Genomic DNA, 140,076 nt, shown 5'->3' with positions numbered 1-140,076 from the left:
TCTGTTGTAGGCAGCCTACGACGCGGGTTCAGCCATCTTCTGGTGGATTGGCCGTCTTATCACAACGGTATTTGGCTTTGTTACTGTGGTGCTAGAGCCTTAGGGCCGCAGAAAGGGCAGCTTTATTGCAGTCATTGGAGTTACGCTTGCTTATGGCAGTAGGCAACTGGGGATGTGTTTTTTTTGGAGCATGTTGCCACGAACATAAACGTTTTTCTTTGGGAGATGCTTTGCAAGGGTGGCTCAGGCGAGTGGCTGGGAAGCATTGTCCTAATGGAAACAAGATGCAGAAATGATCGGGTCTCAGAACAGCTCTTATTTCTTCCCACATCTGTGACTTGCAGAGCCCACCTTCCAAAGGCTCTCTTTCTTTCCTTCCTCACCACCATCAATTCTTAGTTTTGAGCATTGAGTACATCACCAAGAGCTTGGACACCATGGAGGGTGCTGCAGCCTCTGTACGTGGGGGAAATGGTGACCTGGACTTGCACAGACCAGGTGGCTTGCATGGGACCTGGGCAGGCTGTGTTTGTGCTAACTGCACAAAGCAGCAGCAGTCTTTGTTGTCTCTTTCTTAAGCTGAAGGTACCTGTGCTTCAGCATTTAAATGTTCACAAGAGATTCATGCTGGATACTCAAGAACAGCAATTGCCAAAAGTGCAAGGGGTTCTTTATGACAGCGTAGCCAGAGTATCACGATACCGCGTTGCCTGTTGCTGGCTGGACTTCTGGCGTTCATTTTGCTGTTGCCTGACAGAAAGGACAGGCAGGAGGTATGGGCTGTGTGTAGGTACAGCCCGTGCTGCAAGCACGCTGAGGCACAGCGGGTCCCATAAGAGCTGCGTTACCTAGGCAGGTCCCCCGGGCAGCACCAGCTCACATGCTAAATGGACGCTCAGAGATGTCAGGATATAGATGGAAAAGAAACACGCTGTGCTAGGTGTCTCTCAGGATCTGCAAGGCAGGTATTGTAAGCAGATGTATTCTTACCAGCAAATAAACAGATAAAATTTAAAATAAGCTGGCAGATTTTGTGCTCAGATGGACTAGGAACATTCACACAGTCTGTTCTTGCAGTTCAGCTGTGAGAGGCCAACACCTTCCGCAGAGAGGGACTAGCAAAATGTTTGGACAGAAGTATGTCCAGCCATGACATCTGCTGCTAAAGCAGTCCGGAGTTTGCACCGTAAATGTGCACAAGTGAAAATGCAGAGCAAGAATGAGGCATGTATGTAGCTGAGCCAAAACTCTCGAGTGCCCCCTCGTAAAGACGGCACCTGTGTGTGTCGGTGTAGTCCTCTGTCGTCTAGGGTCTTGCAGGTCTGAAAAGCCTCCGGTGATTGCTGCAGAGGAAAGTCAGCACCACGCTCTGATAATAAACCAATGTCTAAAGAGCAAGGGGGAAATCTGATTGTTTTCTTTGGAGGGATCTCACTGTTTTATGTAATCTTTGTACAGCACCTGTAAATCAGTGACTAGCGCTTTTGAAATGTATTTCCTTCATCACAAGCTATTTGAAACAACAGGTAGCACCTATCCATTCAGTCAGAGTTCCCTTGACATTTTTAAATGACAGATAATGAAAACTGTCTTCATTATAACTCGAGCTATTTCATCAGACTGTCACCAGCAAACAATGGCAAATTAGAGACTGAACAACCCTCAACTCCGCTCTCCTAGGTACCTCTGCAACTTTACGCGTCTCCGGGGTGCTAGGATGGGATGCAAAAGGGTGGTCAAACACCCGGGGAGGTGATTCCTGAAACTCAAGGCAGAATAGCCAGTGCCTTTTCTGCTGCTTCTAAGAAATGTGAGAGGTGATTTCTCAGGTGGGAAGGCTCCTGGTACACAAGGCACTAGAGGTCGTCAGGAACATGTTAAAATCTCTCTGGAAAGCAGCGGTCAGCTGGCGTGAAAATGGAGCACAAATGTGAGAAGGACCGTGGGTGAGAGACACGGCTTATCTCCCAGTGCTGAATTCTGCATTGCCTTCAGTTTATGAATGGGTTTAAAGCATGGTGCCAAGTAGAGCATATTGCAGTTGTCTAATCCTTAGGTGACAGAGGCAGGCATGATAGTAGACAGAGCTGCATCCAAGAGGACTCGTCGGAACAGCCCAGGCAGCCTGGCAGTATTGCTACCTGGTCTGCGGGAACCAGTCCCGGCCCCAGAATCTGAAGTGCCGAAGGGAAACCCGCTCGAGGAGCAGCTGCTCCTGCGTGGCGCCGCTGATCTCACCCGGGGGGTCTCTGCCCAGCCAGTGTTTCTTCAGGCATGCTTGCGCTGTACTTGGCTCGCTCAGGTCCTTCTCACCTCGCTCCCCCCTTTACCAAGCTGCCCCCCACGGTTAGCCTAGAGGCGGGCAGGGAGCAGAAGGAGCATTTCACAATAAAACAAGGTTTGTGTGAGAGGCCCGTGGCGTGGAAGAGGCTAGCGCCAGGGGGTGAATTACAGGGGCCCAGGGAAGAAAGAGGCTGCGGCAGAGGGAGAGTTGTTATTGGAGCAAGCAGGGAGCAAAATGACTGAGATAGAGGGTGTAGATAAACAGTTAGAAATAGCCGCCATGGTGTGATTTGGAAGGAAAATCAGTCGCTACTTCAGGCCCTGGTGACGTTCAGTTTAGGGAGTTGAGTGGTAAATTACAGGTAGGTTAGGACGCCAACAACATCGGTGACCCCGTGAAGTGCTGGGGAGAGAAAAGTTGCAGTAACGGGGAGTAAGATTCAGATCTCATCTACCCGACTGTGAGTATCTCAAGGTGAAATAACAGAAGGAGAGGAGGCGGGAATATTGATTTCTGCCTCACAAAACAGACAACAACGCCTACTTTTTCAGAGCAGGAATTTAACCATTCGCTCTAATGGGCCAGTCTGCAGTACAGTGGGGGCTTGGTTTCTTCTTCATGTGCAATCTAGAGGGGAAATGATGCTGAAGTTATTTTTATCTTCTTGTAGCCTTGCAGGAGAGTCGTGAGCCGAATGTTACCCCCAAACATCTGTGCGTTGCCGCCCCGTGGTACAGCAGGCGGGCACCCCGAGCAGCGCCGGATGCATGGGGAGCCTCTCATGCCAAAAGGGCCGGTGTTGTGCCTGCTGGTCACAGGTGGCTTCTGTCTGCCTGCGGGCAGGCTCAGCCTTCTTCAATTCCTCCTGTGAGAAGGATGCCTCTGAGAGGTGCTTTCTTCAGCTGCTCGTGGCTTTCTCAGAAATACTCCTCTGGGGATAACGTTTTGTTTGGTGGGGTTTACACCATGGAAGCGCAGCGTGTGTCCCCGTGCAGCAGAGCTGTGGCTTGCTGTCTTGGACTAGGCTCGCCAGGTGGCTGAATGGGAGGCAGGTGAGTTTGGCGATTTTCTGGGCTGCTGCCGTGCCTTTTCTCATTGCAGTCGAAGACAGTCGTACACATACAAAGGGAGTGTAAAGTTTCTGCTGAGAGTCTTGAAATGCTCAAGGGTCAGGCACTTCCACAGCCAAATTCTCCTGGCTGCGCCACAGCACTTGGTGTGTATTAGCAGCTCCGTATAAAACACAGGAGCAGTGTACTAGGACCGGTGTTCCTGGGCAAACATTGGTTTTGTGATCTCCTGTATGCCAAAATTTGCCACCTCTGTTTTGTATGAATTTGTATTTTTCATGCGTTTTATGAGCATATGTTTCCCCAGATTCTGTTTACCTGATTCCCCTTCTGATTCAATCTCCTCTCTCCTTTTTTTTAATTCTTTTTTTTATCATAGGAGATAAAACTGAGCATTTATCCGTATTGCTGCCTAGCATTTGCCTCACACCTGCTTATTGACTTTGGAGATGACTCTAAATAGGGCAAGAGCTTGCTGCCATTGGACTGTTATAATGCGTGGGATTTGTTCATCGCATTACAGTTCTGATGTGGAATAATGTCTCGGAGGGGGGCAGATCCGCTAGAATTCTGGAGATCCCGAGGTTCTTCTGGCACGTATTTTAACCACAGGCCCAGGTCCACTCTCCATCCCAAACCTGATTAAGGCTCGGGTTGTTTGGAGATCGATGAGTGAGTAGGAAAACCTGAGATTAAATGTTTCTCTCTTTGCAGTGTAGCTAGGAGAAGCGAGGGCAAGGTCCAGATTGCCACGCTGCATTTGCCTGTTGCTGTAGGGTGATGCTGTGCAGCCAGCCTCCCTCGCAGCAGCGCTCTGTGGCCATCGAGGCCATGGTGATCCACGACGGGGAGCTACAGGTGGCCTTATGCCAGCACTGGGGTGTGCGTGTGTGTACGCATATATATGGAGATCGTTATGGGTATGTACGCCTTTCCCTTCTCTGTGAGCTTGTGCAGTCCCATGCAAGTCCGGGAGCAGAGGGACCGCTCACCCGAACCCAGCAGAGCTGCTGCTTTGGCGTTTGCAGGTCTGAGGTTCAGCAAAACTGGCTAGGCTCGGGGCTAGCCAGACAAGGCTCTAGTCTGATGCCAAAAGAAACGGAACTAGAAACAAAGCCGCAACAATCTCTCCCCCTCCTCCTAATCCTGATTTCCTCATCTTTTAGGAATGATTTATAACAGATAAATGCTTTCAGAAAGAAGAGGTTTTTCCAAGTAACAGCAGACGTTAAGCTGCCCTTCCCTGTGGTCCGTTGCCATCTCTTTCACGCCATCCAGCATCAGGCTTTGTCCTGCAGCAGGATTCATGAAGGCAGCTCCCCTGAGCCCATGCAGAGAGATTGTGGCAGGAGGAGAACTGCCGTCACCTGGGTTCCTCACAGAGCGGGTTGTTTCCTTTCGAGAAGGCTCATTAGAGCACGCAGCCATGTAAAACTCAAAGCTCGTAAGAAAAAGATTTCACAGAGCCTGATCTTTCTGTGGTCCTGCGGCTCCTCTGATCATTTACACCAGAGCAAAAGGAGGGGGAAAAAAAAACAAAAAACAAACCTAAAGCAAACAAACAAAGCAACACATCCTCCTAATGATGTGTGTTCTTCACTTCCAGCAGTGCGAGCGTTTTACACCCACTTTGCACAGGTGTATGTGAACACTGAAGTCAAGTTGAGGGTGGAATAGAGAGCAAAGCTCTGAAGGAGTTGGTGGAGCTTCCCTGCTGGAAGGTTATGATCACGCTGAAAGAGGGAAATCTTGCCTCAGCAGACAGGAAATATGTGATGCAATTTCAACCCGGAGTTGCTGGAGATAAAATAGCCCATAAACTGAAAAAAATGTAGGGAATACTTTACTTGGCCCAAATGTGCCGTGTCAAAGCTAATAGCGAGGGATCCTTTGACTGCAGAAGCAGCAGCATGCTGGCTACGGATGCACATGGAAACCGTGTTCCTTATTTGTAAGGAGGAGTGTATGTTCCTGATCCTGGAAGCAATAACTGTTGGCAGATCCTTCGTAATGGTGGCAGACTTTCTTGAGGGAATGTTTTTAAGCACCAGTGACTGAAAAGGTGCGATCTCGTGTTTCACTGGGGGTGAAACTTCTTTCACGTGGAACAACTGTGCAGTTAAGAGAACAGGCTCAGCTGCAGAGCGCAGGTGGTCAGGGGCAGGGTCTAACTTCAGAAGAGTCATGCCTGCGGCCTTCACACGCTAAGGCTCCGTGTCGCCATTTTGCCTGCCTTCAGTCCCATCTTCAAAAGTTCCTCTTCCTCAGATGTTTCCACCTCCTCCAGTTGTGCCTGTTCAGCCACTTGTGGGGATGAGATCTGCATCAGAGCTGGTCTGGTGTTCAGGGGTTGTTCTCATTAGTATGCATGGCTTTTAAAGGAAAGTTGGGTCGTTTAAACGGCTCACCTGTGGCTGTGGCTCCATAAATAGTTTAACCAGAACAAGTGAGAGGTGGTAACTGTGAGAGAGAGCAGCAGGATCCTCCAAGTCTGCTGCAGATGGAGTGGTGAAATGGAGCCACAGCCCTACACTCGTAATGTTATTTGCATGAGTAGCTCCATTGTGTTTCAGTGGGACTCTACTTACACATGTAAAAATTGGTGTTTGCAGGGCCCGGCCCTTACAGAGCATAAAAGCAGCGACTGGGGTGTGCCGTGCTCTGAACCATCTACAGCAAGTGTAATGCAAATGCATTTTGCTGGCTGGCCTATCTCGTCTGATCGGTTCTGCACAAGTGGAGCTCCCGTAGCCGCTTTCCTTAGGCTCGCTTCGCCCTGATGGAAGAAGACCCCGCTTCTGAATCAAAAGGCTGCTCTTCTGTCCCTGCTGCTGCCAGGGAGCCGCGAGGAGAGCGCATGCAGCGCGGTGAGAGCCGTAATGTTTCCAAGATGTTCTTGGAGCGCTGCGGAGAGCCAGGCCAGCTGCCTTGCCAGGGCTGCTCTTACAAGTGTGGCCAAGGGAGGGCAAGGCCCTGTGGCGGGGGGATGCTCTCCCGGTAGGCCGGAGCTCGACGTACCTGCCTTACAGCCTGTCACCGCAGCTCGGATCACTCGGGAGCCTCTTGTTGTCAGTTCCCATGGTAAAGCCCTTGGAGGACAGCGCCAGGGATTTCTGGGCTGAGAATCCTCGCCTTGGGAATTCGCTGCTCGTGGCAGTTTGCTGTGGCAAATCCCCAAAGGCGGCGTGCGAAGCGGCAGCTGAACTCCTGCGAGAGCAGCACAGCACCTTGCCGGTCGCTACCCGGAGCCCTGAAGAGAGGAAGGAAGAGACATAAAGCCGTTGGAGGGGAGAGGCTCGGCGTGGTTATTTGAGACCGCTGCCTGCCGAGTTGCACAGTCATTTATAACTGCTTGAAGTGCAGGGGGATGGGGATGGGGGATGGGAGGGGAGCTGGAGGAACCGCAGCATGTGGGAGCTAGGGGCCGCTTGGGCTCCCTTGTCTTCGTCGGGGACGAGACGGCGAAGTGCGGGGCCAGAGGAGGGAGGAGGGCAAGGGCGGCAGCCGCTAACACCTCATAGCTAACACCTCCTATGGACCTGTGCGCTGGGGTTCCTTGGGGCTGGAGCGCGGGCCGGGGTTTACAAAGGTGCCTTCAGGAGCGGGGAGTTGGGTACCCGGCTTCTTCGGGCTCCTCAGAGAAATCCCAGCCTCTGCTGGGGAGACAAATTTCCCCTCCGGCAGGCACCAGGGGGCTGGGGCAGCGTGAGGGGGCGCAGCGAGGGCTGGGCCAGGCGTGTGAGGGGAGCCCCGGGGAGCGGCGCCCTGTCAGGGGGCTCGCGCCCGGGCCGTTGGGGCCGTTACGGGGCGGGCCCCGCGCGCCGCCTCAGGGGAGCGCGAGGTGCACGCGCGCGGCCGGCGGGGGCGTGGCCTCCCCATAGGGGGCGTGGCCGCACGCGAGGGGCGTGGCCTACCGAAGGGGCGTGGCTTGCCGAGCGCCTCCCCTGCGGCTGCGGGGGGCGCCGGCGGAGGCGGGCCTGTCTCTTTAAGAGCCCGGCCGCTACCACTGCGTAGGCGGCGGGGGGGGCAGGTTGAGGGGGGGGTGTACGGCAGCGCCCGCCCTCTGTGTGGGGAGGGGCGGGGCGCGGGGCCGGGCGAGCCCACTGCCCGGCGCGGGGAGCGAGAGGCGGTCCCGCCGGCGGAGCGAGCCGGGGCCGGTACCACTGCCGGGGCGGGGCGCGGCGGGAGCGGGCCGGGAGCTGGGGGGGGGAGGGCGGGAGTGAGGGGGGGGGAGAACGGGGAGGGAGGGGGGGGAGCGAGGGGGGGGGGGGGGGCTGCGGTGGGCGGTACCACGCGCGCGGCGGGCAGGGGGGGAGGCGCCGGCGGACAATGGAGCCTGTGTGCGTCTGCGGGCGGGGGAAGGACCCGGCGGCGGCGGGGGGACACGGCGCGCCGCCCCCTCCCGCCCGCCGCTGAGCCCGCCCGCGGCCCCCGGTGAGTGAGGGGAGGCGGCGCGCGGCAGCACCCCCCCACCCCCCAACCGACCGCCCAACGGTGGCCCCCCCCACCCCCCCCAACCCCAACCGTCCCCTCCTCAACCGCCGCCCGCCGAAAGTTTGAGCCGGGGCTGAGGGGGGCAGGGGGCTTTGTTGCGGCACGGGCACGGGGGGCGGCCGGGCCGGCGGGGGGGCACGGGGAGCCCCTGTCCTCGGCTGCCCCGAGGGGCTGCGGGACGGGAGAGCGGCGCCGCTGAGCACGGCCCCTCGGGGTGTGCTGGGACAGGTGGGCGCACGGAAGCTGCGAGGCTCGGCTTCCGCACGGGGAGAGAGCCCCGCTTCTCTGGCTTCCCGTCCCCAGAGCCGCCGCGTTGGAGGGGACGGGGTGACGAGGCCCCTGGCGACCAAAAACTGGGGTGCAGGAGGTCCCCTGAGAGGGTGGACAAAGCCTGACACGGGACGCGGCAGGCTCAGATGCAGTCGTGGGTTATTATTTAGGCATAAAGCACTGAGGTGGGATGGTTACACGGTTAGAGGTTTAATAGTAAACAGAATGAGGAATCAGTCAGGAAACTGGCACGCAGCGAGGTAACAAAGTATGAAATAATGAGCAACAGTGGGGAGCTGATTGTGGAGCGTTTCAAAGCCCGCTGTTGTGAGAGGGAAGGTGCTAGACCTCGCTTGGGGTCTGAAATCGGTCTAGAAGTGACCGAGACCCTTGTCTTCGAGAGGAGCATCAGCTCCTGCAGCACTTGCCATGGAAAGCAGCAGCTTCCCTTTGGTTGGGGCAGTTTCTCACCTCACCGGCTCGGGGCAGAGAAGAACAGAAGGCTGTGCCGAGCCAGGCTTGTCTCGCTCAGCCTTGCTGCGGGTGACTGTCGCTCTCCTGTCAAAACAGAGTTGGAGGAAGCGGGGGAGACAGCTCTTCCAGTTCTGAGGGGTTCCAGTAACGTTTTTGTTTTCCTCGTAAGTATTCCGTCCTGGATTTCTCCATGAAAAGCCCACACAGGCATCATAGGAGCCGTGAAGCATCCTTAAATGTATCGAGCTTTAAAAAGGGGGAAAAAAAAAAAGCAAAGCATATTTTTTTTCCTGTTTTGTTGGAGGTTAATATTCAGTCAGCGATTGCTCAACGTATTACAAAAACAAGTATTGGGAAGCTAGGCAATGCATTACACGAAATCAAATAAAAAAATCCCAGGGAACAGAGGGAGAGAATTAACATACCTAAAGAGCTGTAGTCCTGTCTTTCTGTTTACCTCTCTCCCACTTCCCACTAGGGCCGTAACGCCTGATTGCTGCTTGTGGGGCTGTCACGGTGTGGGACTGGTGAAGCTGAGCTGGGGCTGAGGGGCAGCAAGGGCTGGCAGGCGGTTGTGCCTTCACCCTGCGTGTGCCCGTATTCCACTGCAGGCCCATCGGCCGGCTGCTGGAAAGCGCGGGGGTAGCTTTGGTGAGATACTGTAGCCATTTCGGACCAGTTGGGTGCTGGCTCTGGGGTTGGGTTGGGTTGGGTTTGGTTTTTAACAGCGATCTCCAAACAGATTATTTTCAATGAATGTGTCCTTTTTTTTCATACTCGGAGCACAAAAATGGCTCAGGGGCTCATATTCTTTCCTTGTCTCCCTTGCTGGCTCCTCCTCAAACAACAAAAGAAAGGCAGCTTTCTTTTTTAAGTTGGAGTTAGCAGCGATGACAGTTTGGGATTTGGGAATTTTCCCAGTAAGGTGGGGTTTTTGGTGTTTTTTTTCTTTTTTTTTTTTTTTTTTTTCGGGGGGGGCAGATTTTGTGGAGGAGGGGGTCTTGGGGTCTTCGTCTCACTGCACTGTTGTGAACTCTTTAACACCTTAATTGAAGGGGTGGAGATGCTGAACCACTAACAAAGACCTCCTTTATCCAAAATGTTAATCAATCATTGACGTTAAATAAGTGTGAACAAAACCAACTAAAAAAAAAAAAAACGAAACAAGTTTTTGTGTAAGTCCCCCTCCCATTCAGTTGCTCGTCTTTGGTCAGGTTAGCGTTAGAAATTCTTCTGGGGATGTATTTTGTGCGTACATAGACGTACTTGGTTTTGGCAGCGTTTGGTAAAAGTTCTGCTGCTGACTTCCCAGGATACGTTTTTTTTTCCCAAGGCAGATTGTTCAGTTCATAGATGCAATAAAGATGTTTTGAGAGAAACTGTGATCCGCTGCGGACCGAGGGAAGTAGTGAGAATATGACAATACTGTTGTAACCATCTCCTTGTGGGGTAGGGCTGTGCGTAAAGGGTGGTTTTTTTTTTTTTTTTCAGGTTTTTGTGGTTTCTGGGGAGGCGTGTTGCTTTCGGCTCTTGTGATCAGTTAATTTGTTTATCGGTCAACACAGTCTTCTAAGTGAGGCAAGACCCGAATTTCAATGTGGAAGAAAATAAATAGGTGTCTGTTCATACAACCAGAAACTTTGTAGATGTCTTCTGTATATTATGGATACAAAGAGCGCGGACTCTTTCTTCCCCACTCTTCCCTCTCTCTCTCCCTCCCTCCCCATCTTGCGTTTTCATCTTTGCAGTTCGTGCACTTGGATTGTTTTCAGTTAGGGTTAGCCCACAGCCAAAGAAGAAACTACATTTGTCACTGAATATCCAAATATAGAAACTAAGGCGACTATAAGCCACACGGCTAAAATATTCATATGCAATGGCTTTTGTGAACAGTTTATGTGTTTGAGGGGGATAAGGATGGACTAGCCTTTGATCCACATTTCCTGGCGATTCAAAGACTTGCTGCTCTGTAATATGTTGAATTTCCATCCCTATTTCTATAGGATTTTTCCTAGAGTTTTTTTTTTTTTCCCCTCTCGAGTTCCTGACACACCATGTTACCTTGCTAACTGTGCATGTGTCTTAGGAGTTTTGTTGGTCTTTAAAAATTCAGTGGAAGAAAAACAAAACCTGACCCCCTTATCTCTATCCCGGGGAGCAATTGACACTCAAGTGAGTATTGAAACTAATTCACATCCTAAATGTCAGCTCTGTTACCCAGCAGGGTTTGATCTCTCCTGCTTTCTAGAAGTTTACCAGCATTTCTTAAGAGCAAGGCAGGCAGCCTTCATAAAATCCTCCTATCTGGTTTGCATGGCCTTGGACTTCACAGAAATCTCCGTGCCTCAGTGAGGTCTGTGGTCTGTTTACATAGATATCAAGTCCTTTAACCCAGCGAGATTTGCTATGGGCTAGGATTTCCTGCTTACAAGCTCTGCTGGAGTCCCTCTGGTCTTCCTGCTGGCAAAACGAAGGTGTTAACTCGGGTTTTGAGAGTGTTTTGTGAATGGAAGGAGATCTCACTGCTGACTTGTTGTCTGAGCACTGCTGCCCCTACCGTATGTGAAATGGCTTTCCCCACATCTTTACTCCTCTGTCAGGTTTTTATGTCCCTGCTTTAATTCTCTTGGGGCTGGATCTCCGCTGTGGTAGGGACTGTGCGAGCACCAAATAGAGGGACCCTGCCCGTGATCAGGGCTTGCAGGTGGTCTTGACAAACTTGGGCAAAAAAGCCCGTTTGCAGGGAGATTTTGGAAGAGTTGCCTCTAAGACCACGCCATCTTACGAGCACCAGTTAACTCTGTAGCAACAGCAAAAACAGAAGGTGGTGTTTTACTGCCTGCTCAATCCCAGTCTACTGGTCTGATGTTGACTTTCAAATGAGCGTTGCTGGTATTTTTGAAGAAACGGGGTTGCATCTTGTGGCTGTATCCTTAGCTGTAGGAGCTGCGATGCCTGCAAGTGTGCCTTTCTCTGGTGGAGCTGGCTTTTGGGCAGTCCTCAGCACATCCCCTTTTGGGTTCTGCACCAGCCCTCCCTTTGTGCTGGTGCTGCTGCCCATGCAGCTGCGTGCTGCAATGGATCAAGGGACTGAGCTGGGTTATAAGTAGCCTGGCAAAAGAAAAGGTTATATTTAGCCTGGGTGGGTTTGCCAAACTCGTTCGCTGTTTGGCCACGCACGCGGTTGTACCGGCACATCAGACAGCGTGGTGCAGGGGTGGAAGTAAATATTGGTAGCAGCAGTCTTTTCAGCTGGCGTTGCTGCCAAAGGGAGTGCTCATCTAGCTGTACCTCTAAGAGTCTGCTAAAGTTGCTAAATGTTTTTTACACCTATTTGTTACAGCTTCCCTTGCCTGAGAACAGCTCCTTCGGTTTACCTTCTCCTTTTTGCCAACAGTGTTTCTCATCCCCGAACATGCGTGCGATGCACAAAAAGAGGAGCCCTCTTTAAGCAGCTTTAGCGGTGGCAAAAAGAGGAGCGTGCTTGTTGCGCTGTGGAAAAGTTTCTGCTTCTTCAGGACTGTGGTGATACAGAACATGCAGTGTAAACTGAGGGTAGAATATTTAGCATGGTTGCAATTAAGCAGTGAAACTCACGCTGTGAGAATCATCAGGAGCAAGGATTCAACAAGAGTTAAAAAGGATCAGATGTCTGCAGGAATGTGAAGAATATCCAATTATTGTAATCAGCGATAGTAGAAATTTTGGAAGGAGTATTAAGCCCGTGGTCTAAACCTTGGTTTTATTATGCTCTAACAGATGTGTTTCTGTGTTGGGGAAAGAGAGGGAGGGCGTAACTTGTGCCCGCATCTTCTGCAAGGGTCTCGCGTGAACTTGACTGGGACTGGAGTTTGGGATGTGCCATTAAACTGCCTGGGCTTCTGCCTCGATCCTGGTGACCTGTCCTGAAATCCGGTCTGAGATACTGAACCGTGGCTGTGGTGCAAAGCGAGCTGCTGCTGCCCGGGTCTGTTGGTGGGTTTTACTCCCGCTTCTGTGCGTTGTTACCTGCACCTCGGTGGTTGGATCTCAGCGATCTGGTTTTGATCTACTCTGACAACACTCGCTGAATTTATTTTAAAGGCTGTTACGAAATTCCAGTTTACTCTATCTGAAGAATGAGTGTTATCTCTTTGGGGTAGCTGAACACGCTCCAAGATCCCTTTTTTTCAGGGAGACTTAAAAGCAGAGGTGAGCTTTTCCTTGTTTGCCCTCAGAGAAGGAGCTGGTGGAACAGGGAAGGGAGATGAAAAGTGGCACTGTACGGTGGGTTGTTTGTTTGTTTGCTTGTTTCTAAAGGCTTGGCAGAATCAATGAAATGTTTTTGAAGCAGGAGAACGGCAAGTATGCTTTACATGTGACATAATTTCTTTCAACAAAGCAGGGCTGAGAGGTGCCGGAGCGATGTCCTCTGAGAGTTCACTGAAAATTGGGTGCTGTAGCCTTGAAAACAATGCTGATTTTAAGTGCTCCTTAGTGGTACAATCTGTGGCAAAAAGCACGCGTGACGTGTGCAATGGTCTAACCGCATCCAGGATCGGGGGAGAGCTCGCCTCTCTCAGTATTCAGGTCAGCGTGCTTGTGATTTGGGCACCGAGAGCACTTGAGCAGTTCCTCTGGGCTGGTCATCTCCGTGTGCACCTTCTGAACGGAGGGAGAGTGTGGGAACCTGCTCAACCTGGGCAGCTGGGGCCCACGGGCTCTTCTCAAACCAGGTTAGGTTGGATCTGGCGGTGAATTTGGGAAGAGAACGTGGCTCTTAATGTGCCTGGGATCTATTGGCCAAGTCATGTTACTTATGCTCTACAAATCGCTTTAAATCCGCGTGTCTACTTGCGTATGGTGCGTGAAGCAGTTTTTGCCACCTTTGTGGTGTGTTTGGAGTGGAGCAAGACCCGAGGGACAATTCTGTTTTAGCGGCTCACTGCTATAGCAGTGGGTCTACGAGCAGCGGGCCCTTTTCCAGCTTGCTCAGCTGTGCTCTCTGCGTTTTGCTAAACCGCCTTCCTCAGGTGCCTCGATAGCGCTGCTCCTGCGCCTATGAGACGGCAGTGGTTTATCTCCGTACCGATCTGGCATGCTGTTTGAGGATTGATTAGAAGCGGCGTATTTGCAGTGTAATTTAAGCTGTGGCTGTCAAAGTGGAGCGGCCACGGCTTCTGCAACTGGAGCTGTTGCAGCGGGGAGTTGAGGCCATCGTAGGTGTGTGCGGAGGAGCTCTTCTCCCAACTCGCGCTGGTGGGATTGAATTTTTCTGCAGCATTTTATGCGTACGGATGAGAAGGGAGTAAAGAACTTCAGGCCGAAATGGCTTGACAGCTTGTTAGTGAGAAAACACTCGCTCCTGTCTCAAAAAAACCACCCTTAACCTTCTTGTAGTCGGGGATGGAAAGTTGAAACTGTCAGGCAAATAGCCACCATCCAGAAGAAACGCTTCTGAATGTTCCCGCGAAAGGTAGCTTTGATTTGACAGTTACGAGGCTTTGAAAACAGCGCTCTGTTTATACAGAGCGGTAAATAATTTGAAGTACTTTAGGCTTTGCTGTACATGCCTGGCTAACGAGAAAAATATTAAACATGTACGTCTTGTGTAGAATGAGGGAGGATCCTGCAGCAGTTGGGATTGCAGGCACTCGATGCTTTTATAAGATCACGTCAAGGCGGTAGAGGAGATAATAGGCCTGATTATGGAATTGCTTAATTTCTTGTCAAAATAAGAATTTCCCATGCAATGTTTTGAGATCTTTTAGGTGACCTCACGTTATTTATCAAATGTCAGTTTTTCATCCCAGTGGCTTTGATATGATCATGTAGCATCCTGGAGCGCCGTGTTCGCACAGTCTTTGCTTGCTAGAGGTCTTTGAAGTGATTTCCTCCTCAGAAGAGTCATTGCTCTGCCGACGATCCGACGTTTAGCAGTTAGGAAACCAGCTCGCAGACGCACAGCGCCAGGTCACCAAAGGCTGCGCTACCTGTAATGCGCCTATCGTGGGCACAGCGGCACAGAAACGAGAGGCCGAGCACAGCCAGCAGTAAGCAACGCGCAGGGGCTGTAGCATTTCTTCACTCTGCTGCCACGGGTACTCATGTTTTGTCCTGCCGACCCTCCCAGGGTGGAGAGCCCGGTGTTAGAGAGCTGCGGGAGGGAGCAGGGCAGGGGGCAGCTGGTGGCGATGATCCTGGGTGAGAAGTGGCACCGGCGGGCAGTGCCACGGGTGCTGACGCTTAGGGGAGCCGTGACAAGCTGCTCGTTTGGCTGAGAGAGAGGCGGGGTGCCTGTTCAGCGGGGGCTAGGCCGAGGAAGGTGTGGGGTTGCCTGCAGCAATTCTGACGGACACGGTGTGTGGTGCCCCCTTGCAGCGTGCTGCGGGGTTAGGGCTCGCCGTAGCACCGGGCTTTCCGTGGAGGAGGTCTGTCTGGTGCTGACCCGTCCTGGCCCTGTTGAGCTTATGAAAACTGACAGGATTGCAGCCTGGGGTGTTTTGCCTGAGGACTGTTTGATCTCTTTCGTTCTGGAAGCCTAGCGAGGGGATGCTGCAAGGAAAAGAGAAAGTGCTTCCTCCTTTTCTTCAGTTTTCCTCATGCTGAACCGATGGGTACCTTATTCCTCCCAAGTCTTCTGCTTAAACAACGTGGCGTTACTATATATTGAAGAACAAACTGGTGTCTCTTCAGCCTTGTCTTCCTATCCATTGCATCCTGTTTGTTCCCCCCACCGCCTCCACAGGTTAGTTTGTGAAGAATGAGCTACCGTGACAAGCTTTATACAGGCTTCTTTTACCTATGGTTGTTGTTCACGCTGTCGTCACTGTTTAAATTTTCAAAAAAATAAACCCAGAGGAGTAAGAGAAAGGAGATTGCCTCTGGCCCTGAACATGCTACCTGCTTCCCTAAAAAACAGATGAAATTTTGGCAGGAGGCAAAGCTATGAAGGCAGCCGGTCGGAAGCTCTAGCGTTCTCCGCTGGACTCCTGCACGTAATGTTGACTGATGCTAGGTCTGTTAACTGCTAACACGATGTAGAAAGCCGCAGAAGCCTGTCATATATTAGGGAAATAATGTTAAAACACTCCTTGAGAAATCCCTGATTGCTAAAAGCTTTTGATCCTTGCCGGTGCTTACAGTAGTGGGAACTCCAGAGCAGACAGGCTGCTACTAAGGTAAGTGATGCTCCGCATAAAGTGCTAAAAACTCCGGCCGTGAAGTACGCCGGCTGCTCCCGGTGTCCCTAACGTAGGGGGAGCCGAGCTGGTTCAGGGAGCTGTGCTGGAGGATGCTGAGGCCGAGCTGATGTTAGCGGCATGTCGCAACACAACACGGCGACGTGACAGCAGCCTGGCCGACCTGCAGCTGCAAATGCCCCTCATGTTGGCGAAGCTGAATTGGTGTTAGCAACGGCAGGAATCGGTCAGCCTGTACAGAAGCAGGTAGTTGTAGCTTAGACGTTGGTATGTGGTTTTTTGCTTTGTTTCCCCAAAACCTGGCTTCTGGAACTGTGTCAGAATATGCCAGGCGACTGTTCTAGTCCCAGGTGTATCACGCAGTTCAGTTTTATACACGGTAGACGAGAGGTTGAAAGGGTCTCCAGGTGTCTGTGGACAACTTGAATCTGTTCATCAGTGTCCACAAGTGTCTGTCTCCTCCACTAATTTGTGCAAGGAGTTGTGGAAAGAGTTGTATGAAATCAGTAACTGTCTAGGAAAGGCGATCATCCTCTTTGTATTAATGACACACTGAAGCATTGTTAGGGCACCAAAAATAAAGTTTAGTGGAAGCACAGTAGTCTTTCTGACATGAAGTGTTTGAAGTGTTACTAACAACTTTTAAAATTATGGTTACAAGTATAGTGGGCGACATGTCTGTTGCAACAGATTATTTTAGAATGATTGTTGTAATACCCCGGATGAGTAACTACTTAAACAGCCTTTCCATCGCGGCTGCTGTTGGTTGTCCTTGTGCTCCTCAGAAGGAGGAGGGAAGAGAACAGTCAGTGGAGATCACACTGTGTGAGTGCACGGGGCGGTTGTGTTGGGAATGTCATAAAACCCTTTATTCTCTGAGCCCTTGGGTCTGCATTGCGCTTTGTCAGTGATTGTTTTGACTACGCTTTTTTAAGAATGGAAAACAAAAGGTAGGACTTGCCCAGAGAAGCTGTGGATGCCCCATCCCTGGAGGTGCTCAAGGCCAGGCTGGCTTTGAGCAACCTGGTCTGGTGGGAGGCGTCCCTGCCTGTGGCAGGGGGTTGGAACTGGGTGATCCTTAAGGTCCCTTCCCACCCAAACCATCCTATGGTTCTGTGACTTTCTGTGGCTGTCCCTGTTTTGAATGGAGTTCAGGAGAGACTGGTTCTTGAAAAACGTCCATGTGTGCGGTGGTCAGAGTTAGGGGGGAAAAGTGCGGGAGGAAGAGTATTGGCGTTGTCTTACCCGAAGTATGTGGACACAGACACAGGCCCAGTGGAGTTGGGTTTGTGTGACCACAGGCACCACGTTTGCATGGAGGTGGTTAGGTATGTTCTTGTAATTTCAAGGATGTTCGTCCCGTGGTCCTAAATTCTTCCATTAATCTGAGCTACTCAAAGGAACCTCTTTTCCTTGTAATGGCATAGTCTCTTGGCTGCATTTTCCATGTCAGTGCCGTAAATTTTCCATGTACATTAAGCGTGCTTATCTTTGCTCAGCCCCTTTCTCCGTGCATGGAGTTAGTTCTGGACAGTAACCTGCCTGTGTTTCAGAGGTTAGTGGAGTGGTGGATGCACACCATGTGTACAAGGAAAGTTATTTCATCAGGCTCTTAGGGAAGTTGCAGTGAGCCTGGTGAAGAACGTGTGTGTCCCACATTCATGTAGTGAAAGGAATTTAGGTGGCAAGTTTGGGATTCTTTTGATTGAGAGTTGCTTCCAGTAGAAGACTATCAGCACAGTAGTAATGCTGTGGAGGCTTCTCTGACTTATGCATAAGGTGGAGTTTCTTGGCTTTGGGAAAGCGTGAGAACCTAGTGTATGCCATCTTTTTTATAGCCAAGACGTAAACATGGCAAAGTCTGTGCTGTTTCAGGGTAAGTGAGGGCCATCTAGAAATTGGTGGCTGGCTGTGAGTTGCTATCCGGTCAGCTTAGTATTAGCAAGGTGGCTCAGTGATTCTGAACGTCCTGAGTTAGAAGGGAGCCACAAGGACCATCGAGTCCAACTCCTGGCTCCACACAGAACCACCCCAAAATCAAACCCTGTGCCTGAGAGCACTGTCCAAACCCTTCTTGCACTCTGTCAGGCTCGGTGCTGTGACCAGTTCCCTGGGGAGCCTGTCCCAGTGCCTGACCACCCTCTGGGTGCAGAACCTTTCCCTAACACCCAGCCTGACCCTCCCCTGTCACAGCCCCATGCCAAGAAGTTGATTTGTTGAGTCAGTGGGATTTGCAGCATACCCGGGAATGACAGATCTTGCTAGTTTCCCCAAATCAGCAGCTGCTTTGGGGCAGAGTACAGTCCATGTGCCATCAGAGGTGCCCAGGAGCAAGTAGCCACTGTCTTTCTGGCAGAAGGAGCACATGAGCACGGCAGCTGGAAGTCTTTGGAGCAATGATGGTATAGTTTGATTAGAGGATGAGGTTTGCAAACGCTGCCATGGAAAGAGCCAGGACAGTAGCTAGTCAGGCTACCTCCTGATTAGTCACTTGGACAGGTGGCGTTGTGCTGGGTCCGCATGATGTGTATTGATACTGTGTCTTCAGCCCTGGTGGCTCTTTGGGTGCCCGGTGTGTTTTCTGCCCGTGTTAAAGAAAAAGCACAGGGGGAGCCCGCAGGGGAACAACAGAAGTGTATTTGAACAACCAGCTAAAGCCTATCCATGTCTGTACCATCAGTCACTGCTGCCTCCTTTGTGGCAGCACCAGTGAGCATGTGGCCACCTGGGTGGCTGAAAAATAATCCTTTCTTTTCTAGAACTAGTTTTCAGCCTGGTCACGAGTGCTAATGGTGGCTGGAAGGGAAGGCTTGGATGGCCTTAGGTTGATGGCAGTTGCTTTCCTGGGTCCAGCACGTGCTTGGCCTGCGGAAGGTAAGGCAGCATGTCGACAAACCCCTCTGAATGCCGGTGGGTTCACCACGAGCTGTGTTACAGGCACGTGCTTTACACTTTCCTGGGGAAGGATGAGAACAGCCTTTGCTAGGAGGTAGGGGGCAGATGTAAGGGTGTAGTTACAAGCCCCGAGTGGGGGCCGTAGCTAGAAGCTGGGACTGGTTCAAGGGAATGAAGATTGCCCCGTGTCCCCATCTCCTTCCAGCGTCATGGGGAGATGTGCGTGGTGTTGGAATACTCACGTCAACGTACACAGTCGCTTACACATGATCTTAAAGGCCTCTGACTGCTCAATAAAAGCATTGAATAACACTTCCTGCGTCCTCCTTGTTTCCTGGTTGCACTCTTATCGATGAGGTGTGTGACCAAGCGCCTTGTTAAACAGCCGCTTATGAAAAAGTAACGCGTGCTGCTCAGCCGCAGGTGTGTAGCAAGGCAAAACTGGTCAGTTCTGCACAGGGCGAGCACCCGCGGTCGCTCTGCGGGTGCCACGGGTGCAGTGGGGTCACCCCCTGCCAGTGCAGCCGTTCTCCCTCGTGAGTGGTCGAAGGAGGGTCGGGGGAATGGGACGGGCCCTTCCCAGCACAGTCGTGCGGAGGGAGCGCGTCGGCTGATTCACCGCCTCCCCCCACCTCCCCGCTCACGCGGGGAGCCCACTGGTGCCCGTTTGCATCCTGCTGCAGGCGGCTCGCGCAGCTCCTGCTGCCGGCACCATTGGGCTCCGACCCTCCTGCAGCTGCTGCTCGGCGTCTTACTCCACCCGCTCCCTCCTCTCCTTCCCACCCTGCTGCCAATTCGGGGTGCTGGCTCGCTTTGCCTTCAGAGTCACCGCGTGTTGTCTGTAGCAGCAGATCTCTAGCCTTTTTTCTTTTTCCGTGCTGATTTTGGGCTCTCGCCACCCTCGGTCCGGCACAGACTGACAGTCTCAGAAAGGCCGTGGGGAAAAAAAAAAAAAGCGTGCTCTTTCTCGTACACCGAGAAAGAGGTTTCTTGCCTTTAATGCTTTGTGTCACAGTAAGGCCATAAGTTGGATACTTTTATCTACTTGGGATGCCTTCATTTCATCTCTCCACGTTCTCCTCCTCAAAGGAGGAGAAAAGACTGAAGCCAGTCAGTGCTAACTACGGCTGCTCCCGCTGAAGCAGCCCTAACGCTGCGCGCCTCCAAGTACCCGGCCACTCATCAATACCAAGCAGTGCGAGAGCCGCTTCTGCGGTGCAAGGGCATGGAGAGGGAATACGCTAGTTTGGGTGGGCTTTTTTTATTTATTTTTTTGGACTTGTTTGCATCACGGTAATAGGGTGGCTAGTTCATGAAGATGGCTCATGCGCAAGTTGCCACCAGGTAAGCTCAGCTGAGCGCGTATCGTTAGTTGCCCTGGGGTAGCTGCTTGCGTGCTGCGGGCTAAGACTGTGGGGAGCAGTAAAGATGGAAAAGCATTGTGATAACTGCATCTGGGCCACCACAACAGTGCCTCGTGTCTGGTTGTGTCCCTCTCGTGGTCCTGGCCCGTGGTTTATAAGGCTGTCTTTCTCCGGTGCTTTGCCAGGTTGAACCCGACCGTTCCCTCTGATGGGTTCTCCCCACCGCGGTGCGTGCTGGTGATGGTGTTCGCCCTCCCAAGGGAACAGGCGGGTCTTGTCGCTGCCCTGGCAGAGGTGCGTCAGTCTTGGCACCGGCATGGCACGGCCGGTGTCGTTTCGGTGGGTGGGGTAGGGGAAAGGGGAGAGGAGCTTCAGCTGGGTAATTGGGTGCAGGGCTGATGGTGCCGCTGCGGGAGGTTGTGCTGGCTGAAGCAGCTTGTTGCGATGGGTGTTTGTTCCAGCTCCTGTCTGCAGGTGTGACCTGGCTAGATAAGGACGGTCTATCGCGGTGATGATTTCACTGTTTGATTTGGCTGGATTGGGTGGAGAATGTAGCTCCATTGTTTGGGCCTGGCTTTGTAGTTTGGTTTTGTTGAGGTGGATTACACGGCGAGGTATTGCCCCACTGTTAAGGTGAAGCTGCGGGAGATAACAGTTGGAGAGTGTCGGAGGGAAGAGAATACGCAGAGGGTTTCACAACACGTAACTCATTGAGCCTCACAGCAGCTCCTGCGTCCCTGCTGGAGGCATCTGGTCAGCAGCAGGCACGGAGGCTGCACGGAAAGCCCCTGGCAGCGCTCTGGGAGTGCACTCACTTGAACCGCGGGGCTGTCCTTGCAGTGTAAACAGCTGAGTGCTCGGGGACCGCGCCGGCCCTGACAGCCCGGGTGCTGTGTGGTCTCTCACTGCTCTCACGGCCTCGCCAGTTTTCAGAGTGGGTGAGGTAGAAGAAGCTGGCAGGTAGCTCCTCTTTCTCTCCTGACCTCAGATTTACCACTGAGCTGTGCCTCAGAGTCTGCGTTTCCTGATATTGCTAAGTTTTCAGGTACCTGTGTCTTTCCTTAAGATGTGACCGAAAGTTTTTGATGCAGGGTTGTCTCCATTACTGAAAGTGGGGCTGATCCACTCATGGGCTACAAACTATTTTGGCCTTACAGGGAACAACCGTAGGCCAAGGGGTCCTACGCACATCTGCAGCTCTCTCGTGAGCAAGCTTGCAGGATGTCTTACACAGCAAGATTTGCAGTCGGATTCCTTTCTCTCTGTAGCGTAGCACGGTGACGTGCAGTAGGGGCTGACAGAACAGCAAGGAGCGCGTCTTCCTTCCAAAACCTGCCTGGTTTTCCCCTAGATGCGACTGAGCAATTGCCTGGCTTTACCTGACGCTTGATGTTTTTATTTATAGCTTGTCTGGCTGTGGAGGAGGTTGTGTGTGTGGAGCACGGGGGTTTGGCAGATGTTGCTGGGCTCACAGCGAGGGGAAGGCGAGCCTTTGAAGAGGCATGGGCGCAGGGAAGGGGAGGTTGCTCGTGTGAGCTTTGTGCCAGCTTCTCGGAGCACAGATGAGCTCATGGGAATCCAGCAAGCTCAAATGTGGGAGTGCTAAAGCAGGTCTGAGCTACTTCCCCTCCGCACCTCCTCGCGCTGCCGACATCTTCAGACCGTTCCGGCCTGATGCTGGCGTTTTTGCTGCTGGTGAACCTTGCCAGCCTAGGCAGAGGCTCCCTCCTGCCAGTGGTTCAGAGCAAATTATGACTTCTCTGCTCGCTCCTGGGGCTGGGAAGGGGCTGGGAAGGAGGGGCGGCAGCTGGCTGGGCTGTGTGTTCCTGCTGCTGAAGCTCTGCCTCTCTCCTTTTTTTCAGGTGATCATTGCTTGTGAGAGGAGTGGTTCGCACCTCATGGCCTCCACAATGAGTACTGCTGTGTCGTGACGCCAGGGGTCTCGGTAAGCTACTTGACGAAAAGGGGAGGGCCTGTGATGTCTCCACTGATGTGGGTCCATCTCTCTTGTCTCTGAAACTGGTGTTTAAAGCCATTCTGTGCCGTCCAAATTGTGAGCCGCCACCAGGTTGGGTGAGGCTACTTTTCACCTGTTCTCACCTCCTCCTTTGAGCTTGCAGTGGCACTGATGTGGTTGCATCATCAACCAGATCAAGGGGACTGATCCGGCTGAACAGAGATTTCTCCTGTTTTCCTTGGGTTGGTTCCCGCTTGGATCTTCCCCTGATCTGGTCAGGAGAGGGGTGGCGAGAATGAGCAGATTGTTGAACCACCCCTCTTCCTTGCAGCCTGTGCCTGGCGTACCTTAAAGCAACCCTGAGAACACAGCCCCAGAGTCAGCTTGCTGAAATGCTTTGGAAAGTGGCTTGACCGTTCGCTGTCAACGAACCTTCCTCTAATTTTAACGCGATGATAAGGGCTTTGCTATGGCAGGTAGGCTCCAGCTGCAAAAATACATTTCTCTGGAGATTTTCCATTATTGAACCCTAGATTTCCAGGCAGACGTATGTTAGAAGTGCATTTAGAAAAATCATGAGGCATCCCCTTTCACATTATAAAAGGTAGTATGTTCCCAGCGTGCAGAAATGAGAGAAGCAGAGGAAGGCGAGTTGCTGTTCTTCCGATATATCCAATGAATATATTGATGTATCCTTTATAGCTCTCTCTGTTAAGAAGAAATTTAAACTGAGATTGGAAAACACAGTTCCCTTGCAGAACGTATCAATTCCAGTAGCTGGAAGATACATGTATATATAGCATAAAATGCATGGTTAAAAAATGCAGCTTAATTCGCCCTGTGAAGTGCTTGAAAGTTTGGTGCTGTCGGAAGTCCCATGCAGAGGGTGTGATCTTGATTCTGTTCTTCGTGTTTTCCCATGGCACCGTGCAGGACTGGGTGTCCGAGAAAATTCTCATCTTGTAATTTATGAAAGGTAGCATCGTAAAGCATAAATAGCAAAAGTGGAAAAGCAGAGGAAGAAACAGCTAGAATACTGGAGTCCGTCACACAGGCGCCCACGCAGTGCTTTTAGCATTGAGCTCCACTCCTTTTAATGCTATTGTTCCTGTTCTCTGTTACCTGAAATTCACTCTATTTTCAGTCACGCCTTCACCTGAAGCGAGGACTCTCTAGTCTCCCTGAGTTACACTGACTTTTACTGATGCGTGAATCTATTTTGAAAAGTGTTATTATTCAGTGCAGTCGATAATGTTACAGTTTTGTTTTCGAAACAGACGCAGGAGCTGAATTTGCATGGAATGTTGGTACAATTTAGATGTTTAGGAAGATGTTCTTTTTTGTCCTCAATGTGTCTGTGCAGCACCAGCTCCAATTACAGCCTGATAGTGGTAACAATAGTAACTCAACATTGTTCTCCTAATCAATGGGATAACCAGCTTATAGCTCCAGAGAGACTTAGGGATCCTGTGGAGCGTGTGGCTCGGACTGGGGTTCACCTGATTGTGCCGAGTAAGAGGCAGGACAAATGAGGCTGTTACTGCAGAAACATTCCCCACATTAATGGGGTTGTGCAGCACAGAGGAGGTGAGAATATGGAGCAGGATATTCCTCTGGCTTGTCGAGGAGGTGCATGGTAGAGAGGAGGTGATGTTTTGGAGGCGATGTTTTTCATAGAAGAACTACGGAGGAAGGACTGTGGGGTGCTGTCCTGTCACGTACAGTGATGCAAAGTCACTAAGATTTATAACGGCACCACAACCTGACAATGAGATCATTTTGGGGAACCAGAGAACCAGCTGCTCGATAATGCAGGTTACTGATAACTCTCCTTGGCCAGAGGTGGTCATAAAGTACACAAGTTTCTTAGTCCTCTGGTGTCAACACATAAGCAAAGCAATTTTTCCTTTTTAAAAACAATTCAAACAGTAGTCTATCCATAATATTCAAGGCACTCCCAGTCTGAGGAGATTTATTTTGTTTCATTTGATACACACAGGAAGAAACTGCTTCTTCGGTGCTGAGAAGGAATACCAGGAATATTTACATTTGAATAATATTTAACTAGCATTGCTTAATACATTAACAATAAATCTTGGTTAGATTCTAAATTAAGTGGATTTGCATCTGAGTAGATGAGATGAGCAGAAGAGATTCTGTTGAAACATAAACAAGACAGAAATTTGTTCCAAAATAATTTAGCCCAAAGGACATAAACAGTAATGTTCAATAGTTTCTTCCTCCAGAAACAGTTTTAAGTGTCGTGTTGCCTGCATCACGCATATTTGTTTATTAGCAAGAAGCTGAAAAAAATGCTTATTTTGTTGTGTGTGGTTTTTTTATTATTCTTATTTTTTTAAGGTCTTGATGGTTTGTACAGTGTTGCTGAGCAAATTTAGAGGGGCAGCTCTCTAGCGATCTCTTGGCCTTTCTAATAGAAATAATGACTGACTAACCTCTCTGGTATTTACAGAGTAATCACAGCATAGCTGGTTGCTTACAGGTGGTCAGGAAGGCATTTTATTTTATTTTCCTCCCTGTGTGCAACTCTTAGCACACATCAATGAACTTATGTCTGGTTATATTGGACCAAGGAGACAGAAAAGATTTGAGCAGAGTTTATGTTCTTAAGAAATATCAGATTATGGCCATTCACGGGGGAATTCTGGATAGCTAGGTCATGTTGGGGATTTGTCATTCTGGCTTCCTGCTGACTTGCTGTGAGGTGTCTTCAAGCTGAGCACAGATACTGAATCAAAGCGTCCAGGTATGAGAAGCTGCCCCGCTTTGTTGACTCCGGCGTGATTTGCTGTGGCTGAAGGGAAGCTTGGCCTCGCCGCCTGTAAACCGAGTGGCCAGCCGGGGCTGCCTCCGCTTTGAAATACGCAGCTGTGCTGAGCCATCTGAGAGCTCTTCTCCTGCGTCTTCGCAGTGACGGGAAAGGACTGCCATGTGCTGCTTCGCAGACGCGTCTGCTCGGAGAGTTCCTCACCAGATTTCTCTTCTCTTCTTGTGGGCTGGTTTTAACAGTGTGCCCTGGAGATGCGAGACTTCCCCTGGGCAGCAGGAGGCACGCGTCTAGAGAATGCTGGAGCTGCAGGAGGGAAGCGCCCCGTGCAAAACCAGAGAGGAGCGAAGAGAAAAAAGGCAAGCAGACAGACAGCGCTGAGAGAAGCGGGTGGCAGAAAGTGCTTCAGAGCTGCCTCTGGTGGCACAGTCCCCAGAGGAACTTGACGAGAGCCCATCTGCCTGCGTGTGAGACTGTGAGCTCAGGATTTCTGTCAATGCATTCCAGTAACCCCAAAGTGAGGAACTCCCCGTCAGGCAACACACAGAGGTAAGGAAAAGAGCCAGCAGCGCGTGATGCTGTCCCTGCTCTGCTGCGGTGTGAGCCGAGGACTGGTGCATGCGACTTACTGGCCTTCCTCTGCGCTCCTGTCGGGTGTGCTGGGTACCTGGGTGCTGACTGCACGGTGTGGATGAGCCCCCACGTTCGTTAGGTTCGGGGTGAGCTGAAAGAGCTCTTAACCCGTGGGGTTTGGCCTCTCCGTCCTCCTGCCCTCCTCCCTTCCACCAGGTCTCTAAACAAGTTGGAGGAGAGCGAACGTGCTGTTCCTATCTGTTCGTGCTCTTCCCCCACCCCCCTTCTAATTATCTGTTTCCCCGAGGGGTAGTTGGGCAGCAGAAGGTCTCTGTCTGTACTTCCACGCAGAATGCTTCCTTCTCACTGTGTGCCTAAACAGCCTGGAGAACTGATCAGCCGTGCCCTGAGGTCCTCCGGATCATTCACCTGCCAGTGCAGCGGGGCAGCATCTCTCCTCCGCTAATTTGGAAGGGGAAAAATCTGGAAGTGAAAAGCGTCCGGGGACTCTCAGTGGTCTGACTGACAGCATTCTCCGCTTTGATTATTTACTCCTAGAGGTCACCAGGAGCTAGGAGTGACTCAGAGGGAATGCCTCTGACTCAGATGCCTGTCCAAAGGAGGAGCTGGCACGCGCCAGTCCCACAGTGAGGATGCTAGCGAGCACTGCCTGGTGGAAGCAGTGGTGGTGATGGGAAAACAAAATGCAGAAGATCCGGTAGCAATGGAGTAACTGGATGCTGAGGAGGAAAGGATGGCTGATGAGTGCGTAAAACCCAGGGGAACAAAATATTTTTAGGATGCGATTGGCTGAATGGAGGAGGGGAGGAAAGGATTTTGCATTTCCTTTGGCAAATGAAGGAAGCTTCATCTGCCCCATTTTGCAGGAGTGTGCAGGGAGATGGTATCCTTCTCTTTCCTTATTCAGAGGCAGGTTGTAGCTGGTTTAATTGTTTTCACGGTCAGAGGTTTGTGTTTTCCTGGCAGCTCGCCCCAACGTATGATGAATGCTGCAGTAATGCTGGGTTTTCCTTGTGCTCCCTGTAGAACTGGATAGGGAGGTGCAGGGGGGGGTCTGCTCAGATGGGAGCTGCGCTGTATAATTTGGGTCCGGGAGAGTGGTGAGGTGAACTTTATTGTGCTGCGTCTGTTTACTCTGAGCTGGTCTTGGTGTGAGGCGCTTCTCTGTGCACATAGAAACCGTTGTCTTTATTGACAGAAGCTCCAGAGGTAGGTCCTCGTGTGACAGCAGTTCCTGGGATCTGGCAGGTCTGTAGCCTGCCCTAGTGCCTTCTTGAGCAATGAGATCCCATCTTGGATAATAACCCTTTCAGGGCACGTTCGGAAAAGCACCTGGATGACTCTAAGCTTGCAGGCATTTCTTATTTGTCAGCAATTGTCTTAGCTTGCAAAGGTGGCGCTGGTTGTTTCTGCTTTCTCTTCCCACAGGGTTGAATGAATCTGTGGAGTGATTTGTCACTTTCTTGTTTTTTTTTTTTTTTTTTTTTTCCTCTGTCCCCAGTAGCCCCAAATCAAAGCAGGAGGTGATGGTCCGTCCCCCTACAGTGATGTCCCCGTCTGGCAACCCCCAGCTGGATTCCAAATTTTCCAACCAGGGCAAACAAGGGGGCTCCACCAGCCAATCGCAGCCCTCTCCCTGTGACCCCAAAAGTGGAGGTCACCCCCCCAAAGTGCTCCCTGGCCCAGGTGGGAGCATGGGGCTAAAGAATGGGGCCGGAAATGGTGCCAAGGGGAAGGGGAAGAGAGAGAGAAGCATTTCGGCAGACTCCTTTGAACAGAGGGAAGCCGGGACTCCTAATGACGACCCTGAAATCAAAGGTACGTTTGCTAGGGTCCGTGCACAAATGCAGGCAATTAGCAGGTGTCCTCTGTGGGATGGAGAAGTGCTAGGCAAGTGTTAGCGAAACATTTCTTTGCCTGTGGTTCTCTAAGTTCCAGCCAGCAATGTCTAAGGGTCTTGAGAGCAAGCAAAGAGGGGAGGTTGTCGTAGCTGGCATCGGTAAACGTGTCTCTTCTCGTCATGTTAAGTTGAAGTGCAGGCCTGACTCTGGTGGGAGAGTTCCTTTGTAACTCTGAAACTCCCCCGGAGGATTTGAAAGTACAAATGCAGCCTGTTGGTTTCCTTCTGGCCTTTGGCCTTTCAGGAACTGCTCTGTTGTAACTGGGGTTTTGAACAATACGCAAGCCTGTTTTGTCAACACAGATACATAACGCGGAGCACCCTGGCTGGTAACACAAGGCAGAGAGTTGGGATTTCTGGGTTCTGTTCCTGGCTCCCATATTGCCCTTGTGAGGCAGTGTGAAAACAGAGGAGGTGGGCAGTCGTCCATCTTTGCCCATTTGCTAGGTCTCCTGGCTAAGGTGGCTGAAGAGGAGGGAGAAAAAGTTGCGTTTGGCACAGTGTGTTCTCCTTAGATGCAGACACTTGTATATTTGGACATTTCCGTTGTGTGGATTTCCTGATATTCTGTGTGGCTGTTAGAGAATGCAAAGGGATCGGCTCTGGGAGCTGCCACTTGTCTCCAAATGGGACAAGCTGAGCTTTCTGCCAGCAGGGCCTGTAGGGCAGCATGGCACAAGAGGGAAGGTGCGTGGTGTAACAGAAGAATCGCCTTTAGTAGTTAGTCTGAGGGAGAAGCGGGAATGTTAGAGGAAGAAAATCTCTGTTTCCAGATAATGAACCAGGAATGGTTTCCAAAGAGCTCCCAAGATAGTGATTCCCCTCTTTTCCTCTTTTACCTTTCCAGACTGCAATTCTGCCGATCATGTGAAGTCCCAGGATTCTCAGCACACACCACACTCCATGACTCCTTCAAATGCTTCAGCCCCAAGGTCTTCCACACCTTCCCATGGCCTGACTGCTACTTTGGAGCCAGCAAGTGGGCAGAAGACTCCATCCAAAGTGGTTTACGTCTTTTCTACTGAGATGGCCAACAAGTAGGTAGATGCTTGAATGCCTTCAGGAGGCGAGGCTTAGATTTGTGCTCCCTTTTTATGAAACTCTCGTGCCCTTTCTCCATCCACGGCGTTTTTGTAGCAAAAAGGCAGTGTTAAGTGTTTTGGAGATACCAAAAGAGGTGGAGCGGGGAATATCACTGCCTCTTGCCCTCTGAAAAGTGATTATTTAGTCCTCTGAGGTGCAGTTTTGGCAAATGCTGATAAGATACTGGTTTGCAATCCATGCAGTGAGTACAGCTGGGGTGGCTTAAACCAAGACGTGACCCCTAAATGCCGATGAGTTTGTAGATGTGAGCATTTTTCTCTTGCTGCTCATCTGGAGTCAAATACGTATGGTTGAGTCTTTCTCCCTTCTGCCAGCTGAAGGATAGAAGGGAGGATGGTTAGGAAAGCTTGATTCTTAGCTTCAACTGGATGTGCGTGTCTGTCTGTCTGTCTTTGCAGGGCTGCAGAAGCCGTGCTGAAGGGACAGGTGGAAACCATCGTGTCCTTTCATATCCAGAACATCTCAAACAGCAAGGCGGAACGAAACACTGTACCCTTGGTAGGGAGTTACCTGCATGTGGGTGGGAAGGGAAATGGTAAATGTGCTTGTGCATGTGTGATTCAGAGAGAGGGATGGTTGTTTATGCTCTGGAATAAATTGTAGGATGGAAAAGAGAGGGACAGCTGTTGTCCTACCCTTCCGCAAATAAATGTCTTGGATTATCCAAAGAGGAGTTTGAGTCTCGCAGTATTTGGGTGGTGTATTTCCAGCCCATTGCTCATGCAGAGCCTGCACAGAAGCAAGGGGTACCTGCTGTAATGCTTGAGCAATTGATCCAATCTCTCTCTTCCGGCCAAGATGCCGCTCCGTAAAGACTGTGTGGAAGCTACCCTTCCTTGCAAAGCGTGGGCTGGTGGGGTTGAGACAGGGTGTTTCATTGGCACCTCTGCTTGTGTGGCGCAGCTGTAAGAAGAGCGAGTGACAGCGTGTGGCTTTCTCTTTCAGAACCCCCAGATCACTGCACTTCGGACTGAACCCAAGCCCCTGCCGCAGCCGCAGCCCCCTGCTGCCCAGGACCAGAACCCTCCCCAGAACGCCAAAATGCAGCCGACTCCACCCGTGTCAGCACCAGTGTCCAAACCCACTGGTCCCCCGTGTCCCATAGATCAGGACAGTCCCAGCGTGGAAAGCAAAGTGATGTCGGTGGGCAGCCCCGCCAACTCCACCCCGTTGCAGGCGGAAGGATTTGGGCAGAGTTCGACCCCCAATAACCGAGCAGTGAGCCCAGTTTCCCAAGGTAGCAATAGCTCCGCTGCAGACCCCAAAGGTCCTCCCCAGCCGGTGTCTGGGGGGGACCCGTCCAGTCTGGGCGAGAATCCGGATGGGCTGTCGCAGGAGCAGCTGGAACACCGGGAGCGCTCGTTGCAGACCCTGAGAGACATTCAGCGCATGCTCTTCCCTGACGAGAAGGAGTTTGCGGGAGGGCAGAGCGGGGGGCCGCCCCCAAACTCTGGGGTGCTGGATGGTCCCCAAAAGAAACCTGAAGGGCCGATACAGGCCATGATGGCTCAATCCCAAAGTTTAGGCAAAGGGTCAGGGTCTCGGACAGATGGAGGGGCTCCGTTTGGCCCTCAAGGACACAGGGACATGCCCTTTTCCCCAGATGAAATGGGGCCACCACCAATGAACTCCCAGTCGGGACCCATCGGCCCCGACCACCTGGACCACATGACTCCCGAGCAGGTGGCCTGGCTCAAGCTGCAGCAGGAGTTTTACGAGGAGAAGAGAAGGAAGCAAGAGCAGGTGGTCGTGCAGCAGTGTTCCCTGCAGGACATGATGGTCCATCAGCACGGGCCTCGCGGCGTCGTGCGAGGCCCTCCCCCCCCCTACCAGATGACCCCAGGGGAAGGCTGGGGACCCGGGGGTCCCGAGCCCTTCCCCGAGGGCATGAACATGTCCCACTCTCTGCCCCCCAGGGGCATGGCCCCTCATCCCAACATGCCCGGGAGCCAGATGCGCCTGCCCGGTTTCGCGGGAATGATGAACCCTGACATGGAGGGCCCCAACGTCCCGAATCCCGCCTCCCGGCCGGGGCTTTCAGGGGTCAGTTGGCCAGACGACGTGCCAAAAATCCCAGATGGCCGCAACTTCCCTCCTGGCCAGGGCGTCTTCAGCGGTCCCGGCCGAGGGGAGCGGTTCCCCAACCCGCAGGGCCTGCCCGAAGAGATCTATCAGCAGCAGCTGGCCGAGAAGCAGATGGGCCTCCCCCCGGGCCTCAACATGGAGGGCATCAGGCCCGGCATGGAGATCAACAGAATGATTCCCTCGCAGAGACACATGGAGCCTGGGAATAACCCCATCTTCCCGCGCATGCCGGTGGAAGGGCCGATGAGCCCCTCCCGGGGGGACTTCCCCAAAGGAATACCCCCCCAGATGGGCTCCAGCAGGGAGCTGGAGTTCGGGATGGGCCCTGGCAGCATGAAGGGGGACATGGGCATGAATGTCAGCATGGGCTCCAACCCACCCCTGGTACCTCAGAAGCTGAGGGAGGCGGGAGTCGGGCCGGAAGAGATGATGAAGCTGCGGCCCGGTGTCTCGGAGATGCTCTCCTCCCAGCAGAAGATGGTGCCGTTGCCGTTCGGGGAGCACCCGCAGCAGGAGTATGGCATGGGTCCCAGGCCTTTCCTTCCCATGTCTCAGGGCCCAGGAGTTGGCCTCCGAAATCTCAGAGAACAGATGGGGCCTGACCAAAGGACTAACAACCGGCTCAGCCACATGCCGCCACTACCTCTCAACCCCACCAGTAACCCTAATAGCCTCAACACTGCTCCCCCCGCACAGCGCAGCCTGGGCCGCAAGCCCCTGGATATCTCCGCAGCCGGTCAGGTGCATTCTCCAGGGATCAACCCCCTGAAGTCTCCCACCATGCGCCAGGTCCAGTCTCCCATGATGGGGTCTCCCTCGGGGAACCTCAAGTCCCCCCAGACGCCCTCCCAGCTGGCAGGAATGCTCGCGGGCCCCACTGCCGCAGCTGCTGCTGCCTCCATTAAGTCCCCCCCGGTCTTGGGGTCTGCTGCTGCTTCTCCTGTCCACCTCAAGTCTCCGTCTCTCCCCGCACCTTCTCCGGGATGGACTTCGTCTCCAAAGCCTCCTTTGCAGAGCCCCGGGATTCCCCCGAACCACAAGGCGTCTCTCACCATGTCTTCTCCGGCCATGCTGGGGAACGTGGAGTCGGGTGAGTGCCCCCTCCTCGTCCCAACTCCATCTTGTGCCGTAGCTCCTGGGGGTGAGGGCTGGTGGCTGGGAGGACAACGAAGTGACAGGGTGGGGTCTGGAGGTGCGAAAGGATGTCTGGTGTTCGGGAGAGAAGACCTGTCCTCCGAGCGGTTTTTGGCTGTTGTGCCCCTACCTCCTGATGGTTGTGGCTTTGCAGAGAAGTTTCTGCTTGTGGTATGAAAATGCTTCAGAATAAAAAGTTCCTACAAAGGCATGCTGAGCGTAGGGGCCAGCCGCGTGTCCAGGTGTGGTTAGAGCTTTCCAGGTGTCCCAGCCCAGACAAGGAGATGTGCTAACGTTTGTTTGGACTTTGCTTTGGACAGAGCTGAGCAGCGAGCGGGCGCTGTATGATCCCCGTTTGGTAGAAAACCAGGGAGATTCGGGCTCCGGCCCAGGTCCTTGGCACAGAGGTCTGAGAGCCCAGCCAGCTCCTGAACAGCTCGGGACTGTTCACGGTGTGCCTCTCCCCTCTTTTCCCTCTCCCCGCAGCCAGGCTCCGAGTGCAGGAGCTTTCCGGCCTGGGGAAACCTCTGAGCCGGGTTTGCCCAGGTTGCCCTCTAGTGCTGCTGCTGGTAACAGGCAGCGTTGCAGGGACAGGGCCGTGCCTGCTGAGAGCAGGGGAATCCCAGCAGTGGTGCCGCAGGGAGGCCGACCCCTAGCAGCACTGAGCAGGGTTACTGGCCGGGCTCTGCCAGCAGATCAGTATTTTTTCTTCAAATGTGGCGTGGAGATCGTTGCTGAAGGACAAAGGAGGCTGGAGGTGCAGTTACCTCTAGTTTAGGGAGAGCGAAGGATTACGGTAAGCTAAGAGGTACAGAGATTTCTTCTTTAACTGGATCAAGCAGTAAATATGTAAATGTAAAAGCAGAAATGAAATTAAAACAGGGAGTTCTGCTTGTAGCTGCTGGTACAGCTTGTCAGAAATCTGCCCACATGTCTCAGCGTACTATCTGCTCCAGCTTTTCATCACACTGCACGTCTTTTGTGTTCGCTTGGTGCTGCTTAAAGAAAAAGGGAAAGGAGTTGCAGTTGACATCTGGTGGGCGCAGGATCAATTAACTGACTGTGTATTTATTTCGATTTTTATGGCTAGACATGGTATATGTGTTTGTCTTCGGTGCATGGAAGTTGAACTGTAGGATTTTCACTTACCTGATTGTGGTTCTTGTAGATTTGTACAGGCTCTTGAGGGTTCCAGGAGAAGTGCAGAATCCAGGATAACAAATGTTAACCATCTTGACCGATAGGCTTATTTTTCTGGTTACTTTTCACAGCATTGACTGTATTAGTCAGATGGTCCCTTGTAATAAAAGGGTTTTTAAGTTTTTGAGATCTCCTAGGAGAAGAGGGTGTGATTTAAGGAAAAAACGGTGAAAAAAATAAATTCTCTTTCTTTTTCCCCCTCTAAGGTGGTCCACCTCCTTCCACAGTCAGCCAGTCTGCTCCTGTGACTCTCCCTGGAAATCTTCCCTCTAGCAGTCCTTACACAATGCCTCCGGAGCCAACCCTCTCCCAGAACCCTCTCTCCATCATGATGTCCAGGATGTCCAAATTTGCCATGCCCAGCTCAACACCGCTCTATCATGATGCCATCAAAACTGTGGCCAGCTCAGATGATGACTCCCCTCCGGCACGCTCCCCAAATTTGCCACCTATGAATAGTGTACCAGGTAAGAAACTCAAGGAAACGTAAGCCCAAGCTATCGGGCAGTACAGTGAGAGTGATTTTTATGGAAGCTTCATCAGATGAAGGTGATGAGAGGGGAAACCTTAAAGGATATATAGTCATGGGTTGTTTTACATATGTGAGAGATTCCCACTCTTATTCCACATGTGGGATAACTTGTGTGAGTGAAGGCTGTTCATGGGGATAATTGTCAGACCTACAATGTGTTACCCAGAGGAAAGCATTCTTCCCTTGTCTTCAGACAGTGCCACAGAAACATCACAAGGTTTCTTTTTTTTTTTTGACACTGAATCATCTGGTCTTTTCTTCTCCACTATTTTTGTGCGTTGCCTTTGTTACAGAAGAAGGTTAGCAGACTTTCTCAGAATGTACATTTTCTGGTAAAGGGAGTGTGTAAAGGCAGGGGACCTCAGCTGGGATTGAGGCAAACTGTCCTGGTCCCTACCTCAGAAAGCGGGAGGAAAGGCAAAATAAAATGCTGTTCTTTAGGACTCTCTCACAGAAGAGCCTGCTCATATGATAAATACAATTTCTGCTGACAGTTTAACGTTGATGGCTACACACGTATTTAATAAAAAAGTAGGCTGTAGGCCCTCCACCCGGGGTTGAATTAATAGTCGCAAGAGGGGATGACTGGATGTTTGAAGAGAGCAGCAACTGGTAATGAATTCTTGATGAGTTTACCTGTAGCTTCGCTATCTGTTTCACACACTAATGATAAGAGTTGCTGAATATACCTGGGAAAGCTGACTAATTGAGTAAGTTTGATGATAGCTCATTAACCTCGCCAATCGCCACCGCCTAGGCTTATCAGCGTTACCTGATTCATCGCTTCTTAGGTTTTGAAAGGAGATTCAGTCACCTCCCGGTGGACAAGTGTCCATGTGCTGATAATCTGCCGCAGACATATTTGTCACTGACTGCCACATCTAGACTGCCAGGAAAGGTGTGAGCTGGGTTGAGATCCTACTTACAGAGCAGGCTTTAGTCCCTTTTCGCTAGAGCAGTGATGAGCTTAGGGAGGCTGCTGTGCAGGTGGCATCAATTTTCTGGTTAAAATGGCACTCTCCAGAGCCACTACTGTTGCTTTCTTTTACTAGCAGTAATTTAATTATTTTTTCTTTGTGGATGTGGTAACCTTGCAGAAAGCTCTCTGATATTTTCGTGGTTTGCTTATGCTTGGCTGTTACCTAAATCCGATTCCTTATCTCTTCCCTAGGAATGGGCATTAATTCTCAGAATCCTCGAATTTCAGGTCCAAACCCAGTGGGTCCAATGCCAACCCTTAGCCCAATGGGAATGACCCAGCCTCTTTCCCACAACAACCAGATGCCCTCTCCAAATGCTATGGGACCCAATATACCTCCTCACGGGGTCCCCGTGGGACCCGGCCTGATGTCACACAACCCGATGATGGGGCACGGTTCCCAAGAGTCTCCAATGGTACCTCAAGGACGCCTGGGCTTCCCGCAGGGGTTCCCTCCCGTACAGTCCCCTCCACAGCAGGTGCCATTTCCCCACAACGGGCCGAGCGGCGGGCAAGGCAACTTCCCGGCGGGAATGGGCTTCCACGGAGAAGGACCTCTGGGGCGTCCTACCAACCTGCCCCAAAGCTCGACAGATCCAGCACTTTGCAAGACTGGAGGCCCTGGCGGTCCAGACTCCTTCACTGTTCTTGGAAACAATATGCCTTCGGTTTTCACCGATCCGGAGCTGCAGGAGGTGATCCGTCCCGGAGCCACGGGAATACCGGAGTTCGACCTCTCCCGGATTATCCCGTCGGAGAAGCCGAGCCAGACACTACAGTATTTCCCTCGCGGGGAGGTGCCGGGCCGCAAGCAACCGCAGGGGCCCGGGCCCGGCTTCTCCCACATGCAGGGGATGATAGGAGAGCAGACCCCGCGGATGGGACTAACGTTGCCTGGCATGGGGGGCCCCGGGCCGGTGGGGACTCCGGATATCCCTCTCGGGACGGCTCCGTCCATGCCGGGCCACAACCCGATGAGACCGCCGGCCTTCCTGCAGCAGGGCATGATGGGGCCGCACCATCGCATGATGGCACCAGCACAGACGGCGATGCCCGGGCAGCCCGCGCTAATGAGCAACCCCGTGGCCGCCGTGGGCATGATCCCAGGCAAGGACCGAGCCCCCGCGGGGCTGTACAGCCACCCGGGCCCCGTCGGGTCACCCGGCATGATGATGTCAATGCAGGGCATGATGGGACCCCAACAGAACATCATGATTCCCCCCCAGATGAGGCCCCGAGGCATGGCTGCTGACGTGGGCATGGGAGGATTTAGCCAAGGCCCTGGAAACCCAGGGAACATGATGTTTTAAGCTGCTACCGTAAGACTGGATTGTTCTGATCCTTGTGAAGATGAGATTCCAAGTCCTGAGGGCTTTTTTGGGAGCTTCAGGAGTACAGTTTGGCCATGCAATAGGTGAAAAGAGACCAGAGGACGCTTTGGGAAATCTCGAATGTATGGAATTACCTGAAAAAAAAATTATTCATTTTAACAGGTTGTTTTTTTTTTAAGATTTATTTTTTAAAAATTATTTTTGTGGACTTGGGTATCCCGTGATGGCACCTGCTTTGAGAATCTGTAGCTGTATTTTGAGAATTGCCATTTGTCACAAGTTGCACCATTCTCTGTATGTTTACGTCCTTCGGACTGGCTTCTCCCAGGACTCTCGGTTATTTTTGGGGTTTTTTGTGTACTGTACTATATTGTAAAAGGGATTTTAGCAGAGACTTTAGTCTTTGGGGTGAGAGGAGAATGGGATTCTAGGCTGTTTACTTTAGGTGGAGAATCCATCTTCAGAACTTCGGACTATTTTCCTTCAACTCCAATGTATAGAAAAACCAAACTACGACCTCAGAGCAGAGTATTAATGAAAAGCACAAAAAGGAACTTAAGTTCAGTGAGGGGAATCTTTTAAAAGAAATAAATAATAAGTTAAGGACATATTTTTCAAATTATGGCGTGCTGTCCAGCACCTTCTGTCTCTCCCTCCCACTCTTTATTAAATAGGCTTCTCTCTCTCTCCGTCCCCCTTCTGTCTCCTCCTATGGCAGCTGCAATACATTGTGTTATTTTGGGGGGTAAACCTAGGAGCGCCTCTCCTCCTGTGGGGACTCTTCCCACTTTTAGGAAGGGGCTGGACTTGGACACTGTTACATTCTACAGTAGTCTCTCTCACTGTTTCCTATTCTCCTTTTCTTAGAAACCCCAAGTGATTTTATTAATGTGGGAGTGGAACAGACACTAAAAGTTATCCAGGATTTTTTTGTGGTTATTTTTTTTTCCTCCCCAGCGTAAAACGTTCTGTGTAACCTCCATTAAATTTGGTACAAAACCACTCGCCAGGGCTGTGGTGTCAGAAAAATAAAATATATTGTTTCTTACAAAGATGAACTGTCTTCTTTATCCAATGCAGCTGTTTCCTAAGTGCATCGGATGGCTGGCCAGATGACTCTTTGCTCCCAAAGATGATCACAGGCAGTCTAGAGGCTAGGTGGGGCAAGATCCAGCAGCTCATAAAAATTGGCTCTGTAGGCAACCATGTGCTCCTTGCGAGGCGCTTCTCTTTGCTTACTGCTGGACGGAGCTTGGTGTTCCTCAGAGTGAGGTCTTGCTTCTGAACGCCCCAGGGACGATGGTTACGATCTTTCTCCCTCAGTTTATCAAGGGTCAAGGAATAGCCGAAACCCGTCGTCTCTGCTGCTTCCTCTTGGCGAGCGTTCGCAGCACTACAGGTACGTGGTTTGGAGCTTCCCCGAAGCAGCGACGTCAGCCTGTCGAGCGCTGGAGTCTTTAACGCTGCGCGAGCTGCTTCGGTTGTGTGTCCCCCGGGGGCTGCAGGTTGGGCAGGGTCTCTGACTTCTGCCGCTCGGAGGCTGAGGCAGCAGGGAGCGGATGAACTTAAATAACAAAGGTGAGGGAGAAGTCGACAGTGAGCAGATTTTTATCAAGATAGCCCTGCTGAGTAAATTGTTGCTTTGCTGCGGTTCTCATCGATTGCTTTCTAATCCCCTGTCTCTTCAAACTTGCCTTTGAGAGAATTTCAGCAAGCAGGTTTTATGGTTTTGTCTATGAGGAGTGAAAGACTGGATGCTAGAACATCGATTGCGAGTTGAGCCCCACTCCTGGAGAAGACCAGGAGGTGTCAGATCTGCAGGGAAGGGAGTGGATGCTTGTGCATGAGAGTGTTTGGGAGTTAACTGATGTTTAACAGGTGGAAAAAGAATTGCTGTCCATGGCCAGCTTACCAAAGTTTTGTTGTTAGTGTTACAAAATGAGTGAAGCCTTGCCCCTTTGGAGGCATGCAATCCTCAAAGCATTCCCTTGGCTGCTTCCGAATTCACCTTTGCGCTGTCATGCAAATTTAAAATGATTTTGGGTGAGAATTACTCTTTTGACAAAGTGTAGGATGTGTGTTGTGGTGCTTCCCTCTAATAAGACAAGTAGCGTGCCTGAAGCACAGGCTTGTCAAGATATCAGAAAGAGCTGACAATGACACAGTAAGTGTTATTTCTGTACAGAGGAGTTACCTTTTCTTTAAATGGTTGCACAGCTCCCTTTTTAGCACCTTGCACGGGAACTGTCACAGTGCAACCTTTTTAAACGTTGCTGCTTCTGCCACGACGTCTGACTATTTTTACCATGCTGAACAAAGCAAACTTGATTGATGTAGTAATAAGCTGGAGTTTTTTAATAATCTTCCTGGCTGCTTCCTGTGCATATTGAGGTGTTCTGAATAGCAAAGGATTTGAGGTGACTGCAGCTTAGTGTAGAAGAATGAGCGTAGCAGGGTCACTGTCTCAAAGCCAGTTGATAGCAAAAGGATGCATTTTTAAGATGCTGGTTAATTAAAATTCCTTTTCTTCCCATCTAACTTAAAATGTTGGCATTTAGTGTCTTAGCTTTTTCCTGCAGAAAATGCAGAAGACTTGGGTTCTCCTGAGTCCGTGTGGGTGCCCTTAACCTCAGGGGTGATGCCTGATTCACACCAGGTAACTGACAAGAGGTTCAAAGGCTTTAGCTGGATTCGGTCAGAAAAGCAACTCAGTAAATGGAGGCTGAGCTTCTTTGCCTTGCTCTGATCCCACTTTTCCCCTTTTTGCTTCGCAAATGCAAAAGCTTTCTAGCTGCCCGCCTTGCAAATTCACCTTAGCATCTGTAAGTCAGGCTCTGCTCTCTCCTGCTGATTTATCTCCCATAGTAGCTGTGACTCAGCTCTGGTAGCCATGGTGCACTTGAAGATGGAAAGTGGGGTTGCCATTTTTAGTTTTCTTCCTCTCCCCCTCCTCTCTCTTTCTTTCTTTTTTTTTTTTTTTTTTAAACTTTCAAATCCTCCTCCTCCACCTTTGTTTGAAAGAATGAAATAGACTTTATTCATACATGCTTGGCTGCTCTTCCTCTCTAGTAGCATGGGAGGAAACAGTCTGCTGTTCAAATTATCTCATCCCAGATGGCTGCGCAGCCGGAGCGCGGAGAGACTTAAAAGGTAAAGCCAGCAGATGGTGAACTTCTGAAACACAAAGTAATGTGCCTGCTAAATCAAAAGTTTAAAATATTTGAAATCTGCTTGTTTTAAAGTAGTAGACTGTTGCGAACCGGTCATCTGTGAAGTATGCTGGCAGTCTTAAGCACTGTCCAAATGAATTTGAGCTTTGTACCTGTGTTAGCTGGCTAGCTAATCTACCAAAGAACGTTACAAGCAAGTCGCTGGAATTACCAGTTAGCACTGACCTCGTGGCGGTACCTAACGGGTAATGTTTCAGAAAACAGACCGATGCGTGGAGATCTGATCTGCATCAGTCTTGACTGGGATTTAAATGCTGGTGGTGCTTCTGGTACAACTTACATATCCTCCTTGGAGTAGATGTGAGTAATGGGCTCCTCCTGAGGAGGATAAATGTGCACCTGGAACACTCCTCAGGCTATTGGAACTCAGCATTTGTTGTGCCAAAGTGTTTGGGCTCTTACAAATACGGTGTAGACACAACTTAATTTTGTAGTGTGTGTGTTGACTGTCTACTATGCTGTTTTTACTCCGATGGCCGAAAAGGCTACACTTGGTTTTCTTCTGCACTCATGATGGTGAATACTTCCCTCATGCAGCCTTGGCAGGGTGTGGCTGAAGCCTGTTCCCTATTTTGCTATTTTTTGAGGAGAAATGAGCAATATTTGATACAGGCTGGCGTTTAGTAGAGTGTGCTTCACTGTATTGATCGCGTATAATTCTTAAGCTAAAGTCTTGCTTATGTGGGCTGGGTCACCTTCATGGTGGGGTGACCTCTCAGTGAAAGATTTTTCAGTTCTTAGGCAGTCTCTGTAGTTGCTGTTAATGCTGTTCGTTGTGACAGATGTGTAACACCTAGCTTTATTGTGCTGTTTCTGTTTAAGATTAAAGCACGTTATCTGGAGTGGTTTTTCAGGCCTTCAACTCCAAACCCAAACTGCTAGCTTTGCTATGTTGGCCTTATTGACAAACGTACTGAGCTCGATATCCCCTTGATCTTGACTTTGAAGTAGCATACCTTCAGTGCTCATGGTCCTTCACTGAGAGAAGTTAGGTCTTCATGACTTGTTTGTTATACACTCAGGCTTTAACCTCATGGTTGGTTTTGTTTGAGTCGGAGCACGAGGCAGGAACGAAAAGCAGCGCTGTTTTGTCTGGAATACTGGAAACCTTAAAAGAGGCTCTTCTACATGAAGTGAAAATAAAACCCTACCTTTAAGTTGTCGGCTTTCCTGCCAATTTCCCACTATACTAACCTGGCCTGGAGTGTAACACAGTATGTGAGGATAGGTTTGCAATGCAAAATGAAGAAAGGCCTTTGGTTTGAGTTGACTGACTTGAGGTAACTGCATTGGTTTAAAGTAGCCAGGGCGGCCAACTAACTCTGGTTACTTCAAGTTTATAAGGGAACCTGAGGCTGAACTTGTTAGCTCGCTTCAGCAGTACTCAGATTAACAGCCCTAAGGTAAGAAAGTTTTGGATTGTTTGCGTCCCATTACCTTGGATTTCTCTCTCCTGGTTCTCGAGGGAAGTAGGCCTGTTCCATAGAGATGCATTGGTTCCTTAGGAAATTATGGATTTCTTGATGATAATATATATATTATCATTATAATTCTTGATAATTATATAAATATATTCCATGTTTTCAGAAATGCCTCAGCTCTTCTGTACTTGCAGTTTGGTGCTTGACACTTAACTGTCCTGTGGTCTTTGAACTCTTCCATTGTCCCACCAATCCCACTTCGAAAATCATTACTTGGACCTGCTTGGTCAGAAACACGGCTCCTTCATACTGGGGGCCACAACTGCTTTGGAGCTGCTCAGCAGGCTTTGAGCAATGCGTGGTCTGAGCAATTTCATAGCAAGGCCGAGCTGGGTGCAGAAGCAGCTATGAGATAACTATGAAGTAACCCATTCACAGAGAAGGCTTCTTCCTAGCCACTGCCAAGAAGCTGGCCTGTTTTTCTGAGATCTTCTGTTGGTACCAAAATGTACATTAGTCTGTTAAGAGTGTTTAGATTATTTTAATGGGGTGAATGCAGTGCCCTCTAATAATTTTGGCTGCGCTAGAACAGCTTGTGCTGCTCAGTCCTGTAGATCACGAGTGCGTTGCAGTTTCTAGCCTGGTTGCTGTTCAGTGTTGCTGGGGTACGCTCGTGGCTCTCTTTTCAGAAGGTATGTGAATTCCTGCTTCCTACTGATACAGCTGAAGCCTCTGGTGATGTTCCCCCATATCCCCCTTCCCAAGCAGTCCACACCTCGCAAATAACTTCCAATTGTATACCTAATGTCTGCATCACGGCTCTCCAAATACTTTATACCATGCAAGAGAGCTTGACTAGAGCAGAACACGCTGTTCTTAAGCAAGGCCATTGATTTTTCTATAATGGCATTATGTTTTTAGGCTGCATAAAGAACTTGGTGCAAAATAACAATGTTTTGTTTGCTTTTTTGACAGTTTCTAATAGCAGTTCAGTGAGACCTCCAGCGATGTATTTAGTATTCAAATTATTCTGTTCATTGTGCACGGTGTCAACATGTAATTGTGGTGGGGGCAGTGTAATGAAAGAGTAGAGGTAAATCCAGCCCACGCTTCTCAGGGAGAAGGTAGTCTAGTGCCTGCAGTCACATATCTGTCAATGACTTAACGCATAACATCGCTGCAGTCTGTTTTCTCTAAGTGAGAAGGGGTAGTGCAGAACAAAAACCGCAGCACCATTTTAATAAGTGGTCCCCCCCATATTTTAGCCTTTACAAATCCCAAAAGTAGGATCCAAGTTTTATTTACTGTGAGGATTTTGGCAGCATAGTTGTCCTTAGTATTGTCTTATAGGATAGTGTCAGCCTCTCAGCTAGAAGTACTTCTGTTGGCTCTGCTGGTAATATTCCTGTTTCACCAAGTGCAAAACAGATGCAGCACTGCCCAAAGCTGCAGTCAGTAGCAGCTCCCTGGATTTTCTTGTTTAAAGCACTTTAAGCAGAGTTACCTCAAGTGCATGTTCCTGCATTGGGCCCACTGTGGTTGTTTTGCATGTTCACAGCAGAATTTCCATAATTACAGGAGTGCAGGGAAGAGCTTTGGAGGCTTCCTGTCCCTTTGGAGAGGTTTTGTGTGCACAAAAATGCCTTTGAGACGATGGGGTGGCTAAACGCTACGCAATTTGGGAGGTTCATCTGTATGCGGAGTAAATCTCCAATGTGACAAAGGGAAGGGAAAGGCAGAGCAGCTTCTGCGAACTGCAGAACCTTCTGTGAACTGTTACGTCAAAGCTCTTAAGTCTGGTAGCACAGAGTGAGCTGGGCTTCATCCCACAGTCCCTGCGTATGAGGAGCAGTCGTTTTCTGGTACTCCTGAAGCAGCAGGGCAGTTTAAACAGGGCTGTTTTCAGGCTCTCTGTGCCTCTGTATGGCTATTTCAGAAGTGAACTCGAGCCATTCTGTCATTCTGTTATGCAGCTTCCTTCCTCTAGCTGCTAACAGTGAAAAGTGACACTGTGCCACCCTGTGTCTGGTCAGAAAAAGTTCCCTCATCTGAAATAGCTTTAGAAATAGGGAAGAATATACGGAAGAATATAGAATATAGCAAGAATATACGGAAAAATAGTCAAAGATTGTGACCATAAACGGTTTAATTTAAGAACTATTTACGAGTCACTTTGCTGATTCTCCTCCATTTGAGAGCACAGGTTATTGTATTCCTCTGGACTGACTGAATACTGTGAAAGTACTTCTAGAAATTCTTCCAGTGGGCAGAGACCTGCTCTACATCCTTTCACCACTTGCTCCTGCAAAGGCAAAGAGACAAAATCACGGATCTTTTTTGTTGATCCTTATGCATTCTTCAGCAGGGAAATACGCTAGGCGAGCCAAGTCCATGCATAAATTTGTACTGGATCAAGAGCCAGCTCACCAGAAGAGATACCTTGGCTACTATGGATGAGCTCTAGGTGTCTTACTTTATCTGGCTCCAGAGCATGCTCAAAACAAGTCTCGTTTTACAACTTTACACAGATGCGTGCGAAAACAAAAGCTGAGGACGTGTACAATGGGCTTCCTGTGGGATCTTACCTCCCCATGGTAAGACACGCGAACAAACCACTCTTTGGACTGCCGGTGCTGATACAATTCCAGGGTCACATCCGCAGCGTAAGGGGGCCACTTGTGATCAAAGGTGCCCAGGGCCACCAGGAGAGGAATAAGGGTAACGTCATGAGAAGCATAGAGAATAAGCTTTCTGATTAAAAAAAAAAAGGGGGGGGGGGGGGGGGAGAAAAAAAAGAAAAAAAAATCCTAAAAGGTTAGCTGTGTTTCTCTGGATAGCCAGTATTGCTCATGCTTTTCCTAGTCGATGAACACTCATTCTCTTTACTCACGCACTCAATATCTTTCTGAACCAGCTTTTCACACTGGCAGCAAGTTGGAATTTACAACGATTAGAGGGAGAGATCTGCCCTGTACCTGGCCTTTTCAGCTGGAGATGAGGAATCTGCTGCTTCTGTAATGTTCTTCTGTAAGGTATAGAAAAGGACACCAACACACATCTGAAGAACTTCTCTATAAAAGAAGCAGAAATAAATCTACTAGTTTTTTAACCTTTGAATTACTTAATTTCAAATGAACGCCTGGAAACCTGCTTTTCCCTCACAAACTGTTAATGTGTATTGAATGTGGCTAAGAACTATTAAATGTGATTCCTACGGTTACTTTTTATTTCAGCAGTTGCTTAGTCACCGCTGAGATTCCAACGCGATTGCAGATTGGGAGGGGAGAAGTGCTAACAAGCCAGTCTCACAAGATGTGGTCCACATAAAGGAAAACCCAGAAACTCCTTGATGTTCTCCATCCCATTTTGCTTCACCTAGTTGTGATTCTGGAAGCATGGATTTCAGCCGGGGACGATGACTACAGCTGACTGTGAGCGACCAGCTGAAGTGCTTGGGGTCTTTGGGGGTGGGACTAAGGAGAAGAAAGCACCTACATTTACAAAATACATATTTTTATCTCTGTATCAAACAAAGAGGAGATCTTTTGACAACTTCTAGTGTGAAGAAACTCTTCCTAATGAATGCCTAATTGGAAATGGAGTATGGTTGTGACTGTGGCTCTCTGGGCTATTGTGTGACTGGGGGAAAATCAGTCATTCAGTACCTGAGATCTCTAATGCAAGTTAAAGAAAAGGCTAAGGCCAAGAGGTGGGGGTTGGTCTATTCTCCCATGTGCCTGGTGACAGGACGAGGGGGAATGGGCTAAAGTTTTGCCAGGGGAGGTTTAGGTTGGACATTAGGAAGAACTTCTTTACGGAAAGGGTTGTTAGGCATTGGAATGGGCTGCCCAGGGAAGTGGTTGAGTCACCATCCCTGGAGGTCTTTAAAAGACGTTTAGATGTAGAGCTTAGTGATATGGTTTAGTGGAGGACTTGTTAGTGTTAGGTCAGAGGTTGGACTGGGTGATCTTGGAGGTCTCTTCCAACCTAGATGATTCTGAGAAGTGTTCTAACAGAAAGGGCAGTCCTGTGCCACCATCTGAGAAGCACGGGTGACTATGGCAGCTGCAAATAAATCTGGAAAGAAAGCCGCTGCTAGGTTAGCAACTCAGCCACCTTTACAAGTCACTGTGAAGTGAGTAATTAACTGCATGTAGCAGCAGATTCTTTTGCAAGTCGTTACACGTGTGCAGGGCCTGGCATCACCTTTTCCACTAGCATCAACACTTCTCAGCCCAGCTGTGCAGGTGCCAACCCTGGGATAAATGTACCTGGGTGGGATTCAGATTGTAGTTGTGTGTCTGCAAGGACAGCCTTGCTTGTGCAGCCTCAGCACTCAGGCTCGAAGCATCTCCCATGCTCTTCTGCTTTTGCCTGTGACACAGGTTCACTTGAACAGCTTTGGCAACTGAGGCATTCACTGCTTACCAGTGACTTAGTACTGTTCCTCGGGCATTACTCCCTCCACAGCTACCAGCAAAACGGGACACGAGCCCACATCTTGGCCTCCTCGGTGTGGTCTCCCTGACTCAAGGCACTGGACTTTGCACTGAGATGGCTGAGGCACAAACCCCACGAGGGGGCAATAACCTCTGGTGGGGAAACGGGCAGACTGGAAAGGACTTCTGAGCTCTGCCACGGTAAGCTAGCGCAGGTCATCCACCCTGAGTACGCTAGGACAAACCCCCAGGCTGGAGGCACGGGTACAGGCAGTCACCTTGAACCGTCTTCCAGAAAGAAAAGCAGCGAGTCAACGGATCGACGCTCAACTGTCTGCTGAAAGTTCTTCAGCACAGGGCAGCTCGGCAACCCATGCACCTGCAAGGAGAGGAGGTAAGGTAACAACAGGCTTGCCCTTTTCTGAGCCAAGCCTGAAGCCACACAAATGACAGCCCGCAGACAACGGCTGTTCACGTCACAGCGTTTGTACCACTGCATGCACTGCAGTATTCGTATGAGGAATTCCAGTGTGGCTTTTAAACACATGGACTCGCTCCATGTACCAAGAGAACGGACATCTTTCCTTGAGGCTGTGTGAGGTGAGTATAACAGACCTTGAACTATTCAGCTGACAGCTACACCAGCAGGCCCAATTACACTTTTTTGTTGGAGCTAATGGTATTAAGGGGAGGTACGAATATGCCCAGCTCCCTTCCAGTAGCAGAGGCAATCTGGCTCAGGGCCGGCATGCCGGAACCAGAATTAAGATGATCCTGTTAGGTGCCGACTGCCAAAAAAAAAAAAAAAAAGGAAAGCACTTTGCCATTACAAGTGCTTTAATGGTGGTAAACAAGGCCCAGCCACCCTCTGAGCTTTACTGCATTACACCTGAAAGAGATACTGGATTTCAAGGTAAGAACATAAACATAGGAGGTAAGTCTTCAGCCATCCTAGAGGAAGGCTGACTCTGTATCTTGCTTTTTAAAAAAGGCTGTGCCGTTTCTATAAACTTTCTGAACTAAATAGAAAGATACCAGGATACCCAATGGTATCAGTCGGCATTGACACCTCCAAAAAAAAAAAAATTGTTTTCTCCATATGCATGGGGACAGGGAAAAAAGAGGTATTTCTTTCTGTAATAGCGTGACAATGCATCTCAGCTCACCTGCTCAGCATAAAGGTTATCAAGGAGAAGAAAAAAGTCCACAGTCTTATCACCGTCAATACCCATCTTCTCCTTAATTGTTTTCAAGTCATCAGAGATACCTGGCTGTAGCAGAACATTCTTCAACTTCTGCCTGTCAGGGGATCAGGAAAAAACACAAACAAAACAAAAACTTTTCACACGTCAGACTTCCTACTCCTCTTTTTTTTTATAACCCCCCCAGTCCAGTGGAGATGTCTCACATCAGGGAGGAGTAGGAGCACCGCTGGGTACTGAGGGATTCCTGATGTTGGGAGTCTCCCTGGCAGAGAGGACAAACACTTTGTGTGTCAGCAGTTGGCATCTGCTCTCACGGAGGTAGGGGAACAAAAATTAAGATGTGATAGTAACATCTCCAAAGAGGAGGTTCCTGTAAGCAAAGGCTCTGTATTGGTTAACAGCCAGTCATACTGGAACACTGCAAGCCTGTCTCCAAGGTGCAGCCTTTAACTGCCTCATGGAAGGAAAGAGCTGTGAAGCTTTGAAATGATTCCTGCATGGTGTAGGAAAAGGGAAACACCTAGGTACTCACTTGTAACTTAAATTCATCTCTGACTGTGTTAGAAGCCACCTGCCCCCCTACACTGATTTGAATTTTATTTTTAAAAGTTTAGCTGAGACTATCAATGCTAGCCAGGTACTTTGAGTTAAGCATTTTGCATGTTGTTGTTTTTTCTCTGACTCTGGTCTGTTGGGGAAGAGGTGAGAGAAGGTGTTTGTTTAGGAACAGCTGTAGTTTCTGTTTTGAAATCAAATTCAAAAAGATTCTGGCACAGGCAGACCTTTAGGCTGAGTCAGTGCTTCTTAGTGCAGCTCAAGAAATCCACCTCGACACGGTTGCAAAATGTGCAGTTGGTGGGATGGAGGGAGGGAGCAGAAGAGCTTGCAGTTTACTCTCCTTTGTGCAAATTTGAATATACTTTGGCTTTCCTAAGCTGCTAATGTGGACTGTCATCTCACTGCTGTCAAGAGCAACCTGTGGCCTGCAGTGTCATTATATAATGAGCTTTTACAAAGGAATTCCAATGACCCTTAAATAACTTTGGACAAAAAGACGCTAATGTATCATCCAACCAAACTGCAATACGTTTGCCTTGTCTCGTTTCCACCTCATGCCCGACCTGGCATAAGCATTTATGGAGTGCTTGATTCTGCAAACACGAGCGTTATTTTAATGTAGAATGTTTTTTATTTTATTTCAATAGTCTTTGTTAAAGGTGTCAAGGCTAGGTATATTTCTGTTTCTTGAAGGTAAAAGCGTGGCAGGAATGTTGTAATAACCCCCAAACGAGAAGATGAATTTAAAAAGAAGGCCCAGTGTGTTCACACATGAAAGGCATGGTAAAGGATGCAGATGACATTAACGCTGGCCTGCAGCAATGCCACAGAATAGCTGTACATTAGCTAGTAATGAGTGTTTGCTAGTCATACGCTAAATTAAATTACTCTTTCAAGAAAAAAAATGTTTTTTCTTTCTGGTGCTAGTGCTTGCTATATGGCTCTGCTCACCTAGTGTTTTGTACAACTAGCTAACCATTCCCAACAAACAGTAAGTGGCAGGGGAAGAAATTGAGAAATGAAAAGAAAATGTGCTGTTCTAAATTACTACTGCTAAAATGAAACAGCGGTGAAATCATACAGGGAGGCACGGCTGGCAATTACCTGTTCAAGCATTTCAGGCGCTGGCAGTTGTGGTAATTGGGGTAGAGGATTTCTGAGCTTGCTTCATCAGTGACAATGACAACAGATCCTGCGGAACAAGAAGGAAGCTTCTGTGATCACTAGTGCATCTGCATGTCTTTAGACCGCTTTAATCACTCCCCCAGTCTTTCTGCTCAAGCCTACTGTTGTCATCTAGCAATTCCCACTGAGCTATCACCTGCAGCACAATCCGCTGTGCTGTTTCTGTTCACTTGGCATTTATTTCCATAGGGCTGTCTGGGTTTACCTTGTAACACTTCCTAGTTGTGTGTTCATTTTTTTCTAGTGTTTGCATGTGCCAAAGATCAGTTTCTGCGTCATGAGGTGTAAGGATCTCTGGCAAAATCACTTTTGATATTTGTTCCTGAGGGAGCAGAGGTGAGTTCTTCAAAACCCAGAGCGTATTTCTAGGACATACAAGTAGTTGTTAACTGTCAGATACAGCTGAAAGTTACTCCATACACTGAACTCATGAGGGATCTTGGTACTCCTATCGCCGAGATACTTTGATTTCTCTGAGAAACTTTTCTCAGATGTGACATTGCATCTTGTGAACACTGGGCCTGGAACTCTTTGCCCTCTTGATTCTGAAGTGCAGTTAACGCAAACCTCCTCAGCAGGTCTGAAATTGCAGCACTGATGGCAACAGATCCAAGCTGAGCACCAGCAGTAAGCTACACAAAGAGAGGGAGCCAGTGACAAGTTGATAAAGAGCACACAGGCAGCACGGGGAAGAGGGCCAGGAGCAAAGAGCTGATGAAGAAGCAACAACCAGGAGCCAGAGAGAGTTGGGATGTGAGAGGTGTGTGGATCTAGGGAAGCCTGATTAAGGAAAGGTACTGGTCAGAAGTCTCCCCAACCTTCTTTCTGCTGTTGGTACAGCCCAGCCAGCAGGCACCGTGTGGACTCCAGGTTCCGGAAAATATTAGTGGAACGGACGCTGAAAGAGAGAAAGCAGCTTGTGAGGTAGCACTTTCTCCTTTGCGTGGACAGGGCTGCAGCTGGGGAGGACTCGCTGGAACCGAGGGTTCAGATTTCACTCTGGCTCTGGAAACCTGCGGTGGGATTCATCTCGCCCTGCTATGGATACCTTAACATACAGACTATCTGAACTACCATTTAACTTCCCTTCAGAGACAGTGAAAATGACGAATGGGCACTTATCTGTGATTTTATCTCATCCTAATCCAGACACTCCCAGCATTACTGATCTCAGCAGCGGGGGTGCACTTGATCTCACTGAACTTTAGTTATTTCATCTACAGTCAGCTGAGCTGTGCTCCAGAGATGCCTGTTTCTCTTCATTCACCACAAAAGCACATAGTGTCAGTGGCTAAACCTAGGTGCAATGAATCTGTCCCTGGTGTCCCTCCCAGGACAGACGGGAAATCAGATGCTTCATGTCATGAGTGAGATCTCACGCTGGGCTCTGCAGACTGACCAGAGATGAAGGCCCAGTCTGCTATGGGAGGGAGAGATGTATGCACTCAGAAAGCTTCCCTAGCGTAGGGGTACTTGCTAGGAGGGAGGAAGCAAGGGGAGGTCCGGAAAGGTACCGAGAGACTCACAGGACTTCAGCAGGCTTAAAGGTCGGTGAGAGAAAGTTGGCTTCTTCCACGTAGCTTCTCCTCAGCCTCTCCCCCAGGGCAAACATCTGCTGCATCCCCACCGTCGTCAGCTGCCCCGCGATCGCACCGCCCTGAGCGCGGAGAAAAGGAAGGGTCTGCGTTGGAATACGGAAATAAACAAGCCTAGAGGGGAAATATACGGGGGGAACGTGAAGAAACCCTCACGGGGCGCCTCACCTTGAACGTCGTCTTCTTGTAGTTCTCCTCGTAGCGCGAGGGAGGCTGCGGGCCCCCGTTGAGGTCGGTCACCGTGTAGTCCAGCTTGGTCCGAGCGGGCACCTCCAGCAGCCGGGGGTGCCACTCCACCTGTGTCAACACCGCTTCAGCGGGCAGCCCGGGGGGCGGCAGCCCCTCGGGACCACCCCAAGCCCCCCGGGGACCACCCCAAGCCCCCCCCCCGCTCGCCCCCCGCCTCCTGCTTACCGGCGCCGCCCCCGGGAGGGGCCGCAGCGGGGTGCGGGCGCCATGTCGGAACACCACCTGCACCAGCCTCAGCTCCAGCTCCCCGCTCTCGGCTCCCTGCCCCTCGGGCCCCCGCCCGGCCCCCGCCGCCCCCCGGCGGTGCCGTGCCCACAGGGCCAGCCCGCCCAGCAGCCCCAGCCGCCGGCACCAGCCCATGGCGCCGCTCCCCCGCCGCCGGCAGCCGCGGGGGGTGACGGGAAGCCGAGTGCCCCGCCAGAGGCGGCTGGCGGCGGGGGAGCGGCGAGGGACTACAACTCCCAGCGGGCACTGCGCCACCCCCGCTCCTCCCTCAGTGAACACTTGAAGGGAGCACTACCCGCACCCTTAATTTTTCCTTCTTTTTTAAAAAAATCCGAAGCCTACGAGCGTGTTGAACTTCTCGTGTCCCCGTGGGCTACCTCACCAGCTGTAGGGAGAAAGAGGAGCCCGTGAATCCCCCTTGGCTCCATCACTGGCCACCCCCTAACAGCACCGATGGGAAGGTGGTTTTGGGGAGGCTGCTGCCTTTCTCTCAAATCTCTGGTGGCAACACCGGGGTCTTTCAGTCAGCTCATAGCATGAATATAAGGGGAAAAGTCCTGCTGGTGGTTCCCCACAAATGGCGGCACCTCGCTGACAGAAGGGCTCTGCTCAATGCCAGCTCTCCCTCACCCCCACAACCTTGCCAGCTGAGGTCTGCAGACAGTGTTAAAGATGATGCTCCCAATGTTGTGGTGGTGCTGGTTAAAAGAAGGGCCTTTTCCACAGTCAGGGTGCTAAACAAGTTCTCTTTAAGTGTAGGTGCCCAGGTGGCACCAGTCGAGGTACTCCTGGAAGAGAGCAGTGGCTGCTGATGCAATCAGTTGTGCTATTTAGCATCTTTTTAGCATAGTAGCTAATAACTTTGGTAGGTGTGGGAGCTAGACAGCTGTGTATCCACAAAGCCTTTCTTGGGCTTTATAAAGCAGCAATCAGCAGGTTTCTGTCCCCTCCATTCCTATGAATCTTCAAGTTCAAGGCTTTGTGGTGAAACATAAGGCATACGTTTGACATAAGTAGTATTTCTACCAAGGAATAAACTGTTTGCCTGTTCCTTAGACCAAATCTACTTGACTTTGACTTATTAAGGTTTACCGTGTTCCTCCTCGTCTGCCCATCCTGCCTCTATAGGTGCGTTATGAGCCCCGCTATTCCTTTCCTCTAGGCTTAGATCCCTACTTTACCCAGCTCCTCTTTTCTCCCACCCTTGCTTCATGCCTGCGCTGATAGCTCTTGTTGCCCTCCTTCTCCTGGTTGCCTTTCTCCTCTCTGTCTCTCCTCCCTGTTTCTCTTCCCTCTTTCAGGGTGCCAGCACTTTAAAACACATTAGAGTTTTAAACTCCTTTTAGACTCCAAGGAGTTTTAAAATCAGGAATATTTAGGACCAGGGAAAGTTTTACAGAAATTTGGGATGATCGTGAAAGCTATGAATCAGTTACTTTATTGCCTGTAAAGATCAGTTCTTTAACTTGTCTGTAGGGAATTGCAGCCCTGATTACAGTGCGTTCACTATATCCTTCTTTCAGATTTTCCCATTTGGCTTTGTCTGTGGGAATTGGTGGAATGTGGTCTTTGGAAGACCACACATGAAAAAAATGCTGTGGAGACTGGGCCAAAAAAGGTGTTTTAGTAAACAAGGTCCTAGGGAAAATTCCTGACTGGAGATTGATGCCAGGAGGTGCTGGTGTCTCTGGGACCTCCTAAAGTGCCTGTGGTTTTTGACAAAGGTAAAGGTGTTCCTTCTGTGCTCCACTGCTGCCCTCACTTCCTTTGGGAAGAGCCTTGCCTCCTCTGTTTCCAACACTTTCTCTTTCTGCTTGGTCCAAAGTGGTCTGTTGCCTTTCTGCTGTTTGTATGCTTTCTGCTGCATTTCCTTTGTACTGGCGCCAAGAGCATGCCCCAAAGGACACGGGGGAAAGAGCATCAGAAAGCCATGCCTAACACTTAACATCAAGGCCATCATTGTGGCTGCTGACCAAGGTTTGCTTGGCCACATTGAATTCAGAAGCTCATCAGCTAGTGCAGGTGCTGCTTGTGTTGTCTGGGGCCAGATAGGACTGTGAGGATGAGCAGACACACTGTCCCCGTCCCCAGTGTACCTTCTTGCCCCAGCTACCTCTCCCTTGCTCCCAGCTGTTCCACTCTTCGTTTTTCCCACTGAATGCGATTAAAGAAATCCTGGAAAGAGACACAAGAATGTTTCCCTTGGGGCTGACCCTGAAAGAAAGAGGAGCCATGTGTGGATACACGCGGTATAGGCGCCAGGCTGGGAAAGAAGCTCAGTGCAGTCCGAAGGAGAGTGCCTGTAAATGTCTGTTTGGCAGGCTCGGCATTTCCTGCTCTCAGGGGGACCTGCTGGGAAATCACATGTGGCCCCTGTCACCACAGCAGCTCAGCGCTTGCCGGATTTTAAAGGCAAGTATCCTCAAACCAAATGGCATGATTCAGATGGAAACCGAAGGCAAAGGTGAATAAATAATTTGGAAGAGCTGGGCATAGGAAATCCCCTGGGCCTGAATTCTGAGGATGCCTTTGTCAGAGTCTGGTAGGAGCAGTGCCTGGGGGTGTTTCAGGCAGGGCTCGATGGGCTTCTGGTGGGAGACGCAGGAGCAGGAGACTGGCACGTTCAGGGACTCACGCAGCTGGCACGTGCAGGGAGCAGGACAAGGGCGAAGGAGCAGCAGGAGCGAGCATGGAAACCTGCACAAAGGGCAGAGGGAGGAGGCGGTGCAGGCAGAGAGAGTGGCACAGCCACCAGCTCTGCCATCCCTCTACAGATTGGGGAATGGGGTGATCTCGGTGGTGTCTCGATGCGGTGCTGTTCCTAAAGGGTTACCTGAGTTTCCAGTGTATACAGTGTGTGAAGCAGAGGAGCATGGCCACAGCAGAGATGAAAAGATTATTGCAGAAGCCAATAAAATAACAAATGGAGAAATCAAGCCTGAATCTCGTGATGTGGGGGGTGAGGGAATAAAAGATGCTGTGTGGAGAGGGAATAGAAAAGGTAGTTAAGAGAGGGGAAAGAGAAGGGAGAGAGAGAGATGATGTGATGTAAATGAGCAGAGGTGGAACAAGGGAAGAGGCTGGCAGTGCATTTATTTGCGTTCCCATTCTAATGTTACGCTGGAAGAAAACCCCAGTTTCTGTGAAGTTGTGAAAACTGGGACTGCAGTGTCCCTCCTGGGGGGAGTTGGCTGCTGCCAAGCAGCATTTCTGTAGAGATGTATTTTAGAATACACCATGCCACAGCAGGCGTGTGCAATTAGAGGAGAGCTCTCCAAAATAGCAGGCGGCTGTCGATTTTTTAGCAAATGGTGTTGCCCTTTTTTTTTTCTTCGTCCAACTGTGTAGAAATTTATTCTAAGATGCATTATCTGTACAGAAACGTTTTCAAAGGACCTGTTATTTTTACCCTTCTGTTGCTTTTTGTGACCAGATGAGGAGCAGAAGGCTATTCCAATGGCCACTGTGGGTGAGCTTCGTTTCACTGGGGGAAGTTAATGAACTCTAACAAATAAGCAAGTTTCAGGAACTCTTGCTCTCTGAAAGCAGAGTGCAGATTTCCTCCTGGCTGGAATTTAACCAAATTACGATGATTGCTACCTTTGCAAAGTATTACTATTCCTTTCATTTGCCTTTTTATTGTGCTCCACAAACAGATCGCATCTCAGAACACTCCTGTGTGGTAAACTTGCATTTACATCTTCATTGTCTTGAAAATAAAAGTGATTCGTAGTGAGTTTCAGTTTGACCAAACCACACAGTCATTATGTGGCTGATACATTGATAAGTTATTTATTCTGTTGTTTGCTTAAAGTTCAAGACCAACTAGCATGATTAGATTTTTTTTTTCCACATCATGCATTGAAATTAAGAAGTGTTTAAAAGATACCCACCAAAGAAATAATTTAGCCTGACATGTTCCAGTGTTTCATTGTTTCTTGGTTTACGTGAAAACCTGAACAAATGGCTAGAGCTGTTTGCGGTGTATATCAGAGACACCACAAAAAATCCTCATGGTAGAAACACAAAGAGAATTTGGACACCCCTCAGATAGATGTTATTTTTTCTCTTTTATTTTCTGAATGGTAGGGGCCAGAATATAGACTTGTGTTGCCTCTGGCTTCTCTGCTTCCTTTCCAAGTGCTTTTTGCTCAGTAAGGGGAGCGAGCTGGAAAGGTTCCCCAGCAGCTGTGGGCAAGCACGGGCTGCAGCTGCACTGGGAGCGTGGCAGTGAAGCTGGCTGCCACAGGAGGGTGATGTACCCAGGCTCGTGTGGGTGTCCAAAGCCAAGCACGAGCAGCTAATGCCAAGTGTGGTGTCCCCAGCCCCAGTTTTGTGGGGCACCAGGAGCATCTGTGTGCAGCAGAAGGGGTCAGATCTTACTGTGGGTGTTTTACTATCCTGCCCAATACGCCTTTCCAGCAAATGTTCACATGGCTGGTTCTCCAGTTCTGTACAATAGTGCTACTTTTCACTCAGGTGTCTTGAAGTAACAGCAGCTACTCAAATCTCAGGTGCTGTGACCATCAGGTCTCCACTCTTGCAATGTAAGCAAGGATATGTGCAGTATTCATGTTCAAAATTACAGACCTCTTTACACTGCGGCCACAAGAGTCTTCACCATTTGCAACGGTGTTGCTCTTGATGATATCTCTGTCCTGCGAGGATCGATGACCACAGCATCTATACTAAGCTAGTCAGTCTGGGCATGTAAGTCTGTGTTGCATTCAAAAAGAGTGGAAAAATATTTATAAATTGTTCGAGTATGCTATATTTCTTCCCGCGGAGCTATATCACTCTTGTCTCTGCTCCAGTCTGTCTGTTGTTGTAAACCTTGCAGCCAGTTGCTTGGTGAGCAAGGCAGCTCGGGAAATGGAAAGAATGTCTCCACTCCTCATTTCTGTGATCCTTTGGGGTGGAATTGGCAAAAATAAACTCCTAGATGCCGCCACAGACCAAGCCCTGCCCACAAGGCATGGTTCATAGTACAGCGTATGGATCTATGCATCTCATCACTTTTCCTGCATGCTCTCACATCACCAGTTTACCTTCCTTGTTTTGGTCAGCAGTGAAATGGTGTGTGTGATGCTTGCGGTCATTACTTTAGTTCTGAACTTGGGTAGGTGGTTTGAGACAGTCCTGAAAGCTGGAGTCACAGCATTTAGAGTCAGCATCATAAGGACATTTTCAGAGTCTTTTTTTCTCTGGATTCGAGAAACAGCATGTCAGACAGTCAGTTTTTTCCATGTGCCTCTTGCATGGGACCACGTGATTTTCCCTCTCTTTTCCTTATAAGTTGCAGGCTCAGGCATTCGGTCATTGCGAGCAGCAAAAGCAGACTATGCTGGGTGGCATGCTGGTTGTGGAGGGTTAATCCCCGGTTTCTGTAACCTAGTACAAAAGATGCGCTCCCTGCCTTCTGTTTTTCTTTTGTTCAAACTTTGTCATCCTAAACTGGATGGCCTACAGCCATCTGCTGCATTTGGTAGTCTGCGGGATCATGCAGACTCAATTATGCGCCTCTCTGGCATAACAGCAGGGCAGTTTTCTCGTCAGCTTTAAAAGGGTGATTTCTCCATGGAAAATGAAGGCTTAGATAAGGAGAAACCTCCAGAAGCAGGCTCAATAAGCTGTTCCCAGCTGCATCAGATGAAGTCTCTGTGTTTGCATGGCAGAGCTGTCCTGGGTGTGGTGGGAGAGCTGCCAGGCGCTTGCTGCTGCTGCTGAGTTGCTGCATCCTGAGGCTCGGTGCTCTGACGCCGCGGCAGATGTGCTCTCCTGTGGCAGCACTGAACTGTTTGGCACTTATAATCTTTGCCGGCTCCTTTGCTTTTTGTGAGTATATATTATATCAAAAAGTTGGGGATGATATGAAGTTAAAGGAGATGGTGCAAGTGTAAATGATTCTAGTTACTCTTCTGTAAGCAACCAGAGGAGAGGTGCTACAAAGAGAACATTTTGAACCTTACAGTGGGTTCCTAGCAAGTTAAGCTGTTTTGTTACACTTTCATACTCGTACAGAAGTGACCAAACTGTAGGATTCGTGTGTGCTGTACAACCTGTGACGTGTCTTCATCCTGTTGCAGGGTGGGGAGACGTGGAGCTGGGGTGAGATGTTATCCATTTGTATTGCTGCAAGACTAAGTTAAGTTTTGAGATTCAAGGGCAGCTTCCTGTTTTCTTCTTTACCTTCACTGCAGGTGGCAGACCTGCTGGGTTTCAACTTGTGGTCATCCAGACTGGATGTCTGAATCCTTTTAGGTTGCCTATAGTATCCCACTCTCTTTTCTCTTTTAGGATATGCTCCTCTTTGTTATCTGAGGATGGGGACCAGCTCAAGTGGTGGGTTTGTCTGCTACAAGAGGGGAAAAACCTCGTCTCAGGGACCCATGCTATTTACATTCAAGACATTTCTGGTCCCACCAGCTGTTCCATGTGTGTTATTTTCAGAAGGGCAACAATCTGCGGGAGGTCAGGAGGGTGGAATTGTGTGAATTCAGTGGGTGAAGGAGATCAAAACGCTTGGAAGTCTTCGGGCCTCATCATGACAGGGAGTCGGGATCCCAGATGATTATGGTTTACAGACTGGGAGAATTCAAGGAGAGCTCTGAATGTGCTGCTTGTGTGGCTAGGAAGGGCTGCCTAGCTGGGTGTTTTTTAGCTGTTTTCAAGAGTCATCTGTGTTTACACTGCTGGCAGGACCACCTGTTATTTATTGAACAATAATATATATGTGTGTGTGTATAAATTGCTGCATTTCTTCATTTATTTTTAGCTCTTTCTAAAAACCCCCAGCAGGTTTCAAAGATGCTGTGGATTGTAAGTGGTGCCTGACGGCATTGCTCACATTGACGGTTGTCAGAATTTTCCGTGATAAATCTCTGCTTTGAAAGGCATATAACTCATCCTTCTATTCTTGGTCCTGCAGCTCTCATATCCTGGGAAAACAAACCTTTTTTTAAACTGTGTTTTTCCCCACAGGTTTGTGAAAATCTTTTTTTTATTGGCCTAAATAAGACCTTTTCCAAAGCAGATATCGTGTCTTGTCACTTTATATCTCAGTACCTAATTGCAACTGTGTGGCAGATCTCTTTAATACATTTCAGACCGTCAAATGGAAAACTATTTTGCGTATCAGATTGACATAGACACTTGATAGTGTATATCAGTAAAGAGGCGGCAGCAGCAGTAGGCTCCCCACACCAGTCCTAATCAAGCACAAAACCAGCTGAATTATGGCAGAGGCTGGGCAGCCTCTGGATCTGGTGTTGCAGAACTGTAGGGTGAATGCTCCTGGTATCAAGAACTAGCAGAGGGATGAGATGTACCATGTTTTTTTATATCCATTAACAAAGGAGGTGCATACTGCTTATTACTGGAAGAGAAATCCAGTAGGAATCAGCAGCCGATGACTTTAATGAAGAAATACATTTATTCCTTATTAACTTTATGGTTCATATGTTCATAGTGTCTTCCACCCATGCAATGCAAAGCAGCTCTCAATTGTAAATCTGTACCATTCCCCAGTGAAGTCCTGTGATTATGAAGTCTTATAATATGAAGCCATTATGATTTCTAGTGCATGCGTAGGAAAGACAGTATTGTGAGATCTAATGATTTGTCCTGGTGATGCAGCAAATCCATGGCAGACAGAGAATAGCACGCAGGAACCTGAGTCATGCAACAGTGTTGGAAGGATTGAATTGTATCTCTTGTGAAGGTTTTCACTGTTTTTTGAAAGCTGTTGAAATGTTAACTGCAAGTAATTTATTTGCTTGCAAATGGTAGGTGATAATTCAAACCATGAAGGTAATGAACTTGAAACTGGGTCCTGACACATTAGGAGAATTGTGGAGGGAGCACTGGGAGCTTGAGCTGAATCAGAGTTGATGTAATTTCACATGGAGTGTTCAGTAGGCCATTCAAACACAGATTATTTTTCGGCACACAGCAAGGAAGGCTGTGAGCTAGCAAAGTACATGCAGAAGGGCTTGTATGTGCAAAGTCTCAGATGTTTTTCCAACTGTGTTAGTAGCTATTTGAATTAAGGATATGAACTTTCTTCAGGTCTTGCCTTACATCCATGGCCCATCATGGTTGCAAAAATGTTGCTATTATTTTTATTTCAAAATGGAAATAGTCCTGCACTGCTTTCATGCAAGGTGCACAGGTACATGCACAGTGTTACATCTGTGTTTTATTGCAGCTCCAGACATGGAGTTTAACCTTTGGACATAGTCCTGTTTGTCCTGCTTCCCATGTCCATCTTTTGCCTATCTCAGGCCATTGCATTTCAGTAGTATCTCAGCACCTTCTTAGGGGTAGGCGAGGGCTGCTGTATTCATTTTCCAGATGGATTTCAGGCAAAGAAAGGTTTATTGTCTTGCTGGTTGTCACACACGCACAACTTGCTGGAGTAGGGACTGGAAGGTGTTCTCCAAAGTTTTAGTTGGGTGTCTGAGCCTCTTGTTTGGTCTCTGTGTTATCTCTTGTTGCCGTTCTGAACCCATGTGGCTGTCAGCTGTACCAGTCGCTGCTTCATGGGTATTTGTGCTGCTACCAGTTCTCATGTCTCAATTGGGAGTCATTTAATGCGAGTGACTGAGATTCCTTGAAAGAAAGAATTTGAAGTATCCCAGACAATGGTATGGCTAACAGCAGTTTTGTCTTAAGACTGTTTTTTAGTACTTATTTTAAGGATTGTTGACATATGTGAGTTTTTCTAGGGCTTTGGTATCTGTGGTTTCAGTCATCAAAGGGTCAGAAGCAAAGCAGTTTTTGCGCTGGAGTTTAATATCCTCCCCTTGTAAGATAGCAGGGTAAATGTGAAGAGAAGCTTTTGATTTAATAACTTCAGTGACAGTGAGATCATAAGGAAGGGCCAGCGGAACATTTTTCAAGAATTGTTCAGCGTTTCTGAAGAAAGATTCCTGGTAAAACATGACTGCAAGTTGACAGAGTCAACAAATGAGTCAGCGAGGGGAATGTGACAGGTCTCCCTTACTAAAAGACTTTATTACGCGATCTCTTACTCTCAATTACCCTAATCTGAAGTGGGGAGCTAATGAATATTGCTAAATGGATTGAAACAAACAGCAGCGCTGTGGACAGAAAATAATCATTATGAACTGCAGCACATTGACGGCAGTGAATTTGTCACAGACGTGTGGGTTGTGAGGCTGGTGTGACTACCCCGGCTCTCTGATTAGCTCGGGGAGCGGACCAGCCCCCACGGGGTTGGAGCCACCGGGCCTGAGGGGCTGCGAGCACATGGCACCATGAGGCGGCGTCGGCCTGTGCGCCGAGGCCTACACGCACGGGGTGGCGGCAGCCCCTATCCCACTTGTGGGGAGGGTGCTCGGGGAAGTGGTGGGGTGTCTGTGCTGTAGGAACTGGGCTGGTCACCCTGCAGTGGGTGTGCATGGGGAGAAGAAAAGGGTTGAGGTGTCGCCATGTGAGCTTTTGAGGACCTTATCGGTCTGTCGGGTAGCTCCCTGTGTGGGGAGCCTGTGGTGTGCTTGCTCAGACAGAGATGCCTGACAAGAGTCAGTGAGGGCTATTCCAAGTCCTGTTTAACATAAAGAACCTCTTTATTGAGGACTTTGAAGTGGGTACTTCAATGAGCTTTTCAGAAAGTCCTTAAATTTGACGCATCGGAAATGCCAGAGACGAAAGGAAACATGGAGAAACTAGAAATGTGGAAAGGAACATATAGCTGTATCCTAAGAAAAGACAAGACCACAGAGTGGGAAAAATAATCCCAAGTCTCATTTCAGAGGGGAAGAAAAGCTGAGAAAAGAGTTCTAGTGATCTGTGAGGGGAAAGCAGATTCGAAAAATAGTCTGGTTTTCAGTGGAGTATCAGTTACAAACCACATGTGCCCTTGGGTTGTTAGTTCATGTTAGGCAGTGAAGGTGACGGTAATTTCTGCTATACCTAAGGCTTTCTTGAATGTGGGATGAATTAGAAGAAAAGCCAGGTGGAAACTGAGCATTATTTAGCAATGGCTAAATTGAGACGTTTGTTTCTGAGACTTGTTGCCCGTAGCCTGGCACCCATCAAACCGGTTCTGTTAAGAGCACTTTTCAACCTCAAACTCTGTTCCCAGGCTGAACAGCTGGCATGGCATTTACTTAAAAAACAAACCCAAACAAATAGCAGCAAGTTTCTGACCTCAAGCTTGCCTCTCCCTGCTAATCTGATTCCTTTTAAGGGTAGGAGCTGGTGGGTAATGTAATTTTTAGTGAAAGCCTGTGTGTAGCTGAGTATGAGAGTGTCGGATTTTACTGGGGGGGCTGTTAAAAATGGCATGTCCTAGCAGCACATATCCAGTTTCTGGAAAAATCGCTAGATGTGACTTTTGCTCTCTTTATATTGTCATATAGCTGACCACCACGGACATGCCTTTTTAAGGTTAGGCTCATGTCCAACGTGAACAAGAAAACTTAACTCTCTCATGGGTCCCTAGCCGTGCATACTGATGTCTGGCTTGGCTGCATCTGCCCTTGCTGTCTAAATTAACCTTATGGTAAAGAGGAGCTACTGCGTGTGAATAGTGAGTGACAAAATCCCACTCGGAGTAATCCCTGAACGCTTTCCCACTTTGGTCCAGCCCTGTCAGATGGAGATGTCCTCATGAAAAATAACAGCGATCCATGGAGAGCTCTTCTTGCCTAAGGATGCATCAGAAGAGCAGGACCGCAAAGTACGTGGCCTGAGAGAGTGGGAAGAGGCAGGGTGTCTGCCAAATTCCCTGCCGCCCACTGCCCTGCTCCTGCAGACAGAGCCTCAGGGGAGCTCATCACGTGCCAGCCGAGCAGGAGTTGAGGCCAGAGTAATACGGAAATGAAAAAAGAAAAGGATTGCCTAATCCACTAGTAAGATGTAGCCACTCTGAGGGAGCAACACGGCTTAATGTAGCAGTCCTACAGGCCTCGGTCCAGGAATAAGTTTAAAGGAGTAAGTAAATATTGCAACTTCTCAGAGTTCTGCTTCCCAGCTTGCTCTGGGGGAATACTTTTTGCCAGCAAACACAACGTGATTACTTTTATTCATCCAGAGACCACTGCCTTTGTGTGAATAGGTAGGCTATGAAGCCCTGCGTTAGCTTGGCAAATTGTGTTAGGGGCTGGGGAGTATTTTTATGCCTGAGTGGCAGTACTTCATAATGCTTCTGCTACATTTTGCACTTGCCAAGTGTAGGAGCTTGCAAGGATGCTGTGAAGCCCTCTGTGCAGGAGCACAAAATGGAGAGAGTTGCTTGCATTAAGAGGCTGGTGGAAAATTCAAACCGTCTGGTGGGGACTTTGTGAGCAGACAAGAAAGTGGGGTCTTCTACAACCCTTGTGCCCACACCTCCTTTTGTGGGACACGTGTAGCTCCCAAGCGGCTCCCAGCCATGCCTTGGGCTGTGTCTAGGGCCCAGCGAAAGGCAGACAAATATGTGTTTGAGCTAACCACTACTTCCACCAACATAGTATTAGCGGATTACAGGCCTCTCAGATGTTTGCTCTGACTGATATAACCCACAACTGTCCTTAAAACATGTTCCGGTGTGAATTTATGGCATGTACTCCACCGTGGAGGTGTGTTGTTTGGTTTGTGACTGGCAGGGTTGGTTACACAATATTGTTTGTGCTTCCCGGTGGCTTGAGGAACACGCAGCTGCCTCTGGGGTGAATATTTGTACATATGAATTTAAAACTTAGTTTCCATGGCTGACATGCACTTTCTGAGAGCTCTATTGCCCGTCAAACTCAATCACTCAAATATCTGTGGGAAAACAGTGGTGGTATGTGAATGTGGCCTCAGCAAATCCATTTTAAAAAATGTAAAACAATGTTCACTGAAGGAAAAATGAAGAATTTCTGCATTATTTGGCTAAAGTGGGTGTTATAAACTCATTTGATTCTCTTTCTTTTTCTGTCATCACATTTTCATGGTGATGTTGTATCTATCTATATGCGTGTGTGTGTGCTGTTACAATTCCTGTGGTCCCCAGAAAGATCTTTATTCATCTAGACCATACAAGCAACAAACACTGAGGGCAAAAGCAAAGCTATTAATTTTACACTTTGAAGTCACAGTTTTTCCCCCTAAAACGTGTGTCTTAAGAAGCTGCCTCCTTCCATCCTCATTCTCAGTCCATCTGCACATCTGCTGTGGCTGGCAACCTAATCACCAAAATGTTGTGCTTTATTCAAAGCTGTACATGTGTGTGCAAAAACTGGCATAAGCCGTGGATACCCTCCTGTAATCCCTACTGGGAAGAGGTTCCAGAAGTCCTTGGGGCAGTTAGTGGTCTTACTGGGAAAAGAGGGAGGAGGCTTTTCTTCCTGCAGCACAGCCTTCATCACAGCTGGAGGCTCCTCATAGCGCTGCCAGCTCTTTCAGTGCTGAGAGCTGGATACGACACGAACTCGGTACAGAGCTACACACCCCGTGCTGCCCATGTATTGTGTGGGGGGTTTTTTGTTTGTTTTAAACATCTTGCAGGTTAGTAGTATAGCCTTGGATAGGGCTGCCTGCTTTTTTGTTTGATTTATTTGTTAATTTATTTTAAATGCCATTTGTAAAGACAGTGTTGCCCTTTTCTATCAGTTTTTGCCACTGGGAAATTTCTGATTTTTGTGCACAGAATGGTAGTTCACCAGGTCAGAAGAACAGCACTAGATTTGCCTGTTAACTTTAGTGAGCAGAGGAAAACAGGAGTGGGATGTAATTGAAACAGTGGCATTACATCCCTTCAGCTGCCTCTCAGCTCCATGCCAGTTCTTGAAGTCATTCTTCCTTGCTTGGATAAATAGAAATTGGGTGCCAGCTGCTCTTGGGGCCCAGAACAAGAGAGACTACAAGCTGTCCATACCTTCATTCTGCTGAGCCAATGCTTATAAAGACTCTGGGCACCCTTTTGGCAAGACTGCGTTGTTGCTGAGAGCCTCGGAAGGGAGTGGCGGTGGCAGCGGGGGCTCCTGGGGACAGTGGTTCCCTCTGGGGACAGCAGTTGCCTCTGTAGGCCCAGGCCAATGGCTGGGCAGCCTCCACCACTCCTGCTGGGACTCTGCCATGCTACGCTGACTTCTGGAATAGTGCATTTCTACGGTCTTTGTGCTTGAGACACCTGTGGTCCAGTCAAACATGTTCTCATTCCTATGAGTATGCAGTAAGTTTACTCTTTGTATTTATTTATTTATTTATTTGTTCTTCCTAATTCCTCGGCCTCCACTATTTTGTGGAAAAGTGTTTGAAGGAGAATAGTGTAGTCTGGCATCTTTTCACCCGTTCTTTTTTAACAGTCTTAAACAGCAGCTTTGAGTTTGCACGAGTATTGCCTTGCTCACGTATTCTGAAAGAAGAAACAACTTGCTCAACCTGCATGCTGGGCATCAGCTGTTACTTTTAGGTATCTCCCTCATTTGTCTTACTCCACTCAACTGTCTTGCTCTGCTTTTTGTAGAAATGAGAGGGGGTACTGGAGTGACCTTGTCTTGATTCATTACTTTGTTAGTTTTGGCATTCTATATATTTTTAAATATAGCTTTTCTGTTAATAGGTTTAAGTCTTTCTGTTTTAAGAGCTTGGTGAAACACACATTTTCTGTTTTCACATCTCAGACTCGACAGCTGATTAGCAAACAGCTGTAGGACGGAATTGGCTTCTGGCTCTGAAAGACACCAGTCGGAGAAGGCAATACTGGAATGGTTTGAGGTGTGCTCATGGAGGTGAAGACGGGGGACAGTATTTCTGTTAAATGGCAATTCCAGTGCTCACTGGAAAAATAACAGTTTTGAGAGACTGAGCTAACCCCAGCAGGTAAGGCTCTTGAGAAAAGAGGGACAAATGCAGAATAAAAAGATCTCAGGTGTTTCCTTTTTTCTCCCCAGAGCACTGTCTTTGTAATGATGCAATTTAAAGACGGACTGCCTATCCGAGGACTGAATTTAATATATGATGTTGATTTAGGTCACAGCTAAAAGATTGTCCATCCATCCATCCATCGGGGACAAAGCAATAACCACAAACTCTGTCTGAAATGACAGGCCAGCCTCTCCGCTTACTGGCTGAAGTAAATATGCTCCTACTGTGGTGTGACAGCCTGGCTGGCCTTGGCAATGGATTCCACCAGTCATAAGTTTATGGTCTGTCAGCCAGTGCAAACGTCCATCCATCAACTATTGGCCACTTGTTATACCTAGAAGACAGGTCCGGGGAGGCATTAAGGCAGGAGTGACAGAGGGAGATTACCTGCTTTGATGCGTGTGTAGAGCTGGGCTGGTGTGGTTGTCCTCTTGTGGTCTCAGCGACCACCAAAACCCAAACTGTGAACATGTTTGGATTGTGGAGGGCTGAAATAGTGTAGACTTTTTTTAACCGTACCTTGCTCTCCAGCAAGGAGTCGTTACCCCTCTGAGTGCTTGTAGTGCAGAGTTTTTAAAGTTTGCACCACTGCTTGTCATAAACTGAGAATAATTTATTAAACTAGGCCTGTGTTAGTGCCTAAATGGCCCCATGAAGCAGCAATATCGCTTAATAGCCAGGTTTTTCAAAGGGAAATCCATGAATATGCTTTAATAAACTCCTGGCTTATTAAATACATCTCTCCCAGCAAGGTGGCACCCTAAGGGACAGGCACAACCCAAGGCTGCACACATGCCAGTTAAAAGCTGCCAGGCCTGATAGGACTAAGGACTAATCCTGCCTCCTTGCTGCATTGTGTGGCAGTGGGGGCCTACATGGCATCCTCTTTTCTGGGCTGAATGACCCCTGCCACCCCCAGACAAGGTTCCTCTGATCCTAAAGGGTCCCTCCTGTTTCCACCAGTTAAAGGTCCTTGTTCTGGTGTCCCTGTGAAATTTTCGTTTGGTTCTTTATGCCCCTACTGGGGCCCAGTGCATTACTGGTCTCCAGCTTCCCAGTATGTGGAGTCCCACGGGATGGGAGAGCGTGTGGAGAGAGGAAGGAAGGGCACTTCCTCTGGGTGGACAGAGGGACCCGAGGTCAGAAGAAGGGAGCCTGTGAAAGCCAGAAAGTGGGAGCAAGGGATGAAGTTCAGACTGGGTATGGGAAGGAGAGGCACAGGCTCTGGGTGTAAAGGTGTGCTAGGGGATGGAAGCAGGGAGAGTTTCTGTCACAACAAGGCAGGGCAGCTGCTCCCCGGCCAGCTCTTCCCGTTCTTCCTTGGTAGTGCAGAGGGAGCTGGAGGGGTTTTCTGCTAGCCAGTCAATCAATCATTTCCCAGTGTTTATTATTTATGCCCCTGGCTGAGCTCTCCCCTCATCCCTGCCACTCTGGGCAGTGGGAATTTTTGTGATCTCTGAGCAGCAGAGGCTGGCGGGCAGCCGGGTCAATGGTAGCGGCCTGTTCTCAGCCATACGAGAGGCAAAACACCAACAAGAAGAGATGGAGTTAGAACTTTATTAGGAGAAACCTAGGCACAATGGACTAAAATCTCATGTTAAGGAGAGCGAGCACACAGGTCTTTTCAGGATTATAAAATACATGTTTATAAAACACCTTACAAACAACAAAAAAAGTTTTTTTCCCCCCTCTGTGTGTGGTTGTGTTTGTATACGTACAGAGAACTGTACCAAAGCTAACTGTGTAACGGGAGCAAGGACTCACAAACTTTTTCAGCAGCTGCTAAGAGAGGGAATGGCTCGGTCCCCTCGCAAGCTGGTCCCAGGCCATTCACTCACACAGTCCAACAGCAGGGTAAACAATAAGGAGCAGTTTAGCTCTGTATGGCATCCCTCTTTAAAAGAGGAAGGTCAGCTCTGCAGTGAGAAAATGTATCTAGGGTGGGAGCTGCCTGCAGACCTCACCCACCAGCCTCACTGTGCAGTGCTGGGCTCCAGAGGCAGCTCTGGGAGGCTGCGGTGGAGGAAAGAGGTGGTCCATAGGTGTTTCCTTACACCACGTGCACCAGAAGTGAAGAAGATGACCTGATGGAAGAACAGAGATTTGCTGGGAGGACAGATATCGTGGCTTGCAGTGGCTGGCGGGTTTGAGAGAGCAGCCAGGAGCTCTCTGATGTGCGGGACCTGGAGGGGCCTCTTGCTCCTTGCAAAAGATGCTTAAGTGTTTTTTTTTTTTGTAGGGTAGTAGGGAGAAGACACAGGCCGTACCTCTTCTGCAGGTAAACAGAGGACGTTTTTCTCCCGAGTTGGCAGCTGTCAGCACCCTTTCAGCAGCATTCAGGTTGCTTGAAAGATGAGCATAAGAAGGGGAAAAATCACTTTGTTTCCACTTGATGATTCCTCCTTTTTTACTAGGTGGACGTCTGTTCTCAGAGGAAAATCTCTATTTCTGTTAGTGGATGCCTTGCTTAAAATTGCTGACATAAGTATGTTGGGAAAATTCCCTAGTCTTTGTCAACCGATCATCTGAGCGATATCCCAGGGGCCAGCATGCTGTGCTGGGGTAGGAATGAGGAAGGGAATCCAAAGTTAGACACAAAGCAGCTGTGTGTGGAGGGACCGTGGCTGTCCTTATCTATCTATGGGGACAGTTCTATGCACAGTGTCAAAAAAATTCAAGTAGAGTTTATTGTATAGGTAAACTGGTATAAAATATCCGGGCTCAGGTAGAGAAAGGGAAGGTTAAAAAGAGAGAGAACAAAGAAGAGGGAGTCTTTCTTTCAGAAAGCCCGCCGCTGTGTTTCTGCTCCCTGCAGGTGAGAGAAGCTTCAGCTCGGTATAATTGCCCAGTGCTGTAGCGAGTGTTGGACAGACATCAAAGGAGATGCGAGGGGGCTGAGGGGATCGAGGTCCAGTCAGTCTGCTGGATGCAGCGTCGCAGTGGATGGCTGGCCTCGCGTTTGGAGCAGCCAGGCAGCCTCAGGAGCGTGCTAGCCTGTGCTCTACCAGTCTGTGGCTAAGGATGGCGATTCCCCAGTCCCTGTGGGTCCCATGGTGAGAATATGGCCAAGAGCTTCACATCTCGAGACTGGTGCTTCTTCTCAGCCGCCAGGAGTGCGTCGTCCAGTGGCTGCCCCTGCCGTAAGCTGTGAGAAGTGTCTGCAATGTGATGATGACATTCACCGAGAAGGAGCAAGAGGGCGTTAAAAGAGAGAGAGGTTAGTGGCAAGAGTCTGCAGCCCACTTTGCAGAATTTTTACGAAGCGCTGAGGCCACTCCTTCTCCTCATCCCTCCTGGCGACAAGTCACACAGACAAATCATCCGACCTCGCCTTGCTGCTGGCACGGCTGGTCTTGCTGAAGCGGCGTTTCTCGTTGAAGTAGCTCTCAGGGAAGGCAGGCGCCGCGCACTCGTTGGCCACCTCTGGGCTCTCCGCGTAGCTGGACTTCATGAAGGGCCCTTCACCGGCAGCATCCTCCTGGCCGTGGACCCTCTCGGTGGCGAAGTTGGCGGTGTTCTGCTGGGAGGCCATCTTGTTGCTGAAGGGGCTGATGAACTTCCCGTTGGGACTCGCCAAGCACTGATTAAAATCGGGCGGGGGAGTGTACATCTGCGCCCTTTCCACTTGCGGGGCGGACTCCAGTCTGCCAGGAGCTGTGCTGGGGCTGGGTTTGTAAGCCCGGGAGCACCTCTCTTTGGCTTTCTTCCAGCCCAAGTGGTACAGCTCGGCCAGGCTGAGGAACAGGGACAGCACGGCCACAGCCAGCATGAAGACGATGAACACGTTCTTCTCTGTGGGACGGGAAACGTAGCAGTTGACAGGGTGGGGGCAAGGTGCCCGCTGGCAGATGTACAGGGTCTCCAGGAAGATCCCGTACAAGATGTACTGTCCCACAATGAAGGCCACTTCCATGGCAGTGCGAATCAAAATGCTGTAGACATAGGTGTTCAGCAGACTGCCCCTGAGGATAATTTTGCCTCCCGATTCATCCCAGCAAGACAGCTCGGCCTTCTCTGCCACGGGGCACTTCTGCTGGTAGTAATTGTCACCGCTGTTCTTCATCTCCTGGGCCTCTCTTTCTGCCTCCTTCATCTTCCTCTTCTCCTCCATGCGCACCGTGTGCATCGCGTGGCCCATGTACACCAGGGATGGGGTGGAGACAAAGATGATCTGGAGGACCCAAAAACGGACGTGGGAGATGGGGAAAGCCTTGTCGTAGCAGACGTTCTCGCAGCCGGGCTGCTGGGTGTCGCACATGAAGTCAGACTGCTCATCCCCCCAGGAGGACTCGGCTGCGGTACCGAGTACCAGCATCCGGAAGATGAAGAGCACGGTCAGCCAGACTTTCCCCACCACTGTGGAGTGCTTGTGGACCTCCTCGAGGAACTCGCCCAAGAAACTCCAGTCCCCCATTTCTGCTCACCAGGAGGAGGGAGAAGGCTTGAAGGCAGAACTGGAGACAGCCTCTGTGGGTGAAAATAGACAGAAGAGAGGGGTTCTAAGGAAGGTCAGGAAATGCCCAGCTGGGGATGCATGGAGTGGAATGATTTGGCTTGTGTCAAAGGAAATGTTTTTATTTGACCTGAGATTAATGAGTTCTGCTTTGCTAAAAACTTTGTTTCACGTTCACCAAACCCTTATTATTATTATTATTATTATTATTATTATTATTAATCATAATCAAACTACAACCTGTTAAATGGGCTACTGCAATTTTGAGGGTGAACCAGACTTTTCCTTGGTTCAGAAAGTCCTTTCACTGTGGTCTGCGTACTGCATCCTCTGCGGACTGTGTAGTTAAAGCAGTAGTTATCCATTTGCAAACTGCACTCTGGAGAATCCTTAAATGGATCAATCCTCTGGGATCTGGGGTGTACTGCTTCGTCTGGGCAGTGCCTTGGCACATTCATGTGTTGCCTTTGCGTAATATCTGCACTGACACTTGGAACGTGAAGTGCTCGCAGCTCTGAGCTTTGTGTCTGAGCTGAGTGTCACCACTGAAAGAAAAGCATAGAAAGCCTCCCTGTTGCCCACCTGCACCTTGCCTGTAGGTTTTGCTTTGGTTTTGCAGTATCACCAGTTACAAGCATTTTATTTACAAGTTTGAAGTGTTTTGGGTATGTAAAGACTTTGGTGAGCTGTGCCAGTCCTGTAAACCTAATCTGCTGCCACTCTGCCATACCTCTTAAAATGGGAACTGCTGCAAAGTTTACGTGGTGGATCTTGCTCCCTCCTCTTTTCTTAAGCCCTGAGACAATATTCACTGCCCAAATGGCATGGACAAAGGAAACAAGTCTCCCTTGAAATACCTCCCAAGGACCAGCATCTCCTGGTAGGTGGTCTGCTGAGAGGAAAGGTTAGGTGGGCTGGTAGTAAGACTGCAAACTCAGGATGTAGGAGAACCCGTTTTCTTTTTGTTTCTGACTCTGGCAGACTCTTTCTGGCCAAGTCACTTAACCCCCCGGATAAAAGGGCTTAATCCATTTTTTTGTGGGGTTTTGTGGGAATACTTGGGTGATCATTTGATGCAGTTATACTCACCATACTGACCTTCCCAGGGCACTATCTTGTGTGTGGGTTAAGGGCTGGGCACTATAAAGTATGCATTATTACCTTGGAGGTAATGTTCTCCCACAGTCGTTCTTTTTGAAAATGTCTTTTCAATAAATGTATGCAAAACTTAATAATCATCATCATGAAATACTAAAAGCACTAGACAAGGTGAATCCCAAAGCTGCAGGCACCAAAAGTGATAACTCTCCTTCCTTGTTTTCCCTTGTCTCCTCTTTAAAAGCCAATTGTTTTTACTGTGCAAAAATGCCTGTGGAGAGTAGACACTGTTAAATGCCGAAAATTTACTGCAGCGACGTTGTGTACATTTCCTGTGAGCAAAGGCTGGAGACCATACGATTGTTGAGGGAACAATACTCCCTCCTCCGGTTATGTAACTGATATAATTTATTGTAGCAATGCACATGATGATTTTTTTTACCATTACTTGTCTGTGCGCGGTGTCAATCTGTGTGGGTGAATGGGACAAAGAATGAAAGTGGAATTCATTCTTAAACTCCTGGTGCTGCTGAGGGCTGCCCCGAGGACAGGTGAGGATTTCCCAGGTGAGGAGATGGGGAGGTGGTCATTTGCTGCCCCGCTGCCTGTTGGACGCTGCGTGAGGAGGGAGGAGGGGCACGCCAGCAAGCTGAGGATGGGCTTTGGCTCTTTCCTGGCAGGCATGCTGCAGTCGTGCTAATGTAGATCCTGGTGGCTGCTGGAGTATGCAGAAGCTGTTTCATCTGCTGCCAGCTGAGAACCAGAGCGGCAGTAACACACAAAATTGTCTTTCTGATTCTCTCCTTCCTTACATTGGTAAAACTGAAAAATCTGAGGGTCTGTCTGCTGAAATGGCTTTGATGCAGTTACTGCATTTGGGAGGAATTAACATATGGCTTTGTTTTGCGAGCACCAAGAATTAAATACAGGCAGTTAAATCAGTGATGGGTTTACAGAAAGCTGTACTGAAACCAGGATTATTTATTTATTTATTTATTTATTTTTTCCAGGGTGGTGACAAGGCAGCCACCAGCCTACAGTTCAGTGTACAGGTGTGTCCAAGGTCGCTAGGGTGTAGCACAACTGTACCACGTGGAATATCCCTTCCCTGACAGCATAAACGACTGTGGGTGTCCTCATTTTTCCAGGTGAGTGTGTGTTGTTTGCAGGTGCCCCTATTGCTCCCGCTATTGCTAGCTGACAGCTGCCTTTTCTTAATTCACCTTGCTTGTTAGTGTAAAAATTAAAACAGTTCTTCCTGTCTGTGCCAAGGCTGAGTTTTCCTTCCTGCCATGCATATGTGCACTCACAAACTGAGCACCTCTTTGCATCAGTTCTACCACGTGCAGGTAGATTGAGGTTTTACTATGGTCTGCTTTCCCCTGGTGAAGGCTACTACACCTAGGTATTTGCCAACTTAAGAACAATGTGTACAGAACATGAAATAGGCAAGTGTAAGTGCAAGAGGAGTCCAGAAGTTAAAAAAAATAACACTGGATGTTAGAGTTACAGTCCCACAGTATTTTCCCAAAGGAGGTAAATCTGAATGATCCAAGGTTGGCAGCTATGAGGCTTGGACTAGGTAGTAGGGCCATTCCTTCTGTCCCTCCCTGCTGGCTGCTCCCCGCGCAGGCTGTTTGATGGAGGGGCTGCCCAAGGAGCCGAACGCCTCCTGCTGTGCCTGCTGCAGCCCCAGGCAGAGCCTGTGGCTGCTGCGAGGGGGTAGGAGGACATGGGAGAAAGGGTGCTGGATACCAAGAGAAGGGGAGTCCTTCCTAGTGCAGCGTTTTTGGCTTAGCTGGTTTTAGTTATTAGAGAGCTATTCTTGCCATGCCAGCCCAAGGACCTCCGAGAACAACAGAAGAAAGCATCTAGTGCTGTGCTGCCAGCAAGCAAAGAAGAATTTTTGTCACCTCCTGACAGCTTTTCCTGGCTATGCAGGACTGTCTCTGACACAGCCTTTCTCCCCGGGGCTTTACTATTCTTGGGAATTTTCCATATAGTTCCCCTTCCTCATTCCCAGACTGTTATCCCCACATGCTTCGGCCTCTCAGCATGTGAGCATCTGTGGCCTTTTATACTCCTGCTTTGGACTTAATTGGACAAATCTCATCTCTCTACGGCGTGACTCAGCGAAAAATACCTCGGGGTATCTTCCCGAGGTCTCGGCACCTGATAGCAGGCTGTCTTGACAGCCGTCGTGCATATTCATGCGGAGTCTCCGGCCGTGCCACCGCGCTGCCGTGCTCTTGGCTGGCAGCTTTCTGCTGGAGCAGCAGAGGGGCTGTGAGCAGTCACGAGGTCTTGGCAAGAGGAAACGTGTATGTGACAAAGCCCAGCGCAGCCCGGCACAAACCCAGCGGCGTGGCTGTCCCGGCTTCATCGTCACCTGGAACGTAATTAACGCTGGGAAAAACCAAGTAGCAAAACCGCAGACCAAGCGTGGCTCCCACCCAGCTCGGGGCCTTGTGACTGCCAAATGGCGAGATAAAAATACCCTAGCAGGGATGGCACCTGCTAGTGCACCAGGCTGCCTTGCCAACAGAGTGCTGCTCTCCGCCATCCTCTTCTTGGGCTACCTTTTTCTGTGGGAGGGGACGTGTTCGTAGCTCTCGGAGCAGCTTTGCCCTTCCTGTTTATGATGCCACATGCTCTGAATGAGAGGCAAGCACTCTGCATTTCTTTTTCTCGCTCTGGCAGGTAGGCTGTGCTGGGCAGACTTGCTACAGCTGCGGGGAACTGCTAAGGAACTCACACCAGAGGCAAGAAGGTTGTTCCTGCACAATTTTTTTTCTTGATGAGAGTCTGTTTCCCCAGGAGTTGCTAGGAATTCACTGGTTTTCCCCTCTTTAGCAGATAGGCAAGACTATCAGCAGTGATATAAATAGCCGAGCTCCACACTTCACACTAACTTTTCCCACAAGGAAGGTGACAGGAGGTCAACATCTCTGCAGGATGTTTCTAAAATAAAGTGGAGAGCCTGATTATAATACCGTTTCTGCTCTCCCTCTCTCAGCTCACCTCTTCCTCTTGGCAGGTCCCAAGCAGGCTCAGAGAGGCTCTCTCAGCAGGGTGCGTTTGTGTAAGGCAAGTGAGGTTCCCAGAGAAGGGAGAGAGTAATGAATGCGAAGTCACTCTATTTTTGCCCAAGGCCGTGCAGCAAATCCCCCATTTCGAGCTACTGAATGAGGAGGCAGCCATCTCCTCTAAGCACTGGGAAGTGTCAGCCCTGTTCAGTGGAGCATCCAGGTCAGCTGTGGCAAGGTCAATGCCTAGGAGTTGCTTGTGGCCTGCCTGCCTCCAGCTGTGTCACCTCCTACCAGGCCCAGGCAAGTGCGTGGCACAACAGGTAGCTGCTGCAGAGGCATGCAAGCAAAGATCTTTTCCCCTGCATTAACAACTGGCAGGCTGCAGCCTGAGCTGAGTGGTCCCAGCCTTGGAAAATTGGCTGTTCACACCTGCAGACACTTCCAGCTCTGCACTGGAGGGTAGGTAACGCTGTCACTAAGGGGTCTCCAGCCCCCTGGTAGCAGTAATCCACTCTCTCAGCATCCCACACAATACAGCTGCTGTCATTTTTCAGGTTGGCTTTTCAGAGCTTTGGGACATAAATCAATGCTAAAGCCCACCTCAGGATGTATCTTTTTGTTCACTATTAACTGGCATTGGCTCTTTCATGTGTACGTACAACAGATAGACACGTCAGGCATTGCCATCCAAACACCATCCCTCTGGATTCATATGCACATATATGTGCTTATGATAAGTTTCTGCCTGAAATAGGCCAGTTCTTTAGCCAAATTTGTAACTCTGATCTGTGCATGGTTCTGCACTAAATAGGTTCATATTCCTTTCTGCTAGTTCCTTGAGTTCAAAGTCCTGTAAGCTGCAAGGAGATTGACTTTGACTCCTGTGCTCAAATCTCACAGCAGAGCTCTTTGTTAACAGCTCCTGTCCTAGAAGACAGCCGTCCAATGTTTCTCATCTCCCTGCTCCTCCTGAGTTCACTGCAATTTCTGGAAGCGTCATGCTGGAATCCAGACCACTGGCCCTGCTTGTAGTTGCAGACAGCTTGTTATTCCTTGATGAGGTGTGCTTTCCCCCTCTCCAACTGTGGAAAATCTCAGAGTTCACAAAAAACGAGAGTGGGGGAGAAGATAAGGGAGCTGAATGACCTGTCACCTCCTGAACACACACACACCCTGACGCACACAGAGACACAGACAGAGGGAGCTCACTCAACACCTCCAAGTGTGTACATCAGGGATGTGTTACACACACAGATGACAGTATTATGTAGAATATTTTCATCTGAAGTGATGCTAGAAGCTGCAGACTTCCATTGTGCTGAATTGTTACTGCTTGTCTATACAGGACGTCTAATTTTTTTATTTTATTATTTATTCTTTCCCTTGGCTAGGGTCAAATTGTGCTCTTATATTCTTACATATCCAGACATTAGGGCCAAGCTCTGTCTGATGTGAATACAGGAGACCCAGAACAGAAAAGACCTCAAACACATCTGAATCAAGCTGAGGAATGAATTTGTCCCTGTGTGTTTGAAAAGCCTGCTTCGAATAGTTACGTGGTAGTGGTATCCAGGCTTATACTTAGCATGCGGAGAGCACCCTCTAATTCTCTTGGGATTCTCTCTGTGCATTGCAAACATCAGCCCTTAGCCAAACAAATGCAATAAAACTGGTCTTGGGATAAGCTAAACACAGACTCACATATGCTTTTTGCTAGAAAAAGAAATCAGTTCTCTCTCTGATGTAAACGCTACAAACAGGCTAATGGATATTATCCAGCCTATTCCTTAACTAACAGGTTGAAGAACATCCAGTTCAGGATGACTGGGCTTGGTGCTCTTGACAGTATATTTATCTCTGTAGGGAGAAGCTAACCTAGATGCATCTGCAGCTGGTACTAAATTGGGCAGTGCTGTATACAGGAGAGAGGACAGCAAAGCAGGGCAGAGGGAGCTCCGGAAGATAGAAACGTGTCGAGAAATTTAGGGACTGCCATAGTAAAGCAGTTCCTGAACTCTGCTGACAGAAATTGTTATTAAGCACTGCGTAGACAGTGGGGGAGGCTGGTATAAGGAGACATGGAGGTGATGGTGGGCATCACATTGGGCCTGATGCAGTGGTAAAATACCTATTCTTGTGATTTTAGGCTGATTCACAGACTGCATGAGATGCAGCTCAGAACAGCGTCAGGATAAAACAGACTGGAGAGGTAACAGGAGAAGGAAAGGGCTCAAATTCAGACTTACACTATCCTTTATTCCCCCTTCTCCCTCAATGTCTCCCTGCCTATCTGTTCCCTGTTGCTCTCCCACAGTCAAGCTCCCCACTGACCCTCCTCTGGAGGGTCAGCTTTTGGGCTATTTTGACCATTTAACTCTCTACAGCACCCAGGTTGCTAACACTTTCAGCTTTAGAAAGGGGAAAGTTTCAGCAACTATTTACCTCCCACTTATACCTCGTCAAATCTCCTTTCTTCTTTCTGTCCAAAGATCCTTAGGATTCTCTTCACACCCCAGCCTCACGGCTGTAGCCTTGCTTCCAAGCATTTCATTTCTCATCCAAGGCAAAGTTAGGCTGTAGCTTGTGAGTGGATTATTTTTTATACTCAGCATATATTCGAACATATACCTATATATATGCCCTCTTCCCCTTTAAAAACAACTAATATTAAATTTTCAAAACCAAGCAGTAGGGAGTTGGCAAATGCTAGAGTTACTTTCCTAAGTAATCTTAATTCAATCTCTTTGTGCCTGTGCCTCCTAGCTATGAGTCTTTAACCACATCCTCACATTGTCACCTCATTCTTTGCACAGGATGCCTGCCTTATTCCATGCCAGCCTGGCTGGGGCTTTCTTGAGCAGCAGCTATTCAATGTTTTGTTTTCTCCTTATTGTTCAGTGGGTGGCCTGTGCCTCATTTACTGTACATTATTCAAGTCCTGTTCTAAAGACAGAATTATTAGTTTCCTCATGGGTTTTCCTATGGCTTTCATCACAACAGTATCTGATCGCTTCACAATTATTAATTTACTTATTTTCATTACCACTCGGAGGTGAGGAGATGGTATTACATGAATTTTGCAGCTGGGGAACTAAGGCAGAGTGAGATTAAGATTAAAAATGTTCATTACTTTTGGAAGCTGTGTGGAGATGTTGCTAATCTGTTTTCTTTGGTGTACTTAGCACTATGCAACATATGTTCGAAGCAGAGCTCTCCTTGGATAACGCTGGAGCAGGAGCATTTATCACTTCCACCAGTTAGACCACATCTAAGAGGCAGGCATCCAGAAGACAAGAGGCACCACCGAGGGGCCATTTGTGAGCAAACACAGTTTAAGTGATTTGCCCCATCTCTGCATAGGAAATTGGAGTAAGTAGCAAGAACAAAAACCTGTCCTCTTGGACAGTTTTTTGTGATTTTAAATTGGAGACAGCTTTTCTCCCATGCTGCTATTCTCTCCCTTTCCCACCAGGCATCCAAATGCAGCGTAAGACCCTGGAGCTCTGGAACACTTACCCTGGCTGGACTGCTCGGCTTCCCGAGCCACCGTGCCCTTACAAAGGCGTCTGCCAGTGGAAAAGGCTTTTCCACTTCTAAGGGAGAAGAGCTTCATATGGAAATTCTGAGCCATTCTCAAGGCATGTCCATTATGACAAAGATAACGAAGAAAGACAGAAATGTAAGTGTAAAACCCTTAGTTCTTACATTAAAAACCAGTGACCCCTCTTTAATGATACACTAGAGAGACTTAGGGGCATGCATCTCGGCTCATTACTTACTGTATGACATGAATATTTCTTTATCTCGTGAAAGAGCTGGCATATTGGAGTATTGCTTGTAGAGATCTATGTGTTGTTTATCAATAGGCATAAAATTGATTTCTTTTCCTCTTCATGAATTCTTAGCCCAAAGATTGAAGTTTCTCTTGTGCCTCCTGGGAACTATTTCTAATTTTAAGCCTCTGTTCACGTGCTTCATACAACAGCACCCGAGGTGTGGAGCAGTCTCTGAAATATGCTCCCTAATGACATGGTATAGTGCTGAGTTACTCATTCCTTCTTGTCTATTTTCAATGCTTTGAGATAAGTCAGAAAACAAGGACAAACGTGCAGAATGTGTGAAATCTCTCTGAAGGTCAAAAAGAGAAGAGAGTCTAGGGTAGGAAATTCTGTATTTCCTGACAAGGTTTAAATTTTTCATGTGAGAGTCCAAAATACTGAAACAGTGTGATAATATATAGTGTTGAGTGGAAAAAAAAAAGGCAAAACAAAAGCCAAATACTTATAGTAGCAGGAATACTTAACATAGTTCCCAAGCAACCAGAGTCTGATGAGTATTTTAAATCCCGAACCCTCAGAATTCTCCTAAACTAGTGTTCTGCTCTCAAGGAAAGGGGGAAGAAAGTCAGAAACATTCTGCTTTCTTCACAGAGTACATTTTGAAAAGACCAACAGATGCAGAGTTGTTTGGCATCTGGTACAAATACAGCACCTGTGTGAGAATTTTGAGTAACAGTTTAACCCACTCCTATCTGCACACACACATGCAAACATATATTACATGCATTAAGTTTTTTAGCCTTAAGGAGAGGTTCACATAGACAGCAGTAAGGAAAACCTTTCACATGTGCCTCCTCATCAAGGTTTTAGCATGAAGGAAGACTTCAGCAATTAAGGCTCATTTAGCCTGTTACTTTTTGTGCCTGAGGTTTATCCAGAAATGCTACTTACATAATCCTCTGGTGGTTTTTACAGTACTTCAGGGACAGAGGTACAGCCTCAGTTTACCTGAGCTGTTAAAATCAGAATGCCACAAAGCTCATTAGACACTGCAAATGACCAGTAAAATGACCCTTTGGGAAATCAAAGGGGTTGCCAAAGTAACTATGCTGGATCAGATGTAGCAATTACCAGACAACCGGACACTGTATTTTCAAGCTGGGCTACTCTTTAAAACGTGCGGTTGCAATGCTGGAGATATTAAATTATGGAAATGTAATTGAGTAATTATGCCAAATGCAAATAGGGGAAAAAGTTAGGAAGGCAAACAAAAAGAAGAAGAAGCTGCGAGTGGGAGCAGGTTTTTGTCCCACTAGATCTGTGTGCCTCTTTGCTGAGGCTGCTCTGAGCCGTGCCGGGATGGAGAAGAAAGGCATTCCACCCACAGTGCGTGCTGCACATATGATTGGGGGACACGAGCAAGGCACTTCGCTACATTTGAGTTATGTTCCCAGGGTCCACATCACACACTGGCCAGGATACAATACTCTCAAGGAAAAGAAACGGAGGTATTTTGAAACTATTCTGCGTGCTTTGGAATATAGGCAGTTTACACAGATGCTTGATAAAGCGCTTACACCCTGGCAGCTTCTCACAGGTAAGAGTTCCCTTTGCCACTCTCCCTAGAGCAGCCTGACAGCATGCAGAAATGGGATCTAGCAGAAACTACAATTTGCACATTATAATGTCTGAAGATATGTGCGGCTTTTATTCTGCCATCCAGTACATGGCAATCTATTGGTATCCATGTTTATTGCAGGGAGGCTCCCCTGTCAGTTCTGTGTAGCCGCCTGTGGCAAAAACGGTGTAATTTTTAAAATGCCCCAAACCCACCTTGTTACTAGTGGGAATGCTTTGGATAGAAATGGAAAGAAAAAGTAGAATTCTTAAGTTGTTTTTGGCTGTCCTTCTTTTCCTGCCTCACCAAGTCCATCTCTCCCCTCATGCTGTTTTACCCTTGAGTCTAACAGCTTCATCTCCCTGTTGATGCTCCTGCAGTTCTGTTATTTCCCTCTCATGGTTACTTACCTGATTTCCAGAGTCTTTTCTTCTGTCTCCTTTTGTTGCCTTAGCACTTTTCCTTTCTGTAATTGAGTTGAACTCTTCGTTCTTCTCAGTTGCTTGGTTTTATTCCTTTAGTATGGTTCTCTCTCTCTCTTCCCCTCTTTTTTCTCCACCCCCTTTCTGTGTCACTTTCTGTCTTCCCCACTGCCTCTCTTCTTTCTTCACCTACTTTTCTTGTCTCTCCCACCCCCTCCAGCTTAATCTTTCTATTTTCAAACCTAGTTTCCTGTTGTTTTTCTTTTAAGGATCACGGGTTGTATTCCTCCCTCTCCATGCTCAGTCTCTCTCTGTGCCACCCTCCCCATACTGACAGGATGCACTCACTGCTGGCTTCTCCCTTTCCCTTCCAGTTGTTGCTGCCGCTGCTGCTGTTCCTTGCACCTCCTCCCCCAGATAACACGCCATGGTATAAGTAAGTTTTCCTTAATTGAAAAGAGACAGGGTCGCACCACAGCTATCCCAGCCAGGCTCTGGGAAGGTTCTTCCACACAGGACATCGATGAAGGATATTTTTCTGACTCATTCAGCCTTAGGCAAAGCAGAATCCATGTGGAGCAGGGTCCTGTACCTCTCCAAGTAAGGCAGGACTTGCTTTGCTGGCTTGGACCAGGGCCCCAGCATAGCTGTAGCCTTGTCCCAGGGGGCACTTGATGCTTCCCAGGAAGGTGTCCCAGGCCCCCTTACGGATAAATAGAGAATAACCTGCCTGCCAGGCAAGGTGGGTTTTGACAAGCTGCCCCCTTCCCATACACACACACACACAGAGTCTGATGCATGAACCTTTGGGCCTGTCTTAAAAATGTTGTCTGGACATGTCTGAAGGTCTTATATTTTATGTATGTATCAAATTGAGACTCTGATTCCTGCACACTGAACCAAGAGATGAGGGTGAACCAGAGAGGCCTTCTGGCTTTGATAAAAGCTGGTCTGAAAGAACCAGTGTCAGGAGAGTGAGATTTGCTTAGAAAACTGTGGTTCCCTGAGAACTGGCTTGCTGCACACAAGCTTTGGCTGGTGTCCCTCCAGCAATCCTTCCTGGGCTAGTTATCTCCCATCCAGAACATAACTGTACAGTCTCCGTGCAGCAGCTAGTGTAGATCATGAAGCAAAAGCAGTCCAGAGACTAAAACACAGGGCTGGCAACTCTTCTAATCTAATCGTTGTTCTCCGACTAATTTAGTATCCCCTTTATTTAGAAGATACACAGTGCTGTGCAGAGGCTGCTCTGGAGTCATGTCCCATGTGGACACTCTCACTCTGAAGTTAAGAGTGCAGCTCCTTTTCAGGAGGGCTAATCTCTCTCCCGCTGAATCCTCACTGATGATTAGTACAGGACATGCAGTACATTCCCATAGCAGCTCGGAAAACTCCTAGGATGGGGAAACCCATAATAATTTGCCACTTCATTTCTAACTTTATTGAAAGGCTTCCCGTGTCTTCAAAGAAAATGGGAATGTTTCTGGAGTTGTTTTTCTCTCTCTTGCCTTGCAGTTTTATGCCTGTGTTGAAATTCCACAGGAAGGAGAATATCAACGTTTTCATTAGTCTTTCTGAAGAAATTTCCGCTAAGCATTATTATTTAAAGTTCTGTTGATTTTATGCCAGTGAAATTGTCAAGAACTTCATCATATAGAAGTGTCCAAGAAAAGGTGTTAGTAGTACAGATCTAACTCACAGATGGCTTTGGAATAGGCTAGCTAAGGCTTGTCAAGTGTTTTTCATGTGCTACAGAGAGGCAATTCCTGCATGTAAGCTGTCTGAAATGTAATATCCCTGCCCTGCCTTATTGAAACTTTGCCGTACACTCACAATGATCAGATCTGATTTTCCATGATCAATCCTTTGTGTTTCCTACCCCAGTATTGTCCCAGAGTGGTATACTCTTTCTCCTACAGAGTTTATCTCTGAATCCTGCAAATATTCTGGAGTTCTATTGAATGAATATAGGGAGAAGCTTTCTGCATCACGTACATGAGGTAACTGTTCTGAGCTCTCTCTCTATTTCTTTTTTTTTTTTTTTTGGTGTTGAGGGAACTACTTGAATTTTGATGCACAGAAGGGAAATGGGTGAAGGCAGATTGGGAGGTAAAAGACAGGTGAATAGAGATGTTGTATGGATGCCTTAGCCAGCCACTCAGTGTGTCCTCCCTCCTCCTCTCTATTGTACTGCAGCCTCTTCTAGGGAAAACAAAGGTGTCATGGCAGCTTCTCCAGCTCCACAGCTAGAGAAATAGCTGCTTTGCCCACTGGTAAGCTGGGAAGAAGGATTTTTCCTCCCCTCCCCAAGAGACTGCTATGCAAAACTTTTATGACTTGAGTGAGGAGAGCAAGTGGAAGAGAATGCTCCCCCAGACAGTGGGGATGAGGAGAACAGCTGACAGCTTGCCATGTGCAGCTTGCAGATCTCAGCAGTTTGTGGTGCTGTGGAACAGATTTTGAAGGAAAGGAGAAATACAGGAGGTAAGGGGAAAATAGGACAGCGTGCATCATCTTTTGATGAAAGGTAAAATTCCCTACCTTCTAGGTAAAAGAAACATAGCAGACCATATCTACCTAAACTTCAGTGAGGCATAAGATCCCAGAAGAAGCAAATTATTTTAGAAGACTCAGCTGAATAAGGCAGGGATTATTAGAAAAATCCTCAAGTGGGTAAGAGACTGATGGAATTGAAACACAAGTTCCCTAATAGGTTGAAAGAAAATTATCTGTGAGGCTGCTCAAAGATTGCACTTAAGACTGATCTTTCTTAATATTTTCATTAATTACCTTGACACTGAAAGTAGAAATGCTAATGAAATCTGCTGATGGAACAGAGCCTATCATCAGGACAGAGGTGATTCCAGCACCAGGAGAACTGAAGGCTCTCCACAACTGGAGTGATCAAGGTGAGGTTAAATGGGAAAGTGCGAAGTCAGACACTAGCAATCTCTCCAAGCACTTGGAAGTTCCTAGTTGGCATGACAGAGAAGGGAAAAGTCCTGCATGAAGGCTTCCAGTGATGTGATGGGGGTGAAAATGGCAGGTGAGCTTCCAGGCCAGAGCAGTATTTCCAGTTGTAGCGAGTAAGATTAATGTCATCCAAGAAGATGTGAGGCCCCCCCCCGGAATACTGTGTGCAGTGCTGCTCACCCATGTTCAAGACATTCAGCCGGAACAGGTGCAAAGAAAGTCAACAGGGTGATTAGAGGAATGGAAAGTCTCTCGGCCAAGAGTATGTTTACTTATCAGTCACAGAAGTGACTGCAAACAGATATCTGAACTGATTTGAAAATAGATGAGGTACCAGTACGACCTTTTCTGCATTAATTATTTCACACTGAACTTCGTGCTACTGCAGCTACTCGGAGTAATTAAAACATCGTGTGATGTGCCCGCAGGGTGAATACTGTAAGGGAGCTTAGTTACTTAGTCTGGCAGAGCAAAGGTTAAGAGAGGAGAGATTTGCTGCCTATAAATACTTTTTGGAATTGGGGGTTGGGCAAGTAAGTGCTAGGGAGAGAGAAGAGCTACATAAGCTAAAGGACAATGTGGCATAAGAATAAATAGATATAAATTGGCCGTGAATGAATTTAGGTTGGAAACCAGAAGGTTTCTAAGCAACAGAGCAGGGAAGGAGGTGCTGGAACAGCATTCTAGTAACAGAAGTGAGGGTGGAAACCTAATGAGATTTAGGGTAGAGCTTAGTAAGTTTAGAAAAGGCCATTTGTTTTGTACTCGCCTGTTATTCAAAAGGATTGAACCTGATAAGCCAAGAGGTCCCTTTTTCATTCTATTTCCTGTACTTCCCTTATTGCCTTATCAGAGCTGCTCCCTTTCACGCAGAAGCCAGGTAAATCCTGAAGAGAGTTTCAGTGTGATGAGTTTTTCAGCATTGATCCCGTGGTTATTTAATGGAGTATTCCTTCTGTGTCAGGGATTTAAACAAATAAAATGGGCAAGCCAACACAATGCATGGAGAAGATCTGCAAACATGCAGCAGTATAGATGAGAGCTCACATATGAATGAGCTTCTTCACATAAAGCAGATGTTCTTGCAGCATCTGGCTTTGCTGTAAGGGTGTTTCAAATGTCGGTAAATGTTCTCCTGAGATCTGAGAACTTCAAGAGATTGTCTGAAGGGTAAATAACTTGTGCTTTCCTGCTGATACAGCGGACTTTCCTTGTGAAACGTTTTATCCAAAATCCCCTGGCATGGACATGATTGAAAGAGAAGGAGGGAGATAGAGGTTCTCTGCTGTAGCTTAAACCTCTGGAGACAGCTTGAAGGCATCCTCCAGCGGGAAGCAAATTCCCAAGGACAGACTGGGCCCAAGGGAACAGGAGTAGCATGTGATGATAGGTCCCTGAATGAGGGGGAATAGTTTTATAGTCACAATGCCTTCTTTAGTAAAAGAATAAAAAATAAAAAAATCCCCAATTGATTCCATTATTCATGGACATTTTTGCCTCAGTTTCTTTCCAACCTGTATTTGGTTCACATGGCAAGGCGGCTGCAGGGGTGGCCTCTGTGAGCAGAGCCCAGCAGCTGCCCCATGTCAGATGAGAGCCAGCTCCAGCTGGCTCCAAAAGGGACCTGCTGCTGGCCAGAGCTGAGCCAGTGAGCGATGCTGGTTGGATCTCTAGGAAAGCAGAGTTAAGGAAGGGAAATACTGCTGAGACACAGCAGCTGGGAGAGAGGAGTGAGAACATGTGAGAGAAGCAGCCCTGCAGACTCCCAGCTCAGTGCAGCAGGAGGGCAGGAGGTGCTCCAGGCAGGGAGCAGCAGTTCCCCTGCGGCCTGTGGAGAGGCCCCTGGTGGAGCAGGCTGTCCCCCTGCAGCCCATGGGTCCCACATGGAGCAGATCTCCACGCTGCAGCCCGTGGAGGAGCCCCCACTGGAGCAGGTGGATGTGGCCTGGAGGAGGCTGCGGCCCATGGAGAGCCCCCGCAGGAGCAGGCCCCGGGCCGGAGCTGCAGCCCGTGGAGAGGAGCCCACGCAGGAGCAGGGGTCTGAGGGGAGCTGCCGCCCGTGGGGGACCCGTGCTGGAGCAGTTTGCTCCTGGGGGATGGACCCCGTGGTACGGAGCCATGTGGGAGAAGTGCTTGAAGAGCTGCTGCCTGTGGGCAGCCCCCAGAGGCTCAGCTGGGGAAGGACGGCATCCCGTGGGAAGGCCCCACGTGGAGCAGGGGCAGAGCGGGACCATGAAGGAGCAGCAGAGACAAAGCATCAGGGACTGACCGCACCCCCCATTCCCCGTTCCTCTGCACCATTTGGGGGTGAGGAGGTGAAAGAGGGTGAATGGGGGGAAGGTGTTTTTAGTTAGCTTTCAGTTTCTCATTCCTTGGGTCTGTTAGCAATAGGCAATAAATTATATTTATCTTCCTATGCTGAAAAGATTTTGCCCATAACAGTAATTGGTAAGTAATATCCCTGTCCTTATCTCAACCCTTAAGCACTTTTTCATTGTGTTTTCTTCCCCTCTTCGAGGACAGAGAGTGAGAGAGCAGTGTGGTGGAGTTCAGCTGCCCATCAGTGTGAAAACACCATACAGACCAGAGTACCAAACCAGCAAAGAAGGAGAAAAGAAGAAAAAAGAAACAAGGTGTGAAATATCACTGTGTCAGTCTCATATGCCAATAAAGTTTTCAGCAAGAAAATCTGTAAGAGGCTTTCATTTTAGTGAGGAGAAATGACCATCTAAAATGACCACTAAAGCTTAGTTGTCAACTTTCTGTTACTGGAGATAAAACACTGTACTCTCACAGCTACTGCATCCACCTCCCAACTCTAAAACATCTCTGAGTAGCTGAGAAGTGCTTTGCAAATAATAATGTAATTACACCTCTCATAAACACTCTCCTTGATTTACAGGTGGAGGAACAAAACCATGGAGAGCCAAAGGATTTGTCCAAATGATTAGTAAGTCATTTTTAAGCAAGGAATCCTCAACTACCTAGCCACCAGACATTCACCTTGTCCTGTAGATTTCCAGCTAGATCAATTACTGCTTCACACAAATATGTGTGTATGCATATACACATATAGATATTTCACAAAGTGAAAAGAAAAGAAAGAATAGACCTTTACCTCTTTTTGCAGAGCCAGTACAGGTAGAGGTAGGAGCAGGTGAAGCTGACCAAAGGGTTAGCTTTAGCACAGCCCCTCGGTCTTGCTGGAGCCCACCTCTCTGTCACTGTTCGGCTCCCAGAAGAGATCCGTGTCTGAGGGAGGACACTATGGATAGGGGAAACAAACCCCAGTCAGCTCCCTGGGACTCAGCCTCCTGCTGTGGTCTGACACTGGCTCACTGGCTGGAGATTCCCTCAAGCCTGAAGGACCGATGCTGGGGGAGACTGGCTTCCAAGCTGTTCCTGACATGCACTGGCAGCTGTCTGCCTGCTATTCTTTTAAAGAGTCTTCGTGGATCAGGATAAAAATGTGATCTTACGCAGGCGGCATTGTAAGCACAACTTGGCTCACATTCAGCTCTTCCTCTGGCTCCCAGCTACTCTATTTTTAATGAAGGAATTTGAGGCTATCAGAAAGGAAGTCAAATTGTTTTAGGAAAACAATAGAAAAGCAACTTAAAGTTTATTAGCTTCCTGTCCAGGGCCTGGGACCAACTTGTCAAACTTATTAGAGCGATGGCAGAGCTATTTATTTAAAAGGGCTAGCGACAAGACTCACAATTTCATTCCTGTTTAGGCCTCGGTGAAAAACAAAGGAAAGCCATAAAATAATATCTGAAGGGAGCAGATGGCTAACTGGTAAATGGTGCAAGTAAGGTTGGCCTGTGAACCATTCATGGTGTTCACCAGTGGAATGGCTTTGGTGGGATTTTGTTATCAGGTGAATGTCCTGCATTCACAATCCTACCCCATCACCCCAAACCCCTCATTGTGGTCCAGATTTTCAAATTGAAATCTCACGCCTAAGATTACAGATATGGCAGGAAAAGGTCTTCATTTAGAGCTTCTGAAAGCAGTGAAACAATACAGCAGGTCTGTAGAAGAGCCAGGAATAGAACCCAGGTGTCCTTGATCCTGTGGGGCTACTTGAGCCCCCCAACTGTAAAAATATCTTCAGAAGCAGCTGCAGTCTGCTGCTCTGTTTAGCTGCCCCAAAGTAGCAGTGCCATTAAGTCACTGAACACATGCTGGCATGCGGCTATGGAGAAGAACGGACAACCACACTATTAGACTCTCAAGCCAAAAATGTCCACACTGTCTGACCCTTTCTAAGGCGTTCCATCATTTGCAAAGAAAGGAGAAGAGAATAGAACAAGTAACTGAGAAGCATTTACAAACTCTGCTTAATGAAAAATCATCTGCTATTTTTTGGAGGGTTTTCTGCTAATTGCGTTTTTAGCCTGCTTCCAGGGAATGTATAGGAAGAACTCTCCTTTCAATAGTGCAGTAGGAGTCTCTAGAAACTCACACGCTGAGAGGTACAGAGCGCACAGAGCTATGCACAAAAGCTTTGAACAACTCAGTAACCACTTTCCAGATGAAAGGAAGAGGAGCCCACCTCAAAAATTCTCTTCCTTCTTCTCCTCATTAGCTTAGTTAAAAGCAGGAATGCATAACTACAATGATCTCTGAGGCCTAGGGCAATAGCACATCTTGCATTGGCAAGTGGTAGAAGATCTTGGCTTATGTTTTCCTTTTAATTTAGCCAGGTTAGATGCTTATATGAGGGTCAAAGGGAGTGCATGATCTCTGGAAAGACCTAGGAAATTGGGTCTTAAACTTTGTAGTTTTACTGTAAATGCAACCACCTCTCATTTACATTACATTTACATTTACCTTGCTTGTAGGGTATTCCTACAGCTTTTAGAATATTTTGCTAGTTTCTGTCCCTCTGAGATACTTCCTTGGTAAACAAATCAACCAAGAAACCTCAGGGAACGGTGCAGTATCTTAGTTCACTACAGTCTGTAGGCGTTTACTTTATTTTAAGTACGTTCTTGAATTGCATTGATTTCAGTGAGGCTTGATAGGCTGGAAGTCGACCACCCTGTGCTGCTAACCAGGCCAGCTTTGCTAGGGAAATTCTGAGGCAGACAGCAGCTAGTCAATGTACTTCTCAATTGCCTCTGCTGTAAGGGATACTACATGTGAATCACAAGATGGTGTTCTGGCGATGGGAAATGTTTTATTTGCACTTATTGGAATCTGTGTCACCTACACCGGTATCATTTAATTCACACTTTGTTCTAACAAGCAGGAAGCCCAAATGTATTCTGTGAGAGCCTTTTTGTCACTCACTCACCACTGTTGAACTCCCAGTAATCCCTGAGGCTGGGATCCTGCAAAGACTTGGTCATGTAAGTAGTTTGGTATAGTCACAGCTTGGGGCTATTCACGTGGGTAAAGGTCCCTCTCCATAAAAGCATCATAGACTGGAAAATGTTGTAGATTGTTGAAGCTCCTGTTTTTCCTACCAGGAGTCATATGGTTTCCCAGAAGCTTCTGGGATGGCAAAGGTTGCCAACCAGACAGATGCATGGATGCTGAGGAACATCTTACCCTGGTAGGCTGCCGCACGCTGCCATGCGGTGCCAGTACCAGCACACAGTTCCTGAGGCATGCTCTCCCATGCTGGGGTTAGATAGCTGTGCTGCTGTGAGATGTCCCAGCTGTAAAGCTTGAGCTTATAAAGAGGCTGCCTACGTAACATTGCCAGCGTAGAAAGAATCACAGGCACATGTCTCGTCATAAAGAGAACTAGGTTTGTTGTGGGGTAGAAGGACCTCGGTCTGCTCCATACGTTCTCTGCTGGGGTACAGAGAAATCAGGACTTGAATCTGTCCTGAAGGCCAAGATATCCTTAGAACTTTCCCTGGAAGTGAGTTTCAAAAGAAGAAACAGTAGAAGAATACGAGGAAAAAAATACGTGCTTGGAAGTGGTGAGTGAAGATTAAAAGTAAACAGTCTGAGTTATGGAAGAAGTCTCAGATGGTGCTTACTGCTCCCAAGCAGCTTGTTCTCTTTTTGATGGTCTGAAAGCATTTCAAGACATGACCTCCTGGGTACAATTAGGGACTTAATCAATTGCACAAATTTATGAGTAATGGTTCTTCTCACCAGTTTTGTGATATGTGTTGGCTGGATTCTGAAGCCTTCTGTGAACAACGAGAATTACAGCAAATGGAGAGGGCAGGAGGACACTGCTGGCCCAAGCAGAACAGAAAGGTACATTTATATTAGAAGACCAAATATCCACGTGCTACATGCACACACACACACATATACACACACGAAATAAAATTATATTTCTTCTATTGGCAAGAGCTCACAAACTAGCCCAACTCCCAGCAATGCAGTGATGCAGAGCGTGCAGAAAAGTTGCCTTACAAGGGGTTTCTCTTTCCAAAGTGTTGACATGAGGTCAACCCAAGGGAAGCAGGCAGTCCTGGTGATTGTGCTGCACCTTCAGTGTGCCTGCATGATGGCAAATAGACACACAGGGATGCATTAAGTACCTATACTTGTCAGCCTGGTGTCCTGAATATTTTTTAGAGGAAAGCTTGGAAGAGGTGTGTATTCAGTTTTGTTTTCTGGAAGGGTGAAGGATTTGGTCAATTCAAATCTCCTTAATTGTGTTGCTGGACACCTGCATTTCCTGGTAAAATGCCGTCTGCTTGACATTCTGTAACAGCCCCCGCTGCCCAGGAGAGGTGACAGCCTGCAAAGGAAGCAGGTGTGCATGTTAGTCACCTACAAGCCACAAAGACAAGGAAGTGACGGCCACTGCTTCTTCTCCATGGCTGCTCAGAGCCACGCTGAAACACTGCAGGGCTCTGCAGATGGCCACGGGCAGCGCCCACATTTAAAGCTATGAGGATTAGCTTGGGGTTGGGGGATTCTCTGGGCATTGAAGTACTGCTGATGGTCTAACGTAGGACCCTCCCCACTTAAATTCCCCTGTAATTTCATTTAAATTCTCTCCCCTTACTCCTCATACACAATGTGATGCAGTCTGCTCTAATCCTAACTAGGGATTGCTCCGCATAAAGACAGGCACTGCATTCTCACCAGTCCTTTGCATGCTGTATATTTGTGTTTTTAATGCCAGCAGAGATGAAGATGAAGGGTGATCATGGGACACCTAACTGAAAATCATATGCAAAATTGCTAGCCTGTACTGAGCTATATCCTTTGTGGCTTGCTGTTACTTCATCTCTCTGATTTTGTGATTGGCAGATGATACCAAAGTGTGCTTGCACTGTGCTAAGACTCCTGTATGAGCTCGTGCAGAAACCTGGTGATAAAATCTGACAAGTAAGTGGTATCGGACACGAGTGTTTTAGTTTGCTGGTGTTTATTATTTTTCTTAAAATGGTGGAAAAGCAAGAGATATTTAAATCTGATTGAAACAAGCTGAGGTAGCTATAAACTAATTGTTTTTTTTTGAGCTAAATCTGGCAGTTCTGCATCCAAAATATAGGATTTAGTTGCTTTATGATAAAAGTGATTTATTTTTCTTAAACAACAAAACGAAAAAGATGATAAAAATTATGACAAAAAATATTAAAATCATGAATAAAGTTTTTCCTGGTCAGGGATGATGTTTTGTGGCTTTCAGTGTGTGTGAGAAATGGAGATGCCTAAGCAATGCATGCTAGTTAGATAGGTGGTTTTTGCATGTGATAGCCACATGAATGATACGGGTGCTTCCTATAATTATCCTATGCCTATCCAAAGAAGAAAATAAATTGGTTCTTTCAGATCAAAAGGAACCCGAGACGGATTTTTTGACAATATACTTAGTATTTAGGAGTGCTGTCTCCAAACCAGGAATGCCACGGGATATGCCCTCTGAAAGAACTCGTCAGAGTTGCAGCAGTTAAAAGCCACACAATATTGCTTACAAGAACCAGAGAACAGAAAAAAGGGAAGCCTTGATGTTGTCTGCTGTTCCCACACTCTTCCCACACTTTCCTCTCAGGCCAGCTTTGTGAAGAAACAAGTTTCTCTCGCAGGGAAAGTAACAATTGAACACAGCAGGGAAGAAAGATGTTTTGCAATGTGCTGCATGAAATGATGCAGTATCACTCAACTAACATCTGCTAAAACGTTCTTAAATAGCCTCATCTTCTTGAGTCAGCATTTCTAACATCAATAATTTTATTGGTAATAATCAGTAAGGTCTGATATTTGCTGGAAGAGGATGGATGGCTGCACTGGGGGAGGAAATCTAAAGAGCTTTGAAGTATGCTGATAGAAAAAATGCTGAGGCAACATCTCAATTACTGAGTTGAGAAATCTGCACTTCTTTGCAGTTCCCAGATTGTTGGGAAAACATGAGGAATGCTGCCTTGAGAGGAATTACTGGTGTTTTTAATGCCATCAGGCTCTTAAGAGCTGGAGCTCTCCACAAATGCTACAGTCCAGTGTAAATCTAACACCAGACTTCAACGTTTCTCTTGAAGATACTGTGGCTGGCCCATACTGCTCACATGAGTTGTTTCTCTTGCACTCCCTACACTCTCATTCCAAAAAAACCTTTGAGAAGAGGTCTCCCATTCCTGTCTAACAGGTCTGGGCAAATCCAAGCCAATCTTCCAGTCAAATCCCTTCTAATCCAGGCCACACAACTTTCCTTCCACCCAGGCAATCCTTCCCATTTTTCCTCCTCTGTTCAGATCCTTGCACTAAAATAACCTTGATAAATTGTGTCACATGATTAAAAGAAATTATTTTCCACTTTAAAAAGTGGAACCACACAGAAATTCCAGCACAGGACTGACACAAGATTATCTTTCAGCTACTGAAGTGATGTAAAATAGTAGCCTGCAGCTGTGTAAGCAAATTGACCAGCATTACAGGAATCCACAAAGAGGTTGATTGTGATCTGTGGCTTGCTTTGTGCAGGTATCGAACTGGATGGGAACTCACATTTTGTTTCCAAGCGCAACAAAGCTGTGAGGTGGTTCATCTGGAAGACTGTGATTGGAAGACTGGAAGACTAAATATTGATGAGAGACTGCTCTGCTCACTGGCTTTGAGGGCAAATGAAACAGCGCAGTGTATGTCTGTTTGCCTCTCCACTCCCTCCCTCAGACCCTAAGCAGGGTGCTTTTGTCCATGCTGCACTGTGGGAGCCGTTATTAGTCAGGCCAGCATCTGATCCATCCTAGGAGAGCATCAATGGCCTGGAGAGAAATTGGCAGAGAACATGCTGACAGTTAAACAATACCAATGACAGCAGGATCATATTGGAGCCTGTGCCTCGGTCCTGTTAGCTTGTGAGTTATAGATGTACCTCCACTGTCTGAGAGTAAGTTAGGTTTGGAAGAGGAAGAAGGTCAGAAAGTAAGCAGTGAAAATATGACTGCACCACTGAGCTCAAGGAGAGATGAGCTGTCCTTTAAATTGCAACCTGCTACATTTATTGGATTGCCTTTTGGACTGTGGAATAATGGGTAAGATGATGGATTCTTCAACTTGTGACTGCCAAAATATGTGGATAAGGACATAATCAACATCTTCACTAAGCTTATGAGCTGATGCAGAAAATGTTTTGTTTATGTCTGGACTGATGTGTGGGTCAGTGCTAGAGCTGGGATTATTCTCACAGAGATGAGTGTCTCTATCCTGTAGTGTCTATGGTGTCTGGATGAGCAGAGCAAGCCAGCCTCTGGGCTTCAGCTTACCAGTCTGGTGCACAGCTTGCTCTCTACTAGGCACTGAGTACAAGCTGGCATGGAGGCAGGATAAGCAACCAAGGTAATAAATAACAGTATAAATAGTCCTGAGATAACTTCAGAGAAAGTCCATCTTTGAAAAACAGTATTTGTGTGCTAACATGGTTCTTGTAGAAGGAGGGCTATCACCTTCACCTAAAAAATAAAAAAAAAAAAAAAAAAAAGTCTATCTCGGTTGTCCGTTTGTTACAGACTGAAGTAGGAGAATCTTGTCTGAATCCTGACTGGTTTTAAACCTTGGGAAGGTTAAAAATGTTTGGAAAGAATGATATTGAATCATGAAAGCCTACAGAGAAAGTTGGTATGCTCACACTATGACCAAATTGTGCATGCTTACACAGACACATGAAGCAATGTTATAGAGTGTTTCTAGATGCTGGAATGCATGTTTAGTGTCTACAAAGAGCATGTCCTATGTCTGACAGTCCACTTTGCAGTGCCCTGTCTTTGAAGTGAATTCACATGTTGATATTTGTCCAGTCAGTGCCTGAAGGAGTTTCATTTTTATCTTAAGGGTGGATGAAAACAAAGACCCTCATATGTATATATGAGGTCATATCTGAGTTTCTAATGCAAGTGAAGAACAAACCTACGGAGAATATAAAATCAGTAGCCAGCTGTACATCTCTGATGGGAGGCAGAAATATTTTGGCTGGCTGAAAACCTGCTTGGTGGTCACTGTTTGCCCCCTACTCAATCAAATTGGATGTTTGCAAGTACTGAAGTATGATGCTTTTTAGTGCATGGAGAATTACCAGGGAACCAAAGACTTTGCTTTATTCCTGCCTGAAGCTACCAGGAAATTGTATAATTGTCCATCAGTTCATTTGGTAGAAGCTCGTGCTTTTCTGAATGGCAGGTTGCCAGCACATGGACAGTTTAAATGGAGATGATGCAAGTGACTACACATTTGTCTGGTTCTGTTGAATTCTTGTGGTAGCCATTGCAGGCTGGAGCCCAACCTGGCTTGCAAAACCTGCTCACGCATGTTAAAGAAGCTTGGTCGATGATGAGTCTGTTCCCTGTGCTGTGCTACACCGTTTACAAACCTAATGGCTTGTTTATAACTTGGGTAAGTAAGTACGTAGGAGCTGCCATCCCAGCAGCTACTGGGGCTCAAGGAAAAATCCAAGAATTTTTAGCAGCAGAGATGTTTTCTTTCTGCACCTCTCTGAACTCACTGGAGCCTGAACACAACTCAAAAGAAATGCGGGATTGGCCCTAGAGATCTCAGAATAAGGCTCTTGGTTTGAATGCCTTTCCTTCACTATCAGGCACACCATCTCTGGTTCCCAGAGACCCCTCTACTCAGCTCAGTGATAAAAGCACTTTTTAACACCAAAGCTGCTGTGTTCCCACGCCTGTTGCTGTCATGAGGGAGCCCATGCTTAAACAATAGCAGAGGAATAAAGAATAGCCTTGCTAATCAATATCCTGCCTAGACGCTGAGTCAGGTGGCAGCCTGGGCCTCTTTAAAATTCCTGCATTGTTCCTGATTTTTCTTTTGACTTGTGTAAATTTTTATCTTTAAGGAAAGAAAACACATGGGACCAACTGTCTTTGCCTGCTGTGCTATTCCCTTCCCATCCACCCCCACTCGGTTTCAGTGTCTTTGTCCTGTGGTAGCCTCTACCAGTGGGGGATGGAAATAGGATTTGCTGGTCTGGACTTTTTACTGTGCATGATATCCTGTGGTTAGAAGAAGGTGGCAGTGGTCTAAGTGGGAGTCCTGTAGTTACATACCTCTACAAGCCTTTGGAGAACTAAATCTTTGACACCTATATTTCCATGTGGGCTCCTATTTATGTGATTGGTCTTAAAATGGTCACAAGGACAGGCAAGAATGCAGGCAGTTTCCTAGTAATTTTTTTTCACAGATGAATGTTTGGAGCCCTGGCAGGGTGCTAGGACAGTCTGTGTGTGAACAGACATTTGGAAAATTGACAACAACAGTATTTGCTAAAACAAACTGTGCAAGATCCTGTAGCTCAAGCTCTTGAATCCACCTCAGCTGCACTACAAGCATTTTCCAGAAGGAGAAGGAGGCCGGAGTGGCTTTATATAATCTCTCAATCTCACGGGGCCTGCAGGCCAGTGAAGGCTTTATTCAGCTCCTGTCATAGCTCCGAGTCACCCTTGGGCTGCACTGGCCAGCCTGAAACAGGGAGCCGGTGGCCCTGTGCTTTCTCCTTGCCCTGAGCCCTGCATCAAAGGCTGCCAAGAAGGAAGGTCATAGATGCCCCCAGGAATTTTCTTAAAGCTGGGAAGTCTCTAAGAAATCTTTGTGGCTCTTTGGTACTGCTTAACTCCTGATGAAAGGCCCCAGCACAGCAGGAAAGTGTGGTCCTCATTGGGACACCAGGCAGGAACTCTTGGAGCTGTAAAGGGAACTGGTAAGGGTTACACTTGCACATGTAGATACCAGATAAGAGCTGACCTACCCTTCACCCCAAACTGAACTCCCTGAAGCTTAAACAAAGTTGGGCAACTGCTTGGGAAAACACTGGGGGAAACCTGCCAGACCAGCAAACTTGCAGGTCTTGTCCAGGGCTGGGAGCAGACATGCCGCGAGTGACCCTGCATAAGGTGCTTCTGCTCCAGACAAAACCAGGAAGGTGCAGGATTTTTACAAAGCCACGTGCTCTCAAGAGCTTGCTAGGTCCCAGACTAAATCACTTGAAGACCACTGACAAGGACAAAAGGGAGTTGAGGGTGTCCACCAGGAGTCCTGAGCCAGGAGAAGGGCAGCAAAGCCCAGCTCCCTGTGGCCAGCACCGTAAGACCGCTGCCAGGGTCTGAACACCCGGTGCAGGGGCACCCAGACCAGCCTTTCCCTTAGCAGTGAGCAGGGTTAGCTGGCAAGCTAATGCCATGTTTGTGTCAACCAGCAACCTCTCTGCATCTTCAGCAGCCTACAGCCTCCCAGAGCTCACTGCTTGCCTGTGCAAGCCATGCCCTGCCCACAGAGAGGCCGTAGAAAATGGCCGCCAGACACAAGATGGCGGGGAGGGTCAAGTAGGGAGGAGGTGGGCTGGCATGGCAAGGCACAAGCCACCACCAGCTTGCCTTGGCAGTGGGAAGAGAAACTGTTCTCAATACATTCTTCTTCCCTCAGATATATATATATATATATATATATATATATATGTATATTTGCTTTTGAAATTGCTGAATTCTGGAGCAATTCTGGGACATTTATAACGTTGAAGGGAGAAAGTCCAGACAGTGAAGGCTCATTTCACGGGATGCGCAGCACTGTCAGGTGTCAGGGGAAGCCTGGCTAGTGGCTTGCTCCTGCAGGCGGGCTTGCATTCAGAGACAGGAAGGATGGAGGGCATGGCATTTGCATCCCTCACAGAGAAGGCACCAGGGGACATCACAGCCACCTACCCTACCCGTGCTGTAGGCTGGAGCAGCCATGGCTACCTGGAGCCACTGAGAAAGTTTTTAGTGCACATAGCCTGTGGCCAAGTGATAAACATTACAGATACTGTCAGAGTTCCTCCCTTCACCAGTGCAAATATAAACAGAGCAACATCTACAGCCATGGCTGGTGGTCTTAGATGGAGTTCCCAGTGAATTTTGACTTCCTGTGTTGGAAATCTGTTTCTCCTGGGAAAGAACGATTCCCATTTAGCAATATGCCTGGATCTGTAAGTCCTTTGGGAGTTTCCAGGGAGCACTGTCTTCCCTCCAGCTGCCAGAAGGTCCAGGGCTCCCAGTTTGTAGCATCGTATAGCATGGTGAGGGCTGTCCCTGACATTGAGCTCTCACCACTAATCTGTCTGTGTGCCTGCTCTCCTGGTAGTGAGCAGGGAAGGATCAGGAAAAGTGGGCTCTACTGTGCTTTCTAGTGCTTGCAAGGTGGAATACATGTTTGTATTGATTCTTGAGGAATAGTGAAAGACTCTTCTTGCCCCTAGCATCTAAGAAACAGAAAGCATGGATGTCTCGGAAGGCGTTTTCCAGCAAAGACACACCAACAAGAAGCATCTCTCCTCTCCCTGTGAATGTAAATTCAGGATGTCAAAGAACCAGCAAGATACAGCTTTCCTGGTAGCTAGTCAGCGTGCCTCAGCCTTACAAAGGCAGGGCCTCTGGAAGTAAGCTGAGGATTTCTTTCAGACCTAGGCCTCTGCACTGAGGCTTCTGGTAAGGATTTCATTGGTACCAGCTGGGAAGGGGGCTGTTTGTGGCAACCACACCTGCCCCACAGGAATATAATGGAATCCTTTAGTTCATTGTAATGGCTGTTGGTGCTTGCTGTGTGCTAGTGTGTTTGTAGTATTTCTGCAAATTGGTTGTTTCCCCAGAGCATTATTGCTAGAGCTTCTCAATGTCAGCTACGGCAGTTATGGTGGAGGTGCCCTTGGTATTTGAGTGGATCCTTGTTACATAGCTTTGTGGGAGAGATTGCTGAGTTTCAAGTTCTGAAATACTTTGACCAGAGCGTGGCTACTTAGGCCATCTCTGCTGTCACACTGCAGAGTTTATAGTCACCATGGCAAGGATGGAGCTGTTTTTTTCTCTAACACTCTGTATTGCTCCATGGTGTGATTAAGCCTATGGCTTGCTGGCTGTTTGCACAGTTTGCAGCTTGGGGATTGTGCCAATAGTTGCACAATAGAAATGAATTTCTTATGAGATTCTTCAACTGCTCCCAAAAACCTAGAGGAGAAGGTCTTAGGTCCCAATCAAGCCATTAGTCACAGCAGGTTTCCTAAGCCTTGGGGCTTGCTTGTGCATGGGATTAATATCTGTGGGTTGAATGCCAGGCGTGCTGCTGGAGGTTCTGCTCAGCTCCAGGCAGAGCATGTGAATGCTTGCCTGGGAAAGCAGATCTCTTAAAGGGAGACTTCCATTCTGGAAGGGAGTGGTGGAGATGGACTAAAGCAACTGGTTTATCCTTCTATCAGCATATTTGAATGACGAAAATTCTCTTTAATGCTCACCAGTGAACCTGTATGGGTGTCTTAAGAAAGGATTTGTTCCCTACAGGTCTGATGCTGTGACCACTTCCAGTGGAGATGAGCTGGCTGACTCGGCAGGAGGCTGCGTACCAAAAAGGGAGGGTGAAATGTGCTGCCTGCCAAAGCAGCAGCTGGAGAGAAGGCGACTGGACTGTACAACATCAGTGCGCACATGATTGGTGGGGAAGCGCGAGCCCAGCTTCAATCCTTGTCAATGGCACCTCGTTGACTTTTAACACTTCCTTATCATGTCTGCACTCACCTCGTAGCAGTACTGATAAAATGCCATCACTGGTGTAATCTCCTGAGCAGCTCTGCAGAAAATGCTGCAGAGTATGAGAGCCTGAATTGCCTGCAGCCGACAACTGGTGTGGGACTCTGATCCAGACCACGGTAATAAAGCAAAGGCTCTAACCTGAAGCAAGACTCGGGTGGAATAACTTCCAAGACGTATTGAACACCAGATGTGTTGACCTGCTGATATGATTGGCATGGCAGCACAGGAATTTTTGTGTTAGAATAGGGGTTTGATGAAGTTGGGATAGCTATTGCTTTTCAGTACCTCGTGGAGTTGGAAATGTGAGCTGTTTGAAGTGATTGCAGTGTGGTAGTGCTTAGACTTATAAACACCATGACAGTGGGAAGGAATGCATGGGGTTTTCTACTTTTCCAGAAATTCTGTATTTCTCTCTTGGGGTATCAAGTAGTTTTTGTACTACTATGAATTATTGCTAGAAGTATGTATTATTTTTGAATATCTAATTTCTACCTGCAGGCCCTCAGCAATCTTAAAAATACATATATATTATTTTTTTTACAGGCGAGCAACAAACGGATACTCCTGCGACAGTTCTCCTTACGGGTTCAACTAAGGACCCCTGAATATAAAACCACAAGCAACTACTGAGCAGGTATGTCACTTCAGAATTTTTAACGAGTGCTAGGCTGCTGTACAGTTTCTCACCACAAGAGGAGAACAATGAAAACTGTAATGCAACTGTCTGGAAAGAAGAATTCCCCTTCTGAGTGGGAAATTTGAATGTTTTAAATGTTTTAAAAACAATAATAATTGTAGACTTATTGCCTTTCTTTCTGAATTGGAGAGAAGTCACAGTGCTAAAATTCCTGAAGAAAAACTTATGAAAGTAAAATGAAATTGTGCTGAAGACATTATCAAAGAACTTGGGACCAAAGTCCTTCATGTCTTTCATGGTTGAAGATGTTATTTCAGCTTCACTGAACCAAGTTTTTTAAATTAGGAAGATTGAACTTCCTCCTTTAGAGGAAGGGATCAACACTGACAACAGAGGTTTCATTTCCAGTGGAAATCAATGAAAAACTTGAATTTGACTTGCCGTCTTACTCTTCCATCTTATTAAGAAAATTTTGTTTGGCTCTCAACATATTCTTCTTGGACTACAGTTCTACTCTGTACTGTTATTCACTGGCTTATAATTATGTATCTTTTACATATCACTAGTCTTACAATCATCCCTGTAATCATTTCCACATGCTGCAGTCTCTGCAGGATGGAACAACTCCTTCCGCATTTTCTGCATTCACATTATCTTTGGCAAGTTCTTCTGCTCCAATACTTGCTTGAATACCTTGAAGTTTACTTTCAATACCATAATCCCAAAGCTGTTCTCACAGGAATATCTAGTGTTGTCCCATCCACCTCTAGGAGTCTCTAATTTTTTCCCATCAGCTTTGATCTTTCCTATGCTTTTGAACTGTCCCCCCCCCCCCCCCCCCTCCCCCCCCGGTTCTTTCTGTTGTTTCTGTCCAACATCTTGTACTACCATCTATTTGTTCCAGCTTCTCTCCATTTCTCCAGTCTTCCATCATCTTTTACCAACATCTGGAACTTCATGTGTGGGAAACTGGGTGTTTTCCCAAGATCACCTCTCTTCACCCCCTAGCATTTCTGCTATTCTTCCTGACAGTGACATCCAGATTACTACATTTTACTGTATCCAAGTTCTGTTTTGCACATGGACCTGTCAAATCCCACCAGTTTTTCCCCTCCAAAACCTGACTTCTTGCCTACATCCTCTAAATGAAGAGCTTGGCTCTCCTGAGTTATCGCTGTGTTGCTTACAGTTCCCAGCCTCCTGCCTCTCTTGCACTACTTTCCAAGTCCTACTGCCTTACCCTTGTTGTTTTTCAGCTTCCTATTATTTCTGTGGCTTCTCTGTCAGGTTTCATCCCCTCCATGTGGACTCTGTATGCCCATGTTTCATGGTTGTCTGCTATCCCTTCATACTTACCATCTTCCTGAGCAGTGTTTTACCACCTACTGACTCTCTCTGTCTGCTCACTCACCTTTGTGCATTTTTCCAAGGCTTCAAAATTTCTTTTCCTGCACTTCAACATTTTTTTTTTTGCTTAACCTGTTCATACTAGGCAGGATCAGGACCACAATAACTGGGAATTTGTCTCCAAGTTCCCCTTGAAATGAATACCTATTATTACCTGAAATGTGCTGTTCTTTGAGATGGAGGTAGCTATCACATTGAAGTCTACTCAGTGGATCAGCAGAACATATGAAATGAAGCGTACATAATGCTAGGCTAAGCTGTTACGGGGGTAAAAAGTGGGACTGTGCTTCCTGTCTGTCTGCTAATCTACCCACATAAGACCAAGACTCTTCCCTACCATCCAATCTTGCAAAATATACTAATTGATAGTCTGCTGGGTCATGCCACCACCAGTGTACTCACTGTGTTGGTTTTTTTTTTTTTTTTTGGGCAATCACGCACTTATGCCAGGAAAGAAAACAAGGTAGTGAGTCCTACTTTGAGATGGATATTCCTGCTACAGGCAGGTGTGAGATGTCCATGTCCTTTTGAAGTCATGCCCTCCATTAGCGTTTACTGATGGACAACCTATGTGTAGCTTCTCCTCATGTTTCTGGTGTCTGCTGGGGGTGTTCTGAGGCACCCAACACCAGCCACCTCTACTCTGTCCAGTGTGCAGCAGTGAGGGGATGTGGGCTACTAGTTGAGCTGTTGCTGTGCTCAGCACAAAGCAGCTCAGTTCTGCTGTAGACCTAGTGTAACAGTTCGCATCGTGCCAGTGAAAATGAAAGGAGGAGAAGGAAAAGGGAACAGGAAAAAAAAAAAAAGCAGGACATGGAGATAATGGAAGTGGGGGAGTACTCCTGATGTTGTAATGCCATGAGATTTAGAGATTTCTCTAGCTCCTGCTGTGCTTTGCTAAAAATGAGGCTAGCTAGCAGCAGATGTGAATGTAACAACTGAGAGGGGAATGAGAGAAGCTATGAAAAATGCATGAAACAAGTGGATTCTCTTACAAGTTTTTAGGAGGGTTTAGAAGTGGTAGTCTTCAGATTGTGGCCTAGTGCTTGCTCATGTCAAGTGATTGGGATGCTGCAGAAGGTGAGAGGAGGGTACAGTACATGGCCATGTCATCAACCAGAAAAAGGAGAACACTTGGGTAATCAGTTAGTGGAACTGCTGAGAGATGATGGTGTAGCTGAGAGAAAGATGTAGCTTAGGAGTAGAAGCTAGTGTCCCAGAAATGGGGATGGGGATTCATGTAGCTAAGAATAAATGGATTTATGGAAAGGATACTGGTGGTTATTTAGTAACCAAAAGCTTAAATGATCAAAGAGTTTAGTAAGCCCTTCTGACTTTGCCTTGCCCTTCCAAAAATATATCATGGCTGTGTGGAAGATCACTTCCCATCCATTCTTAGATGTTAATCACCCTCTTCAGTATAGGTGGCCTATCAGATTGCATAGGCTGGGCAAACACTGGGATATATGATAGCACATTTGCTGAGCTGTAGGATCTAAAGGTAAGGTTGATGTCTGGAAGGCCAAGATATCTGTGAGGGGAGGCAGGATTCCTAGTCTCCTCAGCTGTTTGCCCTGAAAATGGAAGGAGAAAGGATTTCAAATTCCAGAAGTCTTTGAAGGCTGAAGGCTATAAACAGGCTCTTCCTGTATGAAGCAGTAAGGATCTAACAGTAACTAGGATGTCTGCTTTTCCACACAGGCCTAATATACTGGGATATACTTTGTGAGGGGGTATGAACCCCATCAGTCAGAGGGGGGACAGGAGCACCCAGTGCTACTGGTATGGTTTAGCCAAGAAGATCACCCTTGAAGAAAGAAACATGGAGTAAAGAAGAAATATGAAAGGCCCAGTCAAGCTGAAGTAGAGGGAGACAGAAAGGGAAAAGGAGTCAAAAAGAGAAGAAGGTGGAAAGAGGGAGCCAAAAGTGAGGGATAGGTGAGAGAAGGAAAGTACAAAGTGTTTTGTACAATGGAGAAATGTCCCAGCCATGGAGTATATACCATATATACTATATTTTTTTCAGTTAGATAGGCTAAGGGTTTCTGTGGGGGCAAGCCCATCAAATGATGGGTCCCTAAGACCTGTTGCTTTCTCCAAACTCAGTGAAATCAGATTTTATCCCCTAGGTAACTATCCTGAATTCATGCGGGGGTGGGTGGGAATAAGAGATAATGATGAATGTGTTTCTAGCATGGTCTGGATACTCTGTATCAGATCTCTATCAAGAAGGCTGTAATCATCACATTACTTTTTGGGGAATATATGACCAAATGAATATACCTGCTATTTTACTTTGTGATTTACAGGGTAAGAATTGCATGCAGTAGCCATGGACGCTGTGTATATCCCTGCCCCTCTTGCTAGCTTGAATGCAGTGGTACTGCAGCTTGGGTCTCTGAAGCTGTTCTTGGCATGTAGGCTCTTTGTGTCAGAAATCTTCATGGGTCTGTCACCATAGGCCTCATCTATACCTTGGGGTGCAAAGTGTGCAAGATGTTGGTGCTTGGAAGTGCTTGTAAGACACTGCTCTGTTTCCTGGACCCAATCAAGTGACTAAAGTGAATGTTAATAAAGGTTTAATATCTATTAGCATGTTGCAAGGGTTGGTGTTTTGTGACCATGACTACTGTTTTACCCTATAACTACACCTGTCCTCCCAATCAGAAGCACCAAACTTGAGCAGCCTGTAGTGTGCTAGCTTCTCTAGTGTGTGTGGTCTGACAGAAATGGACAAACTGCTTGGATGATGTGGAAACCAGCGTCCCTTGCAGCCAAAATTAAATCTTCTAGGAGGTGGGTTGTTCTTGCACTAGTCAGCTCAGATGGAGGGGTTGGGGGCTTTCCAGGAAGAATCTGTGTCACTCAGACCCTTAGCTTACACTGACCAAAGCCACTGGATTTCACTCCTTATACAGTGATCGCACAATAAACCGGGGAAGAATAGACATTGCTGTAGATACAGGCTACTTGATCTCTGTCCCATATGAGAGAGCTGCACACTGAGATGCCAGACCTGCGAGCCCTTTTCCATGGATGGAATAACCCATTTTTTTTCCCTTGTGGATCTCACTAGCCAAGGGTGTTGCCTCACCTCATTTGTTAGCCAGCCAGCAAAGGTATAATTAGGGGTTAGTAATTCATCTTCAAAAAAACCCTTGGAAGTAAGGGAATTACTTACTTGTAATTTGTGTACCGCACCTGAGGCAATCAGGCAGTGGGAATTCAGACTCATATTTGTGTATGCAACAGCTGAAAAGATTTGAGAAGAGGTCTGTACTTACAACAGTATAGAGAATAGCTTCCATTGTCTAACCTCCTGTTTTGCCTTTCCTTTTGCCTCTTCCTGGGCCCCAGTTCCGTTAAAAACTGAAACCCTGTGTTTTGCTGTGCATTGTGACTAGCTCCTCTGACACAGAGTGAAGTTAATCATGTGTGCAAACTTTGCCAGACGAGGGACTAGCACTGCAGACACTTTGAGAACAAGCTATTCATGTTCCTGTGTTCTGGTGAGAAATTTTGTCTCTGACAGGCAAGATCCTAGCAGCAGTTCAAGAATTATAAATCATTTGCTTTTTGTCCCAGCCGGAGAGGGAAACTGACATTTCTTAAGTGGAGGCCCACTTATGGTAGGCACTATGGAAATGTGGATCAGATGGTAACTTTTACTTTGAAGCACTTGCACCAGATTAAAAAAAGGCAGACTCAACTAGGAATAGGTAGTAATGGTGTAGTGCTTTCAGTGCTTTTGTGGTAGTGGTTCTTGCAATGCAGGCATTAGAACTTTACAGGAAGCATGTCACTTCCCAAATGGATGGAGGCGTGTAATTGTAAGGGGGAATTAGCTTTGCAAAGTTGGTCACTTATTGCTGTGTGCTGTTGAACTTTACTGTCAATCATCTAAAAGACAGCAAAAGTCATTGACCGGTAGGAATGACTGAAAAATAATTAAAGCAGTGGGAAAAAAGACATTACTGCTATAGTCTGGATCACTTGGAAAGATGTGGCCAAGCATAACATTAGCTGTTGCAAGTCACATGCCAAAGAATAAGGAATAGAGGCTGTGCTTATCAGTTAGCAAGTTTGTCTTGGGAAGCAGCGGCAAGAAAGGAGTCGGGGCTGGAGTGGCTCACTGGCTGACAACAGAATTACAGGATGATGCTGTAGCTGGGGGAAAGCGTGCAGCTTTCGGTAAATAACTTCAAGATGAATAGCTCTAGGAGAGGCCGGGTGTGTGTATCATTTAGTACTAACGTTGTCACTTCCCATGTATTCTATTTAGTGCTTTTGTTGGTGGTTCCTGGATGGGAGAGGTTTCAGGGAAAATGCCTGAATGTTAGAGTTGGAAGTGTGCCTTCCAGTGAAAGAGGTCAAAGAATTGAAGGGAAAAGAAAGCTGAAGGCTAAATTTTCTATTGCCTGTATCTATCTACATGAGGAACAAACTTATGTTCTTGCAGAATGAAGTATAATAAGATCCAATAACTGGAATTTGAAACTGTAAAAAAAAAAAAAAAAAAAGGCATGAAAAGAGTACTTTTTTTTTTTTTTTTTTTTTACTGTCTGTAGTTAATCACTGGAAAAATTTACTGAGGATTGTGGAGGATTCTCCACGGGTGGCTTTTAAATTCTGGCTGGATTCTTTTCAGAAAGTAGACCCTTGTGGAGATGGGAAGGATTTCTGCTGAGTCTTCTGACCCAAGTTTCTAAGGTGTGAGTCTCAGTGGTCACGGTAGTTCTTGCTGGAGTTACAGTCTGAGGCTGGCCCTCTGCTAGCAGGCAAAGGATTGAGAGTTGGGCTTCAGGGCAAGAGCAGAAGGCATTACCTCTCAACCCAAGCTGTTACTCCTTTTCACCCTGCCTTGTGCAAACAGCTTGCAAACAGTCAAGCCCCATCGCTCTCCCTCTCTACTGGAGCAAAAATCTTCATTTACTTGAAGATTAAGTAGCTCTCCTTGCTCCCCCTTTGCTCCTTTTTCCCATATAAGCACCTACCCTGATCTCACTCCCTGGGATCTGCAGCCACCTCTGCCACTGAGGATGGTGGAGGTGAGCATGAACACTTCAAAGAGAAGCTGCCACTGCCACCAGCTTCTCGTCCATACGGCCCCATTCCACCATCATGGTGGCACCTGTGGGTTTGGGTGTGTGCTGCTGTGCAGGGTGGGAGGAGGCAGTGTCCCCAGCAGGAGCAACCAGGCCCCTTCTTTGCTGGGAGAAGGGGGCATGGGCTAGATGCGGGAAAGACTGACGCACTCCTTGCTGCAACTGCCTTTCAGGTAGTTAGTGATGAGGTCTCCCCTCAGCCTCCTTTTCTCCACTAAACAACCCCAGCTCCCTCAGGTGCTCCTCATGTGTCTTGTTTTCTAGTCCCTTCACCAGCTTCCTTGATCTTCTCTGAATGCACTCCAGCAGCTCAACATCCTTCTTGCAGTGAGGGGTCCAAAACTGAACTCAATATTTGAGGTGTGGCCTCACCATAGCTGAATATGGGGAACAATTGCTTCCATGGCCCTGCTGGCCGCATGGTTTCTGATGCGGGCCGGGATGCCATTGGCCTTCTTGGCCACCTGAGCACGCTGCTGGCTTGTGTTCAGCCAGCTGTTAACCAGCACCTCCAGGTCCTTTTCTGCTGGGCAACTTTCCAGCTGCTTTTCCCCAGGCCTATACGGCTGTATGGGGTTGTTACGGGCCAAACGCAGCACCTGGCATTTAGCCTTGTCAAATGTCATGTGATTGGATTCAGCCTGTCGATCTAGCCTATCCAGATCGCTATTTATATTCCATGTGATTTCAGGGTTTTGCTTTATTTCTTACTTTTCTCCTCACAGATTTAAACTGTGACATAGGTGCGTGTGTGGAAAAGTCGATGTGGGCAACGTAGCTGTTAGAAGCTTCTAGAGAGAAGTGCTGGGAAGATGAAAGCTGTCACAGATGGAGGTTGGGGCAACAATAATACATGTCCATGGAGGCTCTAGGCCTTCATGTGCAGTATGAGCAGGTACTAGCTGTAGCAGTATTTCCTAAGAAAATACAATGGCCACTTTAGAGCCAGTGGTACTCCAACCTAGTGGAAGAAAGCCAGGCAGGGCAAAGTGTTCCCTCGGATGCAGGGTAGTGCTGGGTGGAGCCTGGTGAGGGATGGTGAGCAGGCGAGGAGCTGTGAACGTGACCGCGGAGGCACACGGGGTGGGAAGCTTTTCCACTTGCGATTTCACCTGGACTGCATGCCAACCTCGGCACACAATGTTATCACTGCAAGCCAGCACATGGTCAGGATGGTTGTGCTCGCGCAGCTGGGGCCCTGGGAGACTTTCTCCAGTCCTTACAGCTTTTTGTTTTGGAGGCTCTTGTCAGAAACATGTCATGGCCTCGCTCCCTGGGTTTATTTACCCTTCTACTGGGTCTTCCTCTGGTCATTGATAACCCGTGCCACCGAGGCAGCTATCTCGTGGTGGGGTGTAAAAGTGAACCGCTTTGTCAGGAACTGAAACAGGGACCTCTGCTCTACCCCACCCCTCTCTGGCAACCTGCGGTGCTCTTGGCTGTTTCCTTATCTAGACTTTATTGCTGTGCAAAATAGCCAAGTTAATGACTCGGAAGGAACACTCGGTCCCTACTGCGCAATGGCTATGCTGTTCAGATAAAATCCCTTCCCGAGAAGCTCATTCCCCTTTCTGTAGCCCATGCAGCAGCTGAACCCATGTGTGCTCTTGGATAGATGCAGTTCTTTGGGTCTCTGGCTCAGTTCTGTGGCAGTGTGTTTTGTGGGTCAGGGATGTGTGGTCTGTGTGTGGCTGTCTCTAATTTGCCACTGTTAAATATCTTGCCTAAAAGGGACACCATCAGAAGCACTTGGCATTTTCACAGCTCTCCTTTCATGGCAGTCTATGGAAATTTTATCTTCTCTCTTTCTGGGGCATGAGCTAGGTCAGCGCTGTCTCTAGAACTTGCAGTCTGAACCTACTCTCTTCCCTCCACTAGCAGAAAGCCTGTTTTTTTTTTTTTTTTTTTTTTTTTTTTTTAAGGTCTGTTGTTCCATGAATAAGACTTTTATTGCCCCTTGCTTGCCTTTTTGCCCAGACTTGTGTTCCATGCATCCTTTCATGAAAAGAAAGTCAGAAATCAATACCCCTTCCTTAATTCCTTGGCAGCTTTACTTTTCCCAGGACAGATGTTTCTATGACAGTTCCAGGTTTCCCTTGCTTTGGCAGGATAGGCAATACATTCAAAGAGTGTAGCTCTTTGGACTGGTTTGCAGGAAATGAAGTGGTTCCAACCTCTGACATCTGAGATTCATCAGTGACTGAAGTCTTTGGCATTGAGGAGACCTGTTAACCCAAGTGCCAATTCCCAGCTAAGTTAAAATCTACTTGTAGGAGCGTCATGTGGTTCTCAACAGGTGTGCCAATGTATATAACAAACAGCATTCAAGAGAATTTGCAAGAGGTTTTTTGTGTGTCTGTTTTAGATACATGATCGGCGGCTGGCTATACATAAGTCTTTGCAGGGCTGTCTGCAGGTTTACTGACAGCTTGCCAAGACAAGAGTTTGTACTCCAATAGGGCTGAAACAGTACAGTAACAAACAGGAGGTTGCTGGCATCTTCATGCTGGACAGATACAAGTCTGTTATGGGCAACTGTGGTGCTGATACATGATAGCCTTTGATACAAATGCCCCTAAAAGCTTTGTGGGGCATCTTCTGTATTAAACTTGAAGGATGCAAGGTCTACATTCAAGCCATCGCTAAGCTGTGCTTTGGCATATGTATTGTCCTTGGGCAGCATGTTTATTCCTTTATTTCTTTTCTGCTGAGTGTTCTTTGATGTTCTCATTTTACTTTTCAGTAATTCTAGTCTTCTCATTTTCCGTTTGTTTCTTACATGGTCTTGCTTTTGTCCTTCACGCTGTTTCTCTTGTATGGGTAGCAGAGATAGGCACTAGCTTTCCAGAACGGAGAGATGAGACATGGCTTGCAGATGAGACCAGCTTTTGAAATGCATGAGAAAAAATCCACAGGATAATGCTTCCTGGGCTTCCTCATGGATCATAAATTATTTCTGGGAGATGTACTAAAGAAGAGTAGAGCTCAGATATCAAGTGATCAGTACAAGGTGAGAAGATGATCCTGGGAGGTACATTCTTCGTTCAAACCAGCAGGTAGTCATAAAACAAGCTGATTTTTGAGTCAGAAAATAAGCACTTTTTTCTAATTTGCTGAGTCATGGGGTCATGGAGAAGGGATAATGGTGTCATAAAATAATAATAATTCTGATGTTGGAGGACCATTATGAAAACTGGAGATTAAACCAGGAACAGTACTGAGGTGATACACACACCTTGCTTCTACATGTACATCCAAGGGTCACATTAGCTCTTTCAAGCACAGAATTATGCTGTGAGCTCATGTGCAGTTCCTCAGCTGCCCTGAGATCAGTTCTCTGAAGAGTCATTGCTACCCTGGACAAAGTTCTCCATAGCAGAGCTACAGCTCTTCTCCTTGTGGATGTGCAAGACATGACCTTCCTTCCGCTAAAGCGAGCCCTCTCTGTGTGTTCCCAGCTCACTTTGTCATCCAGGATGCACTAGATCAGCTGTCCACCTTTTCATGATATATCTGTTTTCTGGACTTAACAAATATTTTGCAAATGTCAGTGTTTTCTTCCAGGTTATGGACTAAAAATATTATTAGGGCAAAGACCAAAACCCTGCAGGATCTTGGTACAAACATACTGTAAACTTAACCACTTCTGGTTCTCAGTTGTATTTTGGGACCAGTCTGATAGGCCATTTATAGCCCATTTAATGACTGTTATCTTATTTTTATGTCAAGCAAGTTCTTTAATCAAATTGCCATGCGATAGAAGGGAAACTGCCCTCCAGGATCTTAAGTACACTGTACCAGCTTTGCTATATTTAACAATGATATGTGCAGTTTCCTCAGAGAAAAGTATCAACGCTGTTGAATGGCATGAATTTTCTATAAACCCAGGGGTGATTGTCCCGAGTTATATTTCCCTCCTTTTTGTCTTTATTCTCCATGTTCTGTGTTAGCCATTTAATTATTTAGTTTAGGACTGAGATCATATCACAGGTCTGTAGTTAGCTATGAATAATTACAGTTATGACATAATTATACCACAATTATGCCTCTCTACATAGCCTTTACAACATGCCAGATTACAGGCTTTCTTCTCCTTTGCACCAAGAGGTACAGAAAATCAATACAAATAGTGCAAGACTTCCTGTGCAGTTTTTTTTTTAAAGAAAGTTTCAGTGTAAAGTATCCTGTCCTGCTGATTTTAAAATACCTGGTTTTAGTAGCTGGTATTTAATTCATCTGTTATAGGAATAGACATGTCATCAAAAATGTTGTCTTCATTTACTTTTTTCCTGGCAGTTGGACAGAAGTTTTTTATTGATTTCATCTGTCTTGTCTGCATTATTATTGAACAATCTAATATTTCCAACTGATAAAGGATCAATACCATGATTAGGACTCATTTAATTCTTAATTTACTTAAAAAAAAAATAAAAATAAAAATGCTTTCTCAGTCTTTTTTCCTATTTCACTTCCATCATCAGTTTTCTGTAATTCCTATCTTCTGGTTTATATTCAGCTTCTCCTTTATTTGCTGTACGAGTTTGACTTATTTTAAGGCCACCACCACTTCCTTTTTACATCTGGTTGTAGTTTTTAAATCATTACACTGTTCTTTACTGGGGGGTTGTGTATTTTTGGTGACTAGGAAATTCTTTTAAGCAGTTCTCAATCATTATTCATATTTTCTTATTTAAATTCCAGTTCTATTCAGGGCTAGGAAACAGACCTTTTTGAAGCATTGTGCCTTTGAAGGCATTGCATTACCATTTTGGACCTCTTTTGCTTTCACTTAACAATGCAGTTAAGTTGTAAGCCTGCTACCAGTCTCTCATTTCTAACAGTACTTTACCCCCTTGGATGAGGTGAAATACAAGTTTTGATCATTTCGGACTTAAGATTCGTAAAAATCAGGAAACTGCTTAGAACGTTTAAAAATCCCTAGAGCTGTTTTTGAGTCAGCAACATTAACATGTGTTAAACTAATCACTTAGGTTTCTTTTTTTCTTTAGGTAGGACTTGAAAAACCAATGCTCCCATATTCCAGTGTTGCTCAGCTGTCTGTTGCAGACCCAAGTCATCGCTCTAGTTATTAGAATACTGATTCGCAAATGTTCAGTATTGCTAATTAGAAAATCAGAATTCAAAATCACAAGCAAGAGAACGAGTAATACCTTTTCTTTTTCTAGCCTGCTTCTGCCATCTCAATCTTTGTTAGGGCTACAGACATTGATTTTAACATTCAGTCACACAAGCCATCCCAGGAACTTTTCCAATTTCTTATAGCTGTAGGATCCTGGGCAGGCAAAGCCTCAACGAATATAAAATGGAAAGGGATGCCATGACTATATACAGCTAAAGATGATGTATTAGAATGGACTCGACTTCTATATTGTGCTTCTGTAAAGGAGGACATGCTTTTGAAAGGAAAAGCTGGGGCTGCAGCTTAATATACCCAACACCACTCAGCAGAGCTGATGTACAGCAGAGGGATTAGAAAGTCAGACCTGCTGCTTCCTGGGCTGGAGCAGGGTGGCTAACGTTACTGTTTGTGTCCTCTCTTCAGTGCTTCAGGGACACTCTCCCTCTCTTAAGGGACTGGAGAGTCACAAACCATTAAAATACATGCCTGTATTTTTCTGAGGAACCATCTGTAGTAATAGCTGGATTCACTGTGATGGCGTTTATTGATCAGACAAGAATGGGGACTTGTGGTGCTGAGCAAGTGGAAGAGTTATTGGCAGCTGCTGTTCCAAAGTGGGACTCACCACAGTAGTAGCTGCTGAAAGTTTGCCAGGTCTGACACAGAATAGGGGACACCCAAAGAGTCTTAATGCTCCTTGTACAAGGATCCTAATAATGCTTTAAACCGTATTACTGTTAATATTTATTCTGAGTAGTAACAGGACTCTAAGGGATTGCAGTTTGCTGGAAATAATGGAAAAAAAAAAAAGGTTTCTTCAAACTGGAAGCCCTTCAGCCCTAGCATCTATATTGTCTACATATTCTTCCTGCCTCCCTCCACCTTGCTGTTTATTAATTTGAAGCCAAATTATCTCAGGGAATGCCCAAGACCTTTGGATGGATGATTTATCTGGATGAGTGGGTTATCTTCTTAATCAGGAAAAGAGAACGACTGGCTCAACAGTTTCCAAGTTCAATAACATCCTTCTTAATAAATTGCTGAGGCATGAGAGGTTTCCGTTCCTTGCTGGCATCTTTACACTGTGCCCAAAGAAACAATCATATCAGGTTCAGGAAGGCAAATGACTGAAAGGGCAGGGAAACAGGAACCGTCCCCACGGATGTCCTCCCCAGAGAGGCTGGGAACGTACTCTGCTGTGGGAAATGGGATGCTGAGGTCAGCCAGAGTGCACGGCAGGTATGCTCATCTCTTGGGACAGGGAGAAATAGGGAAGATGGCCTGTTCTGCCATTCCTCCCACTGCCCTGTCCTGCTTATGAGCTTTCCCGAGCCACCTCCACGCCTTGTGTGCATGGGGCACCTCCACTGCAGAATGATGCGGTGTGGAAATGAAGCCAGGGAGATAAAGGTGGAGAGTGGGTGGTGACAACGCTCCTGAGAGCCGTGAGGCTACCACTCAGCAAGGCAGGCCTTGGTGGTGTTAGGAGAGCCCAGAAGAAGGGAGAAAGGACTAGGGAACGAGCCCCCAGCAGAAACTGGAAGGCAACAAACCTTGTGGACAGGGAGGTAACACAATAAGTTTCCAGACATGCTCTCTTGTTCAGGTCATTCAGAAGCTTGGTCCCTTCCAGCATCTTGTGCTTGAGAATGTTAAGGGATTGTACAAAAAGCCTTGATAAAACAAACACAGATCCCCGCAAGGGTTTGGGAAATATTAGCCCCTCTTTTACTGGCAGGCCTGGAGCAATTATTACCAGAAGTATTATCAGGTACATGTTCCTCCTGTCCCTGCATCCGCTTTATATAGTACAGATTGGCGGTAAGCAACGTGTTCCCTGACTGCTCTGATACCTCACAACTCCTGGTAGCAGTTAATCTGTCTCTCTGAGGAGGATCTCAACAGCAGTGGAAAAGACATAATCTAGAAAATATGTAGAGAGAAATTTGAGTCCAGGGGCCACCTAAGTATGCAGCTGCCTGTATTCTCAGGTCTTCTCAGTGATGCCCTCCAGCTGATGTGCTGCATCTCCATGTCTGACCCGGGGCATGTTCAGGGCAAGAGAAAGGGCTAGGTAAGAGGACACATGGGGACCCAGGAGAGGTATTTTCTCTATGATGGCTCTGTAACGCACATGCTCCGCCTTGCCTACAAGCTCTGTGCCCTGTCCCAGTGCACCTGTTCAGAAATAACATCTGCTTTAGGGTGAGAACGTGGGATTTCTAACCTGGGCACTGTTGTAAAGGTCTGTGAAGCTCAGTCAAGTTCTAAGTGAAGTCATGCTGAGCAGTGAAATCATGTGTCTAAGATTATTCTTCTCTTCCTAGTGCTGTTTGTGCTTCTGCTGTGGTACTACGACACCTACCTTTGACCATTGACAGTGTATCTCCTTTGCCTTACAGGTACTTCATGAGTTTAGTTCAGATTTTATTATTAACTGTGCTGTCATTAAAGGGGAAATCATGCAGGTCAGTTGGTGTACATCACAAATTTTTGCTGGGTAAGGGATACAGATTCAAGAGAAAACACAGACTATACTAGCAAAAGGAGTGCTTTGTCAACAAAGTCGACACTGTTTGCATAGGTAAAATCAATGCCATAAAAAAGTGATCTTCACATCAGCTTATCTTCATCTATTTAACTGTTAAAAAGGTACTATAAAAATAGTAGTCAGGACAGATATTACTGCATCATCTTAACTTCCCTGTGCTTGCCTTAGTTTTGTATCTGCAGAAAAAGTCTTAAGAAATGAGGGAAGAGAAAGGTAGGCTGCAGACATAGCGTAACAGACACATTGTGCCTTCTTTCCCAGCCATTGCATCCCTCGGTCTCCCCTGGCGTGAGTACATGAGTGAGAAAATACCGCCCGCTAGTGGTTTAGGATGCAGCAGCCCGAGAGACCGCTTGGCAGAGGCTGTTTCCTATTTTTGCTTTGCTGATGCCGCTACCGCGGTTGTGCCGAGATGAGGTGGGTGGCTCTTATTCCTCCTGCCCAAAGATAAAATCAGCATCTCTGGAAAAGGTCAGCACTAAACTGTGTGAGAAGAAGAGGTTCTTACTGGCAGTGCCGTGGGTCACTCGCACGCTGTTTTTCATGGTTAGCTTTAATGTCCAGATGAAATGCTCTAAATAAGGCATGGCATTTAATCTTACAGTTGTGATAATAGGAGAGCAAATTGGTCGAAATGGGGTTAGGTTGAGCACATAGCTCTAAATCCATAGCACATTCAGAGCCATCACTACTTACTGAAGTGAAGGTATAAAGCAGTGACCATCCCAAAGCTTCCTCGAGGACAGCCCTCCTTGCAGGGCAGGCAGGCAGAGCGTTGTGGAGGCACCTCTGCTAGCCTGGGATGAGCTAGCCCCAGCGTGGGAAGCAGCATAGCACCAGTGTGCTTCACACTGCCCCAGCTCACTAGCCCCACTCTAGAGAGGAGCTAATTAGCTCAAGTGGAACATGTTGCTGACACAGCAGACCTGCTTTCAGACCTGAGCTGATATCTGCCCAGCTCAGCATTGCGCTGTGTGGTGTAGGCAACTCAGGATGTCCAGGCTGAGTTTTCAGGGTGGGTGGCAAGATACTTTTTATTTTCTGAAGATATTTCTCAGAGACAAACGCCAAGAAATGATAAAAACATAGGGACAAAGACCTCAGAAAGCCTCCTCCTTCCCTTCCAATTGTTTTCCTTTTTATGAGATAAGATCATTCTTAACAGATGTTTGTTTACCTCTTCATAAAAACCTCCTGTGATTCTACAGCCTCCCCAAGCAGTGTGCTGCAGTGCATTGCTGTTCTTACCGCTGCAAAGTGTTTTTCTAATGCTTAGCTATATCATCTTTATTGCAAATTAAGCTGATTATTTCTTCTTCTACTTCTGGTGAATGTGGAGGACAACTGTTTAGTCTTTCCACCCATTATAACAAACGTTTATGCGCTGGAAGACTGTTACCATGCTTCCCCTCCTGTTGTTCTTTTCCTAGAGAAAACAACCCCAGTTCTTTTATCCATTCCTTATAAGTCATGTTTTTTTTGCATCTCTTACCATTTTGTTGTTTGCTTTTGGACTTTCTCCAATTTGTCATCATCTTCTGTAAAATGTAGTGCCTGGAACTGGACATACTGTTCCTGCTGAGAGCTCAGCAATACCAAGTAAATGCACAGAATAATTGCTTCCTTTGTCTTATACACAAAACTCCCCTTAAAGCACTTCAGAATGAGATTTGTCTTTTTTCTGTGGGAACCTCACTTAACAGACTCATATTCAGTCCCACCCCAGCCCTTTCTGTGCTGCACTGCTATCGAAATGGTTATGATCTACTTTGGACCAGTGTGTTTGGTGTCTATGCCCTCACCATTTCTGAATTATACCTTGCTACAATCACCTCTGCAGGCCAGCTCTCCAGTGTCTCCTGTTCATTTCAACTTCTGATCTCTCCTGTCCCTCTACTTTCAGAAGGGATGGCAGACCCCAAACCAGCTGCCATCCTTTACATTTTGTCCTCTGTTCTGTTGTCTGAATCACTCAAGGAAATGCAGACCAGCCCTGGGGCCAGAACTTCAGGAAGGTGATCCTCCCAGCTGGCAAAGTGAAGCCCTGATAATTACCCTTGATTATGGTACTTCAACATGTGTAGACGCTGTACAGTGGTCTGCTTGCTGCTCTGGGGGGTCTGTGATCTAGATATTTCTGAAATGCTCACTAAAGTCGACATACTTGATATCTACCATTTCCTTCTCATCTACCAGACCTATTAGTCAAAGAAGAAAATTAGCTTGGTTTGACAGGGTTTGTTCTTTATAATTCCCTGCTGCTTGTTTCTTATCACCTTATTGTCCTTTAGATACTTATAAATTGATTGTTTCATAATTGGCTCTAGTATCTTTCTAGGTATCACAGGCTGACTGGCCTGTAATTCCCCAGGTCCTCTTATAACAGTAATTTTCAGAGCAGAACTGCATTTAAGTTAAAGAGATATTGAAAGGCATTCCACTTTTGCTCTGCTCATCTTTATTCATTGTCTAGTTTTGTTCCATCCCTTAAATTAAAAACATATTTCCCATAAGTATTTATCTTCCACTTGAGCCCCAGCATAATCCAACCCTGACTTTACCTCTTCTGTTACTTGCATACTTCCCCAATTTCGCTCCTTCTTGATGCTTTCTATTTTTCTTCCTCTCTTTTCTTTGTATTTTGTTTGCAGTTTTCTAGCAAAATGTATTCCCCAGTTCCCTGAGGGCTCTGAAGAGGTGCTGAACTTTGGGCAAATCCTGGAAAAATCTCAGAGCTCTGCCCTTAAAGTGGGGACACTGACATTTGCCAGTTTTGCATGGACATAGCAAGTTCTGCCCAAAGATTTGCCCAGCACTAAGTACTTATAAATGATTTCTGAGTCCAGTAGGTGGTAGAGAGAAGAGGAAAGTCTGAGGAGATTCTCATCTCTAGTGATCAGACTGATAGGCAGCTTTGGCTCAAGGGTGGACAAAGAAGCATGTTACTAGAAAGAAAGTGTCCACTAAGTTGGGCGGTCATCTAGCAAATAAGAGTGTTGGGTAAATCTCCCAGGTTCTTGTAGGGGGGCTGAATATATCTGGTATTCAGCTTCAGCCATGAGTGAAAGGTTTGTGTGTTCAGCAGAAGAACAGGAAGCATGTGCCACTTTCTAGCTAAGCAGATCAGGAGAAGATAACTTTGTTTGAGGGAGAGGTATCATTATCCAGGGTTATGCACTATATAATTGCACAATCTGCTATCATGCATGAACAGAGCTGTTCAATAGCATGGCCCTGCCTTGTCCTGACATCATGTCTGTGTTGGAAATCCATCTGGAATGACAAATCTCACATTCTCCAAGTGACCTTGCAGTTTGTGAGCAAAAGACTGAGTTATAGTGGAGATTTTACTGTCTCAGTGGTGCTGGGAGATGGGAACTCATTGACCAACTTCAAAGCAGCTCAAGGATGAGAAGTCATAGAATCACAGAATGATTTGTCTTGGAAGTGACCTTAAAGCCCACCCAGTTCCAAACCCCTGCCATGGGCAGGGACACCTCCCACCAGACCAGGCTGCCCAAAGCCCCATCCAGCCTGGCCTTGAGCACCTCCAGGGATGGGGCATCCACAGCTTCTCTGGGCAGCCTGTGCCAGGGCCTCACCACCCTCTGAGTAAAGAATTTCTTCCTCACATCTAATCTAAACCTACCCTGTTTTAGTATAGAACTATTACTCCTTATCTTATCGCTACCCTCCTTTATAAAGAGTCCTTCTCCAGCTTTCTTGTAGGTCCCCTTTAGGTATTGGAAGGCTGCTCTAACGTCTCCCCAGAGCCTTCTCTTCTCTGTGTTGGACAACTCCAACTCTCTCAGCCTGTCTTCCTAGGAGAGGTGCTCCAGCCCTCTGATCATCCTTGTGGCTCTCTTCTGAACGGTGTTCCTTTTTTCTGTTTTAAAAGTGGAGGTTATGTTTCCACTTTTCCAGTTGGTGAGGACTTCACCAGGCTGCCACTTCTTAAATATGATGGCTAGTGGCTTAGCAGCTTCATCTGTTAGTTCCCTCCAGACCCTCAGATGCATCATATCAGGTCCCATAGACTTGTGCACCTTCAGATTCCTTAGATGGTCTTGAACCTGATCTTCTCCTACAGTGGGTGGTTCTTCATTCTCACAGTCCTTGCCTTTGCCTTCTGGGACTTAACACTATGTGGCTAGAGCTCTTGCTGGTGAAGACTGAGGCAAAGATGCTGTTGAGTACTTCGGCATTCTCCAGATCCTAGGTAATCTGGTCTTCTGCTTCCTTCTGGAGAGGCCCCACATTTTTCTTAGTCTTTTATCACTGAGATACTAAAGAAGCCTTTCTCATTGACATTGACATTCCTGGCCAGATTTAATTCTAACAGGGCTTTAGCTTTCCTAACCTGTTCCCTGGCTGCTCAGACAATTTCTCTGTATTCCTTCCAGGTGACCTGTCCTTGCTTCCACTCTCTGTAGGCTTCCTTTTTGATTTTGAGTTTGTCCTGGAGCTTCTTGTTCATCCGTGAAGGCCTTCTGTCATTTTTGCCTGACTTCTTCTTTGCTGGGACGCATCACTCTTGAGCTTGGAGGAGGTGATTCTTGAATATTAACTTTCTTGGACTCCTCTTCCCCCCCAGGGCTTTATCCCAAGGTACTCTATCAAGCAGATCCCTGAAGAGGACAAAGTCTGCTCTCCTGAAGTACTGGGTAGTGAGCTTTCTATGAGTTCTCCTCAATGAAGCAAACTTCTTTCCAAAGAAAATAATGTCTTAGAAGTGCTAGAGTCATCCATGGTTCTTCTGAAGGCAAGAAGTCCTAGTATCAACATTACTCTCATTAGCCACAGATATTTCTTGTACTGGTATTTGGTGACGGATGCACTCAGCACTTCTACAGGATACTTAATGAAAGCATAAAAATTAGGCCAGGTACACAGGTTGGAAGTGTTGGCCATTGTTGATCTGGCACTGTCAGTGTTGCAGTGACTTGAATATAATTTCTGCATCAGCTACATCTTGCAAGCAGTTCTGCATCTTGCCAGAAAGTGTTTGATATTTGGATAGTATTTGCAAATGGCAGATAGGAAGTTAATGGGAAATGTCTCTGACAGTAGCTGGATGTAATTAAGAGATGGACTGTAGCCATGTAGTTACATACCAGATCTCAGTTTTGGCTTATTTAATTAGAGAGATAGGGCCCAGAAAAGGGATACGCATGTTCAGCCAGAGCTGTTTTTCGAAGGAATAGTTTCAGTCTGAAAAGGGACGGGCAGTTTAATGTCTGAACCATTTGGCCTCTGTGATACGGCAGCTTGCAGGCATTATTTAAACACGTTAGCTCCTGGTTGTATCAGTCAGTCCTCTGTCTTTTACTGCTTCCCAAAGTGGGGATGAGGGTGGCAGTGATGACCATTAGTACATGACTCATGTACTAATCCTAGTTTATCTCAGCAGTGTCTAGCAAAACAAAGCAACAAAATAATTCCGTACTCTTCCTTACCATCCTTATTCCTCTTGTTGAACAAACTGTGCCTGTTCTTAATCAGTGCTTATTCTTGGGCTCTGTATCTTCTCCTCTGTGTGTCCTCTCGCCAGGAAGTCTCTTCCAATGCTTTATATAGCTTGAGCAGAAAAATGTCATGTACCAGACCTCTACTACTTCTCTATTAAGAGAGTGATTTATTAAGGTGTTCAGAATATGACCTTTATTCCAACTTTATGCATAAAGATTGATTTTTCTTTGTCTCTAAACTGGTCCCTCTTGCAAAATTTGATTCTCTTCCATGTCTAGCTCTTCTGAAATACAGCCTGAAAACCATCCTCTCTGCCTCCAGTTGTGCCTTAGATACTGGGACTGTGCAACTCAGCTTAAAAGCTGCTTGGGAAGACAGCTGTTGAATTGAAGCTCTGAACTTAAGCATTTCTGGGCATTTGTGCCCAAAAGAGGCCTCAAATAATTGGTTTGAAGATATAATAATTTTGTGGCCCTCATGTTATATCTCTTTCAAATGACAGCTTTTCTAGAAACAGCATCTCCCAGAGCTATTCTGGGTAATTAAATTCTGTGATAATTTTGTGTAAAGAGGGAGCAGAGCAACTTGCTGATTTGTCACTTTATAAGCTTGGTACCTGTATCATTGCTTAGCAGATCTTGCACCCCATAATCTTCTTTTTCTTCAGAGCTGGGCACTGAGAAAACATTCTGAGCAATTCATACAGAAAAACCTACAAAAATACCACCTCAGAATAAAGTCATATCCTTTGCCTCATAAACAAAACTCATAGTGCAGTTGTACTTGCGGATGCATTACCGAACGTGAGATATTTCTCTTCTGCAGGCTCTCCAGCATTTTTGCAGATGGCTGAGGGTAGGCAAGTATGCCTGAGGTAACATTCCTGTTCGCTGGGCTGATGGAATTCGGCTACACTCCTTAACAAAACAGTTTGTTTTAGACATTTTTGATGTATGTGCATGTCCAAAATGCATTTGGAAGAAAAACTAAGCAGAACAAAGACACTGAAAGGCTAGGTGGTACAACTAGTATTTCTCAGCTTTGGTTAAGATTGACTGATGGTTCTTTTTTCCTAGTAAAAGATGTTAAAGAGCAGACCAAAGTATCCAAGAATGCCAAATTCAGATGCAGTGCCTTAGTGACCACCTGTGCTGGAAATCAGCCGTGTGCCTTGGTTGTCAGAGCTGGGTCTAGGGTAATAAATTAATTCAATTAGTTCTGCCACCATCAGAGATGTGGGTGCTCCCTTTTCACCTGTCATACCATGAAACCCAGAGACTAGTGAGTGGGGACACAAAGAGCTGTGCTGAACCACAGCAGATCTGCAGAGATGCTTCAGTCCCTGCTTAACTGTGCAAACTTCCCTTTATGCATGTATTAGGTTTTCACTGCCCGTTGCCTGCTCCTCTCCCCCCTCCACTTTTTCATGTTCAGTGGATTCTCCTCTCTGTGTCTCTGCCTCTCTTTCTCTGTTTTTTTTTTTTTTTTCTCTCTATTGTTCCCCACGTCACCAACTGTCACTCACTTCATAAAGCCGTCTGGCTCGGAGCTTAAATATTGCAGGGCAACTAAAACCTGCCATCAGAGCCAATTCAGTCACATCTGCTCAGTCGTGCGACAAGATTGGGACTTTTAGGGTAGGGAAGAAGAGAGACAAAAGTTCACTCTTCACTGCAGAGTGCCAAGAGAGGAGGGGGACACAATTCTTCGGTGGAACCTTTCCCAGTGGCAAGTTGCTTGCTCAACATCCTTAATCTATATGATCTTTCTTGCTGGTGGCGTGCTCAGATTGCAGTGTCTGGAATGGCAGGGAGGGGGTTTGCAGAAAGCCCATGTGAGTTAGGAATACAGGTCTGTCAACTCTGAGTGGGCTTAGGTGGACTCTTGCTCTTTTCCTCATGATAGGCAATTTAAGGGAAAAGGGGACTGCGTAAATTCATCTCTTTCATTTTTTTTTTTGAGATTTGAGAAGCTGACTGACTGCAGGTGGAGTCCTAGGCGTCTGAATTGGTTGCACCATTCATCTCCAGTCCACCTGAAATTGTTCCTTAGAGTTGAACCAACTGAGAAACCTTGAATCACTTCACTTGCAGAAAATAGGGTGGTCATGACAGAGTGTTGAAAAATGTGGCTAGTTCAGAAGTGATCGCAGGAGGAGTTTAGCCAAGTGCAGCAAGCCACAAGTGAGGCATCTGATGGAATCAGGAAACATTTTTCCATCTCTTCTACAGTGAGTTTTCTGTGTGATAAGGTTTATCACATCTAGAATGCTCTACCATGCTGTAATGGAAATGTTCAACTGGTAGCTGTGGATACACCAGTGTGACTCACAAGGAAAGAAAGGGATGTAGTTCACTGCAGTGCCTGGGGGACAATGGAGTTTATATTGTGCAGTCATGTTTTTTACAGAGTTGCACATGATTGGTAACTGTTTGGTGTACTTTGCTCTGTGAATTTGCAGAGAGAGAATGTTTAAATCAGTTTAGATAATGTATGTAAACAGCATAATCTTCTGCTAGACTTGTTAATGTAAGTGCTGACATTAACACACTCCTTTACACAACTTTAATGACTGAGAAAGTAGCAATTTTCTTCAGTGATTAAATTATATGTTTGCTGCTTGTGCTTGCAAGGTGTTTGTGCAAGCTGAAGGACTGTGTTCTGTTCTTCATTCTCTAACGTGTATGTCTGGGGTTAAAATTTTACGGTGTTTAAAGATGAGAATAATCAGTCCATCTTGTTTTAGAAAAATGACATCACAAGGATTTTTTGGTTGAAAATTTGTGAAATTCCCCAGAGTCACAGAACTCTCAATATTTTGTGTGTTTGTCTATGTGTGAATACGTACACAGAGTAGCTGAAACAGACTGGTATGCGTTGGTGTGTCATAACATATGGCATCACAAATATATCCCAGTGCTATTTGAAGGAGGAGGGAAGTTGAGATACTCAGATTTCCATACTGTTGACTGTACATTCTTTTTTCCCAGCACGTGGATATGTATGTCTGCATCTAGAAAACTATAGATGGAGGTAGCATCTAAATGATGGACTTCTAGGTCCCTGCGAACAGCTATTTTGTGAATAATGTTAGCTGTTTCTATTGGTGTTGTCCACAAGTCACTCTTTCTGGATCACTATAATATTCTGTATTCCTCAGAGACTTCAGACTACTGTGATACATTAAATCAGACAATCCCTAAAAAGTTTCCTCTTTATTCCCTCTTTCATAGATTTTTCCCTTACCTAAAATTAAACAGTAGAAAGTTTTGGATATGCAGGATGAAGTCGTGGCCAGAAATAATCTTATCATGTAAAAATATTGAGGGATGTAATGTTTGACCTGCATTTCTTGAAAACGGACTACTTTCTTAGCTTTCCAATAGGATATCTGTAGCTGGCTTCCGTCTCTGTGTTAGCCTGGGATAGCAACACACGTTTTATAGAGAAACTAGTATTTTAGGTCCCAGTAGATAGATCTTCATGTTTCTCTCCAGGTTGGTTCCAATGTCAGTGAGGCAACTGACTTGAAAAGCAGATACAATAACTCCAATAATGCTAAATAATTATACTGTATATAATGCATATTGCATAGCAAAACTAGTAAATATGGTAGTTATTAATCTTATAAAATATTAGTAACATAGTAATGCTGTTGCTATTGCTATTATTACCTAACAGAGTGATTTCTAATGCACATTTAATATATGCAACCTATAGAGAATCCAGGTTTGTATACATACAAGATGGGCACCAATTTGAGATCTGTTTGACCCACGTGTGGCTCTGCTGAAGAAGAGCCTGGGTGCTTGAAAGCTTCAGTCCTTCTAACCGCTGCAGCTGCATGCTGATAAATGTGTTCTTCTGTACTGCTGGCAAGTGTCTGTACGTGTATAAAATCTAAGCAGGCACACGTAACTGAGCTTACAAGAGACCACAGAAGACTCCTATCTGGAATAGGAGTTAAATATACTCCTTGGCTCAAAAGTAAGTGACTGTTTAGAGCCAAGGAAGAAAGAATTTGGTAAGCAGTTTGCTCTGGCTTCTCAGAACTTCTCTTGCTAATAAATCATTGTGATCAGGGCAAGCAAGCAACCTTCTTTCTGTTTCCAAAGTATGTTAGGGAAATACTTACTAGTTGAAAGCAACAACAGGCATCAGTGGGAAAACATGAAATCTTTTAAATTTAGCATAACTTGTGGTCATTCTCTTTCTTTTTTCTTTCCTTAGACAGTAAGAAATGGGTGACTGGAGTTTCTTGGGGAACATTTTAGAGCAGGTGAATGAGCAGTCCACTGTCATCGGGAGAGTTTGGCTCACAGTGCTCTTCATTTTCCGCATCCTGATCCTGGGGACAGCTGCTGAACTCGTATGGGGAGACGAGCAGTCAGACTTCGTGTGCAACACCCAGCAACCTGGTTGTGAGAACGTCTGCTATGACGAGGCCTTCCCCATCTCCCACATCCGGCTCTGGGTCCTACAGATCATTTTTGTATCCACGCCTTCGCTAGTGTACTTTGGGCATGCAGTGCACCATGTCCGCATGGAGGAGAAGAGGAAAGAGAGAGAGGAAGCCGAGAGGCGTCAGCAAGCTGAGGTGGATGAAGAGAAGCTGCCCCTGGCTCCAAATCAAAACAAATGCAACAACCCTGATGGGACGAAGAAGTTTCGCCTGGAGGGGACCCTCCTAAGAACCTACATCTCCCACATCATTTTCAAAATGCTCTTTGAAGTGGGTTTCATAGTTGGCCAGTATTTCCTGTATGGCTTCCGAATTCTCCCCCTTTACCGCTGTGGGCGGTGGCCCTGTCCCAATCTTGTGGACTGTTTTGTCTCTAGGCCCACAGAGAAGACCATCTTTATTATGTTCATGCTGGTGGTGGCTTCTGTGTCCCTCTTCCTCAACCTGGTGGAGATCAGTCACTTGATCCTGAAAAGGATCCGGAGGGCACTGAGAAGACCAGCAGAGGAGCAACTGGGGGAGGTGCCAGAGAAGCCCCTCCATGCCATCACAGTCTCCTCCATCCCAAAGGCCAAAGGCTACAAGCTGCTAGAAGAAGAGAAGCCAGTGTCCCACTATTTCCCTCTCACAGAAGTAGGGGTTGAGCCCAGTCCCCTTCCGTCTGGCTTCAATGAGTTCGAGGAGAAAACTGGGATGGGGCCACTGGAAGATCTCTCCAGGGCATTTGATGAGAGGTTACCATCATATGCACAAGCTAAGGAACCGGAACAGGAGAAGGTAAGAGCAGAGGAGGAAGAAGAACAAGAAGAGGAGCAGCCAGGACCTCAGGAAGAGCCAGGGGTGAAGAAAGCGGAGGAGGAGGTGGCGAGCGATGAAGTGGAAGGGCCTTCAGCACCTGCTGAACTCGCCACTGATATGAGACCCCTCAGCAGGCTAAGTAAAGCCAGCAGCCGGGCCAGGTCAGATGATTTGACTGTATGAGGCTGCAGGATACGGGGAGCACATGAAAAGGAAAACGAGGAAAAGAAAGAAGAGAGAAAGAATCAAAAGATATTTTAAGCAAAGTGCTAAATGGTCATTTGAATATTATTTCCGCTTGAGATTCTCAACTGGAAAGGTACTATCATGGTAACTGTGCCTTATTTGCCCTATATGTCCATTTGAAAAGGAACATTTTCCCTGTTTCCACATGCCAGCTCATTCCTTACAGTAATATCTACACTGTAAACATAACTGATATCTTTTAAGACCAAACATAGCAGTGAAACCCAAATGTCACCACTGTGAATGTACTTACTGGAAGCTTTGTGTTCCAAATTTTTCTAGGAAAGTGGGGAGGATTTGTCTCATGAGCCAGCTAGGGGGACAGCTGATATACGACCATATCTAGTATTTCTCTTTCTGTTTTCACCTATTGCATACTGAGCAGATCTCCCCTTCGCTGTTGGCATGGAATTGCATTTATTTAATTTACAAAGTGAATTCTGTATTTAGCATCACCACGCTATAATAGTAAGCACTATTTCCCCTCTCTATTCAGAAAGCAAATGCCAAAAATGTCCACAACTTGTTTATACATGCAAATTTGAGTTAGGTAAAAATATTTTCCCTTTTTTCAAAAATATTTTTACTCTTCAAGTGATAGTGACAGTGGGCGAGGTTAACACTAGCTCTCTTCTAGGATTTAGCAGATGCCCACAGATGGATTCTTTGTTCCCAAGAGGGTCATCCAGCCCCAAGCCTACTTCAGAGCACTGGGAAGAATAAATTCAAGTGATATATTTTTTACTTGCAGTCTTGTGACTTAAAGACCTGAAACTCGATTTAGCAAAGCAAACGTGGGAAGTTTTCTGTGAAAGGAGGGACAGCTACAGTCCCCAGAGCATGAAACCAAATACAAGCCTTCACAGAACAATCCTGACATGTGCTCAGTTCCTGGAGCTCCCAGACTTACAGGCACTCAGCAAATCTCAGGTATGGTGTCCTGAAGGCACCTGTGAACCTAAACCACAGGTCTGGGTGACTATGTGACTATTTAAACCTCTGAATACAAAACTGGTTGTTCTAGTTTGTAAAGTCTGATAAGATAATAGTCTTTTGACATCCTTTGTTTTTAATTTGACAGACCGGAGCCATCCAGCGGTCTACTTCAACATTAAACGCCAAAGTCTTGAATAAAACAAGACCTTTCAAAAGATCATTTAGACCTCTTGTGCCAACAGGTCTGTGCAGAACTCTCACAGCCTCAGTAAATCTTTTTGGTTACAAAAGGCAGAAAAGCATGTGCTTGCAAATGTTTAAATGTCTGTGGATTTCTATTTTTACGACTGCAGCAGCACCTTTGGGCTGGGACAGTGCAGAAGTACATTTAAAAGCTTTAGGTTACCAGCTGTGTCCCTCCTAAAACTGAGCCTCATGCCAGAAAAGTGCAGGTATGCACTCTCATTTGCTCTGCTCTGCAAACCTCAGACCCTGCCAGCTCAGCGAATTCTTTCTGCTGGGCTGCAGCCCATTCCATTGTTCCCAGGGCAGGCCCTAATCCAGGTCATGAAAAAAACAGTCTTTGGCACAATGCATAAAACTCATCCTGCCATTAGCTAGAAAAGACCCCCTGCCGACTCCCATTGTAGCAGGGCTGACTCAAAACCCACTGAAGTCAAATGGGTGTCTGAGATGGATCTCGGGTGGGCTTGGACTCGCACGAGCTGTCCTGCTCTACTGTGTCCCAGCCCAGGCGACCCCTGGTACAATCACCTCTGTCACTGATGTAACCTGCTTGGTGGAGGTCCCATTCCTTGTTTCGCAGCTGCCATGTTCTAGCACAAAGGCGGCTGAACTTCACTGATGTGTGAAGTAAGCTGTACATATGTAGAAAGTTTGTAGGGTGCGTTGGGATTCTTCAGCACCGTAGCGGTGCCATGTATTTTTTACACTATTAATCCTTTTGCTCCCCTTGGGACTGTGTATTTTCCCAAGGTTTGCAGCCCGCGGTCATAATCTTTGCTCCTTTAAGAAAGGCTGCTAGGTTTTTAAGAGAGACTTTGTGAAGGAAGACTGGAAGGTACCTCCTCAGTTTTGGGAAAAGATACGGCAAAGCAAGATATGTGAAGGAACATACAGGGGGAGAATTTGGAAGCTACCATTTACCCATTCTCTTAATACAGAAACAGAAGAACGGTTAACACAAATGAAAAGCACCTAGCCAAACAAAAATGAGGAAAGAGAGTTTTTCAGAAGGAAAAATGCGTTCAGCTCTGGGGCCTCCAACACAAGAAGGACATGGGCCTGTTGGAGTGAGTCCAGAGGAGGGCCACGAAGGTGATCAAAGGGTTGGAGCATCTCTCCTATGAAGACAGGCTGAGAGAGTTAGGGCTGTTTGGCCTGGAGAAGAGAAGGCTCCAGGGAGACCTAATAGCAGCCTTCCAGTACCTAAAGGGGGCCTACAGGAAAGCTGGGGAGGGACTCCTTGTCAGGGAGTGTCGTGACAGGACAAGGGGTAATGGAGGAGGGTAGGTTTAGATTGGGTATTAGGGAGAAATTCTTTACTGTGAGGGTGGTGAGGCCCTGGCACAGGCTGCCCAGAGAAGCTGTGGATGCCCCATCCCTGGAGGTGCTCAAGGCCAGGCTGGATGGGGCTTTGGGCAGTCTGGTCTGGTGGGAGGTGTCCCTGCCCATGGCAGGGAGTTGGAACTGGGCAGTCTTTAAGGTCCCTTCCAACCCAAACCGTTCTGTGACTCTATGAGAAGATTCCACTGTGCCCAATACTCTACTAGAATCCTAGAAAGAGGATCGAATGCAAATGAACAGCAAAACCACCACATTTATACTAGATGGGATGTATTACCTTTTTTTTTTTTTTTCTTCACAGAGAAGATAAAAGAGAGTTGTAATAGGTCTAAGCATAAAAGAACCTACTCATTGAAGGGTGTTGGAAACGCTTCCCTGTAGGGAAAAGAGTAACCTGTAACCATTCAGTGTGAGGTATCTTCTACTTTCTTCAGAACATCTGACCCTTCCAGATACCAATTTACCAGACTAGATGAACATTCCCTCAACCCCCATTTCCTTCTAATTACTTGAAAAGTCCTTTTACCTGCAAAATATTTTAATAACCATCCCTGTTCCTGACCTCTGACATGCTTATCTTCATTAGATCATTGGACTACTTAAAGATGAGTGCTTATTCATCGGAGGTTTATGATTCATAATATGGCTGTCAGACAGTCCAGTCTTTAATCATAACATGTCGAGTATGTCATTCTTTTTCAGTGGAGTGCCTCGGTAGAATACACTACATGCAACATACTGAATGGACACTCTGTAGTTCTTTCACAGCTGCCGCAGGAAAGCTCATTTCTTCCTCCAGGTCATGACAGTGCAATGAATTAAGCCAATGTTTTCCTCCTGCAACCCGTCAGCTGCTTGTTGATTTCTTTCAAGCCAATTTTTGAGTGCCCTGCCAGGCTGCTGAAGAAGCTGCAGCTGCCAAGTATGAGCCACGGCATCAAAGCAGTACTTCTCAGCAAACTGGGCAGGGAACTAACAGTCAGGTTTTATGGTGTTCAGCCTCATCTCTGCAGTGAAATCACCGTGGGACTGTCAGCAAGTCATTCTTCCTTGTACAATCGGGAATCATTTTCTACCTCACGAAGATGATGTGAGGCTCAATATATTGTGTTAGTAATAGAATGGGAGGTCCTTGGATGGAAGGCCCTACAGCAAAGGATTATTTCTGGATGTGATAGCATATAAATGTATTTTATTCCCCCCTCAGTGAGACAAATTTAATCATTTATTCAAGAAATTCCTAGTGAAGTTGCGTAGCAGCCTCAGAGCTATGGATTCCGAGTATTCAAAAAATAATTAAGCAAAACATATATATATAAAGAACAGGGAAATTTATCTTCTTGGGAAGGGGGAAGTCACTGGACAACGAGCCAGGCCTGGATCATTTAAAGGTGTGTATTACCCCCTTGGCTCCCTGTGCTAATAAATCATTAACTGATCACGTGGCTCTCTGGAAGGAGCACAAGATGCAAGTGTCAAATTCACCAAAGGAGGTGAAAGTAGAAGAGAAAGGTAGTGTTAGCTTACAATAGCATGTGGGAGTTGGTGTTCTTAGTGTCTAGAGCAGTGGGCCTAGGATAATGATCTTAGATTTACTTCCAGCTCTGCTACTGACTTGCTGTGATAATCACTTTACCTCTCGGTGCCTGTTTTTTCCACCTGTAAAATGGGTGTAAGAATTTCCACCTACCTCACAGGGATGTTGTGAGGCTTCTTTAATTCTCTTTGTAAAGTAAGTAGGAATGATCTGATGAAAAGCACTGCTGAAATGTATCCTTGTTATTTCCTGCCAGAACTTCTCACTTGGTTAATATGACTCCTTGACTAAGAAGGGCAGTAGTCTGAAAAGGTGAACACTGCATTGCACTGACAACATTAACACTGATGTGGATTTGCCACGAATGGAGAAGACTCTGTTGACTGCCCATCCCTTTCTCCCACCTTGGGTTTGGCTTGGCTGTATGAAGCCATGGTGACAGTGAGGTTCCATGGACCCCTCTTGTCCATCCCAGCATCATTCTGTGGCAACGTTTATGCTTAGATAAGCCAATTTCTGGAGGAGGGGGGCAAGATGGTGGAGCTTTGGCAATTTTAAGGGCTTCATAAGGCATTTGGGAGAGGGTTATAAAATGCATGATATTGCTGGGCTTCTGTTTAAAACCACTAAATGCAAACTCCAAGTGAATTTTTCAGAATCTCTGTGGAAGAAACTCTATGGAAGAGTTTACAATTGCTTAAGGGATGCAGGAAAAAACACCCTTCATGAACAGAAAAACACATTGTCATATTACACTGATTATTTCTAATAAGTGAGATAGGTACGAATGATCTCTTAGCACGGAAAAAACAATGAAGTACAGATTACTTCTCCTGTAGGACGGGAGGGATTTGAGGGGAGTTCTGCTCCCCAGGTCTGTGTGGGTCTGAAATCTACTTACTGAGGGAGGAAAGTCCAGTCGCTCCTGCCACTCGGTAACTCACTGACTGTGCAGTTTTACATTGAAAGAGCAACCGTGTCACACAATGCTGAAAGAAGTGGCAGATTGCTGGTTTGTATAGAAAATGGCTTTTCAGGCTTACAACTGAGAATAATCCCAGCCTAAGTGTAGTTTTGTTTAATAAAGACAGGAATATCCATGAAAACTAGACTAAAGCCTTCCCATAAGCCTAAGGCTGCTGCGATAAAATGGCATATGGTGCCAGATTTCTGGAGGGCCAGGGCTGGATGAGCATACCAAAATCAGGGGAGTCGTCTAAGTATGGGACTCATTTATTTTTTTTCCCCAAACAGAATGATAGCACCATTTCTTAGGTTCTGTGTGTGCTACACCTTTTAACAGGGCTCAGGAAAGGCTTTTTGCCAACACCAAATGTGATTATACAGTTGGGTAGCAACCATGGCAAATAAATGTGTGTTGACTTGCCAAGACATAGCCTGGCACACAGTTCTTTCCTTGCAACTAGCTTGGCATACACCTATTTCAGTAGAACGGGTAAGACTCGTGTCTCTGTCAACAATGTAAGTTTTTCTCTCAGCAGTTTGTTCTCTCAGCTGTCCTAACAGACAGTTTGAAGCCTAGAGAGGAGAGGGCTAAGGGGACGGGGAGCCCTCATGGCTGTCTTCAGCTACCTGATGGGGAATCACAGGGAAGATGGAGCCAGACTTTCCACAGTAGTGCACAGCAAAGGGTCAGAGGCAATGATCACAAGTAACAGCAAGGAAAATTTTGACTAAAAATTCTGACAAGGAAAAAATTGTTCAGGTGGAGAGGGGTTCAGCAGTGAAACAGGTGCCCAGAGTCATGGCGGGATCTCCATCCTTAGAGTAAGAAGCCTGACTGGTCTGACTTTGAAGTTGTCCCTGCATTGAGCTGGAGGTTGGACCAGCTGCTTCCTTCCAGTCCGAACCACCTATCCCACGGGAGGCTGAAAGCTCAGCGAAGCCACTGTGTGGCGAAACAAATGGTGTGGGGCATTTTCTGCCTCTCTGGGGTGCTCTGGTAGAGCTTGCTTGGATTGTCTCAACTGGCAACACCAACTAACCACAGCAGGGGCCAATGCACAAACACAACCAACCAATGTTTGGTAGCTAGAGAAGCCCCAAGGGGCCAGAACCATGTGTCATGTAACTGGTTTGGAAAGACCACCGCAAATTAGAAATATATGAGTAAGCTTGCCAACAGAGAAAATCACAGAAATATAAGGGGCTTAGACCTTGCTAGCTCCCTTTAACTTCAGTATCAACTGTGCCTTTAAATCCATCTGAAAGTGTAGAGGACTGCATTTTACTGTTCTGTCAACAAAAAAAAAATGTGCATTTTAAAGCTTGCTGATCTGTGATGAAACAGAGCTGAATAGAAAAGGTGATTACAGAGCTACTGACAGAACATTTTGAAAAAACAAAGACTGTTGGCCTTCGCCTTGCTGGATCCAGCCTAGTCCAGTAAAAGCAAAACATTTTTTTTTTTTTCCCTAGGAGGAAAGGGTCTATATTGCTTGGAAAAATCATGGAATGGCCTACCAGAAAACATAAGTCAACACAGCAAAGAATTTATGGAGAAACATTAAACAGAAAAGTTGTCTCCTACTGAGTTTCTTTGAAGTCCAGGGGAGAGCTGGATGGAAAGATGACCAGAACAATGAAACCCAGTTTCATTGGGTTTCAGTGCTCAACAAATGAGCATACAAAAAAATCCTGGACTGCAAGCAGCTGCTGAGCAGAGTCCCTGCAGGAGGGCAGCAGGGAACCCCAGGTTCAGCTCAGGGCACCAGCTGAGGGGCAGCTGCTGACAAAGGCTGATGCTAAGAGGCCTGTGAGCTCGTAGTCTTAGTACCTCATGGCAAAGGTATGGCAAGACAAGGTAAGCAATGAATTACCTGCCTGTTACCAGATCTGGTATCACTAGATTTTAAGAAGGTCAGTGACTTTAAAATAATTTAACTTTTAAGTCCTGGATCCTGGGTTTATCTGGCAGAACCAAGAACCAGAGCTAGTGTAGGCAAAGCTGTTTTCTTTTTTCTTTTTTTTTTTTTTTTTCAAATCCTTCAACCAGGGTGTATGAAGAATTGCTGGGACAAAAACTCTCAGGCATTTCTTCATACATATACTATTTCAAAGAAAAGCCATAGACAACCCCACGAAGGAATTCATCTATTGCTGGTGAGAATCAAGACCCAGAACTCACCACAAATAAATTCAAAAGAAATTCAGAAATCAGAATGATGTCAGATTACTCGCAGCTTCAGAGCTCCTGTTTATGAAAAGCTCTGGAGAGAAAATAAAAGAAAATGGATGGCCAGCTGCCAACTAAGCCTATTTGTCACGAATATGCCCTGTAGCACCTTCTGGAAACCTATGCTATCTCTAAATATACTCCAGCCCAACATTTTAATTCAATATGCTCCACCTTTCCGTTTTGCTTGAAAGACTTTAATCTAGTTCCCACTATGAACTGAACATAAAATACCCACATTCACACTTCAATATGGGGAAGAATAAAAGATGGAGCTAAGCAAAAGCCTGCAATGTACTGAACAGCCTTCCTTCCTCGGGTGCTGCCTCACCGCTCCGGCCACCTTCATCAATATTGTGTCTGGCAAAACTACTGGCCTGTCGCGGCTGGAAAGCTGCCTTTGTGTACGTGACGTGCCACAGACTCTTCTCCCCACACACGCATGCCAGTGGCTGTCGAAGGAGGAGCGACATGGAATAAATTTGCCATTTTCCTTTTACACTTTTTGTCTTCCCTACAGGAGAGGTCCTGGGGCAGGGGTGGAGGGGTGGATGTGAGGGTTTCCAACAGGAATCATCTTCTTCCCTGTGTGTTTCTCCCAAGGCTCAGGGATTAGTAATTTACAGCTTAGCACAGACATGTTACAAGCCTATTTATAAACACATGCAATGAAGAAAGTTTAATGAGCTATGGCCAAACTCTGCCTTGTTTTCTCCCCTTGTTTTGAAATGAGCAGAGTTGCCAGGGTTAAACAAGACCAGAATTTGGCTTTGAACAATTTAATCTTTACAAGATTTCCATCTAATTTCTGTCTTTAAAAACCAACCAAGCAAGCAACCAACCTTGCCCCACAACCTGCCAATGCAGAACAGAGCCACCACAGGTCCCTTCCAAGCTCAACAGGCTCATCACTTTAGGAAAGATCAGTTTCTAAGCAATAGGCACAGAAAGAATGAATGGGCAAGTTCTGATCTCAGCTTGGCATTAATTGGCAGCAATACCAGAAGCTGTAAAAAAGGGCCTCAGATCAGATAGAGTAATGTGCTCCCTCAGTGCATTTCCCTATGAAAGCTGAATGCTTTTTTCTCATTGCAATGCTGTAGACAAGGAGACAGATTTCAAAACAAGACGACTGACACCAAGACAGAAAGCCAAACTATCCAAGAGACTGTGGGACTAATCCGGTGACTCAACACAACCAAACGCAGAACCGTTTTCCTAGTGAAACGAGTTGTAATGAGTAAAGGTTCCTGATTTTCAGTCAGCAAGTGTTCCGTGCTTTGTTGAACTCCTGACTTGCCCTGCTTTATTCCCTCTCTTCCCCTATGATTTATTACCCCAACTATAGTCAGTTTTGAGTGGCAAAGGTTAGGCGTATTTTTAAGAGGAAAAAAAGACACGGACACCACTAGGTTCAAACGAGGGCAGGACCGTGACAAGAAGGATTGGATCTCACACCGATAGGCATCAGGAAATTCCCTGTTTGAACTTTTACTTCCCTTCTGGCCCCGTTCCTTGACAGCTACGGCTGTGAGGCCTGACCGCCACCCCTGGCCCGGGCTGCAGCGGGAAGGGCCAGACGCAGGACATGGCGCCGTGCAGCCGCACAGGCCTCTCCCCAGGCACTGGCTGCCATTGCCCTTGCAGGGGAGACCCTTTCCCTCAACTCCTTCATGCACTTCTTGGGGGCAGACAGACACCTCCACCAGTGGGCAGGATGCAGGCAGGGAAATAACTCAGAGCCTGGCTGGGGGCTCCAGTGCTGCCTGCAGCGAGGTCCCCCAGCTGCCTGGCCTCTGCTCACGCTCAACCCATTCTCCACAGCTGGAGATGGGGGCGCGTGGCCTCTGCCCTGGGGCGCCATCTTTGGTGGGACTGCTTCCTCTGAGGAGAAACGGGACGGACACACATTTTTAAAATTTTACTATTTTTATATTTATATATATATATTAATTTTTGTTTTATTATAATCAACTTTATTACGCTTATTTTTATTATCGTTCTTTTTAACATCCCTATTATCAGTTTTGAGGAGGTTTTCAGCGCGGGGAGCCTCTCCCTGGGGACAAACTGAGGCGACGCCGCCATGTCCCGACGCACTCCCCACACCCCTGCCAGGGCAGGGGGGCGGCTGCTCGCCCTCGCCCCGCCCCTTCACCCCTCCCCGGGCCTGCGCGCTGCAGCCGGCGGCGGGAGCGCGGTGCCGGGAGTGGTGCGGCGGCCGGCGGCGGCGCGGGGTCCGCCATGAGCTTCCTCATCGACTCCGCCATCATGGTCACCTCCCAGGTACCGGGGCGGGCGGGGAGGCTGAGCCGGCCGGGACAGGCCGGGCCGGGCCGGGCCGGGCCGACTGCGGAAGCGGCCGTTGGGACTCTGGGGGGAGTGGGTGGGGCTTGAGGGCGCGCATGCGCAGTGCTGGCCGCCGCCTCTACTTCAATATAATATTTATATATAATTTCATATGTTAGCGTTGTCTTTGATTATCCCCTCCTCTGTTTTAATTCGTTTATTTATTTATTTTTTAATAAGTTTGCCTCTCCTCTCTCCTCCGTAGCTGTTAAATGTGGATCGACTTAATGTGAATATCACTGTTTTACTATGCTTTGACTTACAGGGGGCTTGTGCAATAAATTACCTTTTCTCATCATTTTCCTTTCAACTCCTTTAAAGCCTGAAGGCCTCCTCGAACCAGCTTTGCTACCTGCTGTCAGTCGCCAAACCTCAGTCCTATTCCAGTTTTGCTCTCACGGCAAATGACTCTGATGGTGCTCGCCCAGCTCTCCAGGTGTTCCTTGCTTGTAGATCACAGAATCATCTAGGTTGGAAGAGACCTCTAAGATCACCGAGTCCAACCTCTGACCTAACACTAACAAGTCCTCCACTAAACCATATCACTAAGCTCTACATCGAAAATCTACATCGTGTTCTCCTGTGCCACTGCTGAGATCCAGTTACCTCTCATGGACGAGGAAATCACCTACATGCATCCCTAAGTTTTTGTCTTTGAAAGTGCCCTGCCTTCACGGGGAGACAGAGAGCTCTGGCCTTTCCACGTGCTCTGTCCAAATACTGTCTTTGTCCCTTACACACTGACATACAACAATTTTTCTCTTTGGTTTATTCAAAGATAACTTAAATATATATATATATATATATAGTGAGTTCTCTTTTGGATTGGGTTCTTCTAAATCATTACACTTGTTTTCAGTCTTCTGAGGATTAGATGTGGTTACCCAAGGTCTGACAACACAGTCTCCTTTTTCTGGGTTAAGAAGGGTAGTTACAGTTTGGGCTGCATTGCATAACTTGTATTTATTTTAAGTTTGCAAAACTCTGCAAAATAGCTGTGTTGTTAAGTCCATCTCAGGTGTGTCCTGAAACTTAACTAAGTCCTGGAGAGTGCTCTGAGATCCCTTGAAATGCAAAGCATTATTGGCTTGTCCTGCTTCAGCTAGCTTTTCTATGTGGCTTTCTGCAACTCCAGATTAAAGTTTGAGCCATTCAGCACTGCCTTTTCCCAACCATAGAGATGCTTTTAACACCCTTTTCCCGCATTCTGTCGGAGCATAGCCTGATTTAGTGTTAAGACCTCTCTAGACAAGTCAAATGCACGTGCCATCTTAAGGAAGTAGGTGACTTTTTTATAAGATTTGCTCTTCACTAGAAGATACGTAATGTGGACATTCAGACGTTTACTTTGCCTCCATTACTGTGTTTCCTGTAAAAACTATAAACTTTGATTCTGTAGATTAGAAGTGTGAAACAAGAAACAACAGTGCAAAGGTTCTGGCAGGCCAGGAACTGAGGAACTGAGAAATTGGGAATACAGAGAAAAGCTGTCTTTAAGATGATAGGCTTTTATACCCGCTACTGTTGAATATTTAAAATCTTATTCTCTACATGGTACCGTGGCAGGGTTAATCTTCTGCAGATCTTGGGTGTGTTGGTCCAGCTCTGTTCTTTCCATTTCTTTGATGTACAGCCAGGAGTTGAGCAGCTTCATATTCTGCAAGTTGCTGGATATAAATGTCAAGTGCTTCACCTCTTTTGCAGGTGCTGTTCTTTGGATTTGGATGGCTATTCTTCATGCGCAAGCTCTTCAAGGATTACGAGGTAAGAAGGGGCCTTTCATTACAATTCTGTATCTTAAAATTACTCCCTGTTACTGCAATATCCTTAAAACTGCTTCTGGTCTTTTTCCTCTCTTTAAGCTCTCTTATCTTATTTCTAGTTGTCTTTACAGTTACTTTCTTTTTCATTTCCTCTGTACTTGTATTTAAAAGGCTCCTAGTATCTAAGGAAATGTATTTTTTTTCTGGGGTCACCGAGAGTTTCTATATTGGAAACTGTTAAATTAAAAAAAACCAAACAAGTGGAAGAAGAGCCGGGGTAATAGAAGGCTTTCCCTTTTGCTTGGGTAAGCTTGCCTGGTATAATTGTAGAATTTCTGAGTCAAAATCAAATTAAACTTTAACCTTGGTGGGATGTGTTTGTTGTGGCCGAATTGTTGAGGATTGGTTGGGATAAAACTGTTGCATTCTCTTATCCCTAGAGAGCTATGAGAAAATATAGTCTAGGCAAGAGGTGGCTTAAGTGCAAACCACTTTCAAACCCCAGAAGTTTTTCTGATACAGATCTTTTTTTAAAATCTAAGCTAAAGAGCATGGAGCTCAATAGCAAGGGCCTACTGTTAGTCAAGTTGCTCAGGGGCATTACACACTTGATGTCCCTTCTGTGTAAGGCATCTCTGTTAAATATGGTGATAGCTTCCATTAGTATAATACTGAGCAAGTTCTAGGTTTGCCCTCTGTTTTCTAACAGGCTATTACTCTTCCCATTTGGATAAAATGCAAGGTGCCTTGAAGCAAGATTTGTGTGCAATTGAAGCAAGATTTGTGTGCAATTGTACCTTGTGAGTTATTTTTTTTTTTTTACCTGAGGGATGTCAGGATGCCGTTCTATGAAGGGAAATGCCTGAAATCTCCGGCTTATTTTCTCTATTGCAGGTGCGACAATATGTTGTCCAGGTGATCTTCTCTGTGACTTTTGCCTTCTCTTGTACTATGTTTGAGCTCATCATCTTTGAGATTTTGGGGGTGCTGAACAGCAGGTGAGTTTGAGAGCTGACTGAAAGGACTAGCCTGCCTAGTGTTCAGCAGCAGCTTCATGGGTAGATTAGATTTTGGTTGCAGAAATTGTGTGAGAAAATTGTCAGCAACTCAACAAAGATATTTGAACTGGAATTGTTTGTCAGAACACAAGACTAGAAGCCCTAAATTCCTGGTTTTCCACGCAGTCACTGTTAGTGTGGACTAATAGTAAGGCTTTAGTCTTTGGCTTTCTCCATTTGTGAAATGAAAGAACAGTTTCTTTCATGGGAGAGTTGTGAAGCTTCAGATCATGCTGAAGAGCACATTTCAGATGTTAAGGACTATAAAAACTGTAAGCAGTTGTTTTTCTGCACTGGTCGAAACAATAAGATGTGAAGCCAATTGTGGAATGAAAACTGTACTTATGTAATACTGCAGTCCTTGTGAATCAAAGGCACATCCTCCCTTGACATAGGGGCTGTTAAAAACTGAGTGCTTCAGAAATCACCAGGAGAGAGAAGGTAGAACAGTAACACGTAGAGGTTATCTGGGATTCCTGTTCATTGTCTCTCATCATACGAGGCTAAGGGAGCAATCAAAGGAGTTGAAAGGCGCGAAGTTCAAAACTGATAAAAGGTAATGGTAGTTTTGACTGCATGTTATTAATCTGTAGAGCTTGCAGCCAGAGAGATCACTGTGGAGAATGCTTTCATGAGTTTCAACAAAGGGCTGGAAATCAGTGTAGATGAAAATGTCTGCCTCTGAATTAGCTAGGGGAGAGGTGACATGGATCCTCTGAAGTTCTTCTTCCCTGAGGAATGAACAGGGTATGAGTGTGTATTGGGAACTGGACATGTATTGTTTTGTGAAAACTAAGTGAAAAGTCAATTCAACCAAGATGAATCTCTTCTCGATTTGGCTAATATCTTTTGGTCAGAGGAGTACTGATTGTGTGTGTGTGTGTTTTAAATTCTTTGCAATGTCTTGTATGTGAGAAAATTCACTTTGAAACAAAACATATTGAGTTATGAACATTAAGTATTTTTAATCTTTTCTATTTGAATTAGCCCTTTTTGACTCAGCCATTCATTACAAAGTTAATTATTTCTTATACTTCATTTTGACCTAATGTTCAACTAGACAAGTAGTACACCAGATGAATCATGATGCAAACAGCATTAATCACTTTAGAAAATAGAGTATTTTTGAAAATAGTTCAGTGGATTTTACTGGGTAGTTGTTAGTTTTGAAATACACATTCTTGAGCTGTGCATGGTGGAAAAAAAAACACACAAAACCAACAGAATATGCTACATGCTAGGCCAATACTATCCAATGTATGATTTAGTTGCAAGGATTTCATTGAGATGTGATTCTTTGAGCAATTTGCTGTGTTATAGTGTGCTGATCTGTATTTTGGCTTTGTTTTAGCTCTCGATATTTTCACTGGAAGCTGAACCTGTGTGTCATTTTGCTTATCCTAGTCTTCATGGTACCCTTCTACATCGGTTACTTTGTTGTGAGCAATATCAGATTATGTGAGTACTTGGTTTATGCAGTGGGGCTGCTAATTTGAGACCATGTATTCAAATGAGACTCTTTCTTTTCGAGAGAGAGATGTGTTGGTTGCTATTCCTGTGTTTCCGTCCTTCCCCTAACTTTGTCCTGGCTAGTTAACTTCTGTCTGGAACTCAGTGCCTGAGCATTGGCTGTTTATTGAATAGTTAGGGGATACTTCACCTGACCCCAACACACGTAGCTTTTCTTTCTGGGTTTTGACAAAGATTGGTGCTTGGGAGTAATGTTATTGGAATTTGTTCCTTGACAATTTTAAGCTTGCAGCCAAGCCCTGGAGACCTTGGCAAGCCTGTGTTGTTCTGTTAAGGGGTGAAAGAAATAAGGCAGAAAAGCTAAATACATTACCCTTGATTTTTTTTTTCTTACTGCTGTCTGGTTGAGGCCTCTTCCATGTGCTAATGCACATTTAACCTTGAGCTATTGATATTCATCACGCTCAGGTATATAGGTTGGGAGTATTGGCATTAAGGTGAAGTTTCCAAGTTTCATGTTCAGTGTCACACAAGACAGATGCAGCTGAGTGGTTCCCTGTTCACAGTGCAGCCATCTTTGTGCATCTTTAGGGAAAAGCCAAAGTGTTGTGTCTCTGTGTTAGCTCTTACAAAAGGTGGTGGTGTCTCCAGCAGGAGTTTGGCAGAGAAGTGCATACTGTTAGCTCTCAGTCTGTCAGGTGGCACCTGTTTTGGCCACCTGTGTTCAAAGCAGCCCTTGGACTAATGTTTAGTGATTTTTCAAGCTTGAAAAAGCCTTAAAGGAAGAACTTCTTTAAAGCGCTGTTTTTGTTTTTTCCTTTCCATTAGTGCACAGACAGAAACTACTTTTTGCGTGCGTTCTGTGGTTGACATTCATGTATTTCTTCTGGAAGCTGGGGGATCCATTTCCCATTCTCAGCCCGAAACATGGTGAGTTTCATATTCTTGTTCATCCCTTTCCTCCTGAAAACAGTCTTTGCTAATCAGACCTTTATCTTGGAGCTTTAATTGTGTTGTCTTAGCTCTACATTTGGGACTGTAGAAAGTAGTTCTTGCAACTCGGTCTGATTTGAAATATAGAATCTGAAGGTTGTCAGACAGAAATAGTTGGATATACCTGATTTATTTGCGTAAGTTTTCTTCCAGTACCACGGGAAAACTTTAGGGAAGTGAACGAGTCCTAACGGCCTAAGGTGTGCAGGAACACTCTACTTTTTGAGCAGTTTCCTTCATCTCCACAAAATGTATGACGTTTTATGGTTACAAGTTGATTGCAGTTTTTCTTCACTTTTTTTTTTTTTTTCTTGTGGAGACTAATGTACTCTAAGAATAGAATTGACAAGCAATCCTTCATCTGATTGTTGTCAGTCTGAATATCTTTTTTTCTTTGTGACTGAAATCAGATCAATTTAGCATAGGTGGCTGACAGGCCAGTTGATGAAATATGGCAGAGTTCCAAACACCAGAGCTATTTAGACTGTAGCTAGCAACGTGTCTGGCAGGGCATATTAGCTTTGGTACAGCTTCGTACACCACCTGAGTCCGAAGACAGCACAATTGCATGGTACTAGAATGTGAGTTGATAAGTCCTGCTGGATACCGGAGCTATTTATATGCAGAATTAGCTTGGGTATCTCTGCATTGTGCTCATGGAACCAAGAATATTTATAGTGTGAAGATACTGTGTGGACCTGAAATAGGTGGGGTCCGACAGATCTTGTTAGCACGTGCATAACTGAATCTTTTGAGCACCTGGGTGTGCCTTACAAGACTGTAGAAAGGACTAGTTGTTACCTGGATTTCCTGTGTAACTTATCCTGCCATTATCCCCAGTGCCAGAGAATTGTTTCTATGTTTTCTCAACAGGAGAGATTCAGACAGTTTCACTCAAATTGGTTAACATGTCTGTCAGCATAGATATCCATCAGCTTAATCTCTCTGTTCTTTGTGAGGCTACTTTATTCGGTACTCATTTATAAGGTTAAAAATCGAAGGATACCAATTGCTGTAGGGTCTGCTCACCCTTTCCTCTCTGATCCTAAAAGTTACCTAAGAGAAAGTATGTATCTGTGTTTTATAATTGTGTCATTTGCCAATGAAGTACAGTAGCTTGTAAATAGCACAGATCACTCTGCACAGTGTTTCATTGCCAAGAAAAAAGTGTATCTACTTCAACTGCAGAAGGAGCTTGAGTTGGCAGAATATAATAACCCAATAGGAGTTTAGCCATAGGGTTTAGGTAATCCCAGTTCAGACTGCTGAAAAGGTTCTGTGGAATTGAGTAACGACTGCAGATTTCCATAACTGGTAGTGTTTCTCTTGTTTCTGTTTTTTATCTTCTGCTTTACAAGGTAGTACCTCCACTTAACAGCTATACAGTGCCTTATCCTACCAGGTGTAGGCAGAAGCTAAGAGGAAAGGATTCTAAACTTTTTTCCTGCAATACTGCTGGGGTGCTGCTGTCCTACGTGTACTGACAAGGCTATGGCAGGGCTTTGTCCTGATTCAGATGTGTAGGATCCTGTCGTGGAGGCCCTTTAAAGTACATGCACTGGCTTCCTGAGTTGGAATTGCTTTACCTGGGGATGGTGTTGGCACTGTGCTGCAGCTGGGAAATGCACCAGGCACCAGGGCTCTGTGTCGGAAGCAGTATGACTTTGTAGACTTGAGTTTGGGAGCTCAATGTAGAGAGAAGGTTATTCTTTGCTTGGATTACATACTGGTATAAGACTCTTATCTTCATCTGAGTTTATCAAGCATGTGTTTTATGTGACCTGATCACAAGAGCAGGGATGCTGTGAGTGTTATGGGGGAGCATTGCTGTAGCTGGTGGAATGTCATATCATTTTGAAGGCACCTCTGTTTTAACTGCTGCTATCTGACAGAGTGTGGGGCAAAAGGCCAGTATGTTGTAGCACATTCTGTAGCTGGTGTAAATCTCTGTGCAGCTGCACATGACTGTGTGTCTCGGTCTCCCTTTGTCAAGTCCTTTTGCTGTGTTTTCATCATTTATTCCCCTTCTCTGAAGCATGAAATGTGGCTTGGCGCTTGGCCATCTCAGCTTTCCAACCATGTAAGCTCCAAATGTGCTGTGTGTAGCAGCTACTCTATAAGTAGCTCTCTAAAAAGTGAGTGATGCTTAATAATAGCACGTGGCACTGTGTCCTGAGAAGACGAGTGGAGGTCTGTGTAGGCTGGGAAGAATAAAAGCGATCTCAGTGCTTGCTGCTGGTTGCAGCACAGGCTTGACATTCATGCCGTTAATGAAAATGTGTTTTAAAGTTCACCTTGTGCTCAGATAGAATGCCTGCTTTGTGCTCACCTCTACTGACTTACAAGCACGAGTTACAGCAGATACGGAGAGGGTGTCTGATGGTTGGCAGGATAGGGCTTCCTTGCTGTGGTCCAGAGAGGTTTTTTTGGGCCAGTTTGCCAGGAGCAACTCCTTTGGTAACTCTAATCCTGTTTTTTGCAGAAGTGGCTTTGCTGAAGATGCCTGCTTTATAGTGTCTGGCAGATGATCTGTCTTCCCACCTCAACAAAGTCCAATCACTAGCGTTTTAATAATTTAGGACCACAGCATTGACCATTAGTCCCCTTCAGATCTCTCTGAAGCTTCTTCATAGCCTGAGTTTCCCATCCCTGTTTTTAAACATGGTAGAAAGTCTCCATCAGAAAAGTCACCTCTTTGTTTTCATACTTGCTGTCTATACTTCATATTACCTCTGGTCATTGCAGTGTGAAGGTAGCTGGTTTCATTAGACAGCTCTGTATGTGTGTGGTTTCATGAAGGCACCAACTGTGGAGCAGAATGAAGAGAGCAACTGGTTACTGATGTTGTGTTTCTCATCTCGCAGGAATTCTGTCTATAGAACAGCTCATCAGCCGCGTGGGTGTGATTGGGGTGACACTCATGGCTTTGCTGTCAGGATTTGGTGCTGTCAACTGTCCATACACGTACATGTCCTACTTTCTCAGGTAATTGCAGCCTTGTGAAATGCTTTGTCCACCTTTTGAGATTATTCTTCTGCTTTTCCTGTTGGATTGACTGAAGTGTTTTGTTTTGTTGCCTTTTTCCCGTCCTTAAGGGTTTTGTGACAATTTTTTGTTTTCTGTGCTCTAAGTATGCTGACTCTAGCTATTGCCATTTTCCATCACTGGAGTGTGTTCTGTTCATACAAGTTTCTCTCTTCCTTGTTCCATGAGCATGTTTCCCCTGAAATGGGATAGCAGGCCTAACTGGGTGTCTCCATTTTGCAGGAATGTGACAGATGCAGATATTCTTGCTTTGGAGCGACGACTCCTTCAGACTATGGACATGATTGTTAGCAAGAAAAAAAGGTGAGAAGTCAGCAGTAGCACGAAATGATTCATTTCAGGGGTTTGCAGTCAGTATGGTGTAAGAT

At 46.8% G+C, this 140,076-nt stretch overlaps 5 protein-coding genes across 18 annotated transcripts in view; 3 read left to right on the top strand and 2 right to left on the bottom strand.

Annotated features, from left to right (window-relative positions):
• The window catches only part of BCL9 (BCL9 transcription coactivator), a 52,855-nt gene extending 16,174 nt beyond the window's left edge, over nt 1–36,681 (top strand). Inside the window, exons 1-9 of one of the 9 annotated variants that reach the window (XM_040566943.1) lie at nt 7,308–7,364; nt 21,895–21,977; nt 25,020–25,326; nt 26,873–27,189; nt 28,119–28,308; nt 28,774–28,873; nt 29,321–31,550; nt 33,001–33,261; nt 34,498–36,681. In XM_040566943.1, the coding sequence (XP_040422877.1) occupies nt 25,274–25,326; nt 26,873–27,189; nt 28,119–28,308; nt 28,774–28,873; nt 29,321–31,550; nt 33,001–33,261; nt 34,498–35,615 (4,269 nt within the window). In that variant the 5' untranslated portion in view covers nt 7,308–7,364; nt 21,895–21,977; nt 25,020–25,273 and the 3' untranslated portion in view covers nt 35,616–36,681. Of the gene's footprint in view, nt 1–7,307; nt 7,365–7,407; nt 7,512–7,653; nt 7,789–7,960; nt 8,207–21,894; nt 21,978–25,019; nt 25,327–26,872; nt 27,190–28,118; nt 28,309–28,773; nt 28,874–29,320; nt 31,551–33,000; nt 33,262–34,497 lie in introns of those variants that run through there. The other 8 variants (XM_040566961.1, XM_040566926.1, XM_040566946.1 and 5 more) reach the window with 8 other exon arrangements.
• A 5,734-nt stretch (nt 36,682–42,415) lies between these two features.
• On the bottom strand, nt 42,416–49,903 carry ACP6 (acid phosphatase 6, lysophosphatidic). 2 transcript variants are annotated; one of them, XM_040566991.1, is made up of 10 exons: nt 49,684–49,903; nt 49,438–49,566; nt 49,201–49,331; nt 48,493–48,572; nt 47,594–47,681; nt 45,893–46,025; nt 45,005–45,105; nt 43,263–43,358; nt 42,873–43,038; nt 42,416–42,589 (listed from the first exon to the last, which is right to left on the bottom strand). In XM_040566991.1, exons 1-10 carry the CDS (start codon nt 49,876–49,878, stop codon nt 42,449–42,451), a joined length of 1,260 nt encoding a protein of 419 aa, XP_040422925.1. In that variant the 5' UTR covers nt 49,879–49,903; the 3' UTR covers nt 42,416–42,448. The 2 variants fall into 2 exon arrangements, with proteins under 2 accessions (XP_040422925.1, XP_040422926.1); XM_040566992.1 differs by lacking the exons at nt 48,493–48,572; nt 49,438–49,566; nt 49,684–49,903 and having other exon boundaries at nt 49,201–49,333.
• Nucleotides 49,904–65,143: 15,240 nt separating this feature from the next.
• On the bottom strand, nt 65,144–84,415 carry GJA5 (gap junction protein alpha 5). 4 transcript variants are annotated; one of them, XM_040566890.1, is made up of 3 exons: nt 84,091–84,415; nt 75,697–75,802; nt 65,144–68,067 (listed from the first exon to the last, which is right to left on the bottom strand). In XM_040566890.1, the coding sequence occupies exon 3, from the start codon at nt 68,012–68,014 to the stop codon at nt 66,905–66,907; it is 1,110 nt and encodes a 369-aa protein (XP_040422824.1). In that variant the 5' UTR covers nt 68,015–68,067; nt 75,697–75,802; nt 84,091–84,415; the 3' UTR covers nt 65,144–66,904. The 4 variants fall into 4 exon arrangements, with proteins under 4 accessions (XP_040422824.1, XP_040422831.1, XP_040422809.1 ...); XM_040566897.1 differs by lacking the exon at nt 84,091–84,415 and adding an exon at nt 77,988–78,380; XM_040566875.1 differs by lacking the exon at nt 75,697–75,802 and having other exon boundaries at nt 84,091–84,414.
• A 10,462-nt stretch (nt 84,416–94,877) lies between these two features.
• On the top strand, nt 94,878–128,863 carry GJA8 (gap junction protein alpha 8). Its single transcript, XM_040566846.1, has 4 exons — nt 94,878–95,084; nt 95,711–96,075; nt 96,503–96,593; nt 120,499–128,863. The coding sequence occupies exon 4, from the start codon at nt 120,509–120,511 to the stop codon at nt 121,709–121,711; it is 1,203 nt and encodes a 400-aa protein (XP_040422780.1). The 5' UTR covers nt 94,878–95,084; nt 95,711–96,075; nt 96,503–96,593; nt 120,499–120,508; the 3' UTR covers nt 121,712–128,863.
• Nucleotides 128,864–131,021: 2,158 nt separating this feature from the next.
• Nucleotides 131,022–140,076, top strand: part of GPR89B (G protein-coupled receptor 89B) — a 16,052-nt gene continuing 6,997 nt past the window's right edge. Inside the window, exons 1-7 of one of the 2 annotated variants that reach the window (XM_040566824.1) lie at nt 131,022–131,316; nt 133,084–133,143; nt 134,037–134,140; nt 135,552–135,658; nt 136,499–136,600; nt 139,528–139,648; nt 139,931–140,011. In XM_040566824.1, the coding sequence (XP_040422758.1) occupies nt 131,275–131,316; nt 133,084–133,143; nt 134,037–134,140; nt 135,552–135,658; nt 136,499–136,600; nt 139,528–139,648; nt 139,931–140,011 (617 nt within the window). In that variant the 5' untranslated portion in view covers nt 131,022–131,274. The remainder of the gene's footprint in view (nt 131,317–133,083; nt 133,144–134,036; nt 134,141–135,551; nt 135,659–136,498; nt 136,601–139,527; nt 139,649–139,930; nt 140,012–140,076) is intronic. The other variant, XM_040566833.1, reaches the window with a different exon arrangement.

Source organism: Cygnus olor, chromosome 1 (assembly GCF_009769625.2).
Source record: "Cygnus olor isolate bCygOlo1 chromosome 1, bCygOlo1.pri.v2, whole genome shotgun sequence".
In the NCBI taxonomy this organism is placed as follows: domain Eukaryota; kingdom Metazoa; phylum Chordata; class Aves; order Anseriformes; family Anatidae; genus Cygnus; species Cygnus olor.
This window is presented reverse-complemented; position numbering and strand designations above follow the sequence as displayed.

Coding starts and splice junctions, on each gene's coding strand:
- ACP6 (XM_040566991.1), bottom strand. CDS start 49,878: ATGGGCTGGTGCCGGCGGCTGGGGCTGCTGGGCGGGCTGGCCCTGTGG. Junction 48,573..49,200: donor TTTAAGCCTGCTGAAGTCCT/GTGAGTCTCTCG, acceptor TCTCTCTTTCAG/CGTCCGTTCCACTAATATTT. Junction 43,359..45,004: donor TTTCTGGAAGACGGTTCAAG/GTGACTGCCTGT, acceptor CTTCTTTTATAG/AGAAGTTCTTCAGATGTGTG.
- GJA5 (XM_040566890.1), bottom strand. CDS start 68,014: ATGGGGGACTGGAGTTTCTTGGGCGAGTTCCTCGAGGAGGTCCACAAG.
- GJA8 (XM_040566846.1), top strand. CDS start 120,509: ATGGGTGACTGGAGTTTCTTGGGGAACATTTTAGAGCAGGTGAATGAG.